The sequence below is a fragment of the Artemia sp. Qi Xiang Cuo genome, chromosome 12, assembly GCF_049724085.1.
Source record: "Artemia sp. Qi Xiang Cuo chromosome 12, ASM4972408v1, whole genome shotgun sequence".
NCBI lineage: Eukaryota > Metazoa > Arthropoda > Branchiopoda > Anostraca > Artemiidae > Artemia > Artemia sp. Qi Xiang Cuo.
Window position 1 is genome coordinate 11,790,707 of NC_142805.1, and position 131,654 is coordinate 11,922,360.

The following is a 131,654-nucleotide window of genomic DNA, read 5'->3' on the forward strand; positions in this document are numbered from 1 at the left end:
ACTAATTTTTTATGTTATTATGAGAAGTTGCTAAAGGAGAAGGAGAAAGAGGTATTTGGTCAAAGGTCTCAGAACCGGATCCTTGATTTGTATGATTATGGTACCCCACCTCCTGATTTATGTCACCCAGTCAGACACCTGGCTATCAGTATATTCAGGCTCAGAACAGGCCATGCTCGAATTAGGAGTGTATTATTTAAATGGAAGTCAGTAGACTCCCCATTATGTGAGGTCTGCAATGTAGAAGAGGATGTTAGACATATTTTAATGTATTGTAAAAAGTATGAGAGACAGAGATTGCCACTAAAAAAAGCGTGTCTAAAGTATTTTGGTGCATTCACGCTCAGAAGTATCCTGGACCATGCACAGGCACCACCATGGGCTAGGAAAAAATCTGTGGAAGTACTAGGCCGTTTTATTGTAGATACTAAGCTACACTTAGAGCTGTAATTTGTTTTAATAATTGTATATATAAATATTATTGCACATTATTTTATTATTGTACATGTAAATTAGTGATATGTAAGATATATGTATGAGTATGTGTATCTATTGCAAGCCAAGCTCATCAGTTTAAATTGCCATATCAGCCAGTTGTGTTTGAATTGTAAATATGGAGGCCCATTTGTGACACCATTGGACAGAGTTGAATATAGCCTGATATTGGCTTATTGTTTGTTTTTTTTTTTGCCTTGAGATTCTTCAAAACCCCTCCCTAACCACAGTGACAAAAGCCAGATGGTTTTTTTTAAATTATTTGAACCTTGGTCATGACAGAACAACTGCTGGACAGCCGAAATTTTGACGTGGATTACCTTTCATCCCTAAAGGCTCTGATGAAATCATGGAGACGTGCACAATGGGCAGCTTGCCCAGGAGTGCTACAAACAAACAACAACTACTTTCAATAATTAAGATTCCAGAAATGTCTTTATTTGAATTTATTTCCACCCCCTCCCAATGGTCAAATTTAGACTAGGTATATATTTGAAATAAAAGAAACTAGGCTAAATGCATCACTTGGTGCTTTCTTGGGGGAGTGGGGTATGGTTAATCTTCGTTTGTCAGGAAGGGTATTATTAGGGGGGAATTTATTAATTTAAAACCTTTGTTGAAATAGGCTAGGCAAGATGCAACTTATGGGTTTATTGACCCAGGACTAGCCTTCTTGATGACCTCTCTAGACTTTGCTGTTAAAAGAACATGTATCTAGGCTAGTGTCATAGCTACAAAGCCTAGCAAGGACTATTATAAGGCTACCCTCAGGGTTTTACTCTAGGTCTAATGATTCCCTGGGAGTGAATAGAGTCACAGAGGCTAATTCTGGGATGTAGTAATAGCCTATACACAAAGGCCATGTAACAAAATATGGATTTTATTAAGGTACTTACATAGAATAGCCTATGCAGCTGTACGCTTCATTGTAAAACTTGGGCATCTCACATCAAATATATAAGAGTCTGTAAATTCTCATTGACAGAAATAGCACTTAGCCTAATGGGTTCAATGAATAATATTATTCTACTCTACTGACAAATCATAAGGGCCAAGCCTTGTACTATTGTTTACAAAGCCTGAATGGCACCTGTGTCTAATCAAAACTGATTCAAGTCTAAAAGCCAAACCTAGTTCACTCAAAACTAACTCCTGACTGCCTCTACAAGCTGCTAATTATACATGGCTAACTCCAATTGGGCCTCTTTTAGATATATTATTCACAAAATAATTCCTTTGGTCCTTATTAACCTTTTATTCAGGTCTTTACTCCTACCTATGTGCCTAATATTTTCTTTGTGGGGGTTTAAGAATTCAGTTACTTCTGGTTGAATGCCTGATATCACATATATTAAAATTCCATTTCAAAAAATTTATTTTTATCAAAAGGAGATAAATATTTTGCTTATAATTATTTAAGAAATTCCAATACTTTGAAAAGTACTTTTTTATTTACTAAAGCAAGACATTCTTTATTTAATGATGAGGCAAACTTACTTTACCACACTCACCTGCAGTTTTATGTTACATTTTATGCAGCCATATTAATGCCGTCCCACAACTGCAACTTTCCTAATGCAGTCCCATGACTGCAGCTTTCCTAATGCAGTCACCTGCTGTTTCTATAATTGATATTTGCTAACTATTTGCTGGATCACTGTACATTCAAAATTCTTTAACTCTCTGCTAGACAACACACTATTTGTGACATTGCAACCTTGCCTTATATGGTAGGAAAGTGAATATTATGTTAGCAATCAAGATTAGGGTTATCAAATGAAATGGAAAAGAATTGTATTTTTTCTATGTCTATGTGTTATTTATCTCATTATGCTACAATGCTTTTTGTATGCTCTTTTGAAATATAATTATTGTTTTGGAGCAAATTCCATTTTGAGCCCTTAATGGCACTAAAAACAGTCCATAACAATCAAAAGTTTAAAATTTATTTCTACAAATAGCCTAAACTAGCCATAAAGTTAGAAATTTTTTTATTTCCCTGTTCAAAGCTAGTCTTTAAAGGCCAAATGAAAATACTGACAAAACACAAGAAAGCAAATATTTTGAGGGGACAAACACCTCTCATCTTCAGCACAAAACAAAAAAATATATTCAATGAGAGTGCCAAAGAAAAAACAAAATAAAATGTGGAAAGTCAATTGGAATTTGAACAAACCAATGAAAAAAACAAAAAATTAAAAGATGAATAAAAGTCAATAAAAGCCAAAAATTATGAGAATTAAAACCAAATACCTAACAACCATAAAAGTGAGTTGTTCACCAATATCCACTATTTGCAAAAACTCCAAAAATTTGAACTGCCATCAATTGATACTAACAAATAACTGAGAAATAAAAGAAAAATATTCATTCACTCAAAACAAAACAAACCAGCAATTGAATGAGTTGGAGAGCTATGTCATCTGATTTCTGATTTTAATAATTGCATTCCTTGCAGACACTCTTTGAGACTTAAGGGGTTGTTGACATGTCTGATTAAGTGATTGGGGAAGTGCTACAAGGTTTACATCTGATACTACTAAAGTATTGGCTTCTCTTTTGAGAAAACCAAAATATAACTCATTTATTCTTAAATCACCTGAATCCGTGTTCAAAGCTAGTTTTAAAGGCCAAATGAAAATACTGACAAAACACAACAAAGCAAATATTTCAAGGGGACAAATGCCTCTTCTAGAAAACCAAATGCTTCTTCAGGACTGTGGTAAGTGTTATCACTTGCACAACTGTTAATTTCTTTAACTGGAGTTGTAAGAGAAATTAAAGGAGTGCTGGAGTTGCTTTGTGGAATGATAGTATCACTGTAAGATGCTATGGTTGGAGTAATGACATATACAGAAGAAGCAAGGTTGGAAAACTGTGCATAAGTTGAAGGCAAAGTTTTGTCATTGTTGGTGGAAGAACAGTCAGGTGCAGGACATTCTGTAACAGATGATGGCAGAAAGTCTGCATCTGTAAAAATGGGCCAGTTATAAGGACATATTTCAGTTGATCAAAATGCTGATAATATGTTAGTAGGAGTCATGGCTTGAGTATGTCCAGATCCAATGTAAGCAGCAATATTATAAATATTGAAAATTTTACCAGGGTTCAGACTCATCCATGAATCCACTGCAGCATCATAGAATGTTGGGAGAAATTCTTTTAAAGTGTCACTTCTAATGGCTGAAGCTTATTTTTGGAGTTTGGTGGCACTGTTAATATATGGACACCATTAGCCTTTGCTTAATTAATAACATCAGCAAATAAATGACTTATGATTGTCATATAGTAATAAGGAAGGGTGATCTAGGGTGCTTTCACTTTTTTCTTTAAAGAGTAAAATCATAAAATATTGAGAGTAAAATCATAAATATAAGAGTAAAATCATAAGAGTTTTCAATAAAAGTAGTCTAAAGAAGAACCTGAAAGAAATGACAAAACTAGACAGACCATATGAAATCTGACAAAATTAGGCAGTGTCCTAAGGTGGGCTGTCCCAGTGTGGGCCCATGGTGATGCCTCTAATCTTTTACAAACTACCAGCATCAATAAAGGAATACAAACAAGTTGGAGGTTTCAAAATATTAGTGAGCATATAGATAATGAAAATTGATTATGAAACGTAACTTAAATGAATACAGAAACAAAAGAAGCAAACTTTTTGTACATCAGGAGCATAAAGTTCATAGTGGCTGAAACAATGGTGTCTGCAAATAAGATGTAGAACTGCTAGTTGAACAGTGTTGCCACTGCCAACTCAAAGTTTACTAATTTTCCAAAACTGAAATTGTCCCACTATGGTCTGGCTTAACCAAAATATAGAGGAGTCCACATTTCTGACCTACAAATAAAGTGAAAATTGTACTCAATGTCTTTTTTATGCTCTTTCTGAATATTATTATTACATTTTTTTGTAAATTCAATTTTATGCACTCTCTGGGCCCTTGAAAATGATCATCTGTTAAAGGGCAACAAACATTTTTTCTATAGTTTTTGGGTATAAAAATGGTTAAAACATTGGCCTTAAACTTTCTGTTTGATTATAAATCCATTTTATTTTAATATAAACAATCCACGAGCATTGATTTGTTGTAATTAAGTTTAATAAAAGGAAAATAAAAATAATTCTGCAATATTTTCTTCTTGTTCTCTTTGGCCAGTTAAGGCTGTCTTTTCAACTAAAAGTTAAAAAACATTAAAGCCAGCAGAAGAAACATGGCAAATGGAAAAGTGGTAGAATTGTTTTGACTATTTGTTATCCAAATAATTATGTGACATAATTGTGACCAATCAATGCTTGTGGATTATGTAACTTTAACAAAATTGATTTATAGTCAAATAGTAAGTTTGAAACAGATGTTTTTATACCCTAGAACTGAAGAAAAAATAACCATTTTCAATTGGCCAAATAGGACTTAAAGTTGAATTTGCAACATTTGGAGTTATTATATTCAGAAAAAGAATAAAACAAGACATCAGGTGGTATTTTCACTTTATTTGTAAGTCAGAAATGTGGACTGCTCCATATTTACCATAACCTCATTTATATCATATTAAATAAAAAACAAGTTTTTTTGAACTGAAAGTAAGGGGCAACATTGAAAATTAAAATAGACATAAATTATTAGGTATATGAGTGTTTGCTCCTCCTCAACACCTCATTCTTGATGCTAAAGTTTTCTATTAATTAAAAAAGGCTTCTTATTGTTCTAATTAAACAAACTTTGTGTTTCAGGAGTCATTCTAAAAGAATTGGGACAAAGTTCAAATTTTAGAGCAGTTAGCAAGGCATTCAGCAGACATGCAAAAAGCGCTGTAGCAAAGTAGCATTCTACTTGGCAGTTTTCAAATTTGTTGGCAGATTCTGTCTGAAAGTACCATTTTTACATACGAAAATACTTTTTGCTCAAAGAAAAGCTGTCAAAACACAAGTTGTGCGGATGAAGTGTTAGCTGTTTCTAGAAGTTTGTTGAATTCTGCTATTTGCAGGTTTGGAATATTTTGCATACCTGGTGTTGAGGAGCAGCAACCCCTTCATTTACATAATAATTTCGTTCTGTTTTCAGTTAAAATGTTGCTCCTTACTTTCAGCTCAATAAAAAATTATTTAATTTCTGATAATTTTTTAAATAATGCCAGGAAATCTGGCTCCACCTCCATGGAAAATTTCCTCCTCTACACAGATATATTCACCAGACAGTTGAATTCTGGTTAAATTTACCCCAGACAAATACCCTTAACAACTGCACACGTAAAATTGGGTCAGCAAAAAGAAAGGAAGACAAAAAGAATTTTGTATAGGAATTCTGACAAATATCCCCCAAAAGATTCATCCCAATGGAAAATTCTTCCTGTAGAAAATTCACCCCTCCCCCTTCTTATTACTTAGACCTTTCCCCAGGTGCTGTGGGGTGTCATTATATCTCCAAAGGCATAGTTGTTCAGGGTTTCAACTATGCTGAGCAAAATAGTTATCTCAAAATTTTGCTCGGGCAATGTTTAGAAAAAAGGGGCATGGGAGTGTGCCTAGTTGCCCTCCAATCTTTTTGGTCACTTAAAAAGGGCACTAGAACATATAATTTCTTTTTTAATTAGCCCCATCCCAATATTCTAGGACTACTGGGTCAATACAATCACCCCTGGAAAAAAAAAAGATGAAATAAATGTGCTTCCATGATCTTTCTTCTGACAAAAAATTACAAAACTCCAGTTTTTTGCAGATAGGAGCTATATACCTCTAAAGTAGGAATCTCTGATGGTGTAGTTTGCATTAATACTCTATGACTTTTGGGGGTATTTCCCCCTTTTTCAAAAATTAGGCAACTTTTTTCAGGCTCGTAGCCTTTGATGGGTAACTCCAAACTTAATTGAACTTATATATTTGAAATCAGCATAATAAGCCACTGCTTCTGATCACTGTCTATCTATTGGTATCAAAATTCCCTTTTTTTAGTTTCAGTTACTATTGATCAGGGTCACTCCTTACTTACAGTTCATTAGGCTACCACAAACTATTTGATAAAACAAGAATTTCAATATTTTTGGTTAGTTTCCTTCTACAATCTAAGGCTATATTAGACATAGAGAGGGGCTGGCAGTGAATTGTCAAATACAAACCAAACTATGGAAATAAGCACAAAATCACAAATCTAAAAAATCACCTATTTTTGTTATGGCAGGTCTCCTGAAGAAACTTAATTTAGTAAAGTTGAGGCATTTTAAATTACTAACATTTGAATAAGGTGAATTTACCTCCCAATGCCTTTTTCATGCTTGTTTCAAATATAATAATTGGTTCACTCAAAATATAATTTTAAGCCTATTACATACCCTCAAAGATTATACCTTTTTCTCTTATTTTTGACTATATAAAAGGGTTAGAAACAGTGATTCTTTCTTCATAACGTGTTTAATAATTATAATGAACACGTTTTAACTGCAGCTACTCTATCCTTTAACCCTTCTGTCTCAGGTGCAAATTTATAGTGAAAATTATATATTTCCCATGTTTTCTGGCTCCCAATTTTTTCATAGTCAATTCAATGGGTAAACTAGTTTAAACAAGAGTAATGCTAGCAGCAGTATATAAGCTGTATCAAATCATTTTTGTAGGTTTGTAAAGAACTTAAAATTGATTTTCTGAATAAAGCAATTATCATATTCAAAAAGAACATAAAAAAGGCCTCACTTTGTATGTTCACCTTATTTGTAGGTCAGTAATATAAACTGTACCAAATTTACCCTCAATTTTTTACCTTTGCCAAAAAAGGTTATTTTTAAAGAAATTTGAAGGAATTGTTTGAAAGAGACTAAAATTTCTTAAAAAAGGCATCATAGTAAAACAAAAAGTACACCACAGTTGAAATCTCTGAAGAGGAAATGTATTGCCCCTCTCCTCTCTTGAGCAATAAGGAAATTACATTTTTGCATTGTTAGCACTAATACATCCCCTTTCTTTTTTTCTTGTTGTTAGCAGGACTCTAAAACATTAAGTAATATTTAAGGGATTGTTTAAAAGCTTATTTTTTAAATCTAAATAGTTTTTTACCTATTTTTAATGTTATATCTTAGTGTAAAACTACTAGGCAAGGTAACAAGTTAGCTTTTTGGCGCCCCATTTAGGGATCAGAATAAACTTTGCCCCAGAAACAACTATTATGTTTGGATAGAGCATATAAAAGGGCATTAAGTGATGTATTCACTTTCTATCTAGCTAAAGAAAAAGAATATGGTAAAGGTACCAATGATTTGATGGTGTAATTTTGGAAGCACTGTTGAAATTTTTCCCCAAGACATGATAACTCTGCTTAGCCTTGACTTGGAGCACCATCTCTTGAAGCTAATGTTAAATTCTGATGATGAGATATGTCCTCACTATATCCAGTACACCCAGATAAGACAAGAACATTCAATTTAGTCAGTTTCCTGTTTTTGACACAAAAGGAGCTCCAGATGTCTTGTAGTAACCGTGTTGAAATTTTTGACAGATAGCAATAGGCCCTGTCAAAATATAGTTGACTCTGTCCAAAATTCACTGAACATTTAAAACAGATGAGAGAATTTTGGTGTTTAAATATCAGGGTCCACCTTATGAAACCATAGCTGGTGAATTTTATGGGTGATTTCTGTATAACAAGAGAAATTATTATGGTTACTATTTCTAATAGTATTTCAGATGAAAAAACAATTGAAAAAAAAAAATTGCAAGTTTTACTATCAGTTTCTATGTTTTTTTGACCATCTGAAGAACTGTTGTTTGGCCTCATACCCATGTTCATTTTTTTAAGCATTTGTTTTGGTTGACCACCACATTCTAAATGTTTTTTTATTACTAACCTATACATGACTGAAGTAATTATTCAAGCATTCCAATAATTTCCTTTTTTATTATCGATGCCAGTTCTTTCGTTTTTATTGGTGTTTCTCTCTTTGTGTTTTTATTAATTTTTAAATTTCTTTATTAATTATACTAGTTTTTCTGTTTTTTAAGATTCTTACCTTGTTTTGATATGTGACGTTTTCTCTAATTCTGAGCCAATCTTATTGCATAACTTATCGTTTAACCTAATATTCAATGAATGTTTATTCATTCTGTGTTGTTGTGTACTACTGTGTTCTTGAGCCAGTTTCATATGAATTTTTGTTTAAAATTATTTTGTGCTTTTGATGTCAAATTTCTTTTCTATCCGTCTCATCAGCCCATCTGAGCTTATGATTAACAGTTATTTCAAATAAAGATCTATCACTCATTATCCCAGATGTTTTTTTTTACAAATTACTTTTAAAATGCATAATTAAATCAGTTGATGAAGTAATCAATTCATTAGTTCAGTTAAATAGATAAATTAATTAAGGAATAATTTAAATAATTGCCTATTAATAAATAAGTAAGAGAACCCTGGGTTGTAAATAATTTTCCATTTTGGAGGGTTTGAACTAATTTTGTGCATGGGATGGGTTTGCTTTTTTTCTGGTATACCTAACATTCTGCAAGTTTTTTGTAGCAACATTAATGGAAATTAAACTATGCAAGTAATCTGGTGCTTTTATACTACATAATGATTTTTGAAATGAATTTTAATTTCAAAAAAAATCTTTCACTGCTCAAAGACAGAACAGGGTAAAAACCCTAAGACAAAGTGGAGCAAATACACAGCAGCTTTGTGCCCAATGTACAGTCTTTGCTTTTCCAACAGAGAAGGGTTTGCCTCCCTTCCCTACCGGCACCTATCAATGCATGCCGTTTGTAAGCTTTCAGGTTTAGGGGGCTTAGTCTGGCTTGCTTGTAAGGTGCTAACATTTTGCCAAAATGCTCTAAATACAGTCAAGTGACTTTTAAAAACACATAGGTGCAATAGGACCAGCTAAATAAATGAATTGTTGTAATAAGTGAAAAGTGCTGTAAATAGCAAGTACTAAGTACTATATACTAGTATGAGATCTGTTCAAAATAATTTTTCTCTTTTATCACTTTTAATTTTGAGTTGTAAAATTTGTATAGGAACTTAAGATTTACATTTACAATAGGTTGTTCTTGGGTTGAAAAAAAAATACAGTCTATTTAAAATAAGATTATTTCTATTGCCATTAGTTGCTATCAAAATCAGATTGTAAATAAATTGGTCTTGAATGTTAAAATTTCTACACTTTTTATGGTTGTATCTTTCAAATATTTTTTTAGGTTTTGTGCTCTTTAATCTCCTTTGGAAGATATGATAGCAATTATGGTTAATACAGCCCCATATAATCTTGTCATTTAATGTCATATAGTAATTCATTAATCGTTTAGATTTTGGAGATTTCTAACCACTGGGAAGAGTCAAAAGAGACTAACTGTGTATTTGACTCAATTGGTCAACTATGGAAACACCCATGCTGTCTGACATCACTGCTGTTAAGCAAGGTAACTGGTACTATGAGTGGCTGAGCCAATTTGCTGCTTACTTGTGCTACTTTTGTTTAAAAATTAAGAGAGTTGTTATCATTGCCCACATATTTCTGCTACTTTAACTTCAAAAATACATTAAAAAAACTGTATAACCTAATTATTATTTATTTATTTTATTTTGTGTCACAATTTTTTCAGTGCTTTCAAGCGATTTGATAAATGGTTACTATCCAAATAAGTAATTAACGTTTTGTTTTCATGCATAAATATTTCAATGTATATCTAGCACTTTAGCTTTTGTTAAACTTTTCCTGTATATTCTTTACCAAGCTTGTGGGTATACAAATTTAGCCCTTCCCCAACCTCCCCAGCTCTTTATTCCAAAGTATCATGTTATTCCATATACTAATTATAGTGTTATTAAAGAATATTCTATGTTTTGATTAAAATTTTCTCTGTCTAGGGGAGAGGCTGGAATTCAAACTCGCTCATATGCAAGAAGAGTTTGTTTTAGTTTAAAGACTTTTATTATAAAATTACTGCTTTCTATTCAAATAAAATAAACAATAGTGACAGACTACAATAGATACATCAAAGAATTGTTTTTTTTTCTCAAATATATAAGATTCACTAAGTTTAATGTTACCTATCAAAAGTAATGAGCCAGAGAAAACTTGCATGATTTTCGATAAAAGTGGAAAACATCCCCCAAAATTGAAAATTTTACCATCTTATTCAGCATATAAGAGAATTTCACTCTTCTATCTTTAATCTATTTTACTCTTCTACTATCTATTTGTATAGGAGCTTTCAAGCTTCAATCTCTAAAATGTGGAATTTTGTGTTTTCTGTCAGAAGAAAGATCATGGATGTGTGTTTATTATTTTTTTTTTCTTTGTTCTTCTCAGGGGTATTATCAAACCATGGTCCTAGAAGATTGGGAGAGGGTTCATTTGCTCAAAAATTAAAAGTTCTAGTACCTTATTTAAGTAACTAAAACAATTGGATACCAACTTGCCCGCCTCTCAAGCTCTTTTTTTTGCAAAGCCATCCACATCAAAATTTTGAAATGCTCATTTTGTTCAGTAAAGTTTGAAGGTCCAAGTCTGGGTGTGGCTCGACCCCCCATAACCACCCGAGGAAGGGCCACAAGTTGCAAAATTTGCCCATTGTTTACATATAGTGTATGTTATTGGGAAGTAGGCCTATATAGACATTTTTGACTGAACTTACAATAATTGGCCATTATCCTCACAATATTTTTCTTTTTTTTACCCTTTACTTTTTATGTTTCATATATATTTACGAAGTCTAGATACTGAGATTATCAATTTATCTTTGCTCCTTCCGCGAGCTCCCATATAAATTTTTTTTGTCATCTTAAGTGTCTTATGACTAACCAATTTGTTTTGTTGTTAGCGTTCTATTTGTTAGTGTTCTAATTTTTATAGAAGCTGAAGATATATCCTCAAATGATGATACTGATATCTTTGGAAGTATATATCCTGTGGTGTTAATAACGGAAACCGAAGGGAATTTTATTTCTGTTTCTCCTGGTATCTCTGCAGATTTTCAACATAATGCTGATCCTGTTAAAAGAAAGTCGAAAATTGACGAGGATGAAGGTATGCTTCAGATATTCTGATCTTCTTCTGTATTTTTGCCTGTTCAAATTGAGGTGTATCTTGAACTTCCGTTTAAATTATGGCGGGGTGTGATAGATACCCCAAGCGATAGGTCAACCTGGAGGCGCCTAGTCTCATCGTTCTCTATGCCGAACCCTCGGCAGGAGCCTTAAGTCAAGTAAGTCAAGTAAGTGTGATAGATAGTTGTTTCTTACATTAGTGTGCACTGGTTGCATTTGATGTGAACTATTTACTAAATAATTATTTTGGATGGTTTTAATTAATAGTACATAAAATCTTGAATTCCAATTAAACCTCAGAACAAGACGACAAGTTTAGTTTTATTTTGAACTTTTATCTTGCTTTTGGAATTCAATAGAACTCTTACAATTTTTTAAATATGACGCATTTTCTTTTGTTTCTGGTTCAAAGCTTAGGCCATATGTATCCCTGGATTTAACTATGCGCAATAAAAATAATATGCCAGTGTAAAAGTTTGTAGCTTAATCATTCGCTTCTAAAGATACTTTACTTTCATTTTATAGCGAAACTGTCACCAAAGAAATGGAGAATTTATGTGGGGTTCAAGCTGCAAGGTTGATTTTAAAATCGGGGGCCTTTCACTAAATATTGCCTTTAATAGAATTGATAGCGGAGTGCAACCAATGAAGTCGCACCAGTGACTTAACCTTATTTTATATCTTTTAAACTACTTTTCTGAAAGCCATCTTGACCTTATGTGGCCTTTGGGTTTGAAAGACAGGGATAATTATTGTTTGTATTCAGGATTGTAATAATGTTTGCGTATGGCATAACAAATTTTTTATAGGTGTTGTGTTATAGGCGGCTTCAGTTTTATGAGACTTGATTCATGTTTTTTTTTCTGGTAACTAGTATCGTTTATGCTATCAGCTTTTTGGTCGCCGGAAATGCCTTTATTTTTCACATTTATTTTACACATGTGTGGTGGTAACAAGAAGGTAAGTGGTAAGTCACAGATGGTAAGATGGTAAGTCACATCTTACCTACCACATGCTACCTAAGATGTTTGCCTTCCATAAATTTGGAAAATACAAAATAAACTTTTCTTTGGAGTATTTGAGTAAACTGAGCTTGATCATAAATCAGTCATTTGCTCTTAAGCTAAGTCAAAAAAAAAAAAAAAAAAAAAAAAAAAAAAAAAAAAATTCAGTCATTTTACCAACCTTAACAAACCTTACATATAGTGTCGAATTCTTTACAATGTGTTATTGTTATGCCAAAATTTAAAACATTACAGAGAGACATATAATTAACCTATTTGAAAAAACTACGTTAATTGATAAAAGTTGGGGGTTAATATAGTGCATCGATATTGCAGTACAGCGATTTTTATAGGCAACCCCACTCCAAAGTAAATTGATGAACAACCGGAATTCTGAATTATTGAACAAGGTAAGGAATAAAGAATTCGAATTATTATAAGAATAATGCCTCAAATTGGCTTTTATAAATTAAATACTGTAATAACTAAATAATTTTGTATTGTTTAGTATAAATATAAAATATACAATGTAAATTTTGCAATCACTGTATAGGGCTAAAAACGTCAAAAGTTGAATTTTGCACTAAATTGAAAAAAGATAAAAAACACAAGTCTTGGCGATCTATTTTGAGCAAATTTTATGTTCTTCTAGTTCTCACCGTTGCAACTTTTTATGACAATGATGTCAGCAAAGAAGGATGCGATTTACCAAGCCAGCCAGGTCTTGCAAGAATATGGCTAAAGCACGAAATGGATTTGAATTGTCAAAGTGAGATGCCAAGTCACATTTTTGCATTTGCTGAAAATGATGTGGCAAAACAGGAGGTTTCTCATACGGGAGAAAAACTTTTCGAATGTGATATATGTAAAAAACGTCTTACGTCAATGGCAAATTTATCTCGTCACCAAAAAACTCATACTGGTGAAAAACCTTTCCAGTGTGATGCCTGTAAGAAATGTTTTTCCTCAAATTCATGTTTATCTCATCATCAAAGAACTCATACTGGAGAAAAACCTTTTGAATGTGATATTTGTGATCAAAAATTCCGCCAAAAAATCAACCTATCTAATCACCGAAGAACTCATACTGGAGAAAAACCTTTCGAGTGTGATACCTGTAAGAAATGTTTTTCTTCAAATTCACGTTTATCTCTTCATCAAAGAACTCATACTGGTGAAAAACCTTTTGAATGTGATATATGTAAGAAATGTTACACGTCAAGTGAAAGTTTGTCTTATCATAAAAAAACTTATACTGGAGAAAAGCCCTTGGAATGTAATATATGTGAGAAAACTTATCCTGCCGAAAAGTCAATCTATTTATTCATCCAAGATCTCATACTGGAGAAAAACCTTTCGAATGTGATATATGTAAGAAACGGGTTACGTCAAGGGCAAATTTATTTCGTCATCAAAGAACTCACACTGGTGAAAAACCTTTTGAATGTTATAACTGTGAGAAAACATTCCGCACAAAAATCAACCTATCTATTCACCAAAGAACTCATACTGGAGAAAAACCTTTCGAATGTGATGCCTGTAAGAAATGTTTTTCTTCAAATTCACGTTTATCTCTTCATCAAAGAAGTCATACTGGTGAAAAACCTTTTGAATGCGATATATGTGGGAAAACATTCCACAGAAAAGCTCTCCTGTCCGATCATCAAAGAACTCATACTGGAGAAAAACCCTTCGAATGTGGTACATGTGGGAAAACATTCCACGGAAAAGTTCTCCTGTCTGCTCATCAAAGAACTCATACTGGAGAAAAACCATTCGAATGTAGTATATGTGGGAAAACATTCCGCAGAAAAAATCACCTTTCTGATCATCAAAGAACTCATACTGGAGAAAAATCTTTCGAATGTGAGAAATGCCAGAAACGTTTTGCTACAAAAACTGGGTTATCTCATCATCTAAAAAGTCATACTAGGGGAGAAGCCTTTGAGTATGTCAGTGCATAAGAGGGTTTGATTTTTATTAAAATGTTCATGTTAAAATTTATCAAAGAATCTGTGCTAGAGAAGAGAAAAACTTTCTGTTGTATATAATTTTGTTTTAACAGGAAAATTTTTGACAGCAATTCTTTCTTTGTAAAGCTAATCTGATATGTTTTCAATATTGTTTTTATGTTTTCGTTTTGTTTAACAGCTTGCTTTTTATTGGTAGTTGACTAAAAGTATAAACTTTAATACTATATAATATGAGAAAACATCTTAGTTTTATTAATGTTGGTGAATCCAATGAGAAAATTTAGGGGTGTCTTTTTTGCTGATCGGCTGAAGCATGTTTTGATTTGGTAAATAATTTAGTTGTTGATACTCCATTGTTTTCACATACGAGTGATTATTTTCAGGAAAGGGCTGTCCGAGTTTTCTTTGAAAATTAAGAAATTCGTTTTGAAAAAGCGTTATTGATATTCTTTCCTAAGGGGTCTGCAGAAAAGAGTTATGCAAATGCTTGTTACTTATGCTCAACTTATTGCAGGGTTTGTTTTCCTGGCTTTAGTAAAGGCAGCATATAGATAGTGTTTCAAGATTTACAAGATGTCAAACCTAAAGCTTGATAGACCCAATATTCAGTTTTTTTTTTTTTTTTTTTTTTTTTTTTTTTTTTTTTTTTTTTTTTTATATATATAATAATAACAAAAAGTTTTCTTAAGCGCCGATCACCGTTTTCTTAATCACCCGTTAATGGTAAACACCCGGTATCATAATAAAAAAGCCTACGTCTTCAGAGGTAATAATACAGGGGATTGACACTGGTCAAATCAGCAGGCAAAGGACAAGCTTCGAGGAGATATCAAATGTTGTCGTGGACAAGATACCTTGTCTTGAAATGGCCGAAAGTTTGGATAATTTGAAAAGGAAGTGCATGAAAAGAGAATAACTAGTAAAATGGTTCTAGGCGTTTTCCCCCCCCCGGGGGGAAATGCCCATGGAAAATAAATACCCCCCCCCCTCCCCCCTTGGAAAATAAGGCTTTCCAAATTTGATAATTTTATTTGAGTTTTTTTTTTCTATGCAGGGGGAAGGAATTTTGCATTATGCGCCACTCACTCAAGTTTACGCTGTGTAAAACTCGAGAACAAACCGGTTTCTTCGTTAGTTTCTTTCAGCTTAGTGCGAGACAAGACAAAGACAAGTGACAGATTGTAAGGAAAATATATAATTTGGGGGTACTTGTGTAGAATCTGGATACACAAGAAAGAAAGACCGCATCGAAATCTCAAAGCCGCTATTGATAAAGAGGTTTCCGCTGCATAGTGAGATATTGCTCACTCCGTTACAAAGATTTAAACTTTAGTTTTTTGGGGTTTAGGGGGACTAAAATGTAGCTAGATTAGGTTAAGTTAGGTTACGTATTGGTACTTTTCATTAGCTGGTACCCACGCGATAATGCGAAGATCAGACAAAAACCTGTTCGTCTGCAATGATAAGTGATTGAATGAACATGGATGTTAAAATTGTAATTTGGGATTTGTCAAAGACAGAGAAAGAAAGTGGGTTCTGACAAAGACAAAAAAAGAGAGTATGTTCTGCCAAAGACAGAGCCCACGACAAAACAGCGTTCTGGGCGCATAATTGTAATTTGTAAACCTTATAATTTTGTTCGTAAACCACTATATTTTTATCATATTTTGTTTTATTTCAGTACCGGATATCTGACTCGCGTGTTGCAGACTAACAGGTTTTTATCCAATCTGATCTTCGCATTATCGCGTGGATACCAGCTAATTGAAAAGTACCTATGTATTTAATATATGCTATGCTTTACCCCCCCCCCCTCTAATTTGCAAATGTATAGCCCAAATTTTCTTCTGAACTATTATATTTTCATCCTATTTTGTTTTATTTCATTAGCATTAACGAAACTTCACTTTTAGCGTGTGCACTCAGATTCTACACAAGTACCATTTGGGCTATATGTTTGCACATAAAGGGGGGGGGGGGGTAAATTATTTGGACTGTTTTAAAAAATAAAAAAAATATTATTTAATAATGTGCAGAATAATTGTGCCAAACAAATTTTCCATGCAGATCCGCTATACTTTACCCCCCCCCCCCTGAGGCGGTGGTGTGGATGAGGAAAGGGCCGTCATTTTCCTATACGGAATAAATTGTGCTCATTTTGGGGCTTAATTTTACTCTTTATATTCATAATAAACGCATAGACCAGAATTATTCCCAGAAATTATAAAGGAGTATATATCAATTTCACATTTTTGATGCGTTTTTAAGTTCCTTTTGTATCCCCTCTCCCTAAAAAAATACGTCCTCCCCCAAAACAAATCCTGGTTATGGCCTTGGGGATTATACATCAATTTCTACCTCCACCCTCTCCTCATCTTCCAGTTAGAACTAATTCTGTGTTTATCTGATGGCTCAAGAGAGCTGAGATTTTTTGGCACCAAAGTGCACCCTTTGAGGTGTCTCTCTCCCTCCCTAACTACAAAAAATCATAGAACCCCATTATAGAAGTTCAAGTGCCTTTTTAAGTTTTGTAATTTGTCCATTGCTTACAGATAGTATTTGTTATTGGGAAACATGCGAACATTATTCGCGGGTGAGTTTTCTGCGGGGGGGGGTGGATTTTTCGGGTGGATGATTTTTTGTCAGCGGGGATGTATTTTCCAAGGGGGAGGGGTGCAGGGGTTATTTTCTTGGAGTGTAAATGTCTAGAACCATCTTTGCCATGGAGAAGCGATAAATTTTCAATGAATAGTAAACAACAAAGCTGTGAGACATCTGATATTTCTATCAAAAATCTATCAATAACGGTTCTGTCCGAGGATTTGAATGAAGGGGTCTGGGTACTCGCTTGATCATGTCCAACATTGCGTATCAGAAATTGAATCTATTATAACAGAATAATACTAGTGATAATAATTATATTTATAATCCAACAAAAAGCCGATAGGCTCAAAGATAGAGTACACAAAAAAAGACATTAAACTTCTTCAGAAAAAATTCTATTGTTTAAAAATAAGGACATCTTTTGCAACCAGCGAAGTATACTATTAGCATCCTCGGTGCTTTGTGTTAGGTGAGGAACTGCTCTGAGACAAAAGATATTCGTATAGTTTCACTCAGCCGAGGGGTTGCTTCCATAGTTTTTTGTTGTACGCTGACTGTTCGAACAGCCTGTTAGCTGTTCCTCTAAGCTAAATTTTGCCATGAATGGAGATTTGACAAAGTCGTGGAGGTATTTCGTATTGTTTTTTGCACCATGATTCGCACATTCTTCTTTTTCAATAAGCGAGCCATACGGGACGCTTTGCTTTAGTCAAACAGTTCGTGGTAACGAACTTTAAGTAAGGAGCGACCCGGCCCAATAGTAATCGAAACTCTAAAAAACGGAATTTTGATACCAATAGATACATCAAAAGAATCAGATTTTTATTCTGATTTCAAATATATAATTTTTATCAAGTTTAATTTTACCTATCAAAATTACCCCTGGAATATTTTACCCTTGGAAAATACATCCCCGCTGACAAAAAATCATCCCCCGAAAAATCCCCCCCCCGCAGAAAACTCACCCGCGAATAAGGTTCGCATGTTTTCCAATAACAAATACTATCTGTAAGCAATGGACAAATTACAAAACTTAAAAAGGCACTTGAACTTCTATAATGGGGTTCTATGATTTTTTGTAGTTAGGGAGGGAGAGAGATACCTCAAAGGGTGCACTTTGATGCCAAAAAATCTCAGCTCTCTTGAGCCATCAGATAAATACAGAATTAGTTCTAACTGGAAGATGAGGAGAGGGTGGAGGTAGAAATTGATGTATAATCCCCAAGGCCATAACCAGGATTTGTTTTGGGGGAGGACGTATTTTTTTAGGGAGAGGGGATACAAAAGGAACTTAAAAACGGATCAAAAATGAGAAATTGATATATACTCCCTTATAATTTCTGGGAATAATTCTGGTATACGCTGTTATTATGAAAATAAAGAGTAAAATTAAACCCCAAAACGAGCAGAGTTTATTCCGTATAGTAAAATGACGGCCCTTTCCACATCCACACCACCGCCTCAGGGGGGGGGGGGTAAAGTATAGCGGATCTGCATGGAAAATGTGTTAGGCACAATTATTCTGCACATTATGAAATAAGAATTGTTTTCTGATTTCAAACAGTCCAAATACTTTACCCCCCCCCCTTTATGTGCAAATATATAGCCCAATTGATACTTGTGTAGAATCTGAGTGCACACACGAGAAGTGAAGTTTCGTTAATGCTAATGAAATAAAACAAAATAGGATGAAAATATAATAGTTCAGAAACAAATTTGGGCCATATATTTGCAAATTAGAGGGGGGTAAAGCATAGCATATATTAAATACATAGGTACTTTTCAATTAGCTGGTATCCACGCGATAATGCGAAGATCAGATTGGATAAAAACCTGTTAGTCTGCAACACGCGAGTCAGATATCCGGTACTGAAATAAAACAAAATAGGATAAAAATATAGTGGTTTACGAACAAAATTATAAGGTTTACAAATTACAATTATGCGCCCAGAACGCTGTTTTGTCGTTGGCTCTGTCTTTGGCAGAACATACTCTCTTTTTTTGTCTTTGGCAGAACCCACTTTCTTTCTCTGTCTTTGACAAATCCCAAATTACAATTTTAACATCCATGTTCATTCAATCACTTATCATTGCAGACGAACAGGTTTTTGTCTGATCTTCGCATTATCGCGTGGGTACCAGCTAATGAAAAGTACCAATACGTAACCTAACTTAACCTAATCTAGCTACATTTTAGTCTTGACAACCTTTACAGACAGCAAGCCTAAAGGAACAGCAGAGCGCTATACTAATGTACGAGGAGACATGAACTTTAAGGCTGTGTGGGGTGTTATGGGGCAGGTGGAGGCTACACCACGCTATCTGAAATACTGGGCGTCTTAGGCACCTGCCCTATGTCAAAAAAGACTTTCTTGAAAACTGAATCGGCAATTGACACCGTATGGATGGAAACGTTGACGGAAATCCTACAGCAGGACGGAGAGCAGTCACTGAAAATGGCAGTTCACAAAAACAGGTTTCTGAATAGTTTCTATTGGACTACAGTGGTGTGTGACGGGGGGTGGAACAAATGCAGCAAGGGCCATGACTACACAGCCAAACGATGTGTAGGGGGTCCCTAATGACGCTTTCACTAAAAAACAATTATATGTGGGGATAAAAAACAAATATTTTTATATTTGCTTCAGAGCTGTGAAAAATGGCAAAAATCCTGTCAGTCATGTATCCTTCATAAATTATAAGGGTCCATCTAAAATTATGGAGACAGACGTTCTTGTTGAAGGTTTTCGCATTAATGAAGAGAAGCACGGGTTACAATATCTTCGGTGCACTGGTGACGGAGATTCTAGTGCTTTTTATAGATTAAATAAAAAAAAACAAGTTTTTTTAACTGAAAGTAAGGAGCGACACTAAAACTTAAAACAAACAGAAAATTTCCATATATGAAAGGGGCTGTTCCCTCCTCAACGCCTCGCTCTTTACGCTAAAGTTTTTTATTGTTAAAAAAAAAATAGAGTTGTTAGAAAGTCAAACTTTAGCGTAAAGAGCAAGGCGTTGAGGAGGGGACAACCCCTTTCATATACGGACTAATTTCTGTTCGTTTTAAGTTTTAATGTCGCTCCTTACTTTCAGTTAAAAAAACTTTTTTTATTTAATTTTTGAACATTTTTGAATAAATGCAGGTTTTGATCTTGGCTCACAGTACATGAATAATTAAAACAAAATTTTCATATTAATTTACTTTTATTTGGTTAAATGGCTTTCTCGAAACTTGTTTCATTTTATTTACGAACGTTTTTATTAGTTATAAATATACGTAACTTACGAATTAACTTACGTAACGAACTTCTATATTCATATATTTTTATTACGTATATTAGTGGGTTCGCCCCCTAGTCAACACCTCGCTCTTTAAGCAAAAGTTTGGATTTTGTTACGGTTCTTTAAAAATAACTGCTTTATCACAAAGGCCGTTAATTAGAATAAATAGCTCTTATGAAAGTACTAAAAAATCTCTGGCTTAAAGAGTGAGGTATTGACTAGGGGGTGAACCCAATCATATATGTAATATTTTCTGTTCGTTTAAACTTTTTAACGTTGGTGCTGTTGCAGTTGAAAAACTTGTTTTTTTATATTTAGTTTCTGATCTTTTTTTAAATAATGCTGGGAAGTCTGGCGTCCCCTACATCGCAATGTCCCGTCCCCCATGAAAAATGCCTTCATGTAGAGAACCTCCAACATACCCCCCGACACCCGGCACGTGCGCCGTATTTTTTTTCAAGGGGGGGGGGGAAATCCTTCAAACCAAATATTCTGTGTCAAAAATAAGAAAATTATGGGAAAACGATAAAAATCGTTAGATTTCGGGGGGGGGGGCGGGCCCGGATTCCCCCTCCCTGCATAAGTCCCTGACCGACCCCTCCCCCCCCCCTCACTACCAGGAAAAATCTCCCCTGAAAACGTATGTACTGTATACTTCCCAATAACCAATACTATATGTTAACATTGGGTAAAGTTCATAACTTTCATCCTCCTCCCGGGAACTTCGGGGGATTCAGTCATCCTAAAAGACATACTTATAATGTTTTCGAACATGCTGAACAAAATGGCTATCTCAAAATTTTGATCAGGTGACTTTGGGAAAACAATGAGCGTGGGAGGGGGCCTAGTTGCCCTCCCTTTTTTTGGTCACTTAAAAAGGGCACTAGAACTTTTAATTTCCATTCCAATGAGCCCTCCCACGATATTTTAGGACCACTGGGTCGATACGATCACCCATGGGGAAAAAAATAGAATAAAAATAAACACGCACCCGTGATCTTTCTTCTGGCAAAAAATCCACATTTTTGTAGATAGGAGCTTGAAACCTCTACAGTAGGGTTCTCTGATACGCTGAATATGATGGTGTGATTTTCATTAAGGTTCTATAGCTTTAAGGGGGTCTTTTTCCCTTTTTTCGAAAATCAGCCAAAGTTTCTCAGGCGCGTAACTTTTGATGGGTAAGATTAAACTTGATGAAACTTATATATTTGAAATCAGCATTAAAATCCAATTCTTTTGACGTATCTATCTGTATCAAAATACCATTTTCTAGAATTACGGTTACCATTGAGCCGGGTCCCAATAACCAATACTATATGTTAACATTGGGTAAAGTTCATAACTTTCAGCCCTCCTCCTGGGGGCTTCGAGGGATCAAGTCATCATAAAAGACATAGTTATAATATTTTCGACCATGCTGAACAAAATGGCTATCTCAAAATTTTGATGGGTGACTTTGGGAAAAAAATGAGCGTGGGAGGGGGCCTAGTTGCCCTCCATTTTTTTGGTCACTTAAAAAGGGCACCTGTGCCCTGTGGTCCTAAGATATCGTGGCCCAGTGGTCCTAAAATATCGTGGGAGGGCTCATTGGAATGGAAATTAAAAGTTCTAGTGCCTTTTTTAAGTGACTAAAAAAAGGGAGGGCAACTAGGCCCCCTCCCACGCTCATTGTTTTCCCAAAGTCACCTGATCAAAATTTTGAGATAGCCATTTTATTCAGCATGTTAGAAAATATTATAAGTATGTCTTTTAGGATGACTTAATCCCCCGAAGTTCCCGGGAGGAGGACTGAAAGTTATGAACTTTACCCAATGTTAACATATAGTATTGGTTATTGGGAAGTATACAGTACAGACGTTTTCAGGGGAGATTTTTCCTGGTAGTGAGGGGGGGGGAGGGTCGGGCAGGGACGTATGCAGGGAGGGGGAATCCGGGCCCGCCCCCCCCCCCCCGAAATCTCACGATTTTTTTCATTTTCCCATAATTTTCTGATTTTTCTCTCAGATTATTGGGTTTGAACGATTTGCCTCCCCCCCGAAATAAATTACTTCGGACGTGACGGAGGTCGGGGGTTCTGTAGGTGGAGCTTTATCTGAAGGAAGTTTTCATGGGGGAAGGGACATTGCTATGAAGGGGACGCCGGACTTCCCAGCATTATTTAAAAAAAGATCAGAAACTAAATATAAAAAAACAAGTTTTTCAACTGCAACAGCACCAACGTTAAAAAGTTTAAACGAACAGAAAATATTACATATATGATTGGGTTCACCCCCTAGTCAATACCTCACTCTTTAAGCCAGAGATTTTTTAGTACTTTCATAAGAGCTATTTATTCTAATTAACGGCCTTTGTGATAAAGCAGTCATTTTTAAAGAATTGGAACAAAATCCAAACTTTCGCTTAAAGAGCGAGGTGTTGACTAGGGGGCGAACCCCCTAATATACGTATTAAAAATCTATGAATATAGAAGTCCGTTACGTAAGTTAATTCGTAAGTTACGTATATTTATAACTAATACAAACGTTCGTAAATAAAATCAAACAAGTTTCGAGAAAGCCATTAAACCAAATAAAAGTAAATTAATATGCAAATTTTGTTTTAATTATTCATGTACTGTGAACCAAGATCAAAACCTGCATTAATTCAAAAATGTTCAAAAATTAAATAAAAAAAAGTTTTTTTAACTGAAAGTAAGGAGCGACATTAAAACTTAAAATGAACAGAAATTATTCCGTATATGAAAGGGGCTCTCCCCTCCTAAGCGCTACGATATTTACGATAAAGTATGACTTTCTCACAACTCTATTTTTTTTTAAAAACAAAAAAACGTTAGTGGAAAGTACGCGGCGTTGAGGAAGTGACAACCCCTTTCATATACGGACTAATTTCTGTTCGTTTTAAGTTTTAGTGTCACTCCTTACTTTCAGTTAAAAAAACTTGTTTTTTTTTATTTAATCTATAAAAAGCACTAGAATCTCCGTCACCAGTGCACCGAAGATATTGTAACCCGTGCTTCTCTTCATTAATGCGAAAACCTTCAACAAGAACGTCTGTCTCCATAATTTTAGATGGACCCTTATAATTTATGAAGGATACATGACTGACAGGATTTTTGCCATTTTTCACAGCTCTGAAGCAAATATAAAAATATTTGTTTTTTATCCCCACATATAATTGTTTTTTAGTGAAAGCGTCATTAGGGACCCCCTACACATCGTTTGGCTGTGTAGTCATGGCCCTTGCTGCATTTGTTCCACCCCCCGTCACACACCACTGTAGTCCAATAGAAACTATTCAGAAACCTGTTTTTGTGAACTGCCATTTTCAGTGACTGCTCTCCGTCCTGCTGTAGGATTTCCGTCAACGTTTCCATCCATACGGTGTCAATTGCCGATTCAGTTTTCATGAAAGTCTTTTTTGACATAGGGCAGGTGCCTAAGACGCCCAGTATTTCAGATAGCGTGGTGTAGCCTCCACCTGCCCCATAACACCCCACACAGCCTTAAAGTTCATGTCTCCTCGTACATTAGTATAGCGCTCTGCTGTTCCTTTAGGCTTGCTGTCTGTAAAGATTGTCAAATAGTCTTTTACACTTGTTATGGGAGAGTCAGGTTTGTTTTTTACGATTTTTTTCCACTTACAGACACCACATTCCGCGACTAAGATGGTTCTGAGTCCAATGGACGACACTTTGGTTACACAAACCTTGGAATCTATGTTTCTGCACTTGAATCTGTGAAGTATAACTTCAGTAAGCTTGTCAACAAAATAGGACACGTTCACAATACAGTTGACGCTAGGAATCATTGAGATGTCTATTCCGTCAGGTAAATGTCGATTCGTCAGGGGCGGAGACGATGACTGAGGTGTACTACTTCCTGAGGCCTCTGGCTCATCTCTGCTTTGAGTGTTGCCTGTGACAATAAGAGTGATAGATTTTTCTGGCTTACCTTGCCTCCTAAAAATAAAAACATAAATAAACAACAGTGACTTCTTCTGGCGTATCATTGTCCTGCTAACATTTTCATAAAATTGCACTTTCTAGTCCGGCCAGCTTCTCCATATAGTCTTTTGGATTATGTTGATTTTTTTAGAAATAATATTGTGCCTTATTTGTGGTCATTCTATTTAAAACTATTATAGAAAAATACTGAGATTCGACAAAGATTTGCTATTGTAGACAGGTCCTACAAAATAGGATGAAAAATTTTGCATTTTTTTTTGGGGGGGGGCCTGACTCTCAGATTCTATAAATTTTAGACCACCCTCTTTTTTGGTATCCTCCACAGTCCAAACTTAGCGCCTTTTCTTGGTGTCAGTCTGCCCATGCTCTTACGTTTTCAGACCCCCCCCCCCAGTCCACTTACTACGTGTATGCCTTTGTCTATTATCGCTTTTACACGATTTTTCTTGTTCCATCTACAGGACTTGGAATATACTCATTTAATGGCCGTATAAAAAACTAAGTTAATCAATTTTAGAATAATTTTTCGCTAAAAACAACAATATTAGACGCGACTGAGGACTGATCAAATGATACGCTTTTTTACAAATAAAGTAACAAACAATAAGCGCCATTGACGCAGTAGGTTTTAGACTTTTACAGTGAGAGAAGGAGGCGATGCCCAAACTTTGTTTGTTGTGATTTTTGTTGGTTTCAAGCTTGATTTCCATATTCAATTTAAGTTTCACTCGTTTTTAGATTTATTTAATCTTTTACATTAATATCTATTGTATGTTTGTTTGCATTGATTTTTTGTTTAATATCTGTTCGTTTTAAGTTTCATTTATACTTCCATAGCAAACTATTTCTTTTTGTTTTAAGCTTAATTTTCTTATTTAATCTAAGCATTACTTGCTTTAAGATCTATTTATTTATTTAAATTATTACTTGTTGTATGTTTTTTGCTATGATTGTTTATTTAATTTCTGTTCATTTTGGGTTTTAATTATTCGTTAATAGTAATTTCTGGTCGTTTTGAGTTTGAATTTTAACAGGTATTTGTATCTTCTGAGCTTAAGTTTAAAATGACCTTATTGTTCTTCGGAAATTTTTTTTTTAATTAATTTTTGTTGGTTTTTATCGCAAAAAGTTACAAGTTTTTAAAAATTCCTTATTTCAAAATCAAACTTAAAAAAAAAAAATCAAATGTTCATCAAAACTGGTATCAAAGTAACAATATCAAAGTGAAAAAATGGGCTTTTGTCAACCTCGGAATTTTTATTATCTGATGTTAGAACTATTTTTGGCAAAATGGTCATCTCAAAATTTTTATCGGATTCGTTTGGGGAAAAAGGGCAAAAGGGGGGGGGGGCTAATTGCCCTTCGGTCTCTTTTGACTCTTTAAAAGTGAACTAGAACTTCATATTTTCAATCAAATGAGCCCTATCTGAAGTTTATATGAGCATCCCTTCTATAAGAACCATATATACCCCCAGAGTATAACTTACAATGCCTGTCCCTGGGCCCTGGGGGGTTGTGTCGTCCCCGTAGTTTAATATCAGATGTTTTTTCATATGCATGCCAAAATTACTAAAATGAGAAATCTGTCAGGAATCACCCTACTGAAGGAGAGAGCTCTGCTTGTGAGAAGATAGCATTCACCAGAGTACAAGGATAGGCTTGTCAACAACTTATATACCAGAAAGCCTTTAATAAACCACGGTCTATGTTTCTGTATCATCTTCCCGGAATCTTCATCTAACGGAGTTTTTGGAGTGGTCTTCTCAGTTGATGAATACTTTCCTCTTTGTACATTCTCCATAATCGAAGATGGCTCCCGTTGAGTGGCATAGAGCATGCTACTATAGAATAAACCGTGCTATTCAGCCCAAGAAGTTAAGACAATCTTTGAACATGTGTGAATATCCATGTTCAAGCAATTGTATATGGATATTCATGGATATGAATATCCATATCCATGTAATAATTTTTGTGTAAATATCCATTTTCCCAATAATGTGCATGTTTATACTAAGGGTTCTGTTAGATTCAAAAGCTGGTGCAGCTGCCTGTATCCCAGACCCAGAGCTAAACCTAGATACTTTTGCCCCTTTCCGATTAATTCATCAGTACTGTCCGCTGAACTTTTTGCAACTCGCAAAAGATGCCATAATTGGTCTGGAGACCTCTTCAAAGAGCATCCTTTTCCTGTCAGATTCTCTTTTATCAATTCATCTTCTAAGCCAAATCAAGACCCAAAAGGTATACTCCAGAAGATCAGTTATCTGTTTTCAACCAGATTTTCCATTGAATTTTATCATGTTCCTAGCTATTGAGAATTCAAATATATTTAAATGGCAGATAATCTTGTAAATAAGGCAGCAGATAACTCTCCCCAAAGAAATGTGAGGACTGCAAATTTTAGAGAGGTTGTCGCAGCTCAAAAAAAAATCGCTCACCTTAGTTTTGTACATTATCCTTTAAAATCTAAGGATTTTAATCTCCTTTATAAGCTAATGTCCTTTAATGCTCTATTACAACCTTAAGGCTGGAACTGTTTTAATTAAAGCTTTTTAAATGGAGAATCCACCACACACCACTTATTCAGAAATTGGAATCAGACATTGGTAAAGAAGATTCAACATGGTCTCTTTGAATGTAATTCAATGGACCAATATTCTAGGAGGCTGAGGAATTAATGCCATCAAATGCAAATCCCTATATAATTTGATGCCGTTATTTATTCCTCCATTTGAATCTGTCACAAAACACAAGTTTCTGCCCAAACATAGCTAAAAGGTTGGTGATTCCTAAGATATCCAGTCCATTATTAAAGAAACCATGCCTGGAAAACCAGGGGGAATGGGAATTGCGCAAAGTGAACCTTTTGAAAGGTTTCTTGTCGGGCCAAGTCCGACGAAACTTACTACTTCGTGTGAGCAAATTCGAAAGAAACCTACTGACCCCCTAAAAATGACTAGTCGAGTATAGCTCTACATAATTTGGCATTTTGACGGTCCAATGTAATGCCATAAAAAACTTCAGTCGGGTGAAGAACAACAAACTTTACTGCTCCATTTACGCAAAGTCGACAGAAACCTATTGCCCGTCTAGAAAATGACTTGCTGACCCCAGCCCTGCCAAACTTGGTATTTTGTCGGTCCGATCTAGTGTCGCTAAAGACTTATGTCGGGTGAAGTTAAGCAAAATTTACTGCTTCATCTGCGATGATGAAATTAACTACTCATTTGTGCAAAGTTGACAGAAACCAATTGGCCGCCTAGATAACAATTTGGTGGTTGGAGCCTTGGAAAACTTGATATTTTTCAATGTGTCGGTTAGCCTGGATAATTCTAGTGGCTCTAGTGAAAAAAAATTCTTGGGAAATACTGCTGTTTCTTTGCAATCGGAAACAGCTGAAATATTTTACTAAGATATGACCCCATTGAATTGTAAGGTTATACTGAGCTTATTTAAAACTAGACCTCTTTCTTTTATTCTCAAAACCTACAACAAATCATACAACCCAGAGTATGAAGAATTAAAACTGAAAGGGAAAGAAACAATTTTTAATGCTAGATTCGAAAATCTCGCTATTTTGCAACATTATACTTATTTCAAGGCTTTATTGAAAAAAAAGGCAGAAAGCCCAGTAACCTGGGTAGTACAGCTACTCAAAAAAAAAATTATTTAATACATACGCACGTCGAAATAAATTGAAACCAAACCGGTTTGTCAAAAGTGAGGAAAGCTTGCAGAGAATCAAGTTTCTGAGCAATTACGATTTGAATTAGTGCGATAATGTATTTGAAGCTAAAAGGACGCTTGGATCACTATTTTATTTGTTTAGGTCATCAGTACATAAAAATGTCTGCAGAATAAAGGAAAAGATGCAGAACTAGAATAAAGTTTGTGTGTGAAGCTTCTTTCGAAAGAACGAAAGATGAAAGGTATTATGAATTCGACTCTGATTATCAAGCTACCCCCATTCAAAAACACCTGTAAGGTACTGAAAACCGATACCGAATTGTAGATTAGGCCAAATATTGTGCAAAAGACCACTCTGTTTGATGTTCCAAAATGGTTACGACTTCTTATTCTAGTGCTTCACAGTCACAGCCATCCCGCGTCTGGCATTCTGAGACGGCTAATGATGTTTCTAACAAAATTTCAGCAGATGTTCTAATTGCAAGTACACGACTTGATAGGATAGACTCCCAAAGTCTGGGCAGAATCTTAGTTTTAAGGGGAAAATTTTATCAATGAGTGCCAGTTTGTTAAAGGGCACTAAACTTTACAAAATTTGATTGAAGCCCTCAATAATTTGTAATTGGTAAACGAGGAAATGATAATAAGATTAGGGATAATCAAAAAAACTTATCCTTAATTTCTAAATATATATGATAAAAAGGAGAGTTATCCTGAAAGGCAGTGAGCATGTCCTTTTAATATGCGAACTTTTTGCATTGTTACCTAATTTAATTTTGTTTTTGTGAGTTAGAGGAGAGTCCTGATAAGTGGTATTTCCAACAGGATTTGAGTAATGGAGCCACGGAAGTTTAAGAGAAATTTGATAAACGTAAATATATACGAAGTAGCAGTATTACTATTCAGAGGATCTCTACGCGTTTGACCTTGCTCTCTACTTTTGGGGTTCTTAGTCTCTTTTCTTTCGAGGTATACTTTAAAAAATAACTGAACTAAAGCATACCAAATTGCCTGCAAGAAGCAAAGAACAGTATAGTTTTGAAAATACCTGTCAAGTTTAATAGGTTAAGGCCAAGTTTCCTAATAATATCATTTGAATTTGTGTCGAGCTTTTCAGTTTTTTTCGAATAAGTGAAATAAATACAGACAAACAACTGTGGTAACATCGAAGTGATTTTTCAGACATCTCCTGAGGAAGTTCGTCCCGGTTTATCTTTGACAAATATCGAAGTTTGAATAGAAGATGATGCGGCTTAAAAAAAATCAAGGTTACTAATCCTCTCAGGTCTAACACTGTGGAATCTTTAGAAAGAAAAAAACATTGAGAGAGGTTTGCTATTCAGAAATTGATCACGAAGAAGCGGTATAAATCAGCGATATCTTCACTCTTCTTTCTTGCATTATTGACTGCAAAGAGGCAACAAAAAAAAACTGAAACTTGAAGTTAAGTTGGATTCCATCACTAATAAATTAGACGCTGCAATACACGCGCTAGACATAGGGCGATCAACCAGCAAATATGGAACCAAGCTTATTATTCAGTCAGAGAAATTAATTTCTCAGAAAATGTCAAGAATAGAAGGAGCAGAATCTGAAGCCGAAAGTTTACAGTGATCTGGAATCGTAAGAATCGAGCACAATTCCGAGCTCAAGAAAGAAAAACTTTCAGACTCAGAAAAGCTGAAGCTTATCAAACTAAGACCATTTCAGTCAAAAATCTATTTTCCAATAAACAAGGAAATCTAATCCCAGAGTTCCAAACACCAGTTACAGAATGTTAGAAACTGGTACAATGAGTACCCGCACCTACAGTATAGTGCCGAGAAAGATTTAGCCTACTGCTTTGCGTGTTCGTTTTTTCCAACTGGACCAGAACACGAATACAGAAACAAAGATTGTTCATTTATAACAGAAACTAGAAACTGGCACGAAATGCAAAGCAAGGACGCCAAGGCTGGAATGCTTATTGCTCACTTCCAATCAAATGGTCACAATTATTCTGTAGTGATCTTATTTTTTTTATAAAGATAGATAAATCATTGCCAAGCTTAGTTAACAAGAAGAAACTAATGAAAGATAAAGAATCAGAAAAATAAAGGGAAAGAGGGCTTCGTATTATATACATGTTGCTACATGTTACAATCACTCTAGGTAAACTATGGCTGGCATTTAGTGGGAAGAACCATGACGGCAAAAGTCAAATTAAGCTAGCCAATCTTTTTACAAGACAAAACATAGAAATGGGCTATTGGATGAAAAACCAGAACTAGCCAAATATCACCAGCTGTTCGTCGGGTGGTGACTTCTTTCGCATCTTCGCAGATGGAATACCCGCTGCCAGCCATGAAAAGTGTTTAGCTGTATTTGTGCAGTACATTTATATAGAGAGAGCCGCTAGAGAGCGTTTACTCATCATTGTCGATTTAACACAAGCTGACAATTCCAAGAAGTTAGGAAGAAATATTTAATACCTCAGATGCCTAGCCCACTGAGGGAACATTGAGAGAACAGATTGAGGTCAACTGTGGGAAACGATGGACTTGACCATTTCATACTAATGATGTTATAAAAAGACATACTGGAAAAAATTGACTTCGACCTATTTGTAGGTCGCGCGAAGTCTCAATGTTTACCTTGTTTTATTTCTCTTGATTATGCTTTTATACCTGAGTTCTTCTCTACAAAAAAATGACAATTTTCCGCAACTAATTTAAAAATAAATGATGTCGATTGTCGTAGGGACCTACCTGAATTCGTCTTCACATTTTGGACGTCCCTCCTCCCCCTGCCCCCCAAAAAAATAAGGTAAAAGGTAGTGACGCCCCTGGAGATGAGTGTCACTGTTGCTTTTTTTGTCTGAAAGAATTAGTAGTTTTATAAGAAAAGTAAATAATGTCTCTAAACTAAATCTTCAATAAAATAAATTAATCACTTTTTGGAGACAATGTTGCATTAAAATCTAGTGAAATCAACGAGTTTCTATAAAAATAATTATTAAACTACGAAGTTGTACATTGGCATATTATTGAGACATAAGTGCCATAAAAGGCATATTACTTTTGTTCCATATGTCTAGGGATATGCCATATAAGAATGATTGAACTACGAAGTTGTACATTGGCATGTTACTGAGGCATATGTGCCATAAAACGTATATTATAAACCCATATTTTAAAACTTGGAAGAGTTCTAGTGAGTCCTAAAAGGGAGAAAAAAAATCCAAATAAAATTCAGTTTGTTGTTTTATTCAGAGGTTTAATTGGGATACAAAATGTAATGTCTTAATAATGAAAACCACCTAGAATTATTATTTACTAAACATTTTGTTTTTCAATTGGAACCAATTTACTCAAGTGCAATAAACACCTATCTTTCCTTTCCCCGCCAGAACTTCAACAGAAATTTAAGATAAATCTTCTCATTTTGGACGTGCAAAAATACAAAACGGGGATATCTGAATGGTACCTTCTTCCCCGTCGAAGTGTGACTCCGCTTTACCATAGTCAGCATTATGATGACAATTTTTGGAGATGCCAGTAGAAATAGCAACAATATTGGCTTCCTGTTTCATTAGTAGCATGGGATGTGTACTTCCAAATATATCCTTATCATCATTTGAGGATATATCTTCAGCTTCCACAAAAATTAGAGTAAAAATCAAATAAAAACGTTAACAACAAAACAATTCGGTTACTTATAAAACATTTAAAATGCCAAACAGTTTTATATGGCAGTTCACGGATGAGGATAGGTAAATTGATCCTCCCATCATCTTGACACTTCGTAAATATATACAAAAGATGAAAAGTAATAGATTAAAAAAAAAACAATATTATGAGGATAAATCATAGGTTCAGTCAAAAAGTATCGTCATAAAGGGTGAAGCAATAGCTGCTTCCTAATAAAGATCCTACCACCTACAGTAACAAAAAGCTTAAGAATTAATTAGAAAAGAAACTGTCTAATTAGAAAAAATGGGCAATTCAAGCTGATTAGTGACTAGCCACGCACATGAAAATGCTGAGTGGCAAGAATATTGACTATTATTTTGGATTATGTTAATAGTAATGGTTTATAAGAAAAAAGGAATATAAGGAATTTAAAAAGAAGCTTGAATCTATTAGGTCAAAAACCCTTAGCCGGAGGTTTACAATCTTCTGTTTTGAATATCAGATTCCTTTAGAAGGGCCGAAACTAAAATAAACATTTTGAGAAAAACAGCCAAATGTCAAAAAAATATTCCCAAAAACCTGTTCCCACTGCAACAAGGAGTTTTGTGACAAGCCTACTGCTGTAATTTTCGCCAAAACAAATATATTTATATCATTAGGCTTATTAGTTTCCGATTTATCCATTCACTGAGACGGAATTATTATATTACTTAGCCTTTTTCCTCGGGCAGGTTTTGGGCCAGGGATGTTCAACCTACGTACCGCAGGCTGCACTGCGGCCCGCCTGAGATTTATGTGCGTTCCACTAGTCATTTTCACTTCCATTTTTCTTGAAACATTTTAAGGTACAATGCAGCCCACTATAAGAAAAAGGTTGAATCTCCCAGTTCTAGACTTCTTTTAAAAATAAGAAATTGACCTTGCTTCAAGATTTTAGCCAGTTTTCAATCTAAAAACATGTATACCCTGGTTTCAAAATGTCCTTCAAAGACTGATTGAGTTAAATATTTGCTAGAAAATTATATCAGATTGTCGTCTCGCATTAAAATATTCAACCATAAGACAGCTAAGTCATGATTTATCCCTCTCACAGTAGCCTCATGCCTGTGCCACATCATAATCATATCTATCGATAAAGAAAGCCGAATATCATGAATGACATGGCAATTTTCTTGATTTTGGCGTCTCAGATGTATTTAAAAAGCAAAAAATTAAAATTGCAAGAAATTAGTTTAAAGAGTTTGCTCCAACAGTAATTTGTGTCCAACTGTTCTCTACTAAAACTTTTGTCAAATTCCTCTCCCAGATAGAAAAACCGCTGTTCTAAGTTTCCATGTTTTCTAGTTTCAAAAAGTACGCCTTAAACGTTGACTCTGATTGAACGTTGGTCAGTCAAGAAATTTATGCTTAGGCAACAATGAAATTTTGGAAGAATCTGCAACACAAAAAAAATTATTTACACTCAAAGCTGATTCAATCAAAGCTGAAAAATAGTGATGATGAAGATGAATTTATTTACAATGAAATAAATCTCAATTGTCAAAGTTTGTGAAATTATAAAAAGACCCAGTGCATAAAAAATCAACTCCTACATACAAAAGTGTTCAGAAAAGTATAATCTATCAAATGAGATTGACTGGAAAACAATATATCTAACCATTCTCAGATATAGGGTACTTCAGTTACCATATAGTCCTTCTATCTATTAACTGGAGCTCCTCAAGTTAGTTTAGAATTGATAGGGAGCACTGTGGAAAGCTCTTTCTTCAGCATATGATTCATAGTGCCACCATAATCATCATTTTGTATATAGGTAAAATAACAATAATAGCCTATATTCAAATACCCTACCAAATTGATTATACATAATAAACCAATTTGTTGACAATTGGCAAAGGTTTGCTGTTTTTATATTTTGATTAGTTTCATTGAGTTTCATTTGCTGATTTAGTTGAATATATTATGTCCAGCAAGGCTAAGCAAAAATACATAAGACCAGTTAAAGGCCATGATAGATGTGCTGCCTGTTCTACAGAATTGGGTGAGGGGTCCTCTGCCATAGAGTGTGATATTTGTGAGAAGTGGATTTGTGGTGAATGTTTAGACCTCTCCCCTGGAGAATATAAATTATTAAACAAGATGATACAATCTCTTACTTGTTCCTGGTCATGCCCAGCCTGCAAAGTTAACCCTCCTCCTCTCATCTAGTGAGCAAGCTATAATAAATAAGCTAGAATCTGTTATGGATAATTCCTTGAAACCCTTCAGGGAAGATTTTAAAAAAGAGTTTGCCACCACTAGTCAGTTGACCCAAACATTTTCCCAACCGAAAACTGACATTAAAAGTGACATTTCTGCCCAGGTTAGTGATATTGCAAACAGGGTATCACATATTGAAAATTCACTACAATCAGTTTGCTCTGTTTCAACCGTTCAGGACTTAGTTCCTTCTACAGCGTCTTCTAAATTGTCTCAACTTCCAGTAGCCCAATTAACTGAAACTGATGTTTGTCAGATAGAACGTTCAGAGCGCCAGCGTTTTAATAGATGTCTTAACATTGTTGCATATGGTATCTCCACCCAGACTGATGATCCAGTTTTCCTGCACTATTATCTGTTTCGCAATGATGGAGTTGACATTGGTGCCCCCAGCCCAAGTGAAAAGACTTTCGAGTAACCATCAACCGTCTGGTAGCCCTCCCTTCTCCCCTTCTCTTCTCTGTAACTTCAACTGAATTTAGAAAGCGAATAATACGGAAATCTTTTGAAACAAAAGGATCAATCAGTTTCTATGGTGGTAGTCCTAAGGAAGATCGCATAAAACACAATGCTCTAGTTTAGGAGCTGAAATGCAGAAAAGCAGATGGAGAGGCAGATTTGATAATTCGTAAGGGTGCTATCATCCAAAAAACTTTTCAGTTGGAGCGATCCGCCCGACCGCTCCAATGTGCCACTAATGTATGTGCCTCCTTCTACCTCTGCTAATCGCTTAAATGTTTATGGACTTGCATCACCAAATTCTGTCCCTCAATGGTCTAGTAGTGAATGTATTAATTATATTTCCCTGTCTGATGCTGATATTTCTCTTGTTTCTTCAGCAACAACTTGCTTACCTGATGTTTCTTCTTTGTCGTTTCATAGTACTGTATCCAAAAACCTTTCCAGTCTTTAGTTCCTGCATCCTCTCAGATTCCTATCTCTCAGGGAATGAGTTTCCTAAGCTCCAATGTTGATAGCCTCCCTAATAAGCTTTCTGAACTTTCCTTTCGTATGAAATCTGAAGGAGTAGACGTTGCAGCAATTACAGAAGTTTCACCAAAAAATATATTGTCAGTCTTATCTCCAGAGGAAATCAAAATCAATGGTTACCAACTATTTTCTAATCTGAATTCCCCACTTTGCCACAGAGGAGTGTGCCTTTGTGCTAGAGATGGACTAAATTTTAGTCTCATTCAATTCAATTCTCTGAATACTGATGGAATTGAGTCTGTGTGGATTAAAATATACAAGCAAATACTTTCAATTGATGTGGGTTTTGTTTATAGAAGCCCCAGTGCTCCATGCGTTTTGGACTCCGAATCTAATTTGGCTGCCATGATGTCTCATGTGATGTCCAATTTTGCCAGCTTTGATCTTGTCCTTATGGGGGACTTTAACGTTCCTAAAATCCAATTGATTGATGGATCTGGTTTTTGTAATAGAGATTCTCCTTTTTTTGTCTGCCCCCTCTGATAATTCCCTCTATCAAACAATTTCACAACTGACTAGTTTAAGTGAAGGTCAAGTTTCCAGCACTATTGATCTGGTTATTCTCAGTAATCCTGACCTTTTTATTAAGAATGTAGTAACCACACCTGTTGATAATAGCAACCATGTTGTAATTATTTCAGAGTTATGTTTGCCTACCAAAAAACCTTCCTCTAAGCAACAAAAATATGTTAACTACAAAATAGTCTCTGAAAAACTTTCCGAAGTCAAATAGAAAAAGCATATTACTGATGATATTGAGGAGAGTTGGTCAAATGTAAAAACGGAAATTTTAAATGTTGACAGTCATGCACCAGAATTTTACAGGTAAAACAGGCAAAAAGTTTGCCTTTTTTAACTACTAAAGTAAGCAAGCTAATCAATCGAAAACACACAGCATGAAATTGTTATAGAAAGAATAAGACCACAAAAAAGTATCCTGTCATCAAATCCTTTCGTAACCAAACAACAAACCAAATATAAGAGTTGAAGAGAAGATTTGAGGAAAAACTAGCTGAGGAAGTTAAGGATAACCCTAAATCTTTTTGGCGTTATGCCACTAAAAAATGTAGCAGCAGACGTAAAATCCCAGATATCCTGCATGATAATAAATCAATTGCTAATCCTGAACTGAAAGTTGAAATTGTCAACCAGTATTTCTCTTCTATTTTTTCGTCCAACTCCAGTATTGTATATCCTACACCTCCTTTATATGATGTATCACATAAGATGGAATCACTTCTGATTATAGATACTTTAGTTCTAAAGGAACTTACATCCCTCAAGCTGGATAAATCTGCCGGTCCAGACGGCATTCACCCACGTATCCTACATGAATTTCGTGCAGTTTTGTGTCAACCTCTTTTCCTACTGTTCAAATTATCATTATATCCATCTAAATTACCTCAAGACTAGAAAACTGCACATATCATTCCTATTTTACAAAAAGGTAAAAAGGACCTTGCTCAAAATTATCTACTCATCAGCATGACATCAGCAGTTGTTAAGGTTCTTGAAAGAATAATCAATTCTGCAGTTGTTTAACACCTTGAAGCATACAATGTTATACACAGTTCACAACATGGCTTTCGTTCTGGAGGATCTGTTGACACCAATCTCCTTGAATCATGACCATATCACCAAGTTGCATGACATTGGGGTTCCTGCCTACATGATTCTGCTTGACATTTCTAAACCTTTTGAAAGAGTGTTTCACAATCGACTTGCAATTAAATTACGCGTAGTAAAGCTTAAAGAGAAATCCCTGCTCTGGATCCTTAATTTTCTTTATTTGCGAAATCAACGTGTTCAGTTATTTGATGACTCTGGTAATCGTATTCTTTCTTCCTCAGTGCGTGTTCTGAGTGGAGTTCCTCAGGGAAGTTTCTTGGGTCCTATACTATTTAATATTTTCATCAATGATGCCCAATCCATTATCAGCAGCAAATCAACTCTTTATGCAGATGACCTGAAGCTTCTTGGACCAGCTTTGTCCTGTGAAGATCATCGCCTGCTACAAAATAATTTTCAACTGCTGTGTCAATGGGCTGAGGCCTGGCTTCTTGAATACAATGTTGCCAAGTGCCATATCATTCACTATATAAATGGAAATATATTAAATAAACAATTCCATATACTGTGAGAAGGCGTGTTCCAATCAATATAAACATTCGATTTTGTTTATACGCCAGTGAATGGAAATGTTTATTTAATATATTTCCATTTATATACTGTGAGAAGACGTGTTCCAATCAATATAAACATTCGATTTTGTTTATACGCCAGTGAATGGAATTGTTTATTTAATATATTTCCATTTATATAATGTGAGATTTTAAATACTGGGAGAAGGCGTTTTCCAATCAATATAAACATTCGATTTTGTTTATACGCCATGAATGGAAGTGTTTATTTAATATGTGAGTTTTCTTTTCCTATTTATTTATATTTTTTATTTTGTTTCTTTAGTATGTTTTTTATGTTGATGTAAGACATTTTTTTTGTTTTTTGTTTTTTTTTCGTTGAGAAAGGCTCCCGGGTGTGGGGCCGAAATATTCGGAGTATTTTTGTTTAATTAAGTGTTTGTATTCACTGCTTTATAGAAATTAAAACCCGTTTTTCTTGTTTAATTTTTTGCTAGTTCGACCTTGGGACTGATTAAGCGTACTGTTTCCACTCGTTCCCCTAAAGTCATCAGTCTTCTTTATAAGGGACTTGTGCGTCCTAGGCCAGAAGTTGGAACGTCTCTTGCTTCTCCATATTTTAAAAAAGACATAAAAGTTCTTGAAGATGTGCAGAGACATGCCACTAAAGTGATATCTGGCATGCAAGAGCTTTCCTACCCTGTAAGACTATCAAAACTGAATATCCCTACACATGTTTACGGGAGAAATATAGGGGTTAAGAAATATAGAAATATTCTCCCAGCATTATTCCCTACTTTTGGTACCCATTCAAGAACTAGAGGTCATAACCTGAAACTTGTCTGCTGTATCTGTTGATGTTTTTAAACGAAGGCTAGATGCTGAGGGGTCCTCCAGAGAGTGTAAACTCAATGGGGAAAGTACTGAAGATGAACAGCACTTGGCCACCAGTGAACCTTGCATACAACTAGTCATCATTCCGGAGCTCTACAAGGAGAAATCCTTAGATTGCTCCTAGCTGCAATTTAAGGTAATAAAAATAGGTGCTATTTATTTAAATTTTACAGTATTTTATACAAATATTTCTTGTGATTTTCGAAAAAGATCCTGAAACCCTGACGAGTCTTCTGTTCAGTTCCTCTCGCACCCCTTTAACAAAAAGAAAATCCTTTTTATCTAGTTGTTGATTGTTTGCTTTATGGCAAATCAAAAGTTTTTACTAACAGGAAATTTGTTACGTTCAATTTAGAACTGGATTCTTTATTTTAAAAAGCTGGATTTCTTTAATGGACTCCTTGCATAGCTTATCTGTTAAACGTCTTAGATGATATGTCCTCTTTTAAATTTCATGCTTGGACCTTCCGCTGCCACCAAGAAAAGAACAAACCTCAGAAAATACTATCCAAAATTTTCAAGTGCATTTCCTACAAAGGTGTCCGGTGAAAATCCCTTTTCATGCAAGCTGATTCTCAAATCCTGACTATTATTCAGGTTAAATGGAATGGTAACTAAAATTTTGGACTGCTAACATAAAATCGTGTTAAAGTACAAAAAAAACTGTTAATTTAAAAAACAATGGTTAAATACTTAATTTGAGAGTAATCGATTATCAAATTGAACGAAGGGTTTGATTAGAGAGATTTCAGTTTGGGATGTTCTTTGCAAAGTTTTTTTTTTTATTAACAATAGTTATACTTTACAGTTTGTTAATTTATTTCTCAATTTAAAGTAGCAGAAATAAGTAGGGGATAGTAACAAGCCTAATAATTTTTTAGCAAAAGTAGCAGAAATAAGAAGCATATTGTCTCAAACACACATAGTAGGCCTACCAATTACCTTGCTTAACAGCAGTCATGCCCAATAGTGTGGGCGATTCCATACTTCACCAACAGAGTAAAAAAATAGTCAGTCAAAAAATAGTCAGACCGTTTCAGGTTGTTAGAAATCTGTAGAATCTAAATAAGTAATTAATTATTACATGATACTATATACCACAATTATATGGTATCTCATCTTCAAAAGAAAATAAAGGAGCACAAAACCTAGAAATTGGTGGGAAGATAAAAGTATAAAAAACATAGAAATTCCAACAATAAAGACCAATTTCTGACAACCGAGTTTTCATACTGGCCATCAGCAATAAAAATGTTCTTATTATAAATGGCCTCATTTGAGAGTGGGAGCACATCTACTCAGCAACCCACTTGAGAGAAGATTGGAGGCTACTCGCTGATGCCCTGTGTGCCTCTAGAGACACTGGAGGAACAAAGGTTTAAGGTAAGGCTTTATAAACAGAAGGGATTTTTTCTACCTAAAGACAATCTATTGTAAATTTTAAGACCCTAGAAAAATTTTACAGCGTGTAAGGACATATATTCAGCAGCACACTTGATAAAAGATTGAAGGCTGCTCACTGACACCCTGTGTGCCTCTAGAGGTACTGGAGGAACGAAGGGCTAAGGTAAGGCATTGTAAATGGAATGGATTTCTTCTACCCAAAGACAATCTACTGTAAATTTTAAGGTCCTAGACAAATTTTAAAGCTTTCAAATGAAAAAGTTAAAAGGTAGAGGACAATTTTTGAACAGATCTCATACTAGTAAGCAGTACTTACTATTTAAAAAATTCTTCACTTATTACAATGCTTCATTTATTTAGCTGGTTCTAGTGGACCCATGTGTTTTGTTCAGAACATTTTGGCAAAATGTTGTCCCTTATAAGAAAGCCAGAATAAGCGACCATAGGTGCCTGGGAGTAGGGCCCCCTTCCCTATCGACTATAAATACTTCACACATTGGGAACTAAACTGCTGTGAATTTCCACAACTTTGTCTTTTGGGTTTATATAGAATTAAATAAAAGAAAAATTTACTGAAAGTAAGAACCAACATTAAAACTCAAAACGAACAAAAATTAGTTCGTAGATGAAGAGTTGCCCTCTCCTCAATACTTTGCTCTTTACGTTATAGCTGTTAGAACTTTTAATAAAGCTTCCTATTCTAATCAAACGGCCCCTGTGTTTCAGTAGCCATTCATAAAAATATGGGACAAACAGTCAAACTTGAGCGTGATTAGAAAGGTATTGAGGAGGGATTCAGCCTAATTTACAGAATTATTTCTGTTCGTTTTGAGTTTTAACGTTGCTCCTTGCCTTTAGTTTAAAAAAGTTTTTTTATTTCATTTTTGGTCGTTTTTCAAATAAAGCCGGAAAATCTATCTGGTTTACCCTCCATGAAACATACCCCCCTCCCTCCATGAGAAACTCCTCCGTGGAAATTTCATCTAACGTAAAGTACCCCCCCCCCCCCTGTCAAATTCCCTCCAGAAATTTCCATCCTCATTGAAAATCCCCCTGCCAAATTTCATGCGAACAGTTAAGCCTGAAAAATTCTCCTTGGCATACTTTCATTTGAAAGAAGATATTAATTTCTAATCAGTTTCTCGATCATATGCCCCCGGATAATTCCCCGGGGAAATCTTCACAAGCAAAATTGAGTTGACAAAGATAATATAAGACAATTAAAAAGAATTTCGTATAATAATTCTTTCAAATCGCCCCAGTGTAAAATTTCCCCTAGAAAATTCACCCCCCAGAAATTTCCCTCCCCGAGAAATATTATCCCTATGGAAATCTACCCGGAGCACATAATCCCCCTCCTAACCAAAAATGTATATATACTTACCAATCAAATACTATATGTAAACAATGGGCAAACTTCATAACTTACAGGCCTCTGCTAAGGGCTGTGGGGGGGTCATTTTACCCCTAAGGATATATTTATTTGAACTTTCGACTATACTGAACAGAATGGCTATCTTAAAATTTTGATCAGATAATTTTGGGGGAAAACGGGTGAAGGAGGGGGCCAAGTTGCCCTTGAAACTTTTTGGTCAGAGGCAACGCTATAGCGTTGCCTATAGTAAAGGCCATACGGCTCTAATGTTTTATTATTATTATTATTTTTCCCCACAGGCACTTCATATGGAAGGGTCGTCGTAAAAACTTCAAAAAGGGCTCATTCAATTGCAAATCGATAGTTCTAGTACCCTTTTAAGGGTCAAAAGTGATTGGAAGGCAACGAACACCCATTCCAAGCCCACCATTTCCTCAAACACATCCAATAAAAATTTTGAGATAGCCATTTTGTTCTACGTAAGTGATTTCCAGATATATATTATGCTTTTGAGGAGGACACTCCCCCACAAGCCTCAGGGCAAGGGTTGTGAGTTATGCCCTGGGAGCATATAAGGTTCTTATAGAAAGCAACGTCGTAGAAACTTCAAAAAGGGCTCATTCGATTGGAAATTTAAATAGCTAGAGCCCTTTTTAATAGTCGAAAGTGATTGGAAGGCAGATAACGTCCCTTCCGCGCCCACCATTTCCCCAAACACATCCAATCAAAATTTTGAGATAACCATTTGGTTCAAATTAGTTGAAAGTTCTAGAAATTATATCTTTGAGCATGACACTCCCCCTAAGGTCTTCAGGATAAGGGTTATAAGTTATGCCCTGGGAGCATATATGGTTCTTGTGGAAGGAATGCTCATATAAACTTCAGAGTGGGCTCATTTGATTGGAAATTGAAAGTTCTAGTTAGCCTTTTAAGCGGCAAAATATATTGGAGGGTAACTAGCCCCCTCCCCCGTTCCACGCCCTTTTTCCCCAAATGCATCATATAAAAATTTTGAGAAAGCTATTTTGGTATAAATAGTTCAAAAATCATATAACAAAAACTCCGGTGTCAACACAACCCCGGAGGCCCGGGGGCAGGCGTTGTAAGTTTTTCCCTAGGGGCACATATGGTTCTTATGGACGGGATGCGCGTATAAACATCAAAGAGGGTTAATTGGGAATTGAAAGTTTTAGTTCACTTTTTAACAATCAAAAGAGGTTGGAGGGCACCTAGCCCCCCCCCCTCCACGCCCTTTTTTTCTCAAACCCATCTGTTAAGAACTTTGAGATAGCCATTTTTTGAAAAATAGTTCAAAGACCATATAACGAACACTCCGGAGTCAAAACAGCACCCCCGGGCCCGAAGCCAGGACTAGGAGTTGTAAGTTATGCCCTGGGGGAATATATGGTTCTCATGGACGGGATGCTCGTAAAAATTTCAGAGAGGGCTCATTTGATTGGAAATTGAAAGTTGTTGTTCAGTTTTTGAGATTCAAAAGATACGGGAGGGCAAATCGCCCCCCCCCAAGCCCCTTTTTTTCCGACTGCATCCGATACAAATTTCGAGATAGCCATTAAGTTAAAAATTGTTCAAAAGTCAGATAACAAAACTCAGGTTCCGACACAGCCCCCCAGGGCCGGGGGACAGGCGTTGTAAGTTGTGCCCTGGGGCATATAAAGTTCTTATGAAAGGGATACTCATAGAAACTTCAGAGAGGGCTCATTTGACTGGAAACTTAAAGTTCGAGTTCACATTTTAACAGTCAAAAGAGATCTGAGGGTAACTGCCCCCCCCACCTCATGCCTTCATTTTCCAAACGTATCTGATGAAAATTTTGAGATAGGCATTTTGCTAAAAAAAAATAGTTCAAATGTCGGATAAGAAAAACTCTGGTGTCAAAACAGCCCCCCAGGGCACGGGAGAAGGCGTTCCAAGTCATGCTCTAAGGGCATGTATGGTTCTTATGAAAGGGATGCTCGTAGAAACTTCATAGAGGGCTCATTTGATTGTAAATTGAAAGTTCTAGTTAAATTTTTAAGACTCAAGAGATTTAAGGTAGCCCCCTTCCCATGCCCTTTTTCACCAAACCTATCCACCACAAATTTTGAAATAGCCAGTCTTTAAAACATTGCTCAAAAATTAGATAGCAAAAACTCTGGTGTCAGCATAACACCCCAGGGCCAAGGGGGTAGGCGCTGTAAGTGTTGTCCTGGGGGTGTGTATGGTTTTTATGAAAGAGATGCTCGTATAGACTTCAGAGAGGGCTCATTTGATTGGAAATTGAAAGTTCTAGTTCACTTTTTAAGAGTCAAAAGATATCCGAGAGCAACTAGCCCCACCCTCCCCCCATACACCCTTTTTTCCTCAAGCCTATCCGATGAAATTTTCAAAGTAGCCATTTCATTAAAAATAATTCAAAGGTCGGATAAAAAAAAAAACTCCTGTGTCGACGCAGCCCCCCATGGCCCGGAGGCAGGCGGTGTAAGTAATGCTCTGGGGAGTTGGTGCAATCAAGCTGGTGCAATCAATGCACCAGCCAAAAAAACTTGTTTTTTTATTTTATTTGAGAATGTTTTTGAATTAATTCAGCTTTGATTTTGGCTCACGGTACATGAATAATTAAAACAAAATTTAAATATTGATATTACTTTTTTAGGCTAAATGGCTTTTTCGAAATTTTGTTCTGACGTAACTTACGAATTAACTTACGTAACGAACTTCTATATGCATATCTTTTTATTACGTATATTAGGGAGTTTGTCCCCTATTCAACACCTCGCTCTTTACGCTATAATTCAATTATTTTTCGAATCACAAACCCCTGAATCACAAAGGCCGGTTAATTTGAATAGATAGCTCTTTTGAAAGTACTAAAAAAAGCTTTAGCGTAAAGAGCAAGGTATTCACTAGGGGACGTACCCCCTCACATACGTAATAATTTCTGTTCGTTTTAAGTTTTAATGTTACTCCTTACTTTCAGTTGAAAAGACTTGTTTTTTTATTTAATTTCTGATCGTTTTTTTTAATAACTCAGAGAAATCCAGGGCCCCCATCATAGAAATGTCTCTTCCCCCAAGGAAACATCCTCCTAGGAAATATCCTCCCCCGTAACCCCCAACCCCACCCCCAGAAAAAAACTCTCCTCAAAACGTCTGTATACTTCCCATTAACCAATACTATATGTAAACAATGTGCAAAGTTCATAATTTGCAGCCCTTCCCCCGGGAAATTTGGCGGATTAAGTCCTCCTCAAAGACATATTTATAAGATTTTCGACTATGCTGAATAAAATGGCTATCTAAAAATTTTGATTGGGTGACATAGGGAAAAAATGAGCGTGAGAGGGGGCCAAGTTGTCCTACAATTTTTTGTTCACTTAAAAATGGCACTAGAACTTTAATTTCCGTTCAAATGAGCCGTCACCGGATGTTCTAGAACCGCTGGTTCGATACGACCACCCCTGGGAAAAAATTTAATAAATAAACACGCATCCATGATCTTTCTTCTGGCAAAAACACAAAATTCCACATTTTTGCAGATAGGAGCTTGAAACTTCTACAGTAGGGTTCTCTGATACGCTGAATCTGATGGTGTAATTTTCATTAAGGTTCTAGATTTTTTAGGGGGTGTTTCCCCTTTTTTCGAAAATCAGGAAAATTTTCTCAGGCGCGTAACTTGGACTAAACTTGATGAGTAGGACTAAACTTGATGAAGCTATAAATTTGAAATCAGCATAAAAAATTCTGATTCTTTTGATGTATCTGTTGGTTTCAAAATTCCATTTTTTAGAGTTTCGGTTACTATTGAGCCGGGTCGCTCCTTACTTACAGTTCATTACCAAGAACTGTTTGATAACAAATCTTTGGCGTAAAGAGCGATGTATTGACTAGGGGGCGATCCCAATCATATACTTAATAATTTCTGTTCTTTTTAAGTTTTGATATTGCTTCTTACATTCAGTTAAAAAACTTGTTTTTTTTTAATTTAATTTCTAATCGTTTTTTTTTAAATAGTTCTGGGAAATCCGGCGCCCCCTTCATAGTAATGTCCCTTCCCTCCTGAAAACTTCTTCCATGGAAATATCCTCCCACGTTTCCCCGACTCATCCCACCCCACTACCATAAAAAAATCCCGCCTGAAAACGTCTGTATACTTCCCAATAACCAATACTATATGTTAACATTGGGTAAAGTTCATAGCTTTCAGCCCTTCCCCCGGGGACTTTGGGGGATTAAGTCATCCTAAAAGACGTAATTACTATATATTCGACCATTCTGAATAAAATGGCTATCTCAAAATTTTGATCGCGTGACTTTGGGAAAAAATGAGCGTGGGGGGAGATTAGTTGCCCTCCAGTTTTTGTTCACTTAAAAATGGCACTAGAACTTTTAATTTCGGTTCGAATGAGCCCTCCTGCGATATTCTAGGACCACTGGGTCGTTACGATCACCCCTGGGAAAAAATACAAAAAAAACATAACAAAAAAAAAAACAAATAAACACGCATCCGTGATCTTTCTTCTGGCAAAAAAAAGATTCCACATTTCTGCAGATAGGAGCTTGAAACCTCTACAGTAGATTTCTCTAATACACTGAATCTGATGGTGGGATTTTCACTAAGGTTCTATAGCGTTTGAGGGGTGTTTCACCCTTTTTTCGGAAATCAGGCAAATTTTCTCAGTGACGCAAGTTTTGATGAGTAGGACAGAGCTTGAAGGAAATTATATATTTGAAATCAACATAAAAATCTGATTTTTTTATGTATCTATTGGTTTCAAAGTTCCATTTTTTAGAGTTTCGGTTACTATTGAGCCGGGTCGCTCCTTACTTTACAGTTCGTTACCACGAACTGTTTGATTCCAGTGTCATTAGCCGAAGGTGAACGAATATTTAGCGAGATAAAAATCGTCAAGAACAGATTAAGGTCAACTTTGGGAAACGATCGACCTGACCATTTCATGCTCATGATGTCAGAAAAAGACCAACTAGAAAAAATTGACCTCGACCTACTTGTAGAAAAGTAGAAAGTTCAAAAGCCGCGCAACCTTAATGTTTAGCTTATTTATTTGTCTTATTTAGCTTATTTATTTGTCAATATGACAGTTTCCCGCAACTAATAAACATTATTTTAACACATAAAAAACGAAGTGAAAATGTCGGTTATCATCGGCACCTACCCAAATTCGTCAGCACATTTTGTTGCTGTTTTAGTCTGAAAGAAGAGGTAGTTTTAAAAGAAAAGTAAATACTGTCTTTACACTAAAGCAGAGTATTCTTGCATAGGAGGAAGTTTACCCCCCACCTACAGAATCTTTACAGTAAAATGTAGAATATACTTTATTAAAAGCATAATTAGTATCTGCAATGCCTTGATACTTCATAATAAAGAGCAGGGAAGATCGGGGAAGGGGTGATTATTTATAAACACAAGCTTTATAAAGAAGTGGTGGGAATGGTTCAACGAAAGCTGAAGTGCTAGAAAGCTGAAGTGCATTCAAACATTTATACTCTTTTTAATAATAGGTTTATAATAATAATCCTAAAAGGATACCGTTATTACTAGCAAATGTTGATTGTCATCAGATTGTAGATATTTTTGGAAAATCGTTAAGATCATCCAATAGTCAGTGAAAATATTCCAGTTAATTCAAAGGGGGTGAATGGATCACCTACAAGAATCTACAGAACTCGTAAACATATAGAAGTAAAAGATTTTGAAATCAGCTTTGAGGAATGAGATAGTGTTGAATTAAAATCAAGCGAAACTAATGCGCTTCTATAAGAGAATTAAATAAAAAAAAACAAGTTTTTTTTAACTGAAAGTAAGGAACGACGTTAAAACTTAAAACGAACAGAAATTATTCCGTATATGAAAGGGGCTGTCCCCTCCTCAACGCCTCGCTCTTTACGCTAAAGTTTTTTTATCGTTTAAAAAAAATAGAGTTGTTAGAAAGTCAAACTTTAGCGTAAAGAGCGAGGCGTTGAGGAAGGGACAGCCCCCTTCATATACGGAATAATTTCTGTTCGTTTTAAATTTTGACGTCGTTCCTTACTTTCAGTTAAAAAAACTTGTTTTTTTTATTCAATTTTTGAACATTTTTGAATTAATGCAGGTTTTGATTTTGGCTCACCGTACATGAATAATTAAAACAAAATTTGCATATTATATTTGGTTAAATGGCTTTCTCGAAACTTGTTTAATTTTATTTACGAACGTTTTTATTAGTAATAAATATACGTAACTTAGAATTAACTTACGTAACGAACTTCTATATTCATAAATTTTTAACACGTATATTAGGGGTTCGCCCCCTAGTCAATACCCTGCTCTTTAAACTATAGTTCGAATTTTTTTCCAGTTCTTTAAAAATGACCTCTTAATCACAATCAGTTGATCAGTTGAAAAACTTCTTTTTTTTTATTTAATTCCTGATCTTTTTCTTTAATAATGCTGGGAAATCCGGCGCCCCCTTCATAGCAATGTCCCGTCCCCCATGCAAACTTCCTGCATGGAAAGATCCGTCCATCTAGCCCCCCCCCCTCGCCTGCCCCCACCTCCCCGAAAAAATCTCCTCTGAAAAAGTCTGTATACTTCCCAATAACCCATACTATATGTTAACATTGAGTAAAGTTCATAACTTTCAGCCCTCCCCCTGGGGACTTTGGGGGATCAAGTCATCCTAAAAGACATTTTTATCATATTTTCGACCAGGCTAAAAAAAATGGCTATCTCAAAATTTTGATCGGGTGAATTTGGGAAAAAGATGAGCGTGGGAGGGGGCCTAGTTGCCCTCCATTTTTTTTGGTCACTTAAAAAGGACACTAGAACTTCTAATTTCCGTTACGATGAGCCCTCCCACGATATTCTAGGACCACTGGGTCGATACGATCACCCCTGGAAAAAAAACAAAAAAAAAAACAAATAAACAAATAAACACGCATCCGTGATCTTTCTTCTGGCAAAAAATGTAAAATTCCACATTTTTGTAGATAGGAGCTTGAAACCTCTACAGTGGGGTTCTCTGATACACTGAATACGATCGTGTGATTTTCATTAAGGTTCTATAACTTTTAGGGGGTCTTTGCCCCTTTTTTCGAAAATCAGCCAAATTTTCTCAGGCACTTAACTTTTGATGGGTAGACTAAACTTGATGAAACTTATATATTTGAAATCAGAATTAAAATCTGATTCTTTTGATGTATCTATTGGTATCAAAATCCTGTTTTTTAGAGTTTCGGTTACCATTGAGCCGGGTCGCTCCTTACTTACAGTTCGTTACCACGAACTGTTTGATGATTAAACTACGGAGTTATACATTGAAATATTATTGAGCCATATGCGCCATAAAAAGCATATTATTTTTATTCCGTATGTCTAAACTAATATATTTAAAATTTTAAGACTTCTAACGAGCCATAAAAGGGAGAAAAAAGTACCAAATAAAATTCGGTTCGTCGTTTTTTTTTCAGAGGTTTAATTGGGATAAAAAATTTTATGTCTTAATAATGAAAACCATCTGGGATAATTATTTAATATTTAAAATGCAACCAATCCACTCAGATGCAATATAAACCTATTTTTCCCGCCCCGCCAAAATTTCAACAGAAGTTTAAGATACACCTTCTCATTTTGAACGCGCAAAAAATACGGAAGATTGGGATATCTGAATCCTACCTTCTTCCTCGTCCAAGTTTGACTCCGGCTTAACATATTCAGCGTTATGATGACAATCTTTAGAGATGCCAGTAGAAATAACAACAATATTGACTTCCTGTTTCATTAATAGCATGGGATTTATGCTTCCAAATATATCCTTAGCATTATTTGACGATATATCTTTCGGTTCTACCAAAATTAGAGTAAAAATCAAATAAAAAACGTTCACAACAAAACAAGGTGGTTAGTTATGAAATATTTAAAATACCAAACAGTTTTTATGCTGTCTTATATGGTATTCTTGAACGAGCAAAGATAAATTGATCCCCCCCCCCAGCATCTTGACACTTCGTAAACATATGGAAAAAACGAAAAGTAATAAATTTAGAAAAGAAACTAAATTATGAGGATAATGGGCAGTTATCATAGGATCTGTCAAAAAATTCTTCATCAGAGTTGAACCAATAGCTGCTTCCTAGTAAAGATCCAACGGCCTATAGTAACAAAAATCTTAAGAATTATCTAGATAAAAACTGTCTGGTTAGGAAAATATGGCATGTCAAGCTGATTACTGACTCACCACTGAGGTAACAATGATGAGTGGTAAAAATATTGACTATTATTTTGGGTTATGTTAATAGTAAAGGTTTACAACAAAATAGGAGGTACTGTTCTATTAGCTGGGAAACATGTGAGACAGCAACTCGAGAAAAGCAAAGATTAAATAGGCAGTACCTGGAAATTCCTACTGACGTTGTATAGACAAGGGGTTTCTCCCTCCGGAAACTAAATTTAAACTTTGTTTTTTTGGTGTTTAGGGGGAAAAATATGCCTAGGTTAGGTTGGATTACGTATTTAATATATGCTATGCTTTACCCCCACCCCCCGAATATGCAAATATATAGCCAAAATTTATTTCTATACTACTATATACAATATTTATACTTTTTTGTTATATTTTATTAGCATTAACAAAACTTCACTTCTCGTGTGTTTCCCAGAAATTAGCTAGGAAGAGCTAAGAAATACGATAAGATTTTTGGCGAAGGCATCTGTCTGTAGTAAAGTTCCCTTAGCAAGACCTCTTCAGAAAAATATAACTAGGCTCCTATCTCAACCCATTCCAGAGATGGCAGTGAAAAGTAGAAATTACAAGTGCTCGATTTAGCTCAAAGGTAATTAAAAGGACAAAAAATGGATCTCATAGCTATCAATCTCACTTTGATTAGCTATTAAGAGCTTTTTTCCTACTTTCTAACTTCATTTGATAATGAGGTATTTAGGTTCAGTCCAAAGTGGTTGTTTTGTAACTGGATCTTTTCCCAAGTAGCAAATTGAGCTCATATTCATACCATGGAGTCCCGTGGAAAATACCTTTCTAAAGGGGGATTAACCATCTTCTTACCCCCACCCATTCCAGAGATATTATCAAAAACGTGCTGTGTTGATGCCGTATGGCAATTTTATGCGGCTCAATCTATCAATGGGCATCAGATGTAAATATTAGATTTCAATTGAGGCATTGGCTATGTCTCTACAATTATCTAGTAGTCAGCTAGGGCCAAAAAAAATAGACGTGTCAGTTATAACCATGGTAAATTACGATTTTCTTTGTTTTTTAGATGGGGGAATGTAAACCCGCGATCAAAAAGTTTCTACAGTGGTAAATCAATGGTTTACTTTTAATTTCGATTTGATGCTATTCTTATGCATTTCAGGTTTTTTTGGAGAATAGTACAAAATTTTAACCGCACTCCAAATTTACTTTCAAGTTTAACCTAGACAAAGGTTTCCATTCCTAAGTCGGTACCGAGTAAGAATTTTATCATCTAAATACTTTTTATAAAGATAAATTTCTTTAATTTTCGGTATATATGGGCCAAGGTTCGCTTCTTACTAGTTTGCAGCTGCCGTTGCAACCATGATAAGGACTTAGTGGTTTCCTTCGTTTCTGACTTCTCCCTGTAAGTAAACCATGGAAAAAATATTTGTCTGTTGTGATGTTGGTACATTTGGTCTATACGTTGATCTTTAACTAGCCTTCTCATACAAACTGGCACTTTGTAATTAAATACTCTACAGGAAAGTTTTTGTATTGTTTGTCTTGAATTAAGTTTTCTGCTAAAGTCAGAAATTTTAAAAGTCTACATTATTTTGTTACCTGGTTTGAAAGTCAAACGCTCGTCAAATAATATCATTTGTTGTTTCTTTTTATTTTTAGTTTCACAAGCTGTCCTGGTAGACGACTTGTGACTTCGAAGAACAATATTTGAAAATTTCTGTGATTATTGTTGATCTTTTGTTTCCCACTGTTTTTTTCTTCTTTGCTTTAGACTGCCATTAAGGTATAATGGCTTTTAGCTATGACATTTAGAAGTACACTAAGATGGTGTACTCTTCTTATTGAAAGAACATGCAGTATGACAGGCCAAAGACAGCTAATTCTCTTGACTGTCTTTCTCAAAATACTAGCCTGTACCGTACAACTAGGCAATAGTCTAACACTGTTATCACTATGCAAAAATTTATAATAACTGTTCATTTCAAATTGACTGCATATGTTTAGGGGCAAGTGCGGGATGTGAAGCCAGTATTGCCTATGTAACATGGTTACAAAAGTAGATTCTTGACAGTCTTGAAGCGATTGAAGGTCTTAACATTGTTTTTCGACAATATTTGAATCTTATTTATGCCCACTTCTAATATTTTGTTATCGAAAATTTGAGATGATCGTCTCAAGTTATCCACATTGTCTAGAATGTCTAAGGATTTGCTTTGAGCAAAGTTTAATTATAAGACAATTAATCAACTATTTGACGAGCGAGGAAGCTAACGCTAGACTAGCAATAATTCCATAGTTATACCTGTACAAAAACGAAAAAGGAGAACAAAACATGATGAGGGTATGATTGTCTTTAATGAAAAATAAAATGTTTTATGACACTCACCCTACTAAGGATTTTGTTTTATATTTTCAGCAGTTTTTTTTTAGCCTAAAAAAAGATTTTTCATCTCTCGTAAAAATTATGAAGGTAGTAATGTGTCTATTCGCCTTGAAAACAAAGATACATATTATATTTACCTTCTCTGACAATAGTTGAATATTGGCCTTCCTTTGGCACTTCAGGTGGTACCCATCAGTGAAATTATTCCTGAAAACGGAAAAGCAGGGCAAAATAATGTCAAATTACTGACTTTGAAAAGACGCAAACTAATTAAATTGAAGAGTGAAATATCCGATAAAACCTGTCAAGTCAAAGGTTGATTCGGTTATCCCCTATATTAATTAGTCCGTTCTGTTAACTGCTTAAGCTCTCACCGTTCTGTTCGTAAATTTAGTTTTGCAATGAATTATCGTAGTCTTTTTACCTTTTTTCTTCTTGGTAATATCTTCAATTATTTTTCCCATACATTTGCTTAGAGCTTCTCATATAAAAGCCCGTACCTTAGACCTTAGCTCCTCCTGTACCTCCAGAGGCACACAGGGCGTCCGTTAACAGCCTCCAATCATCCCGCAAATGAGTTGCGGCGTAAATGTCCTCCCACTCTGGGATTAAGGGTGCGTGAAGGGCTCTCCTGTCCCGCTCATATGTCCTGTGAAGCGTGTTTTTGGGCCTTCCTCGCTGAAGCGTGCCGTCTGGTTGCCACTGGAGGATCTTATTCGGTAGTCTCGATCTTGGCATACGGATAACATGGCCAAGATAGCGCCATCTTCGTTGCCTGACTACATCAGCGACATCAGGCTGGTTTGTGTAGTGGCGAATTTCCATGTTTGTTATCCTATACTTCCAGTTAATGTTTAGGATATGTCGAAGACAGTTGTTTTCATATGCAGTGAGTCGTTTTTACTGCTCAGCTGTGAGTTTTAAAAAATACATCGCGTTTTTCAAGATAGAAAGGACGTTGCTTCTGAAAATGCGAAGTTTTAGCTGAAGTGAGTACTTCGCTGATCTCCAGACTGGTCGAAGTCGTTGAAATGCCAAGCTTGCCAGGACTATTCGTGTTCACAGTTCTTTTTCGGAGTCGCCACTAGACGAGACGGTGCTGCCAAGATATCGGAAGTCAGTGACTTGCTCTATGCTTTCAGTCCCCAGCTGGATATTCATCGGTGAGTTAGTGGTTGACATCGCTTTGGTTTTGGGGCGTTGATATGTAACCCAAACTGCTCCGCTCTTTCGGCTAACTTGCATAAAAAGTCTTGAAGTTTGCTTTTGTCTTTCTCCATCAATCCAACATCGTCTGCAAAGTCGAGATCTTTGACTAGTCTGCCTGCAATTTTGATCCCGTATCCATCAATTTGCCTGAATATGTAGTCCACTATGAGAATAAAGAGGAATGGAGACAGTACGCATCCCTGTTTGACACCTGTCATCACTTTGAAATATCTTGTACTTCCTTCGGAGGCTCTCACGCGGCATTCCGTGTCTTCATAAATTGCTATGATAAGGCGAACCAGCTTTTCAGGAATACCGTAGAAGATCAGGATCCTCCATAGTATTGGGCGGTCTATTGAGTCGAACGCTTTTTCAAAATCGACGAACAATAGATATAGACGTTGTCTCCATTCATTTGATTCTTCAAGCATGGTCCGCAGTGTGAATATCAGATCGGCGCAAGATCTTTTTGGTCGGAAACCATGTTGCTCCTCGCGTAAATGCGAGTCTAAGGCAGCTTGAAGTTTTGTCACGATGATTATGTAGAAGAGTTTTCCGGGTATCAAGAGGAGGCTGATGCCTCTGTAATTTCCACAGACTGTCGCGTCTCCTTTTTTGAACAATTTAATAATGGTTCCTGCTCTCCAGTCCTTTGGGACTTTTTCTTTTTGCCAGAGGAGGGAAAAGAAGACTAGCCACACTGAAAGGGACCTGCGGATCGATGACTTGACCATTTCTCCAGATATACAGTCACTACCCGGAGATTTTCCATTCTTCAGCTTTTTCGAGGCTGAAAGGATCTCGTCCGCCGTTGGCTCGTTTTCATTAATGAGAAGATCCAAAAATGGGCTGTCCGGAATATCTGGCGGAACAGAAGGGGACGGGCGATTGAGGAGGTTTTCGAAGTAATCCGCCCATCTATTTTTTCGGTCATCTGGATCGGTTTCTTTTGTAGCATGTCTTCTAATTGCAATTTTAACTCTGCATATAAAAGCAACTGGTTTTTATTTCGGCAATTTCCGACTGAAAATTACTCTGAGCGCCAGCTCATTCTTTACTTGGTTGCACCTGCCGCTGAAACCATGTCCTTATAGATAAAATTCTTCAAGTTTAAAGTAGCTCGTCAAAAGCTAAAAACTTATTCGTGTTTATTGGTTTGTTTGGTTTCGGATTCGTTGTTTTTTCTTTTGTAGCATGTCTTCTAATTGCAATTTTAACTGTGTATTATTTTCGTTTGTGATTTTTTGTGATGCAAGTTGCTGCATGTCTTCAGGATATTTTTGGTATTGAGATACATCAAGTGTCATCACCACCTCCAACATTTTCCCTTTACTTTAGCAGTTGGGACTGGTCATGTCATGTAGGGATAAATAAAACATTTTCTTATAAAATGAAATTTACTGTTGTGATCCCATCATCGTTGTCGGTATCTTTGGTTTATCTCTGCCCCATCCTGTCAAACCTAGAACATGAAGATGGCTGGTAAAGATGGCAAAAGATAACCCCCTAGGAAGGTTTATGTATACACTTCACAATAGTTGCAAATGTTAATTACCGGAGAGGATTAATAAAAAATATATCAAATAAAAAATATAATCAACTCCAATAAAAAATATAACGAAGCTCCAATAAAAAATATAGTCAAAGTTAAAATATAACAGAATAACACCGTCTTTTAAGCTTCTCTGAATCAATTGTAACCTAACAACGCTGCTATGAACGTGATGCTGGTTTTTCAGTAGACAGTATAAAGCAGTTTTTTTTTAGAATTTAATGCAAAATTTTAATTAAGAAAGAACTCCTTGTTTCCAGTATTTCAATAGTGGGCTTTCTTTTCAATCCTGTATTTGCATTGTAGTTTTACTATAAAATAAATTCTCAAAGTCAATTGAATTGTGGCTGAAGAAATTTGAACTCAAAAGACTTTATCACTTCATGAAAAACTTGAATATCTGGGAGCAATATTATCAGCTGAAGGTAGTTGGAAAGATTAATTCAAAGAGGTGACGACTTTAAAAAGGACAATCTTTCAGGTTATCAAATATATTGATGAAGAGATAAAGAAAGATAAAGAAAAAATAAGTCAAGTTTGTTTTTTTGAGAAGTGAAGAGATAATTTTTTTTTTGTTATGATATTGTGCTGTAAGACTTACACCACTGGTTTGTATGGCTTTATTTGGGTTAAAAGAAAATTTTTGTTATTATTAAAAGTATGAAAACAACTTATTATTGGTCTATCAGTATAAATATTCGAACAATAACTGTATTCTGCTCTCACTACAGTCAGGAACAAGACACTGAATAAACTCAGCAATAAGTTGAACATAATGAATTAAAATTTAAGAAACTTTGTTGTGTAGAAACCTGGAAAAAATGCCAATATCACTTTTTCTTAACGAGTTGATCAAATTTCATAATGAGCTTGGACAACCTTTCTTTAAAAATATTTGTAAAAATTTCTATGAAATTTCTATAAAAAAAACATTGATCAAATTTCATAATGAACTTGGACAACCTTTCTTTAAAAATATTTGTAAAAATTTCTATGAAATTTCTATTAAAAAAACATTATAGAATACCTAAATAAACAATGTATACGCATCAAAAAAACATAAATTAAGTAGCAGACTAAGCTTTTACTAAGGCTGTCAGAAATGAGTTACTGCAAACGATAGCAGTGTACTGTAAACGAGCTTTCGAGTGGGTGATGGTGAGTTCATTAAGCTCGGCTTTTTTGCGAGCTTTACCTTTAATATTACATTCCATTTCCCCCTTCCACTTCCTTCAATTCTCGCGCCCATCATAGGAGACAAAATCTCGCAGTTGAACTACGCACCATTCCAACACCTCCGTGCATCGCGTCATTCAGTTGCATGTGACTTTAAAATGACGTGTTAGCAAATCAAAAAGTACGCCATTTAAATTGCCATTGTTTAAACCTTAGACAGAAAAATTGCACCCCCCCCCCTCCTTCCCCTCACTGAACAGCAAGAAAAAATTTCTTTTTTACATGGGCAGCAGTGACATGACCTCTTACTCTTTCTCGTCGCTACTGAAGCAGTGGAACATCATAGAGAGCTGTTTAAGACCTCATAAAAGCTAATTCTTATATCTTATCGTTTTTTATTTTTTATTATCAAGTCGTTTTTATCGACTCGATAAGGCAATCATAAAGTGGCATTTGAACACTCAAAAAATTTCCTTTGGTTTTTTTGATTTTTAAGAAATAAAAAATAACAAAAAAGTGTACTGTCAAATGAAAAAACTCGACGGACAAATTTACCCCTTCCACCCCTGCGGAAGTTAACCACCATGGAGAATCCCCCCTGGAGATTTTCCTTATATTTGAGATAGCGACAATCTTTTTAATTTAAACTATTCGAAGAAAATGTGTGAACTATTAACCTACTCGTTGAGCATGGTTTATGAACAATCTTTGGTAGCACCGGTATGCTAAATATCTTCTCGGTCTTCCCCCTTGGGCATGTAATTCTTGGGCCAACATGAGATACAGTATTATAGGCCCTAATGCTGCCATCGGCAGATGCATTGAAGCTTATAATAACGGAATCAATGAAAATCCATGGCGTTCCCTTTTAAAACAGTAAATGTATCGCGTTTTTTTATTTTGTAATTATTGTGCTTGTAATATGTATAATGTGTCATTATTTAATTAATTATTGTGATTATGTGCTTTTTTTAATTTTGTTTTATTTGTCCGTTTCCAGCTTTTTCTTTTCTTCTCTCATACTCCGTTTGTTATTGTGTTTACACAGGGTCAAAGATAAATTCAATACATGAACATTTTACTAAACATATAACACCCTTTCACACTGACATACACAAAGATTTTCCCCTCGGTATGGTTTATTTTCTTAGATGATAATATAACCCACTTATAAGATAATTACATTCAAAGATCACACTGGCTATACATGACACATAAAACAAAGAAAAATAAAATCAAACATCCGAAAAAAACAAGGGTAGTGTCTGCATTTCTCGGCAAAACCCTTCCATCTGTAAAAAATCGGGGTAGTAATCTCTTTAGACGAAAGAGTTTTAAAAATCTGTTCACACAATCATGTAGAAACTGAATTAAGTTATGTGAAATATATTTTATTTTGTAATGACTACCAAATTAAACTTAGAATATTGTAAATTTCATTGAAAGAAGATTAAAAAAAAATTTAAAACAGAAAATTATGAACCCGTCACCCTTTCTTCAGTTACTCCGGCAATTGAAAACGAAACTTTCATCACTATACCATAGATCCCGAAACTCAGCGACAAACTCGGGAAATCATTTTAAAGAAACAATCCCTATATTTTTTTCTACAATGAACTATAGGTTGAACGTTTTTTTAATTCAGGAAAGGATAGAACTGACCCTATCTTGGGTAGTGGTGTATGCAGAATTCCATGTTCAAGTGGGAAGTTTCACATTGCCAGGACCCGTCATCAACAGCTAGAGAAATGACTATATGAACACAAGTTTCCAATAGATAAATCCCTGAGATTTGAAAATAAAAATTAAAGGAAAATTTTGGTTCTGCTGTGGCCCTTCAAATTTTTGAAAATCCAGATCCTTTAGTTCTATTTGAGAAGGCAAATTTAATATCTAATGTAAATGATTTAACACAATTTTTTACAGAAGCAATTAAAATTAAAACATATATAAATAGAAATCATGCTATAAATAGAGATGCTGGAGATACTTCCATAGACCCAATTGACAGTAACTAAGGATAAAAAGATTCAAATAAAATTTTTCAACAGTTTAAAGTAAAAACTCTTGTTCGCATTTTTTTTATGAAAATCGAGTCTGTACACAAGCAAAATCTACTGCTAAGCAAATGATTTTTACACAATCCAATTAGTGAATGACCTTTCATTTATTCTGGTTTGTTTCACACTACCTTCGTTTTTCTGGGCTATTTTATTTTTCATGAATTATTTTTTCTTCTTTGTTTCATTCGTCGTTTCTTACATATACTAAATAAAAAAAAACATTTTTTTTCAACAGAAAGAAGGGAGCAACATCAAAACTTAAAACGCACAGAACTTATTAATTATATGGGGCAGGGGGGGGGGGCTGCCAGCCTCTCAATACATCGCTCTTTACGCTATGTATTTTCTGAACTACCTTTCCCCAAGAACTGTGGGGGGTCATGTTATCTTCAAAGGCATAGTCATTGGACCTTTCAGCTATGCTGAACAAAACAGCTGTTTCAAAATTTTGACCGGGCAACTTTAAAGAGAAAGGGGGATGGGAGGGAGTCTATTTCCCCTTGATTTTTTGGTCGCTTAAAAAGGGGAACTAGATCTTCTAAATCCAATTCGAATAAACTTTTTGCTGATATCTAGAAGTATTGGTTTGATACGATCACATCTGGGATAAAAAAAAAAAAAAAAAAAAACACGCATCCGTAATCTTTCTTCTGGGAAAAAAAAAGAAAATTTCATATTTTTGAAGATGGGAACTTGAAACTTCAATAACACAGTTCCCAGATACGCTGAACCTGATGATGTGATTTTCATTAAGATTCCTTGACTTTTAGGGGATGATTTTGTTTATTTTTTAAAATCAGACAAATTTTCTCAGGCACGTAGCTTTTAATGGGTAACATTAAACTTAATGAATTTTATATATTTGGGATCAGCATAACAAGCAAATTCTTTTGATATATCTATTCATATAGAAATTCCGTTTTTTAGATATTCGGTTAATATTGAGCTATTTTGCTCCTTTCTTAAAGTTCGTTACCACGAACTGTTTGATTGCATTCGGAAGGTTTTACTGCAGCATGAATTTTTTTAGTATGAAGTAAGAACTTATCCAAGGTCAGGTAAGAACTTGAATCATATATTATCTCTATTAACACTTAGGTCGACAGCACTTTCTTTCCAAAGTGGAAACAAAATCAGACTGTCCGTTTACCTCCGATTTAAAAATTATGCTTAATTTCCTGAAAATTCTGTTTGATTGTCGTTCATTTTTTTATGCATTTCCGCGAAGCAATCGTATTATTCGTATACCAGTGACAAGCCAAATAGCCTCGTTTCTTATCAATTTCAAGTCGCTGAAATGAACAAAAGATTATTTAATTCATACAAGTCTCGTTGAGGCATTATACTGATACCACTTCAAATCCTTTATTCCTTTCTTCGTTCGATAATTCAGAATTATGGTTGCACATCAGTTTACCTAAAGGTGGATTGGTCTAAAAAAAATATTGTTGTACTGTAATGTCCATGAACTATATTAACCCCCTACCTTTATCATTTAACACAGTTCCTTCAGATACCTTTATTCAAATAATAGTTCCTTCAAATATTAGCTTACTTCGAGCACCTATAACACATCAACTATAGAACATGTACTGTGCAACATGCAACAATTGTGGCAATACTGAATAAATAGCTATACTGTGTTCTTCTAAGGATCATCATTTATTATAAAATCTCTCAACTCTTTTACGACATCCTTGAGTATTTCCAGCTTTTCTCCTTTTCTCTGAGTGTTTTGGCATGCTTTTTTTTGCCGCTTTCTATTAGCTAATACCATAACTTATACTGATAAAATGGCGTAGCATTGTCCTTAAAAACTAAGATAAAAGAAATTGTTTAAAAATTTTCAGCTATTTACTAGTTTCAATCCAAAAAGTGGCATTGTAGCTAAAACACTATATTTTTGCATTTTATATAATCATCCTTGAAATTTTTCTTGAACACTCTATTAGACAAGGATTACCCCAGGGACCCATCCTTAGTCCACTTCTGTTTAATCTGTGTATATCTAAGTATCAATCACTTTGATGAACAAATATGTTAATTTTTTGCCAGAATGTATTCCCATGCATATTATATTTAAAAGGTTTTTCAGCAATACGATTTTTTTGATGATAAGTTTAACCGGAACTTCTTGTAAAACATTTTTTACAAATATGACATTCAAGAAGTTTTATCTCGTATGTTTCCTTTGATGAACGGATAAATTACCTTTTTGACCGAAAGTTTTGTCACATATATTAAATTCATCAAGTTTTATCTAGTATGAGTCCTTTGATGAACGGATAAATTGCCTTTTTGGCGGAAAGTTTTGCCACATATATCACATTTAAAAGGTTTCTCTCCAGTATGAGTTTTCTGATGCTCAGATAAATTTCTACTTGTAGCAACACGTTTCTTACATATATTACATTCAAAAGGTTTTTCTCCAGTATGAGTTCTCTGATGATTAGATAAACTCTTACTTGTAGCAACACGTTTCTTACATATATCACATTCGAATGGTCTTTCTCCAGTATGAGTTTTTTTATGCCGAGATAAACCAGCGCACGAAGTAAAACATTTCTTACAGATATCACAATCAAAAGGTTTCTCTCCCGTATGAGTTCTTTTATGATTAGATAAACCTGAAGTCGAAGAAAAACATTTCTTACATGCATCACATTCGAAAGGTTTTTCTCCAGTATGAGTTCTCTGATGATAAGATAAACCGGCACATGAAGTGAAACATTTTTTACATATCTCACAATCAAAAGGTTTTTCTCCAGTATGAGTTCTCTGATGATAAGATAAAGCGGCACATGAAGTAAAACATTTATTACATATATCACAATCAAAAGGTTTTTCTCCCGTATGAGTTCTTTGATGATTAGATAAACCTGAAGATGTAGAAAAACATTTCTTACACGCATGACACTTAAAAGGTTTTTCTCCAGTATGAGTTCTCTGATGATCAGATAAACTTCTACTTGTAGCAACACGTTTCTTGCATATATCACATTCGAAAGGTTTTTCTCCAGTATGAGTTCTCTGGTGATATGATAAGCTTCTACTTGTAGCAACACGTTTCTTACATATATCACATTCGAAAGGTCTTTTTCCAGTATGAGAAACGTCCTGAATGTGACTTGGCATCTCATTTTGGCAGTCCAAATTCATTTCTTTCTTTAGACATATTCTTGCCAAACCTGGAATGCTAGGCAGCCCATGTCCGTGTTTGCTCATATCATTATCAGACGAAGCTGCAACAAGGAGAAATATAATATTGTAAAATTCACTCACAATCACAGACTTTGCATTTTTTTTTTTTTTTACTCTTTTTCAATTTAACAAACAACTCAGATTTTTAACATTTTTTGCCTTACACGGATAAATTAATTTTAATGACTCTTAACTCGTTATATAATTCATGTCTGACTCCTAAAAACGTAAAAAAAATTTTATAAACAAATTTTTGATGCATTTTTAGACTTTTTTGTTGTAAAAAAATCCGAAACAAAAATCCTGGGTATACCCTTGGTCAGGTAAGAACTTTAATCATATCTTATTTCTATTAACAATTAGGTCGTCAGCACTTTCTTTCCGAAGTGGAACTCTCCGTTTACTTCCGTTTTAAAAATTGTGCTTTATTTCCTGAAAATTCTGTTTGATTGTCGTTCATTTTTTATGCATTTTCGCGAAGCAATCGTATTATTCGTATGCCAGCGAGAAGTAAAATAACCTCGTTTTTACCAATTGTTTCCATGCCAGATTTTGAGTCAGTGAAATGAGAAAAGGGTTATGTAATTCATAAACATCTCTTTGAGACATTATACTGGTAACACTTCAAATCCTTTATTCCTTTCTTCATTAGATAATTCCGAACTATGGTTGTACATCAGTTTACCTAAAAGTGGATTGGACTAAAAAAAAAAAATTGTTGTACTGTAATGTCCATGAACAATATTAACCCCCAACTTTTATCACTTAACACAGTTTCTTCAAATAATAGTTCCTTCAAATAATAGCTTACTTCAAACACCTATAACGCATCAACTATAAAACATGTATTGTGCAATATTCAACAATTGTGGCAATCCTGAATAAAAACGATTTTTATCTCAGTCTTATGAAACCAAAGCCTACAGGTGTCCAAGGGGGCTTTTAGAAGAATCAAAAGAAAATTATTCAACAAGTTTATGTCAGTCGCGCAGATTTTTATCAAGCACACTCCCTTTTTAATTCTGTAAAAGGCATATTTAGGAAAAAGCCAGGTTTTACTTGATTATCCTTGAACACCCTAGTAGACAAGGCTTGCTCCAGGGAGCCATCCTTAATCCACTTCTGTTTAATCAGTGTATCTCTAAGTATCAATCACAGCAAGGATCATTTGGTCTTTATGCAGATGACCTAGTAATATAAAATTCAGGGAGAAATGTCATTCAATTGGTCCAAGATCTTTAACAAGATGTCTACATAATCTCTTACTAGAATTATATTTGTCTATTTCCACTAAGTAATTCCAAACTAAGATGGCACAATCACATAAAATAACTCAAGAACAATATTTTTTAGAAACTGGCTCTACTAAAACGCTTTGCTAATTCTAAATTGGTTCATTAACTATTAAAAAAAATTGATTTTCATAAGGTATATAAAAGATCAAAAATGAAATATTGCATTAAGTTTTTGCCAATAGTCACAATAATATAGTGATATAGTTACAATAGTTTTTACAATAATTACAAATCTTTGCAGTCCGTATTGCTATGGGATTTCATATGCATGCTAAAATTACTAAAACGAGAAACTTGTCAGGAATCACCCCACTGCAGGGGAGAGCTCTGCTTCTGAGAAAATGGCATTCACCAGAGTACAAGGATATGCTAGTCAACAATATGTAGCCTATACCAGAAAGCCCTTAATAAACCACGGCCTATATTTCTGAATCATCTTCCCGGAATCTTCATCATAAAGGAGTTTTCGGAGCGTTCTTCTCAGTTGATGGATACTTTCCTTTTTGTACATTCTCCACCATGGGAGATGCCTGACGTTGAGTGCTGCTAAGGAATGCTACTAAGGAATAAATCCATGCTGCTAAGACCATGCTGCTAAGGAATAAATCACGCTATTCAGCCAAAAGAGTTGAGAAAATATTTCACTATTGTGTGAATACCCATTTTCCCAATCATAGCAATGTCGTTAAAGAGGGTTTTATTTCATTCAGAAGCTGATGCAGCTACAGTAATCCCAAATCTAAAACTGAATATTTTTGCCCCCTACCAATTAACTCATCAGTACTGGATGCTGATTTTTTCGCAGTACGATTCACAATAGATGCTTTAATTGTTCTGGAGACCTCTTCAAAGAACATCCTGTCCCTGTTAGATTTTCTCTTATCAATTCATCATCTAAACAGAATCAAGACCTGAAAGGTATACTCCAAAAGAACAGTTAACTGGTTTCAACTAGAAGTTCTATTCCATTTTATCATATTCATAGCTATAGAGAAACCAAATACAATACAATGGCAGATGATCTTGCAAATAAGGCAGAAGATTCCCTCTGTCATGAAATATAAAAACTATGAATTTCGGAGAGGTTGTTAGAGCTGAAACAAAAACTGTTCACCATAGTTTTGTGCAAACTCCTTTCAAGTCTAAGGATTTGAATATTTTCTATTATAAGCTACAAGATGGATCTATTTTACTTAATGCTGATCCAGGAGACTGCTTGGATTCACGATTCTATTTTACTCAACGGATCAAGATTCTAGGAGACTAAAAAAGGTTATTACAATCTTACAAACTCCTATATCATTTAATGCTGTTAATGATTGCTTCTTTTCACATGATTTAGAAGCCACAATTTAGAGGTTGATAATAAAGATATTAAAAAGATGTCATTATTACAAGCATAATATTGATTTTTATCAGCTTGCAGATATTTTTGGAATATATTTAGGATCATCCAATAATCAGTAAAAGCATTCTAGCAAACTCAAAGAGGTGAACGGATCCCCTTCCGGAACCTAGAGATCTAGTAAACATAGAAGAAGAATTTAAAATCACCGGATTTTAAAATGACATCATTTTTATACAATTCTGAAAAAGGCTTATGTTAGCTCTGCCTCTCACTAAGACTATCTGTCTTGGCTTTTTCTCTGATTAGCCATGACTCTCCACTTTTTCATCACACTCCACAAAGGCAATTTTGATTTAATTTGAATTAAAATCAAATTGGTTGACTGTGATGAAAATGTTGAGAGCCATGGCTAATTGCAGAAAAAGCCAAGACAGATAGTCTCAGTGAGAGGCAGAGCTAACATAAGCCTTTTTCAGAACTAATCAAGGATTGAGCCCCATGAAACCTATCCATTTTTTGGAGACATTGTTGCACTCAAACCAATTAAAACTAGATAATTTCTAGAAGAGAATGAGTAACACTACGGAATTTTTGCATTCGCATTCGCATATTATTAAGGCATATATGCCATAAAAGGTATATTATTTCTTTTCTGTATAGCTAAATCCAATTTAAATTCATATTTTAAAAATTTTAAAACGTTCTAATGAGTTCCAAAAACCAGAAAAAGTTCCAAATAAAATTCAGTTTGTCGTTTTATTCAGGGATTAATTGGGATACAGAATTTTATGTCTTAATAGTCTAAACCATCTCGAATTATTATTTGTTATTTCCAAATGCATCCAATCCACTTAGATGCAACAGACACCTGTCTTTCCCGCCCGCCACAATTTCAACGGAAGTTTAAAATACAGCTTCTCATTTTGGACGTGCAAAAATACAGAAAATCAGGATATCTGAAGCATACCTTCTTCCCCGTCGATGTTCGACTCCAATTTAAGATAGTCAGCATTGTGTTTAAAATCTTCAGATATGCCAGGAGAAACAGCCAAAAAATTGGCTTCTTGTTTCATTAATAACATGGGATGTGTACTTCCAAATATATCCTTATCATCATTTGAGAATATATCTTCCGTTTCTACAAAAAGGAGAGCAAAAATCGAATAAAAAAATCAGAATAAAACAAGTCAGTTAGTTATAAAACATTTAAACTCCAAACATTTTATACGGTAGTCATGGATATCCTCCCAGCATCTTGACACTTTGTAAATATATACAAAAGATGAAGAGTAATAGATTAAGAAAAGAAACAATATTATGAGAATAATGCCAAATAATAATAGGTTCAGTCAAAAAGTTTCTTCATAAAGGTTGAAGTAACAGCTGCTTCTTAATAAACATCCAACCACCTAAAGTAACAGAAAACTTAAGAATTATTTAGAAAGAAACTGTCTAGTCAGAAAAATTTCGCATTTTAATCTGATTAGTGACTAATCACTCACGAGACAATGCTAAGTGGCAAGAATGTTGACTATCATTTTGGGTTATGTTAATATTAAAAGCACAGCATAAATATATATACAAACAGTAGCAAAAAATTTCTTCAAAAATGAGACACCTCATTGCGCAAGGAACGGAAGTTCTCAGTACGTCCGAGCAATAGTTTAAGTTGCTACTTGGCATTTGATCAGATAATTCCTGTCGCAATGCCCTAAACAATTGTCATTGCCCGCGCGAAGAGGCGGAGTCATGAAAAGAGGTTCAGATTGATGTTTCAAAAATCTTTAATGGAGAGTATAGGACATTTACCTAATTTTCGTATACATATTTATGCTGTGATTAAAAATTTATATATATATATATATATATAAAATTGAAATATGAAGAATTTAAAAAGTCGCTTGAATCTATTAGTTTAAAATCCCTTGGTATACAATCTCCAGTATTGAATATCAGTTTCTTTTAGAAAGTTGAAACAAAAATAAACATTTTGAGAAAAACAACCTAATGTCCAAAAAATTATTCGCGACAAGCGGTTTCCACTGAAAAAGAAACTTTGTGACAAGCCTACTGCTGTAACTTACGCCAAAACAAAATATGTTTATATCGTCAGGCTTATTAGTTTCAGATCTATCCATTCACTGAAACAGAGTTATGATAGTACTTAGTCTTTTTCCTCGGGCAGGTTTTAAACCAGGTTCAACCTACGGACTGCAGCTCCATTGCGGCCCGCCTGAGATTTATGTACGGCCCACTGAGATTTATTTTCACTTCCATTTTTCTTGATATACTTCAAGTGACAACGTGGCCCACTATAAAAAAAAAGGTTGAACATCCCTGTTCTAGACTTTCTTTAAAAAAGGGAAAATGACCTTGCTTCAAGATTTTCAGCTGATTTTCTATCTACAAAATTATACATACCATATTTGAAAATGTCTTTTGAAGACTCATAGAGTTAAATCTTAGCTAGAAAATTATATCAGGTTGTTGTCTTACAATAAAATATTTAACCATAAGACAGCTACATCTTGATTTATCCCTCTCACAGTAGCCTCAGTAGGCAACAATGAATTTTAGAAAGAATCTGCAATACAAAATATTATTTACACTCAAAGCTAATTCAATAACAAGAAGTGCTATTTATTTTAATTTTACTGTATTTTATATAAATATTTCTTAGGAATTTCGAAAAAGAGCCTGCAACCATGAAGAGTTTCCTGTTTCTTTTTCAGTACAAAAGGGGGACTGCAATTTTACAGGGATGTTTACTTGAACAATGAAAACTTAGAATTCCCTATATTGCCCAATTATTTGTATCAAAACCGTCACTTTTTATCATTCGGTATTTCTTGACTAGAGAAAAAATCAAATATCATGTTAAAAATACAGTCTGATCGCTGTTGAGATTATGGGGCTATGAGTTATAACACTTCGTTAAATTTAGCAGCATAGTAATTTTTAAAGATTAAAGCAAAGGTTTGAGAATTTTTAAGAAAAACCTAGCAAAGAATTGACATCAAATAGAAATAAAATTACACAACTGAAATCATCATTGTTAAAAACCCTGTGCTAGAGATTCTCAGTCCCCCTTGCACCCCTTTAAAAATAAGAAATCATTTTTATCTTGTTGTTGATTGTTTGCTTTCTGGCGAATCAAAACTTTTACTCATAGGAAATTTGTTACGTTTAATTTAGAACCGGAGTCTTTATTTTAAGCAACTCAAATTCTTTAATTAACTCCTTGCATAGTTTATCTGAAAAACGTCTTGGAAGAATGATTCTCATTTAGATTTCATGGTTGGACCTACTGCTACAACAAAGTAAAAAAAAAAAAAAAATGTTTAAAATCTAATTAAAAATAAAATGGTTAAATACTTAATTTGAGAGTAATCGTTTATCAAATTGCATGAAGGGCTTGATTAGCAAGATTTGAATTTGGAATATTTCTTTGCAAAAAGTTTTTTTTTATTAACAATAGTTATGCTTTATAGTTTGTTTATGTATTTTTCAACTTAAAGTAGCAGAAATAAGTGGGAAATAGTAACAAGCCTCCTAATTTTTGAGTAAATGCAGCAGAAATAAGCAGCAAATTGTCTCAAACACAAATAGTAGGCCTGCCAATTACCTTCCTTAACAGCAGCCATGCCCAATAGTGTGGGCTTTTCCATACTTCACCAATAGAGTCAAAAAACAGTCAGTCTCTCTTGAGTCTTCCAGGCGGTTAGAAGTCTCTAGAATCTAAATAATTAATTAATTATTATATGATACTTTATTCCGTAACTATATAGTATGGTATTTACCATGGTTATATGGTATGAAATCTTCAAAAGAAAATGAAGGAGTACAAAACCTAGAAATCAGTTTAAGATAAAAGCATAGAAATTCCAACATTCAAGATTAATTTACTGACAATCCAATTTTCATAGTAGACAACAGCTATAAAAAATTTCTTATTGTTAATGGTATCATCTCAGAGTGAGAGGACATCTACTCCGCAACCCACTTCACAGAAAATTGGAGAAAAGAGAAGCTTGGAGGCTACTCACTGACGCCCAGTGTGCCTCTAGAGGCACTGGAGGAACTGAGGTCTAAGGTAAGGCATCGTAAATGCAACGGATTTTTTCTTCCAAAGGACAGGTTACTGTAAATTTTAAGGTCCTAGGAAATTTCAACAGGTTTCAAATGAAAATGTTAAAAGGGAAAGAACAAATTTTCAGCAGATCTTATACTAGTAAGTAGTACTTATTATTTACAAATGAGGTGAAAATCGAAAAATTTTTTAAGAGGGATTGGGAACAAAATCAGAAGATTCTTCGGGCCTGCTGGCTGTCAAACTGACGTTTCAAAAATATCCAAGGAACACCCGAGGGCATTAAGTTCAAACTTACAGGGATGTTTAAGAGCAGAAACTTCGTCTTAGAAACTTCGAAAAGGGCTCATTCGATTGTGAATTGGAGTGGCTTGGGCCCTTTTTAATAGTCGAAAGTAACTGGAAGGCAACTAGCACCCTTCCATTTCCCCAAACATATCCAATCAAAATTTTGACATCCATTTTGTTCAGCGTAATTGATTTTCAGAAACAAATTATGTTTTTGAGGAGGACACTCTCTCCACTGCCCTCAGGGTAAGAGTTGTAAGTTATGCCCTGGGGGGCATATATGGTTTTTATAGAAAGCGTTGTCATAGAAACTTCAAAAAAGGCTCGTTCCATTGGAAATTGAAATGGCTAGTGCTTTTTTTAAGTCGAAAGTGATTAGAGGACAACTAACCCCCCTCTCACGCCCACCTTTTCCCCAAACAAATCTAATCAAAATTTTGGGATAGCCATTTTATTCAACGTAGTTGAAAGGTCTGGAAATTAGATCTTTGAGGATGACAACCATCCCATAGCCCTCGGGGCAAGGGTTGAAAGTTATGCCCAGAGGGCATATAAGGTTTTTACTGAAAACGTAGTCGTAGTAACTTCAAAAAGGGCTCATTTGTATGGAAATCGAAATGGCTAGTGCCCTTTATCATAGTCGAAAGTGATTGAAAGGCAACTAACACCCCTTCCACGCCCACCATTTATCCAAACACATACAATCAAAATTTTGAGATAGCCATTTTGTTCAAAGTAGTTGGAAGGCTCGGAAATTATATCTTTGAGGATGACACTCCCCCACATCACTCGGGGTAAGGGTTATAAGTCATGCCTTGGGGGCACATAAAGTTTTTATTGAGAGCTCTGTTGCAGAAACTTCAAAAAGGGAACATTCAATTGGAATTTAAAAGTGCTAGTGCCCTTGATGATGATAACCCCCTCAGAGCCCTCGGGGCAAAGGTTGTAAGTTATGCCCTGGGGGCATATAAGATTTTTTTAGATAGAGATGTTGTAGAAACTTCAAAAAGAGCTCATTCGATTGGAAATTAGAAGAGCTTGTGCTTTTATTAATAGATGAAAGCGATTAAAGGATAACTAACATCCCTCTCACACCCACTATTTCCCCAAACACATCCAATTAAAATTTTGAGATAGGCCATTTTGTTCAACGTAGTTAAAAAGTCCAGAAATTATGGTATTGAGGATAACACTCCCTCCACAGTTCTCAGGGCAAGGGCTGCAAGTTATACCCTGGGGGCACACAAGGTTTTTTTTAACAGAAAGCGTTGTCGTAGAAAATTCAAAAAGGAATCATTCGATTGGAAATTGAAACGGCTAGTGCCCTTTTTATTAGGCTAGTCGATACTGATTGGAGGGCAAGTAACCCCCCTCTCACGCCCACCATTTCTCCAAACACATCCAATCAAAATTTTGAGATAACCATTTTGTTCAACTTAGTTGAAAGGTCCGGAAATTATGTCTTTGAGGATGACAACCCCATCACAACCCTCAGGGCAAGAGTTTTAAGCTATACTCTGAGGCATATAAGGTTTTTATAGAAAGCGTTGTCGTAGAAACTTCAAAAAGGGCTCATTCGATGGGAAATTGAAAGGGCTAGTGCCCTTTTTAAGTCGGAAGTGATTGGAGAGAAACTAACCCCCCTCTCAATCTCACCATTTCCCCAAACACATCCAATTAAAATTTTGAGATAGCAGTTTTCTTCAACGTAGCAGAAAGTTCTGGAAATTAGGTCTTTCAGGGTGACACCCCCCCCCCAACCCACAGGGCAAGGGTTGTAAGTTATGCCACGGGGGCATATAAGGTTTTTATCGAAAGCGTTGTCTTAGAGACGTCAAAAGGGCTCATTCGATTGGAAATTGAAAGGGCTGGTGCCTTTTTTAATAGTTGAAAGTGATTGGAGAGCAACTAATGCCCCTCTCATGCCCACCATTTCTCCAAACACATCCAATCAAAATTTTGAGATAGCCGTTTTGTTAACGTAGATGAATGTTCTAGAAATTAGGTCTTGGGGGATGACAGCCCCCTCACAGCCATCAGGGCAAGGGTTGTAATTTATGCCATATAAGGTGTTTATAGAAAGCGTTGTCATAGAAACTCAAAAAACGGCTCGTTAGACTGGAAATTGAAAGGGCTAGTGCCCTTTTTAATTGTCAAAAGTGATTGGAAGGCTTGATATTTTTATAGTAAAGGTCGATGTGGGTAAAATGTACATTTTTTTTTTTTTTTTTTTTTTTTTTTAGACCAGGGCAATTCGTATCGAAGGAGTTGTCGTAGGAACTTCGAAAAGGGCTCATTCAATTGAAAATAGAAAGGGCTAATGCCCTTTTTAATAGTCAAAAGTGGTTGGAGAGCAACTAGTCCCCCTCCCACGCCCACCCTCCCATTTGTTCATTATGTCTAAGAACTAAATGTTGCGTTTAGATTAAATCAAAGTGCACTGTGTTAATGCTTATTCCCAATAAGGCATCTCAGCAGTACCCCAAGAACGACTGAGGGTATTATGTTCAAATTAAACACTACTATTTGTGTCCAGATTTTTAAAAGGGTGTATGTTGTTATAAATTGCTGAAAATTTTTCTCCAGCATACAAATATCAGGCCAAACTATAAAGTATTAAAAAACGAAAAGATTTAAAGTATTATCTTCTTTTTCCCTGAAAAGACCATGTTAATATAAAACGAATATAAATTAATTAAAAAAAAACTTTTTCCACAAAATAAGTTTTTCAAAGAAAAGTAAAGAACTCCATTGAACCAAAAATAAGCAAAAATAAAATAAAGTAATCTACCAAGCGGTAAGCAACCACAAACCAGCATCGATAAGTAAATGAAACCCAAAACGAACAGAAATTACAATAAATAACCGAGTCAAACTCAAAACGAGCAGAAATTAACATGAGTACGGTTCAAAACCCCTATGCCTTCCTGTGGCCAGAACACAATTTGCACATTACTGAAAAAAATACAAATGAATGTGCATCGTCAGTTTAATACACATATACTGATATTTAGCAATCAAAATGTTAATATTATTTGATTTATTAAAGTTATAAAAGTAAAAACATTTAAATTTTTCAGTAAAGTGCAAATTATGTTCTGTCCTTAGAACGGCAGAGGGGTAAAGAACGAGGTATTGAGGAGGGGGCAACCCCCCTCTTATGCGTAGTAATTTCTGTTCGTTTTAAGTTTTAGTGTTGCTCCTTACTTTCAGTTTAAAAAACTTATTTCTTATTTAATTTCTGACCGTGTTTTAAATAATAACAGGAAATCGTTTTTCCGCTCATGAAAAATTCTTTCCCCCACGAAAAATTTCTTGGTATAACGACCCCTCATCGTAGCCCCTCTCCAGAAACCCCGCCCATCCCACCCCAAACTGTCTACATAGGGGAGATTGGGGTAGTGGCATTCAGCAAGGAATGAGAGTCACTGTAATTTCTTGTAAAGTGGATAATGCAGATTCACACCAATTGGTGCTGCCATGTCGAGACAGTTTATGGAAATACTCCTGATATTTTGATTTTTAACCGTTAAGTAATAACATGCGGTTGGGGTAATGTTGGTCACTACACTTGGGGTTATAGCAGTTGCTTTGCCTGGCATTACCCCATTAGTACCCATATTTTTCATATTTTTAATTCTATGTTTTAGATGCCCAGAAAATACATAAGGAAAACGGATAAAGCCAAATGGACTGCAGAGGACTTAAAGAAAGCAAAAACAGCTGAATGAAGTAGTCATCCAAAGCTATGTACAAAGGCCGACTATCCACCCATTAGTTGGTGAAAGGACATCTATTGAAAGATATATCTGGTCTGGATGATACTGAGGATACGAGTGAGTACATTTTTTAGCAATCTTTTAGAATTGCTTGTCTTTAGGTTATCCCCTGTTCACTTTTGACTCTTAGAAAAGGCACTAGAACTTTCAGTTTAAATCAAACGAGTCCCCTCCAAAGTTTTTACAACCATTTCTTTCATATGAGGCCCTGGAAAAAAAATAAATAAATTGAGGATTTTTGGGCCTTAACTATGGGCAACACTAGAGCGTTGTTTCTGATTTTGTTGGTTCCAGGTTTCATTTGTTTATTAATAGTGATTTGTGCGATTTTTAAGCTTGAATTATTTATTTAATTTATTTATGCTCTTATTTGGTTTAATGTAGCCTAGCCCTCTTCTTTTCCTTGAAAGATTTGTTTTGTCGAATTTTTTCATAATGATAGTCCTTTGATAAATTGAAGCCAACAGTGGATTGCTTATGGAAATTAGAGGATTTGTTTTGAGATTCAGGTTCAGGTTCATTTATTATTCAATCTTACATAATGACATTAAATATATACAGATATCTGGCAGTGAGACAAGCTCGTTTTGCACAGATAAAAAAAGAAAAACAATAAAGAAATATACGGATTTTCATTCAAAATAGTAGACTTCACAAACAAATATAAATAAATCAATAAATGTAAGGTTAATTACTCACCACATCACGGCAGACACCCACCCGACGATACATAAACAACTCTCAACCAGCAATGGGACAAGAAGAAGGATATCAAGATCCTAAGAGATCGAAAAATAAGAAGAGAATATTATTATAAGGAGAATATATTAATAATAAAATAATATTTGACTAATAAATGTCCAAAAGGAATGATTTCATTTTATTTTTTAAAATTCCAATCGACACATCAAAATCAAAAATAGATTCATAATGGTTCCACGTGGCGACCACACTATTTCGTAGAGAAAACCGGGATCTCTCTGAAATTATCAACGGCTGGCGTAGTTTGCGTATGCTGCGAGCTAGATGAGAAGATGGCAGAGCAACTGGGAACAAATCAAAAGAAAAGAAATAACTGGGCAGTGACAGGAGATTATGATTAACCTTGAATAAAATCGAGTTAAAAGTAACTGCAAGTTCAACAGGAAGAATATTCAATAAACAATATAAACTCTTTGTAGAAGACTTACTGGGGAAAGACGCTGGGGAAGGAAGATAACTTTTTAAAATACAAAGCGCCTTATTTTGTTGCCTCTGAAGCGGAATTAAATGGGATCTGAAAGTATTCAAGTAAATAAGTGGGCAGTAATTTAGATAAGAATGAACAAGAGCGAAATAAATAGAACGCATAGCTTCGAGCGGCCAAATGAATTTCATACGTTGCATAATACCTACGTTCCTTCCAAGCTTCAATCTTATACCATTTATATGCGGCTTCCAACTCAAATTTGAGTGAACCAGCACACCAAGGTAACGAATAATTTCAACACGTGATATATCCATACCTGAAACAGATGACTTAATCAACTTCAGACATGGAAGTGCCCGTGACGTACGCGAAAATACCATAAACTTTGTTTTTGAAGTGTTCAGAGCTAGCCTATTTGCCATAAACCATGCTACTAGTCTATCGAATACTAGACTTAAATTATGTTTGACACAATCTTCATCGATTCCAGAGACACTACAAGCTGTGTCATCTGCGAAGAGAACGGTCAGCCCTAGGTCCTCAACTGAATTACTAATATCATTAACATAAATTAGAAACAACAGAGGGCCGAGAATTGAACCTTGGGGCACTCCAACTTTATTTGACTGGTTCGAAGACGTTGATATAACTTCGCCCCCATCAATACACTGGACTCTATCGCTTAAATATGACAATATTATCGATTTAGCCGGACCACGTATACCACAATTAGACAATTTTTCATTTAAAATCATGTGACAAATAGTGTCAAATGCTTTCCGTATATCCACGAATATAGAAGCTGGAATTTCACCATTATCCAAGGCATCATGAATAAACTGGGTTACTGCCAAAATAGCATGCTCAGTAGAATGTCCTTTTCAAAACCCGAATTGAGACTTACTGAAAAAACTATTCTTGTCAAGAAAATTTACAATCCTCATGTACAAACAACGTTCAATAATTTTTCCGAAAGCAGATAGAATAGATATGGGCCTATAGTTGGACGGATCATTTATATCTCCCCCTTTGTGTAGTGCAATGACACGGGCGGACTTCATACATGAAGGGAAGGTACCATTCTTGAAACAAAGATTAATTATGTGCACAAGAAAATTTACTATACTAGGCATAATCGATTTAAGCAAGTTCGTAGAAGATCCGTCGATTCTTTCTGAGTGTCCATTTTTGAGTTGATGAAGTACAAGCATCAATTCAGCAGACGAGACTGGAGTGAGGAATATGGATCGGTCAGTAGAAGAGGGTAGAAAACTTTTGAAATCAGCAGAATTTGGCGTTGATTTTTGGGATGCCTCTTCCGACGTCTTTTCACCTATTTTAGCGAAGTGCGTGTTGAGCATGTTGGCGACGTTAAGTTTTCCTTTAACAGCTGTATCACCACCTGGGGGCATCATTTCGTCCGGAAAAGAACTCAACTTTTTTTTGCCGATACAATCGTTTATTAATGTCCATACCTTCTTAGGAGATCCATGCGCGCTATTGCATGCCTTCAAATAGTAGAGCTGTTTAGCAGACCTGAGAGCCTTGGTTAAGCACTTTCTGTAAGCTTTAAAAAAGGCTTGATTTGTTTCATCGGGATTCGATAGATATATTTTATACAGCCTGTTCTTTGATTGGATCGACCTTAGTAGTCCTCGTGTAACCCAAGGCTTTTTAGATCTGTTGTAACGTCTTAGACGGGTCGAAGACATCGGACAAGCCACATTAAGTGCTGTGGTAAATTCGTTGACAAAATACTGTGAAGCTTGATTTACATCCTCGCAGTCTAAGCACGGAGAGGGGTCAATTTTAAGCAGCAGTTCATTCAACCGCTGAACAGATGTAGCATCAAGCCTTCTAGTTGTTTTGATCGGAGTCGCCGTTTGTCGCCCAGTTTTTATCTCCATCAAAAGCATAAAGTGGTCTGACGTGTCATCGATAATAGCATGACACGAATCAAATTCCATATTCAGAAAAATATTGTCGATTACCGTTGCTGTCGAGCTTACAACTCGAGTTGGAATACGACAAGCTGGGAGAAGCCCCAGCGAAAGACAAAGTGTCAGAAAATCAACAGCTGAAGGCGAATATTGTGTAGATGAAAGATCATGACTAGCATTACTTATATCAATATTAAAATCCCCAATGTACATAATCTTCCGACTTCGCTCGATTGCGATCGAAGAAAACACTTCCAGCTTACTTATGAAATGTTGCACCGAAGAGCTAGGTGGTCTGTAAAACAAACAACACAACACTTTTTCATTACCAAAATCAAGCTCGACAACCAAAAATTCAAACAACATTTCTTCATACATAGAATCAAAATCCGAAACAATCCTGTAAGTAATATCATTATGAATAAAAAAACCAAGGCCTCCTCTCGATCGGTCATTCCTAGTCTTAGAAATAAAATTTTAACCTTTAATATTCGCTAGGTGACTAGTTGACTCATTTAAGAAAGGCTCACATACAGCTAATACATCAACTCGGTAGCATGGAAGGAACGAAGATAAATGGTCCAAACTACTCATCAACCCGCAACAGTTTAAACTCGCCAGCCTCACACTACCAGGAGAAACATGTCCTTTAATCTCATTAGGGAGTAAATATTTGTTAATAGGGAGGGATCTAATAGAAATATCATATTCATCATCCGAAAAACCACAATCTGCAGAAAGTTTTATTAAATCTAATGGGTCTCTCTCAAAATCTCTAAACCTACTCGATGTCCCATCACCAGCAGAATTAATCATAATCATTTTGACTTACCAAATCGTCTGGTGGGAGTCTGTAGTGAGGCGGTAATAAATCATCAACCAAACATTGATGTGGAAGAGTACGGCACGTCTTGTTAAATATCTTATATTAAACTTAAAAAAAACACCCGAACAAAACCCCCACCCTTTTTTATTGGCCTAGGGAAAATAGAAAAAAACAACAGCGACGATGAAGCATAATCTGGCATGGCAGACTTAACAAGTCGAAGTCGCATTGAGCACTGAACACAATAAGAAAGAAAAAACAACGAAAAGAAAAAAACCAACACTGACTAGTGGTCATTTTCCCAATCATGACACACACCAACAAAATGAACTTGTTTCATCTCTCGATCGCGGACGTATTTCATTAAACAAATAAAACAAATAATGGTCCGCGTATACACTACAAACAAACTAATTAATCTTTTCCCAGTCAGAAGAATCACTTTTTTTCACTTCTAACCATAAGTTAATACCCTTATGACGCACTCTGGATGAAACGATATGTTTCGACTCTTTCATTTCTTGTGCTTTCGAGAGTAGGGAGTTTCGAATCATGTTGAGAGCAGGGGGCAGGTCTGTAGAGATTATAATCCCACTACCTTTTAGCTTTTTAACATTGTTCATGATCGACTGGACATCACTCTCCGAGCTTAGTGAAATAAATACGGAGGACTCCTTGCGTCGGCTATTTTGCTTGCTACGCCTATTTGTGATGTTTGCAGCCCGTGAAGAAATCCGATAGCACTTAGTCATAGATATGTCACTAGTTACACCCAGCTTTTCGCTAACTAATTTAATGACGCTATCTTCAACTTTCTTGTTAGGCTCTTCTGCCGGTAAACCATGCACAATAAGGTTCAGACGGCGATCTTTCACGTCGATAAGTAATAGCTGTTTTTCCAGGGCCTGGTACTTGTCGACATACTCGTCGATAGTTTTCTCAAAGTTATTAAGCCTCACATCTCGGTCGGCAGCCTCCGTTCTCAGCGACGCGATCTCAGAAGTAATTCCGTCAAGCTTATTATTTAATTCTGTCTGCGTAGCAATAATAGAATCCAGTTTTCCGCTCAAAACTTTTCTGAACTCATCGAACGATTTTTGCGTAACATTAGCCATGATAAATCTCGATTATAAATCCGCTTCGGGAGGATTGAGGATTAGCAGTTCATTCGAAATAGCATCAAAAGGGACTTACTGGCAAGGGGGGTGTGTGAATACCCCCCACTAACCAAATATAGCACGATTAAATCAGCTCTTGACTCCTACAGGCAATGCATCAAACAGGTTTGGTCAATTAAACCTTCGCCCACTCTTGACCGTATCTTGATAGTGAAAGTATCTCCACAGACACAGGCATTGGCAACAGGAACGGATTTTGTTATGTTTTTACGAGTCGGACAAATATTTCGGGGGGGGGATTACTTCTACCTTTGCTGTGACATTACAATGTTTCTTATTTTTCCTGTCTAGAGATGGAAAACTACAGTTAAGAATTATCGGAATAATTGCGTTGTTGGTCCCTCATGGTTCAACCCAACCCACCTCCCTAGAAATATTTCAAGTAAGTACTTACTTATTGTAAGTACTGTTTCGTTTCAGAGTTCAGTGAGGTAACATCAAAATTGAATTGGATATTATTCTTGTCTGGATTTATTTTGGTGAGGTCATAATTTATTCCAAATTAGTTGATGACCTGAGTTAAGAGGGTTAACTTTAAGAGGATTATAAAATGGAATCTACTGTTTTTAGTTTGACCTATATTTCGATATTTATTAACTCAGTATTTTTTCCTGATTTAATATTGAGACTTTTTAATTTGTGGTGAGTGCGATAGCCATGAAAAGCTCCGACGAAATGCCTGAACTTGTATATTCTCCTGTTCTGAATTTTATTCAAAGCAATTTGCTAAGCGGAATTGAGGAGGATATTATTAAAAGACATGGTATAGAGTTTTTTGACGTGAATATAGTCAAAGAAGCTAAAAGTTTACTGTGGCAAATATGCACCTGAATTGGATTGCCCAGTAAGGGGAACAATGCACTTTCTAATCATTTTAGAGACATTATTTCTCTGTTAAGATCTCTTGACAGTAGTGACACTTTTGCACCTACGTTTGTGATAAAGCGACCTACAGAGGTGCCATGTCTCCCTGCAAATGCTTATACATCTTTACTCTCTAAGTTTAATGAGCAACAACAAGTGGTTGTTGAAATGTCAGGGAAACTCGACAATTATCAGTTGAATTTTCCTCAACTTCCGAAACCTACCCCAGCAATTGACACTCATACGACAGTTATTGTTTCTAAATTGCCTTCAGATCTGTCTGATACGATTAAACGCAAATCTGTTCTCGATCAAATAGCTGGGCATGAATTAGTTTGTAGTGTGAAACCTGTTAAAGACAGATGGTATGTCAATATTGATAAATCTGCAACTGCAGATTTTTGTACATCCGTTCAGAACTTTATTACCGGAGCAACAGTTAAAATACGATCCAAGCGCTTTTTTGGGATTCTCAGAGGTTTCCCAGTTGATGTTGACCTTTCAGTTATTAAAAGACTGCAAGGTATAATAAGTGCAAATCGACTGGGCCAGACTATGTAAGTCAAGCTGGAATTTGAAGACTCCTTCACTCAGTCAGCTTATTTCAAAGAAGGAATTAAAGTGGGATATGAATTTTTTCGAATTCACGTATTTAAAGAAATACCTAAATGCTGCTTCAAATGCCGATCATACGATCACTTCCAAAGTGCTTGCACCAGCAATGTCCTGAAATGTGCCAGCTGTGCTGGGCCACATATTTCTACTAAGGATAGTCCTTGTAGTGCTGCTCCCAAGTGTGCTAACTGTGGTAAAAATCATACTTCTTATAGCTTGTCCTGCCCTATATCTAAGGAACTAATGTCGCGCTCCCACTTTTTGCAATGACTTTAGAGTTTTCAATAATATCGTTTAATACTAATGGTACAAAGGATAAGGATTTTGTTATTGATGAGTTCTACTATGATTTTGATTTGGTTTGTTTACAGGAGCATCTTCTTACAGACTCTAGCATTAACGTTTTGCGTCGTAGCTTTCATCATGATGTGTTTTTTACTACTGCCAGAGCCACAAGAGGCCGGCCATCCGGCGGACTAGCTTGTGTTTTTAAGCACAATCCTAATTTGGTTTCGCCGGTGATTTTTTACTCGGATGAGTTTTTTTTGGCTGTTCGTATGGGCACTATAGTTTTCATTAATTCTTATCTGCCTTATGATGACCGTTCCTCTAGATCGATGGCTAGATTTGCTAAAGCCTGTAATACGTTGAAGTTTCTAGTGGAAAAAATTCTTTCTATTTCTCTAGATTATATGATCATTGGTGACCTCAATACGGATATAAATAACTCATCAGTGAGATGTGATTTGTTGTTGGATTGCCTTCCATCTTATCATATTATACCCAAAACTCATCCGTACTCTTATATTCACCATTCAGGCAGTAAGAGCAATATTGATCACATTATTTGCTCACCTAGTATTATTACATCAATAGTGTTTGTACATGCTGAAGAACAATACCTAGACCATCTCCCTATCTCAATTACTCTTACTCTGAATTTAAACCCTGCAAGGTGTCTGCAAAGTACCCCAGTCTTCAAAATGGTTTGAAAAAAGTAATTGGAAGAAAGCAGATGTTCCTCTTTATTCGTTTACACTAACAAGGCTGCTGTCTGCTATACGAGTTCCCTATCATCTGCTTCAGAGCTCTATGCAAGGGAATTGCAAAAAGGACCTGGATTGCTATTATAATCAAATAATTAAATGTTTAAAAGATGCCGAGGCATTTGCAGTGCCGCTGCAACGTGTTAGACGTGGTACGCAAAAACCTATTTTGTCTTTAGATCCTAATTTAAAAACTTTGAAAAATAAAGCTAAGTTTTGGTTAAAAGTTTGGAATGAATTTGATAGACCGTCCTGTGTCATTGTTTCTGACCTTAAGCGTAAGACCCGCAGGGAATATAAAAAATATCTTAAGTCTATGCGTTATCGTGGTATGGATTTTCCAGTGTCAAAGAGAGAATGGCGAAAAGTTATTAATTCTGAGTCGATTAGAAGTGATGTACCAAATAGTGATTGTCTTCCTGCATCTGCTTGACATGACCATTACTCGTCTATTTTTTCTAATGTTAATTACCATGTGCATTCTTTGTATTCTCATTCTCTTTGTGCTATTTTTAGTACCCCTCTATCTCAGCGTCTCTGTGTTCCTATTTCTCTTTCATCCGTAATTGAAGCAATTCAGAAACTTAAATCAGATAATGTTGATAATGATGGTCTAGCTATATTTTACCTTTTATTAGATGGCTCCCCCCTTATGAACCACATACGACGACTTCTCCAGATCTGTATTTGTACGTCTAGTGTATCGGAGAGTTGTTTGTGTGGTGCTGTCTCTTCAATTTTAAAGAAGGGGAATTCTCCTTTTATTTGCTCTTCTTACCGACCTATTACTGTCTCTTGCACTTTTAGTAAAGTTCTTGAGCATGTTTTAATACCTTTTGTGACTAATAATATGCTTGAGAGAGATAACCAGTCAAGGAGGCACACTTGTGCCTCTATAAAGAGGCGACCCACCACAATGTTAAGCGATTTCAGGTCTTAGAGGTCGCAGAGAGACGGCGGTAATCGCATTTTGTAGCCCAAGCTCAAACTAAGAAACTTGCAAAATTTCATCCTCCTCCAACTTTATCTTCATGGGGTAAACTGGGCCGGAAGTTTGGACCCTCCCACCACAGCCCCCCTTTAACGTTGTCCGATTGGGCTGAAATTTAGAGGTTAAGCGTTCCTAGGGCCCGGGAGCGTATCCTCGAAATTTCAGCTCAATCCGATCACTCCTTCCCTGTTTTCAAAAAACCAAATATAGCCACTTAAAATTCATCATCATTTCTTTTTTTTCTTAGCCACGCCTACAGGCCACAGTTGGCAACGGATCCGGTTGAATGAGGACTCATTCGAAGCAGAATTCGACCTGTTAGGGCCTTTTGATATTTTCAGACCGAAAAAATTATCCCCCGAATTTACATTTACGAAAAACCTTATTTGAAAAAAACTACGTTTTCTAAAGAGTTAAAGAGGCTGAGTTACAAGGTCGAACCTTAAAACGTACAGGGATTAGGAGGCACAGTTGGGGGGCTGCCGCCCCCAAACCCCCATCTTTCGCAACCTTTAAATAAAAAAAAAGTTTTTTAAACTGAAAGTAAGGAGCGACATTAAATCTTAAAACGAACAGAGATTATTCCGTATATAAAAGAGGCTGTGCCCTCCTCAACGCCTCGCTCTTTACGCTAAAGTTTGACTTTCTCACAACTCTTTTTTTAAACAATAAAAACTTTAGCGTAAAGAGCGAGGCGTTGAGGAGGGCACAGCCTCTTTCATATACGGAATAATTTTTGTTTTACTTTCAGTTTAAAATTTTTTTTTTTATTTAAAGGCTGCGAAAGCGGGGGGTTTGGGGGGGCGGCAGCCCCCCAACTGTGCCTCCTAATCCCTGTACGTTTAAGGTTCGACCTTGTAACTCAGCCTCTTTAACTCTTTAGAAAACGTAGTTTTTTTCAAATAATTTGGATTTAAGCCCGGAGTAGGTTGTCAACACGCACATCGTGTATTATCTTCTTTGCTCCTTGAAAATTCTTCTAAGGGAAGTAGCATATATCTTTGTATTTTAGATCTATCAAAAGCTTTTGATAGTGTATGTCATAGTCAGCTTTTTTCTGCTCTTCGTGGTTACGGTGTCAATCTATTAGTTATTTTGCTTCTTCGGTACTGGTACTCTAATTCTTTTCTTCGGCTGAAATCTGTGCCTGCATCTAATATCAAATTGAAAAGAGGTTTAAGGCAAGGTGGAGTTTTATCTCCGACCCTTTTTAATTTGTGTATTTCAGGAGTTCTGGCAAAGATTTCGGCTACCTATCTTTCCGGTTTTTCTGATGTTTCCTACCTGGCTTACGCTGATGATCTGCTTCTTATAAGCCGTACTAAAACTGGTTTATCTAACATGGTTTCTCGTGTTGCTACTTCTTTTTCAGACATAGACCTTTCTCTTAATGTAGATAAATGTAAATTTCTTTCTTTTAATAATATTTCTAGTACTTCCCTTCGCTGTAGTGGCTTTACTATCCCTCTCGTAGATCTCTCTTCGATGGCTCGGTATTTCTATTACTAATAGTCTTCCGAGCTTGCGCCGGCGCACAGTCTCCGATATTAATAAGAAAATTAAATTAGGGTATGCTAAGATTGTTGCCAATAGAGGTAAATATAACAAATTCGCGTTAGCCAAGCTCTACTCAACTTTTGGTAACCATTCAATCCTTTTTGCTTCTGGAATTTTTCCCCTTCTGAAAATAACTGAGTTAAAAAGAAACCGGATTAATTATTTTCGATTTTGTAAATTTTTGTTGTTTCTTCCACCTTGGACTAAAAACAGGGTAATTATTAATAAATTTCTTGTTCCTAATATTACTGAAAAACTGGAAGCACTACACAGAAAACTTTCAAATACTGCTTGAATCCTTTTTTCTCCGCACCATCACCTTATCAGGTTTTTTCAGTCGTAAGCTATTTTTCTTTTATTTGTATAGTTGTTTTTCTCTGTTTGGTCATTCTACAATTTAGATTTGTAAAGAGTGAGTAAAAATCCAATAATGATAATATTAATGCCTGCTTATTAGATTCTGCATGTTGTCATTTTTTTTTTTTTTTTTTTTTTTTTTTTTTTTTTTTTCTCTCTTTTCCTCATTTCATCCTCCTTTCACGTTATTTTTTTTTTGCTCTCGTGTCTTTTAAATTATCATGTGTTACACTGTAATTTGGAAATTTTTGATTTATATATTGTCTTGTGTCGCATTTTTTGTGTTTTTCCTCGTGATACTCCATGTATTGTACCTCAGTATAGTGTGGGTTAAAAATAAAAAATAAATAATAATTGGAGGATTATTTATTCGAAAGGATGCAGATCATTTGAAAATACCATTGAGCATGTTGCAAGAACAAATGAAGATTGAGATCGATTCGGATCTAATATTCCAAGCTTAGGCAGGAAGTATGTCATCTCTCCTGCACACAAAGCAACTCTAGCTGACCATGTAAAATTTTATCAAAGTAAGAAAAACCACATTTGAGTATGCAGAATGAAACCAATTAAGCCATAGGTTTGATAAAGAAACAAGATTGACTGGCATGGATTGGATGTACAGAACTTGCATATTTTGCCCATCTCTTACACAGAGAATTATTACACAGAAAAACAGGGGCAATGATGTAGTGTTGCCTATAGTAAAGAGCCATAAGGGTTCAATGTATTAGTTTTTCTTAAGAAGCACTTCAAATAGAAGGGGTAAGATAAGATAATATTTTTTCAAAAGGCTATCACAAGCTCTAATAGAGCGGAATTCACTTCATATGTCGAAAAGACAGAAAAAGCAAAACAAATAATTCAGCAAGAAAATAAACACTTATCAAGCATAAAAATGGTCAATAAAAATTTAACGCAAACAAACCAATTCCAAGTCCAAGAACTAAAATGAACTTTGTGCAAATAATGGAAAAAAGAGAAACAGAAATGGTGGAGGGTAAAACAAAATTACAGGCACGAAGAAAAACATTGCCGAATTCGTGCTCAAAGTCAAATACCACAAAATAAAAAAAAACAATTAAAATCAAGTAAAATTAACTGTCAGATAATGGCAATTGAGCCCCCAAGCCCAGTCTCGCCCCCTGAGAAAATAACTGTTTGCGGAGCTCCTGTTGAAGTTGTAAAGAACTTCACTTATCTTGGCTCCGTGCTGTCTAATGGCGGCTCTATGGAGGAAGAAGTGTGCAGCCGAGTTTCAAAAGCCTCGTCCATCGTCGGAAGGCTCAACAATCTCTGGAGAATGCCGCATATATCTAGGCGCACGAAGATGCGAATTTATAATGCAACCTTAAGCTCGGTCCTCCTCTATGCAGCGGAAACCTGGCCTCTCAAATCAACAATCCTCAGCATGATAGACGTCTACCAGACGAAACAGCTCCGTCGGATTGAGGACTTCGATGGGACGATTTTGCAAGCAACACAAGGTTGCTCGCACTCACCTCCCAAGTGCCATTCTCCATCCAAATAGCGCACCATACTCTCAGATGGTTCGGACACCTCCTGCGTATGCCGACGACAACCCCAGTCCGAATAGTCTACGATTTTGATGCTAAGGCTCATGGCTGGTCTCGCCCGAGGGGCAGACCTCAGACAAGGTGGAAGGATAGCCTCAACAAATTCCTTGAGATAGCTAACATTGCTATCGACGAGGCCCCACTAATATCAGCAGACTGGTCAGCCTGGAGGAGCAGAGTTGCGACGCTCTCTACGCCGCCCCCAACGCGGCAGGAGCCTTAAGTCAAATTAACTGTCAAAAAGAAATATTTACAATTAAAAAAAGGATTAAAACTTAAGGTGAAAGGATTTAAAATTAAAAATGAAATCTAGCATAAATAAATATCACAAAATGGCAAAATAAAAGTGACCAAAGATAGAGAAAAAACATGAGACATGATTATTGTGAGTATACATAAACAAATAAAATAAGGGACGGAGGACTTAATTTTGGCGCAGGGCATAGTTCAAGTATTATTTAGGCGCTCCAGAATAGAGGGGATAAAACTTTTCCGGAACCTCTCAGTAACGGTATGGATCGGTGAATACGCTAGAATTGTCAAGGAAGCTAAGTGGGGGAGTCGGGGTCTAATGGGGTCGTGTAAATCGGGAAAAACGTCCTCAGTACGAGGATTAGATATTGCAGATTCAGCAAAACGCAAACAAACTTGTCTCTCCTTTCTTTTGGCGTGGTAAAACGTGCAAATTTAATCCTGAGCGAACGCTTTTGGACCGACTCAATTTTGTCGCTAAGTTCGCTTGAAAGATTCGAATGCCAGGCCGGACATGCATATTCTAATAGCGGCCTGATAAATAATAATTAAACACGGAGGGAATGCATCTTAGGGCAATTAAATGTGTATAAAAAATTTAACATAGATAATGAAACATTTGCTTGTTTAACAATATTTGAAACATGCATGTTCCACTTAAGATTATTTGAAATTGCGACACCAAGGAGGTTAACATGTTTTACAAGCATTTCGGGTGGGATAGGGTCAAGGAAAACGGGAGTGGATTTCAAGAAATTTATCGTCATTATATCTGAATTTGGTGGAATTTACTTTCAGGTTTAGGTTCTTAGCTTCATCCGAAATGCGGGTTAGGATTTCGAGGGGGTCACTTTTAGCATTCCTGTGACATACTTCAAGGATTGACAAGTCATCCACGTATTTCCACCTTTGGGGGGAAATCCATACCAATATATTAATCATGACTAGAAATTAATTAGATAAAAAGTTTTCCAAAAATAAGTTTTTCAAAGACAATTGAAGGCCATTTTAAACTTAAGCTCAGCAGATACAAATACCTTTTAAAATCAAAACTCAAAATGACCAAAAATTACAATAGAGAATAAATGAAACACACAATGAACAGAAATTAGATGAGCAATTAGAGCAAAAACATACAAAAGGTAATAATATAAATGAATAAATAGATCTAAAAGTAAGTTGTGCTTAAATTGATTATCAAAATCTTAATGAAAACGAAAAGAATTTTTCCCATTGAAGTGCAAATGAAACCTCAACGAAACGCAAATCAAATAAACAATCAATGCAAACAAACATACAATAGGTATTAATGTAAATTAATAAATAAATTTTAAAACGAGAGAAATTTAAATTGAATATGCAAATCAAGCTTGAAACGAACAAAAATCACCACAAACAAGAGTTCAGGTATGACCTTCTCTCCCTGTTAAAAGTCTAAAACCTACTGCGTCATTGGTGCTTTACTGAAAACCAATTTTATGACAAATATTTTCTTTTGTACTTAATATTGAAAATAAACATTAAAATTATAGGAACATTTTGAACTGATGAGCTTTCAGCAATTAATATCATTATACATCAAATATTAAGTTTAATTTATTAGCTCTTTTTAAAGTTGTTAAAGACGAATATAGTTTCACTACAAACAAGTGTTTGGGTACTGCCTCCTATCTTAATTTTAAATAAAAACCAAAAGATTACTGCATCATTGGCGATTAACTGAAAGAGAATTATTTTACAAAAACTTTCTTTTCCAGTTATTACAGCATTGAAAATAAAAATAAGGATACAGTGAAATTAATCTTGAACTGAAAGATCTTTAAACTATTAATGTCATTTTACATCAACTATTCAATATTAAGTTGTATATACGTTCCAAGATTGTTCGAAACGCATATAGTTTCCAGTAAAGCGCCAATGACACAGTAGGTTTTAGACTTTTACAGTGAGAGAAGGAGGTCATACCAGTAGTATGCTAAGTCTGGATTTGCTGACTCTATGTTCCTTACTGTGCTATTTGCTGACCGCTCTACACCTTTTCAAAGAAAGTGAGTAGAACCTATCAAAGAGTTTGATAACTTCTAGCTTAAAGGCATCTCATTGGGTTTGATTAAGAATGCATAGTGTCTAGAATTGATTGGCATATGGTGTTAAATCATTTTGCGTAAAAGCTAAATCTATTTGCGAAAAAAGGATATAGCATTTGCGAATTGGACTCTATGAACGATATTAATTTTTGATTGAATAATAGGAATGTGAATGATCCTAATTAGTGATCGGATTGTATGAAGGTGGTAAAAAAGGGCTAAACTGATTATCAGTTAAAGTAACCCCTCGGGCTTGTTAACCCGTAACTTATTTATTATAAATTTGGAATACCATAAATCTATGAAAATGGTTAACAATGATAAATGGTCTTGTGACTTGACCTAGCTTTACTTCTTCGATGTGTTCTGTATAATACACAAGTGGTGTTTGAACAGTGTTGTCAATTTAAAACAGAGGCTAACGTTATAGTATACTAAAAAGTTGATACTAAGAGAGATGTAGATGGGAAAAAAAGAATTTTAATAATGAAATTCAGAACAACCCTTAGAAATCCTAACAAATCAAGTAGTGAGGTGTTTATGAGTACGAACTGTCAAGGATCATAAGCACCAATGACCCTAACCACCAGGGACATCAACCCCCAAAGGTCCTCTATCCCTGAACTCCAAGGGAGTCCCCTCCTCCCAACTTTTTGGCCCCCCTCATTTTTTTTAACTTTTTTTTAATGATATATTTTTTTCAACTTTTTTTACATCTCTTAGAATGACATGTAACATACTTAAAACATAAGAAAATCACATTTAATATTTTCCAAATTCAAAATGAAAATGATATAGAAATGTTAGTCGTGACTTTTACTATTAGAAAAATAATGTTTGTAGTAGCACTTTTTTTTAACTAATTTTTTTTTGGACTTCGAAATTATTCAACGTTTTTTAACGTATCTTAAAATGACATGAAATATGCTTACGTCTCTAAAAATTTTACTCTATGCTAGCTCAGAGACACGATGCGGCTTTCCCACTGGTACTCTATGGTCGGTTATCGACACTACCTAGTTTACTGCATGTATTAAATCAATATTTTTTACGCAGTGACTATAAACACATAACTAATAACTATAAAAACCATGAAGATGAAGCATTTTAAGAAAGTGTGTTCATATGATAGTGTTATTGTAGCATTGAATGTTGACAAGGAGAAGTATTTAAACTTTGAAATAAGTACAAGTGGTAGCACTATCGAGAACGTGTGTATACATTTGAACGACAATCAGAAATTAAATTTTTTTAGAGTACCAAAAATAAGCTATAGTACAAATGGTGGATATATAAAATTGAGATCCCCGGACGCGATTTCATTCAAAGGAAACGCTAACACGAAAATAATAGTTGATGAAGAGCGGTATCTTCTTTCTAGTGCTTTCGGTACCATTCTACCTGTTGATAGAACCTATTGTCATCTTTTAGGTGGAACTTTTACCTTTGTAAAAATGATGTTGTAATAGATAATGAAATTGCCGGAAAAATAAATAGGGCATTGGTAGAAACCATCACTAAGGAATATAAAGATGAATCGATGGAAAAAAAAGTGCCAGCAAACGTTACTACCATTCATACCTACAGTCAATGAATCAAATAATACCAAAGATGAAACGCATATTGAACCTGTCGGTGACACACCAGTAAATATTGTGTATGAGTCAAAATGGAATAATGATTATTCTACTGATTACGAGTTAAGAGAAGACAATAGCTACAATATCAAGAGAGAACATGGAGAACTTCTTTATGGGACAGATTCAAAATGTCCAAAGTTGATCATTTATATTAATAATGTATAATAATGTATTTTTGTATTAATATTCTACATGGCATTATTTCATTAAAAATATATTATGCATCACATTGTTATCTGTTCATTGTTTTTAGAGTATTCTAGCATATCAAACGTTTAGAATGTCTATTAAAACATCGGAGATGTAAAAAAAGGAATTTGCATACATCTATTGTCATACACATGGGATAACATTGACAAAATTTAAGTATCAGAGTGAATAAGTTTTTTATATCATCATCTTAGGCAGATACATTGGATAAAATTGACTAAATCTAAGTATCAGATTGAATAAATTCTTTATCAACATCCTTTGTCGGATACGTTGGATAACATTGTCAAAATCTATGTATTAGAGTGGATGAATTCTTTATCAACTTCCTTTTGTCTCATAGATCAGATAACATTCACAAAATCTAAGTATCAGAGTTAATAAGTTCTTTATCAACATGCTTTGTCAGATATGCTTGATAAAATTGAGAAAATCTAAGTATCAGAGTGAATAAATTCTTTATCAATGTCTTTTGACCGATACGTTAGATAACACTAACATAATTCAAGTATCGAATTGAGCAGATTCCTTATTAAAATTCTTTATCGATATCATTTGTCAGATACGTCGGATAACATTGACAAAATCTATTTATTAGAATGAATAAATTCTTTATCATCATCCGTTGTTGGATATGTCATTATGAAAAAATTGTAAGTAAGTAAGTAACAAACTCTTTCTTGAATTCAATTCTTGGATACACAATACAGAAATTTAATTCAGGAAACTATGAAAAAATTGAACAAATTCTTTATTAACATTTTTTATCGATTGAATTTGCTACCTGGACAGACAATACAGCAATTTCACAAAATCTAAGTATCAGAGTGATTAAATTCTATATCAACATTCATTTCTCGGATACATAGGATAAAATTGACAAAATCTATGTGTTAGAGTGAATAAATTTTCTTTATCAACATCTTTTGTCAGACACATCGGATAAAATTGACAGAATATTAGTGTCAGAGTGAATAAATTTTTTATCAACGTCCTTTGTCAGATACATCGGGTAAAATTGACAAAATCAAAGTACCAGAGAGAATAAATGCTTCATCAACATCCTTTGTCGTATAAAATTGACAAAATCTAAGTATCAGATTGAATAAATTCTATATCAACATCCATTTCTCAAATACATGGAATAAAATTGACAAAATCTAAGTGTCAGAATGACTAATTTTTTTATCAAAATCTTTTGCCAGATGCAACGAATATAATTGACAAAATTTAATATCAGATTGAATAAATGCTTTATCATCATCCTTTTGTCGGATATGTTGGATAAAAGTGACAAAATCTAAATGTCAGAGTGAATAAAATTTTTTTATCAACCTCTTTTGTCAGATTCATCAAATATAATTGACACAATCTAAGTATCAGAGTGAATAAATGCTTTATCAGCATCCGTTGTCGGATATCTCGGATAAAATCTAAATATCAGAGTGATTAAATTCTATATCAACAACCCTTTCATCGAATAAAATTGACAAAATCTAAGTAACAGAGTGAATAATTTTTTTTATCAACATCTTTTATCAGTTAAAACAAATATAAATGACAAAATCAAAATCTAAGTATTTTAAAAAAATTGTAAGTAAGTTTATTAACAACATCTTTCTTGAATTCACCTCTTGGATACACAATACAGAAATTTAATTCAGGAAATTATGAAAAAAATTGAACAAATTCTTTATTAACATTCTTTATCGATTGAATTCGCTTCCATCAACATATTTTGTCAGATACATCGAATAAAATTGACAAAAAATAAATATCAGAATGAATAAAAACTTTATCAACATACATTATCGTATATGTCAGATAAAATTGACAAAGTCTAAGCATCAGAGTGATTAAAATTTAAGTATCAGTGATTAAATTCCATATCAACATCCCTTTCTCGGATACATGGGATAAAATTGACAAAATCTAAGTATCAGAGTGAATAAATGCTTTATCAACATCATTTGTTGGGTATATCGGATAAAAGTGACAAAATCTAAGTATCAGATTGATTAATCTATATCAACATCCATTTCTCGAATATATGGGATAAAATTGACAAAAGCTAAGTCCAGAGTGAATAATTTTTTTGGGAACATCTTTTATCAGATACAACGAATATAATTAACAAAATCTAAATATCAGAGTGAATAAATGCTTTATCAGCATCCTTTGTCGGATATGTTGGATAAAATTGACAAAATCTAAGTGTCAGAGTCAATAAGTTTTTTTTTCAACATTCTTTGTCAGATATATCAAATATAATTGACAAAATATAAGTATCAGACAGAATAAATGCTTTATCAGCATCCTTTGTCGGATATGTCGGATAAAATCTAAGTATCAGATTGATTAACTTCTATATCAACATCCCTTTCTCCGATACATGGGATAAAATTGACAAAATCTAAGTATTAGAGTCAATATTTTTTTATCAACATCTTTTATCACATACAACGAATATAATTGACAAAATCTAAATATCAGAGTGAATAAATGCTTTATGAGCATCCTTTGTCGGATATGTTGCATAAAATTGATCGAATCTAAGTGTCAGAGTGAATAAATGCTTTATCAGCCTCTTTTGTCGGATATGTCGGATAACATTGACAAAATCTAAGTGTTAGAGTGAATAATTTTTTTTATCAACATCCTGTGTCAGATAGATCGGATAAAATTGACAAAATCTAAGTATCAGATTGAATAAATGCTTTATCAACATCATTTGTCGAATATGTCGAATAAAATTGACAAAATCTAAGTACCAGATGAATAAATTCATTATCAACATCCTTTGTCGGGTATGTCGAATAAAACTGACAAAATCTAAGTATAAGATTGAATAAATGCTTTATGAACATCCTTTCTCGGATACATGGGGTAAAATTGACAAAATCTAAGTATCAGAGTGAATAAATTCATTATCAACATCCTTTTTCCGATATATCGGATAAAATTGAAAAATCTAAATATCAGAGTTATTAAGTTCTATATCAACATCCCTTTCTCGGATACATAGGATAAAATTGACAAAATCTAAGTATCAGAGTGAATAAATGCTTTATCAACATCCTTTAAATGCATTATCAACATCATATGTCAGATACATCGGATAAAATTGACAAAATCTAAGTATCAGAATGAATAAATTCGTTTTCAAAGCCTTTATCGGATACATCAAATAACAGTCATAAAATTCAAGTTCTATTCATTTTGACTTCATGCGCCATTACGTTGAATTTAGGTTAGACCGGTTATAGATGGCAGCACACATAGATGGCAGAGAGATATGCAAAAAGTTAGGTTAATTCAGTTTCACTTAGAGTGCGCCACTCTAAGTGAACCTGAATTAACCTAACTTTTTGCACATCTCTCTCACTATGACTGTGTGTCTGAGCAGGTGTGCTGCCATCTATAACCGGTCTAACCTAAATTCAACGTAATTACGCATGAAGTCAAAATGAATAGAACTTGGATTTTATGACTGTTATCTGATGTATCCGATAAAAACTTTGAAAACAAATTTATTCATTCTGATACTTGGATTTTGTCAATTTTATCCAATGTATCTGACATATGATGTTGATAATGCATTTAAAGGATGTTGATAAAGCGTTTATTCACTCTGATACTTAGATTTTGTTAACTTTATCCCATGTATCCGAGAAAGGGATTCTGATATAAAATTTAATCATTCTTATAGTTATATTTGGTCATTTTATTTGACATACCTGAGAAAGGATGTTTATAATGTATTTATTCACTTTAATGATTAGTTTATATCAATATTCTCTGACCTTTCTGAAAAATGATGTTGATGAAGCATTTATTCAATCTGATACTTAGATTTTGTCAATTTTATCCGATGTATCTGACAGAGGATTTTGATATAGAATTTAATCAATCTGATACGTAGATTTTGTCAATTTTATCCGATATACCCGACAAATGATGTTGATAATGCATTTAAAGGATGTTAATATAGCATTTATTCACTCTGATACGTAGATTTTGTCAATTTTATCCCAAGTATCCGAGAAAGGGATGTTGATAAGGAATTTAATCACTCTGATACTTAGATTTCGTCAATTTTATCTGACATATCCGACAAAGCATGTTGATAATGAATTTATTCAGTCTGGTATTTAGATTTTGTCAATTTTACCCCCTGTATCCGAGAAAGGGATGTCGATAAAGCATTTATTCAATCTAATGCATCGATTTGGTAAATGTTATCTGACATCTCCAACAGATGGTTTTGATTATGCATTTATTCCCTCTGGCACTTCGATTGTCTTGGCGTTATCAGAAAGATCTCACAGATGGTTTTGATAAAATACCTTTTCATTCTGGTACTAAGATTTGTTCAATTTTATCTAATGGATCCGATAGAGTAGGTTGATAAAAAAAAATTATTCACTACGGGATATATATTTTGTAAATTTTGTCCGACATATTCGACTAAGGTTGCTGATAAAGCATTTATTCACTCTGACACTTAGATTTTGTCAATTTTATCCAACATATCCGACAAAGGATGCTGATAAAGCATTTATTCACTCTAATATTTAGAATTTGTCAATTATCTTCGCTGTAAGTGATAAAAGATGTTGATAAAAAAATTATTCACTCTGATACATAGATTTTGTCAATTTTATCCCATGTATCCGAGAAAAGGATGTTGATATGGAGTTTAATCACTCTGATACTTAGATTTTATCCGAGATATCCGACAAAGGATGCTGATAAAGCATTTATTCACTCTGATACTTAGATTTTGTCAATTATATTTGATGTATCTGACAAAGGATGTCGATAAAAAAAATTAACTCTGACACTTAGATTTTGTCAATTTTATCCAACATATCCGACAAAGGATGCTGATAAAGCATTTATTCACTCTGATATTTAAATTTTGGCAGTTATATTCGTTTAATCGAACAAAAGATGTTGATAAAAAAAATCATTCACTCTGCACTTAGATTTTGTCAATTATATCCCATGTATTCGAGAAAGGGATGTTTGATATAGAATTTAATCAATCTGATACTTAGATTTTGTCAATTTTATCCGATATACCCGACAAATGATGTTGATAAAGCATTTATTCATTCTGATACTTAGATTTTGTCAATTTTATCCGATGTATCAGAGAAAAGGATGTTGATATGGAATTTAATCACTCTGATAGTTAGATTTTAATCACTCTGATACTTAAATTTTGTCAATTTTATCCGACATATCCGATGAAGGATGTTGATAAAGTATTTATTTACTCTGATATTTACATTTTGTCAATTTTATTCGATGTATCTGACAAAAGATGTTGATGGAAGCGAATTCAATCGATAAAGAATGTTAATAAAGAATTTGTTCATTTTTTTCATAATTTTCTGAATTAAATTTCTGTATTGTGTTCCAAGAGATGAATTCAAGAAAGATTTTGATTTTGTCAATTATATTTGTTGTAACTGATAAAAGATGTTGATAAAAAAAATTATTCACTCTGATACTTAGATTTTGTCAATTTTATTCGATGTATTCGAGAATGGGGTGATGATATAGAATTTAATCACTCAGATACTTCTATTTTATCCGAAATACCCGACAGAGGATGCTGATAAAGCATTTATTCACTCTGATACTTAGATTTTGTCAATTATATTTGATGTATCTGACAAAAGATGTTGATAAAAAAATTTTCACTCTGACACTTAGATTTTGTCGATTTTATCCAACATATCCGACAAAAGGATGCTGATAAAGCATTTATTCACTCTGATATTTAGATTTTGGCAATTATATTCGTTGAATCTGACAAAAGATATTGATAAAAAAATTATTCACTCTGAAACTTAGTTTTTGTCAATTTTATCCCATGTATTCGAGAAATGGATGTAGATATAGAATTTAATCAATCGGATACTTAGATTTTGTCAATTTTATCCGATATACCCGACAAATGATGTTGATAAAGCATTTATTCACTCTCATACTTAGATTTTGTCAATTTTATCCCATATATCCGAGAAAGGGATGTTGATGAGGAATTTAATCACTCTGATACTTAGAATTTAATCACTCTGATGCTTAGATTTTGTCAATTTTATCCGACATATCCGATAAAGGATGTTGATAAAGTATTTATTCACTCTGATATTTACATTTTGTCAATTTTATTCGATGCATCTGACAAAGGATGTTGATAAGGATGTAGATAAAAAAAAATTTATTCACTCTAACACTTCGATTTTGTCAATTTTATCCTATGTATCCGAGAAAAGGATGTTGATATAGGATTTAATCACTCTGATACTTAGATTTTTTCAATTTTATCCGACATATCCGATATAGGATGTTGTTAAAGCATTTATTCACTCTGATATCTAGATTTTGTCAATTTTATTCGATGTATCTGACAAAAGATATTGATAAAAAAACTTATTCACTCTGACATTTAGATTTTGTCAATTTTATCCGATGTGTCCGAGAAATGGATGTTGATATAGAATTCAATCACTCTGATACTAAGATTTTGTCAATTTTATCCGACAAGGGATGTTGATAAAGCATTTATTCACTCAGGTACTTAGATTTTGTCAATTTTATCCGATGTATCTGACAAAGAATGTTGATAAAAAAATTTATTCACTCTGACACTTAGATTCTGTCAATTTTATCCGATGTATCTGACAAAAGATGTTGATAAAAAAAAGAAAAAATTATTCACTCTAACACTTCGATTTTGTCAATTTTATCCTATGTATCCGAGAAAAGGATGTTGATATAGGATTTAATCACTCTGATACTTAGATTTTGTCAATTTTATCCGACATATCCGATAAAGGATGTTGTTAAAGCATTTATTCATTCTGATATTTAGATTTTGTCAATTTTATTCGATGTATCTGACAAAAGATATTGATAAAAAAACTTATTCACTCTGACATTTAGATTTTGTCAATTTTATCCGATGTGTCCGAGAAATGGATGTTGATATAGAATTTAATCACTCTGATACTTATAGTTTGTCAATTTTAACCGACAAAGGATGTTGATTAAGCATTTATTCACTCTGGTAGTTAGATTTTGTCAATTTTATCCAAAGTATCTGACAAAGGATGTTGATAAGAAAATGTATTCACTCCGACACTTAGATTCTGTCAATTTTATCCGATGTATCTGACAAAAGATGTTGATAAAAAAAATTTATTCACTCTAACACATAGATTTTGTCAATTTTATCCTATGTATCCGAGAAATGGATATTGATATAGAATTTAATCACTCTGATACTTAGATTTTGTTGAATTGCTGTATTGTCTGTCCAGGAAGCGAATTCAATCGATAAAGAATGTTAATAAAGAATTTGTTCAATTTTTTTCATAATTTCCTGAATTAAATTTCTGTATTGTCTATCCAAGAAGTGAATTCAAGAGTTTGTTACTTACTTACTTACAATTTTTTCATAATGACATATCCAACAACGGATGATGATAAAGAATTTATTCATCTAATAAATAGATTTTGTCAATGTTATTCGATGTATCTGACAAATGATATCGATAAAGAATTTTAAGAAGAAATTTGTTCAATTCGATAATTGAATTACGTTAGTGTTATCAAACGTATCTGTCAAAACACATTGATAAAGAATTTATTCACTCTGATACTTAGATTTTCTCAATTTTATCAAGCATATCTGACAAAGCATGTTGATAAAGAATTTATTCACGCTGATACTTAGATTTTTTGAATGTTATCTGATGTATCAGACAAAGAAGTTGATATAGAATTTATTCATTATGATACTTATATATGGTCAGTGTTATCAAATGTATCTGTCAAAATGACATTGACAAAGAATTTATTCACTCTGATACTTAGATTTTCTCGATTTTATCCGACGTAACCGACAAAGGATGATGATAAGGAATTTATTGATTCTAATACACAGATTTTGCGAATGTTAGCTGATGTATCAAACGAAGGGAAGTTGATAAAGAATTTATCCACTCAAATACATAAATTTTGACAATGTTTTCCAACGTATGCGAGGAAGGATGTTGATAAAGAATTTATTCAATCTGATACTTAGATTTAGTCAATTTTATCCGATGTTTCTGACAAAGATGTTGGTAGAAAAACTTATTCACTCTGATACTTAGATTTTGTCAATGTTGTCCTATGTGTATGACAATAGATGTATGCAAATTCATTTTTTTACATCTCCGATGTTTTAATAGACATTCTAAACGTTTGATATGCTAGCATACTCTAAAAATAATGAACTGATAACAATGTAATGCATAATATATTTTTAATGAAATAATACCATGTAGAATATTAATACAAAAATACATTATTATACATTATTAATATCAACAATCAACTGTGGACATTTTGAATCTGTTCCATAAAGTAGTTCTCCATATTCTCTCTTGATATTGTAGCTATTGTCTTCTCTTAACTCGTAACCGGTATAAAAAACATTATTCCATTTTGACACATACATAATATTTACCGGTGTGTCACCGACAGGTTCAATATGCGTTTCATCTTTGGTATTATTTGATTCATTGACGGTTTGGTTAATGGTAGTAACGTTTGCTGGCACTTTGTTTTTCATCGATTCATCTAGATATTCCTTAGTGATAGTTTCTAGAAATGCCATTTTTATTTTTCCGGCAATTTCACTGTCTATTACAACATCAGTTTTACAAAGGTAACAGTAGCATGGTACCGGAAGCACTAGCAAGAAGATACCCCTCTTCATCTTCATCCGGAGATCTCAGTCTCGCATATCCACCATTTGCACAATGGAATTTTTTTGGTACTCCAAAGAAATTTAATTCCTTACTGTCAAGACAATGCACGCATACGTTTCCGATAGTGCTAACACTTGTACTTATTTCATAGTCTAAATACTTCTCCTTGTCAGCGTTCAATGCTACAATAACACTATCATGTGAACACACTTTCTTAAAATGCTTCATCTTCACTTTTTTATAGATATTAGTTATGTGTTTATCGTCACTTCGTAAAAAATACTGATTTAATACATGCAGTAAACTAGGTAGTGTCGATAACCGACCATAGAGTACCAGTGGGAAAGCCGCATCGTGTCTCTGAGCTAGCATAGAGTACAATTGTTAGAGCCGTAAGCATATTTCATGTCATTTTAAGATACATAACCAAAAAGTTGAAAAATTTCACAAAAGTTATTTTTTCTAATAGTAAAAGTTACGACTAGAATTTCTATATCATTCTCATTTTGAATTTGGAGAATATTAAATGTGATTTTTTTTGTTTTAAGTATGTTACATGTCATTCTAAGAGATGTAAAAAAAGTTGAAAAAATATATCATGTAAAAAAAATAATAAAAAAGTTAAAAAAAAACTTCAAAAAAAGTATAAAAAATGAGGGGGACCAAAAAGTTGGGGGGAGGGGACTCCCTTGGAGTTTGGGGATAGGGAACCTTTGGGGGTTGAGGTCCCTGGTGGTTAGGGTCATTGGTGCTTATGATCCTTGACGGTTCGTACTCATAAACACCTCACTACTTGATTTGTAAGGATTTCTAAGGGCTGTTCTGAATTTCATTATTAAAATTCTTTTCTTGCCATCTACATCTCTCCTAGTATCAACTTTTTAGTATACTATAACGTTAGACTCTATTTTAAATTGACAACACTGATCAAACGCCACTTGTGTGTTATACAGAACACATCGAAGAAGTAAAGCTAGGTCAAGTCATTTTATGATTGTTAAGCATTTTCATAGGTTGATGGTATTCCAAATTTATAATAAATAAACTATGAGTTAACAAGCCCGAGGGGTTACCTTAACTGATAATCAGTTTACCCCTTTTTTACCACCTTCATACAATCCGATCACTAATTAGGATCATTCACATCCCTATTATTCAATCAAAAATTAATATCGTTCATAGAGTCTAATTCGCAAATGCAAATAGATTGACAACACTGTTCAAACGCCACTTGTGTATTATACAGAACACATCGAAGAAGTAAAGCTAGGTCAAGCCACAAGACCATTTTATCATTGTTAACAATTTTCAGATAAATGGTATTCCAAATCTATATAAATAAGCTATGAGTTAACAAGCGCGAGAGGTTACCTTAACTGATAATAAGTTTAACCCTTTTTTTACCACCTTCATACAATCTGATCACTAATTAGGATCATTCACATCCCTATTATTCAATCAAAAATTAATATCTTTCATAGAGTCCAATTCGCAAATGCTATACCCTTTTTTCACAAATAGAGTTAGCTTTTACGCAAAATGATTTAACACCATATGCCAATCAATTCTAGACACGATGCATTCTTAATCAAACCCGATGATATGCCTTTAAGCAAGAGGTTATCAAACTCTTTGACAGGTTCTACTCGCTCTCTTTGAAAAGGTGTAGAGCGGTCAGCAAATAGCACAGTAAGGAACATAGTCAGCAAATAGCACATTAAGGAACATAAGAGTCAGCAAATCCATACTTAGCATACTACTGGTATGACCTCCTCTCACTGTAAAAGTCTAAAACCTACTGTGTCATTGGCACTTTACTGAAAACTATATGCGTTTCGTGTATAATGATATTAATTGTTGAAAGATCCATCAGTTCAAAAATTTATTTCACTGTAATTGTATTTTTATTTTCAATGCTGTAAGAACTAGAAAAGAAATATTTGTAATATAATTCGTTTTCAGTTAAGCGCCAATGACGCAGTTGGCTTTTGGTTTTTACTTAAAGTTAGGAAAGGAGGAAGTATCCAAACGCTTGTTTGTAGTGAAACTATATTCGTCTTCAACAACTTTAAAAAGAGCTAATAAATTAAACTAAATATTTGATGTATAATGATATTAATTGCTGAAAGCTCATCAGTTCAAAATGTTACTATAATTTTAATGTTTATTTTCAATATTGAGTACAAAAGAAAATATTTGTCATAAAATTGGTTTTCAGTAAAGTGCCAATGACGCAGTAGGTTTTAGACTTTTAAAAGTGAGAGAAGAAGGTCATACCTGAACTCTTGTTTGTGGTGATTTTTGTTCGTTTCAAGTTTGATTTGCATATTCAATTCTAGTTTCACTCGTTTTAAGATTTATTTATTAATTTACCTATAGTAATTACCTATTGTATGTTTGTTTGCATTGATTGTTTATTTAATTTCTGTTCGTTTTAAGTTTCATTTGTGCTTCAATAGGAAAATATTTTTTTCGTCTTAACGTTGATTTTCAAGTTCAATAAATGATTCACTCGCTTTAAAAATTAATTCTTTTATTTATATAATTACTTGTTGTATGCTTTTCCTATGATTGTTTATTTAATTTCTGTTCGTTTTGGGTTTCATTCATTCTTTAATAGTAATTTCTGGTTATTTTGAGTTTGAATTTTGAATGGTATTTGTATCTGCTGAGTTTAAGTTTAAAATGGCCTTTACTTTTCTTTGAAAAATTTATTTTAGGAAAGTTTTTTTTAATTAATTTTTGTTCGTTTTTGATTGCAAAAATTTCAAGTTTTTAAAAATTCCTTATTTCAAAGTAAAACTTAAAAAGAAAAAATTAAATATTCCTCAAAATATAAATAGTGGTATCAAAATAACAATATCAAGTTTGAAAAATGGGTTTGTGTTAGCCTTGGTTTTTATTATCTTATGTTTGAACTATTTTTAAAAAAATTGTTATCACAAAATTTTTATCGGATGGGTTTGGGGAAAAAGAGGCGAGGGGGGACTAGATTAAGCTTCGGTCTCCTTTGACTCTGCAAAAGTGAACTAGAAGTTTCTATTTTCAATCAAATTAGCTCTCTCTGAAGTGTATACGAGTATCCCTTATATAAGAACCATATGTATCCCCAGAGTATAATTTACAACGCCTGTCCCTGGGCCCTGGGGGTTTTGTCGACCCTGGAGTTTTAATATATGATGGTTGAACTATTTTTAACAAAATGGTCTGAAATTTTTATCGGATGGGTTCATCCATCCGATACACCCAAAGGCGTGGAAGGTGGGAGGGACTAGTTGCCCTCCGATCTATTTTCACACTGAGAAAATGAACTACAACTTTAAAATTTCCATTCAAATGAACCCTCTCTGAAGTTTATACGAGCATACCTTCCATAAGAACCAAATATGCCCCCAGAACAATACTTACAACACCTGGCCCGCCCCTGGAGGGGGGGGGGGGGAGAGTCGACACAGGAGTTTTTCGTATCTGATCTTTGAACTATTTTTAACGAAATGGCCATACGTAAAAGAGTTTTTTTTAAATGATCATTGAACTATTTTTAACAAAATGGCTACCTCAAATTTTTTTCGGATGTATTTTGGGGAAAAGGGCTTGGGTGGGGGGTAGTTGTCCACCTATCACTGTTGAATCTTAACAAGGGCACTAGAACTCTCGATTTCCAATCGAATGAGCCCTATTTGAAATGCATACGACGACCCCTTCTATATGAGGTGCCTCTGGGAAACAAATAAATGGAATGTGGGGGAAGGCTATCTGCCCTCCAATCACTTTTGACTCTTAAAAGTAAGGTACTACTTTCAATCTCCATTAAATGATCCCTCTAGGAAATTTATACGAGCATCCCTCTCATAACAACCATATATGCCCCTAGGGCATAACTTATAACGTCTACCTCTGGGTTCTGGGGGGCTGTGTCGACACCGGAGTTTTTTGTTATCAGGACTTTGAACTATTTTAACAAAATGTCGATCTCAAAATTTTTCGGTCTCCTTTGACTTTGTAAAAGTGAACTAGAACTTTCTATTTTCAATCAAATGAGCTCTCTCTGACGTTTATACGAGTATCCCTTCTATAAGAACCATATATGTCCCCAGAGTATAACTTACAACGCCTGTCCCTGGGGGGCTTATACGAGCACTCTAGGAAGTTTATATGATCATCCCTTCCATAACAACCATATATGCCCCCAGGGCATAACTTACAACGCCTATCCCCGGGCCCTGGGGGGCTGTGTCGACACCGGAATTTTTTGTTATCAGAACTTTGAACTATTTTTAACAAAATGTCGATCACAAAATTTTTATCTAATGCATTTAGGGCATGGAAGAGGGGGGGGGGGCTAGTTGCCCTCCGATCTCTTTTGATTCTTAATAAGTTAACAAGAACTTTCAATTTTCGAAAAAATGAGCCCTCTCCGAAGTTTATACAAGTATCCCTTCCATAAGAACTATATATGCCCCAAGAGCATTGCTCATAACGCCTGCCTCCAGGCCCTGGCGGGTTCCGTCGACACCGGGATTTTTCTAATCTGACCTTAGAACTAATTTTAATGAAATGGCTATTATAAAAATTTTATCGGATGGGCTTGGGGAAAAAAGGGAGTGTGGGGGGGTAGTTGCCCTCGGATATCTTTTGACTCTAAAAAATTGAAATATAATTTTCAATTTCCAATCAAATGAGCTTCCTCTGAAGTTTATACGAGCCTCCCTTTCATTAGAACCATATACGCCCACAGGACAACACTTACAACGCCTATCCCCCGGGCCCAGGGGGGAGTTTTGGTTATCTAATTTTTGAATAATTTCCAAAACACTGGCTATCACAAAATTTGTAGCGGACATTTTGGGGGAAAAGAACGTGGGGGGGGGGGCTAGTTTAACTCTCTTGACTCTTAAAAAGTGAACTAGAACTTTCAATTTCTAATCAAATGAGCCCTCTCTGAAGTTTATACAAGCACCCCATTCATAAGAACCATACATGCCCTTAGGGCATAACTTAGAACCCCTTCCCTTGTGCCCTGGGGGGTTGTATTAACACCAGATTTTTTCTTATCCGACCTTTGAACTATTTTTAACAAAATGTCTCTCAAAATGTTCATCAGACGGGTTTTGAAAAAGAAGGTGTATGGGGGGGGGGCGGGCTAGCTGACCTCGGATCTCTTTTGACTATTAAAAAGTGAGCTCGAACTTTAATATCCAATCAAATGAGCTCTCTCTGAAGTTTATACGAGCATTCCTTTCATAAGAACCATATATGCCCCAGGGCATAACTTGCAACGCCTGCAGCTGGGCCCTGGGAGGTTGTGACGACACCTGAATTTTTGTTATCTGACTTTTGAGCAATTTTTAACTTAATGGCTATCTCAAATTTTTTATTGGATGCATTTGAGGAAAAAGGGGGTGGGGGGGCTAGTTGCCCTCCAATCTCTTTTGACACTAAAAAACTGAACTAGAACTTTCAATTTCCAATCAAATGAGCCATCTCTGAATTTTTACGAGCATCCCTTCAATAAGAAACATATATTTCCCCAGGGAATAACTTACAACACCTGCCCTCGGGCCCTGGGGGGCTGTGTTGGCCCCTGAGTTTTCGTTATATGGTCTTTGAACTATTTAAAAAAAACTATCTCTAGGTTCTTATCGGATGGGTTTGAGGAAAAAAGGGCGTGAAGGGGGGGGGGGGGAAGGGTAGGTACCCTCCAATCTCTTTTGACTCTTAAAAAAGTGAACTAGAACTTTCGATTTCCAATCAAATGAACCCTCTTTGAAGTTAACATGAGCATCCCTTCAATAAGACCCATATATACCCCTAAGGCATAACTTACAACGCCTGCCCCTGGGCCCTGGGCGGTTGTGTCGACCAGATTTTTTGTTATATGATCTGTGAACTATTTTTAACAAAATAGCTATCTTAAAATTTTTATTGGATGCATTTGGGAAAAAGGGGTTGGGGGGGGGGCTGGGGTCCCTCCAATATCTTTTGACGCATAAAAAGTGAACTAGAACTTTCAATTTCCAATCAAATAAGCCCTCTCCGAAGTTTATATGAGCATTCCTTCCATAAGAACCATATATGTCCCCAGGGTGTAATTTATAACCCTTGCCCCTGAAGAGTGTGGGGGGAGTGTCCTGCTCAAACATATAACTTCCAGAACTTTCAAGTACGTTGAACAAAATGGATATCTCAAAATGTTGATTGGATGTATTTGGGGAAATAACGGGCGTGGAAGGGGTGTCAGTTGCCTTAGAATCACTCTCGACTATTAAAAAGGGAACTAGCCATTTAAATTTCCAATCGAACGAGGCCTTTCTGAAGTTTCTACGACAACGTTGTCTATGCAAAACCTTATGTGCCCCAAGGGCATAACCACAGTTTATATAATTATCCAGTAAGTTTACCACAGATGATTCCTGGCTCTTCATTCTCGGTGCGAACAAAAAGCTCCTCCCATTTACTTCTGCACTTATTGTCAACTTATTGGTGAGCCGGCCAAGTGGTTTTGTCAGTACTTGTTCCGTAGGTGATTATTCTTTGTCTACCCGTGAAAAGATCTAATGCCGCTTATGTTTATACCAGTTTATACATTCTCTGGAGCAATCGCACCTCGGTCCGGGTTTTTATAATGGGTGAGATAGGGAAAGATCATACTGCTAATTGTATAAACTGTGGGCATAACTTACAACCCTTGCCCTGAGGGCTGTGGGGGAGTTGTCATCCTCAAAGACCTAATTTCCAGAAATTAAAACTACGTTTAGTGAAATGGCTATCTCAAAATTTGGATAGCATGTGTTTGGGGAAAAGGTGGGCGTGAGAGGGGGGTTAGTTGCCCTCTAATCACATTCGACTATTAAAAAGGGCACTAGCCCTTTGAATTTCCAATCAAATGAGCCTTTTTTGAAGTTTCTACGACAATGCCTTCTATAAAAACCTTCCATTGACCCAGGGCATAACTTAAAACCCTTGTCCCGAGTGGTTTGGGGGAGTGTCCTCCTCAAAAACATATTTTCTATCTGGAAATCAACTACGCTGAACAAAATGCCTATCTCAAAATTGTGATTGGATGTGTTTGGGGGAATGCTGGGCGTGGGTGGAGGGAGGCTAGGTTTCATATAATTCCGTTCGACTGTTAACCGGGACACGAGTTATTTCCACTTTCAATCGACTGACCCTGTTTCTAATTTCCTCTAACATCACCTTCTATGAAAACCTGATATGCCTCCAGAACATAACTTTAATCTCGTGTCGTGAGGGCTGTGGGGGACTGTTCTCCTTAGAAATACATTTTCTAGCGTAAAATCAGTTACACTGAATAAAAGAGTTATCTCAAAATGGTGATTGGATGTGTTTGAGGGAATAATGGGTGTGGGAGGGCTAGTTGCCCTCCAATCTCTTTTGGCTCTAAAAAACTGAACTAGAACTTTCAATTTCCAATCAAATGAGACCAAGTTTTTACGAGTATCCCTTCAATAAGAACCATATATTACCGCAAGGTATAACTTACAACGCCTCCCTCGGGCCCTGGGAGGCTGTGTCGACCCCGGAGTTTTCGTTATATGGTCTTTGAACTATTTTAAAAAAGGCTATCTCAAAGTTCTTATCGGATGGGTTTGAGGAAAATAAGGGCTTGGAGGGGGGGGGCTTCGTTCCCTCCAATCTCTTTTGACTCTTAAAAAGTGAACTAATGCTTTCAATTTCCAATCAAATTACCCCTTCTTGAATTTAATACGAGTATCCCTTCCATAAGACCCATATATGCCCCTAGGGCATAACTTACAACGCCTACCCCCGGACCCTTGGGGGTCTTGTCGACACTGGAATTTTTGTTATATGATCTTTGAACTATTTTCAACAAAATAGCTATCTCAAAATTTTTATCGAATGCATTTGAGAATAAAGGGTGGGGGGGGGAGGCTTTTTACCCTCCGATATCTTTTGACTCTTAAAAAGTGAACTAGAGCTTTCAATTTCCAATCAAACGAACCGTCTCTGAAGTTTATACGAGCATTCCTTCCACAAGAACCATATATGCCCCCAGGGCATAACTTACAATCCTTACCCTGAAGACTGTGGGGGGAGTGTCCTGCTCAAAGATATAATTTCCAGAACATTCAACTACGTTGAACAAAATGGCTATCTTTGATGTGTTTGGGGAAATAGTGGGCAGGGAAGGGGTGCTAGTTGCCTTCCAATCACTTTCAACTATTAAAAAGAGAACTAGCATTTTAAATTTCCAATCGAATGAGCCCTTTTTGAAGTTTCTACGACAACGCTTTCTATCTATAAAAACCTTATATGCCCCCAAGGCATAAATTACAAGCCTTGTCCTGAGGGTTGTGGGGGGAGATTGTTATCCTCAAAGACCTAATTTCCAGAATTTTCAACTATGTTGAACAAAATGTCCATCTCAAAATTTTGATTGGATGTGTTTGGGGAAAAGGTGGGCGTGAGAGGGGGGTTACTTTCCTTCCAATCACTTTTGACTATTAAAAAGGGCACTAGCCCTTTGAATTTTCACTCAAATAAGTCTTTTTTGAAGTTTCTACGACAAAGCTTTCTATAAGAACCTTATATGCCCCCAGGGCACAACTTACAACCCTTGCCCTGGGGGCTGTGGGGGACTGCCCTCCTCAAAAATTATACAACACCTGCCCTCGAGCCCTGGGAGGCTGTTTCGACCCCGGAGTTTTCGTTATATGGTCTTTGAACTATTTAAAAAAAAGCTATCTCAAAGTTCTTATCGGATGGGTTTGAGCAAAAAGGGAATGGAGGGGGGGAGGGTGGGCTAGGTGCCCTCCAATCTTTTTTTACTCTTAAAAAGTGAAGTAAAACTTTCAATTTCCAATCAAATGAACCCTCTTTGAAGTTAATACGAGCATCCCTTCCACAAGACCAATATATGCCCCCAGGGCATAACTTACAGTGCCTGCCCCCGGGCCCTGGGGGGTTGTATCGACACCGGAATTTTTGTTTTATAATCTTTGAACTTTTTTTTAACAAAATAGCTATCTTAAATATTTTATTGGATGCATTTGGGAAAAAAGGGTTGGGGGGAGATGGATACCCTCTAATATCTTTTGACGCTTAAAAAGTGAACTACAACTTTCAATTTCCAATCAAATGAGCCCTCTCTGAAGTTGATACAAGCATTCCTTTCACAAGAACCATATATGCCCCCGGGGCACGACTAATAACCTTTGCCCCTGAAGACTGTGGGGGGAGTGTCCTGCTCAAAAACATATTTTCTATCTGGAAATCAACTACGCTGAACAAAATAGCTATCACAAAATTTTGATTGGATGTGTTTGGGGGAATGATGATCGTGGGGGGGGGGGGATAGTTGCCCTCCAATCACTTTCGACTATTAAAAAGAGTCCTTTGAATTTCCAATAAAATGAGTTCTTTTTGCAGTTTCTACGACAACGCTTTCTATAAAAACCTTATATGCCCCCGGGGCATAACTTACAACCCTTGCCCTGAGGGTTGTGGGGGACTGTCCTCCTCAAAAATATATTTTCTATCTGGAAAACAACTACGCTGAACAAAATGGCTATCTAAAATTTTGATTGGATGGGTTTGGGAGAATGATGGGCGTGGGGGGGGGTCTAGTTGCCCTCCAATCACTTTTGACCCTTAAAACGGGCACTAGAATTCTCGATTTCAAATTGGATGAGCCCCCTTTGAACTCTCTACGACGACCCCTTCCATATGAAGTGCCTCTGGGGAAAAAAATAATAAATAATGATAATAAAACATTAGGGTCGTATGGCCTTTACTATAGGCAACGCTATAGCGTTGCCTCTGATAAAAATGGTCCCAATAAGGTTCCTTGAGGAATTCTACAATATATAGGGAGGGGGTTAGAGAAAATATTTTTGTATTTTACAACTTGAGATCTATTTCAAAGAAACGATATAACAATATTTACTAACAGAGGATCAAGTTCAAAGTTAACCAATAATGAACAAATTAGGGTTGTTTAGTCAACCAGGTCAAAAGCTTTTTGGAAATCAATTAAGACAAGGGTTGTGTAGTCAACCAGGTCAAAAGCTTTTTGGAAATCAACTAAGACAAGCTTCAGCCAAACATTTGGTTTCTCAAGGTTACTTACGATGGTATGTATTAAGTGCACAAGGTAATGGATGGTGGAAGTTTTCCTTAAATTACCAAACTGTTGGAGGTAAATGCGTGGACAAATTTTAACTCTAAGCCAGTCACAGAGGAAACCCTCATAAAGTTTCGAAAAAACTGAAGTGAGTGTAATGGGGTGAATATTGGCGAAAGTCAGACTAGTGCATTTTTTTGGGAAAGGTGTTATAAAACCTTGTTTCCAGCAACTTGGGAATTTACTAAGTTTTGTGATGTGGTTGAAAATATTTGATAAAGGCTCAGCAATTTTGTCTGAAAAGGCTTTAATTAAGTCAACAGGGATGTCCAAGGGACAAATACTTGATTTTCTAAGCTTTAGGATATTATTTACAACATTAGAGGGAGAAACAAAGGGAAAGGAGGTATTGGGAGGAATAGCTGGACTTGAGCCAGTGAAAGCGGGAAGACTTTAAACGATGGAAGCAAGGTACAAGTTAAAATCGTTGGCAGTCTTATTAGGGGGTTCAGGGAGATTAAAATTAATTTCAGAAGGACATTTTCCGCATATGTCTTTAATTTTTCTGTACCATTGCTTGGGCTTGTTAGAATATAGATCTTTGACTTTACTATTATAATAATTGGAAGCTGCTTTTCTTAATTTTTTCTTTAGGAACTTCCTTAGACTAATAGCCTCAGTAATACGACCTGGCTTGAAAAAATTGATTTTTTTTTTTGTTATAAGTTTTTTAAAAGACTCAGTAACATAAGGCTTATCTGTAGAATACATTTTAATTTTTTTTTCTATCAGGAAAGTGGGATTCACAATTACCCTTCAATAAATTTTGGAGGGACAAAGCCATGCAGTCAACGTCATTTGTTTGATACACATTGGACCAATTTTTAAGTAGTAATCCAGGAGCCAAAATCTTATAGTCCTAAGTCAATAAGAGGTCTATAAGCGGTTTGAGTTATAGAAAACGACTGTTTAACTTTAGCCAGGGGAGATAGGAGAAGGCAAAAGTGGTAACTACCCCCTAGAGGGGGCAGAGTGGAGACGGGTTTCTAAAACTTCGAAAGATTGGTGCAGATTAAATCAAGAGTAGTATTGTCTTTTGTAGCTGGGACCTTAATGACCTGTTTTAAATTAAATGCATTACATATAGAATCAAGTTTTATATCATTTGCATCACCCATTAGGAAAATTCCTGCAATTGGGTATTTTGATAGTACAAAGTCAGCACTTGCATGTAATTTTTCTATAAAATTTATTTTGTTAGTGGATCTCTGATTAGGGGAGTAAGAAAAACAACACAGGACAACTAAATTGAAAGGACGCGGCAAGACTTTAGGTCGAACACACACCCACATAATCCTAAGGGAACAAGACACGGAATTGAGATTTCACTTGGGTACAAGACATTACTATAGTATTTTGATAGTAGAAAGTCAGCACTTGCATGTAATTTTTTGATAAAATTTATTTTGTCAGCGGATCTCCGATTAGGGGAGTAATAAAAACAACACAGGACAATTAAATTTAAAGGACGCGGCAAGACTTTAGGTTGAACACACACCCACATAATCTCATCAAAGGGAACAAGACACAAAATTGAGATTTCACTTGGGTACAAGTCATTACGGACAAGGAACAGAATTCCGTAACCTTTCTTACCCAGAGGGTGGTTTTCTGGTCCGAGTTTAATGAATTGTGAAAAATTGTTAATTTTTAACTTGTGCAAATTTTGAGCTTGCACTTCAGTACTAGCAATTACATCTGATCTATATGTATAGAAAGGATGTCTAATTCATTAACTTTTTCAATGTTAAGGCGTTCAGCGTTGCTCAACAAAAGTGTGGGGAATTGAAAGCGACTTGTGAAGGTACCGTGTTTACACTTTACTTTTTTTTATATCACATATGAGGTCAGGAGTTCTAGGTGAATTCTTGTCAGGGGCTAAGCTTGGGTAGTCAGAATGATGGACTGGGGGATCATATCCTTTTTTCAAATGCAATGACATTTAATTGAATAGGTACTAGCGGAGACTCTAAACAGTAGTAACCAAGTAGCGGCTGAGTTTGGGGTGAACTGGAGGAATCAAGAGAGATGACGTTATTTTTGCAGGGGTATGGTAAAAAGAGTCCACGTTAAGTGGGTACGCAAGGTGGTTGGGAAGGATAGATGGAAGGGTAGAAAATTGTTGAAAAGCAGCTGGAAGGGTGGGTGGGTTTATCTTTGAAAAAGAAGGAAAGGGGTATGAAAGTGGATATGGAGGCGGGGATATCCTTTGGATAGGTACTTGATTGGAAAGGACTGGATGGCTCGAGGGCTTTCTTGTGTGTGAGCAATGGTCTAAAAAATATTTAGTAGGATTAGCAGAATTTAGGTGGCCTCTGGGCAGCCCAGTTTTGTGGAACCTACTACGACTCTTAATGGGCAATTTGATGAGGTTTTGCACATCCAAAGCATCTTCTATTTGAAAATTGTTTACAGACATCAACCTGGGGGTATTTACACAGATTATTTGTACAACGGCTAAAAACATAAAACTTACAAATGTGTAGATATTTGCAATTAATAGACATGCACCTACTGTCTGAAAATCTAAAGCACACATTAGGTTGATTGCACTTATGATCACTGAACTCATTTTTTTAAATATATGATTGCATTGGGTGAGAATTTCCGCTTGTAAGTTCGACTACATTGTCAATTTTCAAAGATGTGTCATTACCACTGGATTTCAAGAATAAATTATCTTCAATTAAAACAAGGTCAGTAGGATTAGTTTGCGTAACCTTTTAATCCCTTGAGAAAGTTTTGACGAAGGAAGCTCACTAGCACTTGCTTGATTCCATATAGTGATGTTTTCTGGTTCAAAGGGTTTTACAGTTTTTACGCAACTTGAAGAATTTTGATCATGCATATTTGGAGCAAAAGTATCAGCTAAAGGAGGAACACTGGGCAGTGTAGGGGATTTTAATGCATGTATAGCATCAACAATTGCTAGCTGAAAACCGACTTTTGACATTTTGATTTCATTGTCCTTCAAAAGATCACTTTTCTGGTGCTTGTAAAAATCAGACAAACTATCATAAAGAAATTCAAGACTAATAATCCGTTTCTGAGATTGACGATTTCTGAGTCGTTTTTTAGGCAATCTTCATAGGTATGGGGCTTGAAGACACTAGCCGTTTCTGCATTGCGTGTCGATTCACCTTTACTGGAACAAGAGATATGGGGGGGGGGTAATTTGGGATTGATAGGTGGTCATTTTTGCAGAATCAATCAATCCATCAGAACTATTGTTGACATTACTCAAAACACAAGGTACAGTAGGGGATTTTGTAATACCACTTTGAACAATCAGTTCAAGTTGATTTTTGTTGGAGATAGTTGAATTTTCTTCATTTAAATGAAACGGATTTTACAGCCTCAATTGGTTGGACCACTTCTGGTTGATTATTGATGGTATTAATCTTGTCATTTTCAACCATTGACGCTCAGCATTGAACGCATAACCAATTAGGGTTTTTAAAGCGATTACTTTTTTTATGCCTGCACAAGCAGGGTGCAACCAAGCATAGCACTTAGAACACTGGAAAGACCCAGTTCCATCTTTTCTGTAGAATTTGTTACAAGGACGGGACATTCTAGGCTAAGGAACAAATACGAGACAGACCTTGAATTGGAAGCTATATCTTCAACTAGAACCTGGTCGACTAAGCCAGGATTAGCACTGGTACTTGCTAGAGAAAAGTTCACAAGACTGATCTTACACCTTCACTTAAAAATCACAAGCTTCATTTATTTCAAAACAAGACATCTTGACAGGGGTCAAGGTGGCTGCATAACCTTTTGAGGATGCTCATTTGATTGGAAATTGGAATGCCTAGTGCCCCTCTTAAGAATCAAAAGCAGCTAATCACAAATTTGATATAGCTATTTTGTTCAAAATAATCCAGGTCAAAGAACTATGCCTCTAGGGTTGGCAACCCCCCTCTCCCCTTCAATACCTAAGGCAATGGATGTAACTTGTGCAAGTTACCTATTGTTAACATATAAGGATTTTTATTGGAAAAGAGGGCATTAATGTGAAAATTCAAGGAAATATTGAAAGGAGCGCAAAACAGAATCAAAATGTGCTATGTGCTTGCTCTTAGTGGAAAGACAATAACAGGAATATCTAAGAAACAACTGAGGGTATTAGGTTGAAGCTTTCCAGTTACGTTGAAGACAGACTGGAGGGCAACCAGCCCCCTTTCCACTCCTTTCCCTAATAAGGTGCCCCCTCTGCTCAAGGATAGTAAATTATTCAATTTGCCCATTATTTATATACAGCCTTTATCATTAGGAAAAAGGAAAGATATTTGATTTTGGTGTATCCAAAAAGGCCAAGGGTAGAGGTTGGGACTCCTAAGGGCTGTGGGGGGGGGGGGGGGGTTGCATTGCATTTCTGGAGCATAGTTACTAGACCTTTTGACCCAGGCCTTGACCTATATTACCAGGTGATAAAACATATACTAGAAACTAAAAATATACTTCTGACTTCACTTGACTGATCTATTAAAGAGAGCAGTGACCAAAAGGACTAGGGAAAGAACTAAATTATTTCAGTACCAAAGCTAGCAAAAAAACTGTTTGAATCAAGATTTTGAAAAACTCATATCTCTAACATCTTACCTCTGTAAGGTAGTAGGACATTTTACATGGCTGACTTGGCAAGTAGTTTGGTTAGATAAAGTGAAAATCCCATAATGGATCCAGAGCCTTTCTTCTGCTCCCCTTTTTCCCTAAGCAAATGAAACAGACTATTTTAAATCTTGGAAACTGAAAATTTAACAAATGATCTAGAAGGCAGTTATTCCCAATTCAATATTTTAATTTGGTATAACAAAAGTAAAAAAAAAATTTAATGAATATGCCAGAAAAATATTTATATCAAGCTCATAGGGGCAAGAGATGGGTAAATAACCTCTCCAATTGACACACCTTAGAATCAAACTGTGATGACCAGATGTAATTTATGTTGTATAAAAGAGATATCTTCATATTTAAATGCTTAGCTAAAACGAAGCTAAAAAAAACTTTAGATTTTTTAAACTATTTATTCTCCATGAAATTTGCCATGGCTCAATTCTACTGATGTTGCTTGTTTGGTATTCAATTTATTTGATGAAAATATATCATATAACAGGATATTAAGGATGAAATTGTAAATTAAGGGATAATAATTGATTAAGGTAAATGTAGCCTATACATTTTTATGCTCTATTTGTTTCTGGGGCGAAGTTCATTTTGATACCTAAAAGGGGCCCCAAAATGGTAACTTGTTACCTTGTCTAATATTTTTAAGGCTATGATGCGAAGTGATGACTATAAGACTATGATGTAAAAGTCTTAAACTAATCAGATAAAAATTTACTCTTGAATGATCTCTTAAACACCTCTACGATTTTTTAATGCTCAGCTAAAAACAAGGAAAAAAGGAAAAATTTAGTGCTGGCATTGTGAAAATGTAATTTTTTTGCATTGGCAAAAAAATTAACTCTTCAAGGTTTCAAACACATCAGCAATGATGTACTTTTTTATTGTTATTACTTTTTGAGAGATTAAAGATTTATTTTTCCCGTAAATTTCTTATTAAGTAGCCTAATGGTAAAGGTCAAAGGTCAATATGGGAAAGGTCAAGAACTGCGCCTCTTCAGAAGGAGGCATGCTAGAAGAAAAACATAAATACATTTTTAGATTATTCATTTTATGCTCATTTTCATGACTTAGTTTGCATTTTTGACAATTCCTCACCAGTGTCTCTCTGATGCTCTTATGTGGCCCTAGAAGGACAATTACTGTATAAGGTATGCAAGGTTATACAAGAAAACTAACCAAAAAATAATAGAAATTTCACTTCATAACAAACATCAATTTTAGTTTATGAATGAAAACTGACTATAGCAAATGTGGAAATATGATAAAAAAATATACAAAACAAAACAAAATATGGTTCATTGGTACTGGGTGCAAATTATAAAAAATAAGTTTATCAAATTTTTGTTAATCTTTGTATACAGCCTAGGGTTATATGAGGCCATTAGCCAGGGGCAGTGGGTGAATCATCAAAAATGTAAGCCAAACCCTAAAACAGAGCATAGAATTAAATTTCTGAAAATTTATTCTCTTTTTGTTCTAGCATGTCTTCTTCTGAATAAGCCAAATTCTAGATCTCTGCCAAGATATCATCTAAGGTTTTTCAAAGGGCTTAAATTGAGTTTCTGAGTAGATCAAAACAACTATTATATTTGGAAAGGGTATAAAAAAGACATTGAATGATATGTTTACTTAATTATGTTTACTCGAATCAAGCTCCAAGCTATTGGGGTGAGTGGTGGTGTGGTTGAGTGGGTGATGCAGTTCTTAACAGATAGGAAACAGACGGTTAAAGTATTTGGCGAGGATGGAAGGACGTTTTTCTCCTAGGTGGCCGCTGTTGGAAGTGGTGTCCCCCGGGGCACAGTTTTGGGTCCGACTTTATTTAATATATATATATATATAAATGACGTGCCAAAAACCCTAAACAACAAAGTAAGCCTCTACGCTGATGACTCGAAACTTATCGGTAGTGCAGACACAGCGGAGAATATTAAGTCGATCCAACTGGACCTTGATACATTCACTCACTGGACTAATATTTGGAGGCTTGAATTCAACGCATCAAAATGCAAGACTCTCCACCTTGGGAAGAAAAACCCACACACTCAGTACCATATGGATTGTAGGGATGGGTCCCAAAATGCCATTTCCAGCAGCCACGCGGAGAGAGATCTTGGTGTCCAGGTAGACGACGAATTGAAATTTCATATTCATGCACAAGCGACTATTGCGAAGGCTAATCAGACTCTTGGCTTAATCAAAAGAACGTTCACTAGCAGATCTCCAACTGTTATGACCAAGCTATACAAGAGTATAGTTCGACCAAGGCTAGAGTTTGGAATGTGTATCGCATGCCCAATCAATAAGACAGACCAAGCAGCTCTAGAATCAGTCCAGAGGAGGGCAACGAAATGCATTAGAGACCTCTATGATGTCCCTTATCCATCCCGTCTCCGTAAGCTTAGAATACCATCTCTAACATATCGTCGCAAACGAGGCGATGTGATAACAGCATACAAGCTCCTAAATTCTGAGGATACCATTCCTGGCCTTTTCCAACCGGACAATTCAGACAGAACTCGTGGTCATTCTTAAAAGCTTTTCCAGAAACGAGCCAACACCAGACTAAGGAACAAGTTCTTCTCAAATAGAGTTGTCAGCTTGTGGAACTCCCTTAATGAAAAAACAGTAACCTCTACCAGCGTGGATGCGTTCAAGTCATCAGTGGATAGGGAGTGGCTCAACAAACCGTGGTGCACCATTTGGGACGCCACAGATGATGATTAACTATCATCATTGAAGCTGGTGGACACAGGATTCGTCCTATCACTAGCAAGTGCGATTTAAGGTAATTTAAGGTAATTTACAGCTCAGTAATGGAAATATTTCCAAATTTACCACCCATTTTACAATTGAAACTAATGGGAATGCTGGAATGATAAATACCATTCTTGAATCAGCTTGATACAACATTTTTTTCTCACTAGCTAGAAGGTCCACTTATTAGTAGGAACTCATTTTTAAACTTTTGATTACTATGGACTGTTTGAGTTTGATTTAAAATCATCTCTGTATACCATCCACAAGGTGTACTTCAAATCAGAATAACATCAAGCTTGCTATGCATTTTTTTTTTTCTTCAATTTACTACACAGTTTGTTGCTGTCTAGTGCTGATGAGCAAGTAATATTTTTCTCTTTTGTGAATAGTTTGTCAAAATTAACTAAATGTTTTTAAGAGATGCGCAAGAAAGTTTTAATTTTGTAAACTAATGGAAAAATATAGAATATTTAATACAAGGCTATTTCTGATGGTTTGACATGAGAAGAGCTGTTTAAAGCTCCTTTGAATTTCAACTAAAAATGGGGTTACTTTGAATGCATGTTGGGCAATGTTCAAGGTACCCAATATGTGTTCAAAGTTACCATTGTCAAATTTTTTAGCTGTAATTTTGATTTGACAGGACTGGTTCTGGCCTTTTGTGCAGCACGGACAAATTCTTGAATAGCGCCCCTACCCCTTGTCTCTCTATAATTTTCAGACCAAATTTGTATTTATTAATAACATTTTCTATTTATTTTAATAGAAAAAAGATCAGATTTTAAATATGTTTTTCTTATTTTAGCATCTGTAAAATTATTAAGTATCTAGTGTAAATTGGTTGCTTCAAGTTCTTTACTTTGATCTACTTACTTTTTCAAGATCATCAAGGTCTGCAAAGAAGAAGATAATGGTTTTGTTTATTTACCAGCAAATTGCCCCCTTTTTTGAAATGCCTAAAAGTAGCGTTATTTGGGCTGAATTACAAATCTGGAGAAGATCCCTTAAAAAATACAAGATGCAAAACCCTGCCAAACATTCAGTCAAAATAAGGTGTTTCTTAAACTATTGAAGATCCTCTGGGTTGAACTGGCAAAGGATGAAAAATTAAATAAAAAAAAATCTCAATAGGCAGTCAAATGATGAAATTGGTGAGGTAGTTGGTGATTATGTCCAGTGTTGAAAACTCGATAGATACCAAAAAAGCAGTGCTGGTCAATGAAAAAAGTGGTGTTTTTACAGTATCCTTTCTACCAAAACATGGTATAATTTATGGCATATTTTGATATCTGTAATGCAAATATGTTGTCACTAGTTTCAACAAAAAACTTACTTTTTAAAAGCAATTAATTCCTTGCTACTTTTCTAGCAAATGGATACTATTCTTTATTATTTTTTTAAGTGATGGATTTTGCCCTGATATCCGCCCTATATAAAAAGGGAAAAATAGTCCCCAGTGATAAATTCATATCTTTTTCCCACTTTCTGGCTTTCTCACCTGTTCTTCATCACTAATAGCTTGTCCAGACCACCCATTCTCTAGAAAACTGGAAGCGGGATAATCTACTCTTTTCTGTTTTAAACTAGATTAAAAGTTTATTTATCAATCCATTGATTTTGAATTGAAGTTATCAAGTATTTTGCAGTAGGTTGCATAGGTTGCATCAAGACATGGCTAATTGTAGACAGAGAAAAACCAAGAAAGATAGTCCAAGTAATTGAGAGGCAAATGTTTAAATGGCTGGGGCACAGGTAGACTTTCTCCAGAAATACTGTGTATACTGTTGTTTTGTCCCATTTTTCTATTTTTGGATCCTCTGATATGCCACCCTTGAAAAAAAAGAAGACAAATGTGCCAGTCTAGACTTCCAGTCTTCTGTAACATTTCTTTTTTTAAGAAAGTAGACAGTTTGATGCACTCCAAAAGACAAGAATGCTAGATTGAAAAGTTTTTACTGGCTCAACAAATATGCCAAATGACATTCTCAAACCAGATGCTCATTTTTTCCCCTTTTATATTTTATATGCTTTGCACTACAAAAGCAGTTTTTACACATTTTACTTCCTTAAAATATATTTAAAAAAAATTAATGTACAGAATAATAAAATTTGTAGTGATGCTTTCCTACAATTTTCAATTTTTTGAGACAGCATATTATTTCCTTGCTTTAAAAAAATCCTCAGCATGGCTTGGTTTTTTATTTGTCAGCATATTTTTATTCCTTCGCTTCCTCCTTGTCTGCCTAAGTATCCAAGAAATAATTGTTTGAAACTTTATTTCTTGAACCCCCCCCCCCTTCTTTACTGAATCTAGACTCCATCACAGGGACAAACCCAAGTTAAAATGACTGATTGAAATCAAATGTTGAACATATTTGGAGACATGAGAACTAGGCTTGAAAAGATTGCATCTAGCTTCACGTGCACTTAGGCCTACAGGGTTTGTAGTTATGTTAAGGTTATTTTTGTATACCAAAAGTAAATCTTGCAGCTTTTATGGGAGAAATAAGGTATAATGACCCTGAGATGTGGCATTCTCTGAAAAAATAGAAAACAAAATGGCTAGCACAAAGTGTTACTATGATTATGACTAGATTTTAATGACAATTATCATATTAAAGATACTAAATGTTAAAAGGAATCATTTGCATAGGCAGACAAAGGTCACTTGGTATAAGACAGCATGGTCATGCTCATCAAGACCTATATTTGCTGCACTATACAAAATATTTTGATTCACAGCAGTGCTGGCACTTCAGGTTGCTTTACCATTCACTTGAACTACACGTTTAACAAGTCTCAGTTCTAGCTCCCCCCCCCCCCCCATTGTCATGGCTTGACCTTCCTTTTCGCTGACGGTTCAGACCACATTCCGCTTTTAGTCTCAACAAAAGAGTTAGCAAATAAATCCGCTGATGTTTTAATGAAGTAAGATGATTTTGCTGATGTTCTATTGGACTAAGGTGATTTTCCTGATGTTTTATTGAACTAAGATGATTTTGCATGTCAGTTTTGACTTCCTTCAAAAATTAAAAAAAGGCGCTCAGCAATGACATTTGATATTGGCAATGAAAAAAGTATTGTATCAATTTTGAAATGTTTGAAAACATTACTGCTCCAGTTGCAGATTTTAGTGTAAGTCTGTGGCACCAATACACCACTATGGCAGAGTCATCCAAATATTCAAGATTCAAACCTTCAGATAAAGTTACATTCGATGTGAACTGCCATTCCTGGTCCATGTTTGCCTTATTTCATGTGCCAGATGTATAGTACTAAAAGAATTACTGATAACTAGGAACTTTTAGCTTGTAACTAGAGGGGTGAGAAAATAAAGGAAGTCATTTATCTTTTCAGAAAAGCAAAAACAATATAGAATTGGTTTGATGTTCTCATGTGAAGGATCTTTAATAACAAGAGTCCCAATACAACATGTAAGTATCCCACAACTCGAGAATATACCTTGTTGAGTTTTCAAATGAAAGCCAACAGATGGGAGCCAAAGGCAAGAATGTGTTGTTCCACCTGAGTGAAGACTCAGATACATTTATTCCTATATACATCTTGTTATTTTGCACTGTGTTAAAAGTGATTGCAAAAATTTTGTAATAAATCTTCTAGACTCTTAGTTTTTTTTACAATTATGACTTGTAACCAGGGCATATTAACAACAGCTAAATTTAATAACTATAACATAATGTTATTTTCTTCAAAAAACCTCTTGATTAAGTGATTTATTCCCATTGGTGGTACAATCTCCAATCTAGTTCTATATGGGAACACCTGTCTTTTTAACATTGTCTGTCCCTCCAACCAACTGATTGAAAATAACAGATAAATATCCAAGATTACACTCTAACAGAGGAAGTAAATCTAACAGTAAATCCATTATGACTTACAGAAACTGACACAGAGTTGTTTGGCTATAGACTGCTCTATTGTCAAGACTATATCCACAGAGAAAAGGTTAGTTTTTAGGTTGACCAGAAGCTTTTCATGAAAATGAAATGCCAGAGCCTGTTAGGCAATGTTGGTTGCTTTTATTCTAACCAGACTAGCATAGCTCAGCAAATTTGGTCATGGCATACATTTCACAAGCGTCAGCAAATTGTCAGTGACCAAATAGGGTATATAATGTTCAACAAGAAATGGGACAAGCCTTGCTTAAATAGTGGTCTCCTTTTCGGTTTTGGAAAAGGTGATGAACAAGTGACAGAGTCTGAGAGGATGAAGCAATCCATGTATTTTCATTAACCCTTGACTATAAAGGTTAAAGATGGGCTGCCCAATTGAACCACGAAACAGCCTAGGCTACATGAAGGAATAAGGGGGTTTTTAACCTGCTTCCTCTGGACAGCATCTCTGCAACTTTGCATTCACATTTGATCTGAATGAATGATATGCAATAAAAATCAGGAAAAAATTTAAAAAAAAGACAATTTACTAAATTTTGGAATGCATGTTCTGCAGGAAATGAATGTTAGCCTATATTTGAATACATCATTAAGTTCTAAATCAAATAGCATTTTTATATCTTAACCATTGTTCTGTATTCTAAATTCCACACATATTTACAAGAACTTCTTTTACTGTATACTGTTCAGTCTATTGGGCTGTAAAAGTGGAAAGGGAATGCCCAGAAGAAGCAAGATAGGATAGCCCGAGAATACTTATTTACTAAATTCTAGTATAGTATTTGCTCTGCTTTTCAGCATATGTACAGCTTTACTATATTAATGGTTGAAAATTACTTTCATTCTGCTGTATATGTAAAATATTTGCTCTTGGAAGCACATTAATTACTAGTTTGAATTTTTGGGAGTTCTGCAATAACCTATTCAGCCATATGTCATTAGAAGTAGAGAGCAAACATTTGCCCCTTTTCCAGTAAGGTGCAATTACTTAGGATAAATTCAGTGTTAAAAGCCATTTTGCAGCATAAATATGCTGATCAAAGTCATTTTGTGATATAATTGCAGTATGAGGTATAATTGGATAAAATTGCAGCATTTCTCTCCAAATTGCAATATTATACTGCAAAATGCAGTATAAGTGGCAACAAAGATTATGTCATAACTTTCTTTGAAAAAAGGTAGTTTGTATTGGTTGATACTAAATAATGTAAGCAAATAAAGCTTAACAAGGCTCCTTACAAATCACTAGCTGAATTAAATACTGAACACAATAAAGATCTTCAGGATTCAAGGACAAATGAAATGAAACCAGGCAAAGCTAAAATGAAGCCAAATAAAGAAAAGGTAACTGAAAAAAATTTACAAGAATCCCTAAATCTAGACTACTCATCTGTCAACATATCAGATAACTTGCCAAAAAAAACAAAGTGATAATTCCAGTGAACTTAGCCGGGATGAAGACCAGAACAGTGAATGTGAGAATGATGACAATTCTGCTTGTAAGAAGGACTTGAGTCTCCCAATCAAACTGTCTGACTTATTTGCTGTGCTCTATGAGAAAGATTTCTTCACTAGACAAGCAGAAGACCTACAAGATGAGGGGATAGGCTAGTGAGGTTCAAATATTTGGAACATGTGATTAATGTTGAATTCAGTTAAAACTGGCACAAGAAAGAGAATGTCAGTGTTGTTGAAAAAAGATAGCCTCTGTTTTGGCTAGACCACTTGTTCAAAAAGGACAAGACCCCTTCCAAATTGCAGGGCACCATGAAGTTATAGTTGTACAAAATACTTTGCAAAGAATAAAAGTTCTAGCCTTCAGTTTTCCTGAATTTTTTTGTAAATTTTTATTAAATCATATTACTGACTTACAAATAAAGTGAATATACCACTTGATGCCTGTTATTATGCTCTTCATGAATAAAATAATTATTTTTGTCAAAAATGAATTTTAGCCTCCCCCCCCTAAATCTACCAATTCAGGGTATATATTTGCACATTAGGGGGGTGAGGGAAAATTTAACCTTACCTCTCATTTCCATCAGAAATAAAATTTACTCCAACCTCTCTAAAGTGCAAATATATACCCTGAATTGGTATAAATAAGGGTAGGGGTAAAATTTATTTCCATCAAAAATGATTATCATATTTGGAAAGAGCATAAAAAAAGGCATTGAGTGGTATATTCAGTTTATTCTGAAGTCAATAAAATGATTTGGTAAAAATTTACCAAATTTTTCAGAAAATCCTTTTTTTAAACATAATTTCATTTTATTTTTTGATTTCTTTCTTTTTTTAATATAAGCAGCATTCACAAGCATGTCTAGCTAGAATCCCATGCCTAGACACATGTCTAGCCAGAATCCAATGTCTAGGCAACAACTGTTCACATGTAACATTTGGTGCTTAGCTAAACTACAAATTTAGTTTCAAATTGTCATTTCTAGCCAATCAACAGAGCTTATGCAGGCAAAACTTTCAAATATTATAATCCCTATTTTTACTGTCACAAGCAAATGGATGAGCTAAGCAAAACAATTGCCTTAGTGTGCTTCATTATTATGTCTGGTGTTGTATACCCTATTTGCCTAAAATGAAAAAAACAATTAATGAGAAAACAAAAATTAAATTTCAGTTTAAAATTATAAACATAGATGATGAAAATAGTGGATCTTGACATATTCTGATTGGCTGTAATCAAAAATCCTAGACTTTGAGTTCTAGAGGCTAGAACTCAATGTCTAGCCTAGCACCTTGTCTAGCATGGCTAGCTAAGTGCCAAATTTTATTTGTGAATGGTCATTGCCTACACATTGGATTCTGGCTAGACATGGGGGTAAAGTTCTACCAAATCATATTATTGAGTTAGGAATAAAGTGAATACACCATTTGATGCTTTTTTTATGCTGATTACAACTATGCTGATTAATAATCATTTCTATTAGAAATGAATTTCAGCCCCCCCCCCTCTCTATATATATACGCCAATTCAGGGTTAGGTATATATAGCCTAGGGGGGGCTGAAATTTGTTTCCAATATAAATGATTATTATATTCATAATCAGTATAAAAAAAAGGCATCAAATGGTGTATTCACTTTAGTCCTAGCCTAACTCTATAATATGGTAGAACTTTACTGATATGGGATTCTAGCCAGACATGCTTGTGAATGCTGCTTTACTCTTACATTAATTCTATGAAAAACAACTGTAAATAAGAGGTTGATCAAACTTACCAACAACATAGCCAAATTTTATGATATTAAGAACAAGAAAAATAATAATTCAGTGGATAAGGTTTAGGCTATATTAACACATAAATCGGATAGATAAAAAACATACCAATAGCATCAGAACTTCATCCTTTTTTTCTTTTTGTTTATTTGACAGCAGGCGGGCTTTTCAGTAGGCCTAATACTATTTAGCCCTTTTCCTTTTGCTTCACTCTGTGGGCTACAGAGCTACTGGCTTGATTACCTCATATTTATTAGATATTTTCAGATATCTTTCAGTAGGTCTTTCTACTCTAGGGGTTCAATTATGAGATGATAGATATCGACTTCAGTGTTTCCACTTCATATTTTTTAAATCTCTAAAAGGACGGTGGAAAATCCCTAGAAATCTCCCATTCTCAATACCTAAATCCCTACAGGTTCCCCCATTTTCTAACTTCTTTCCAAATCCCTAGTAAAGCCTCGTTATGACGACTTTTAATAGCATTTGTTCAAGACGACTTATTTTGCAACTTAGGACCATTTACTTGTACCAAAATATGTTCCTTTGACGTTTAAAACAATGCTTCTTAATTATCGACTAGTTAAGTTCGGTTTTGGTTGATAGATTCCGGTGCCAGATTCCAGATTCTGGACCATATGAAGACATGTTATTTACTTATTTTTCTTTGCCATTATTTTTTTCTTCTTTATTAATACTTTTGCAACACCCCCATTGGATGGATTCGCATGAATGATATCCAAATGGTCGCTTTTTCAAGCATTATTTTTGCTTTGACTTGTTTTCATATGGACTTGTGTTTATGTTAATAAAAATGTTTGAAAAAAAAGAAAAAGATATCAGTCAACAGATCTGTCAAAATATGACAAAAACATGAACTTTAAGGATAGAAAGTTGCTTGACATGTACTTTGAGTAATACAGAAAAGATAAAAAATAAAACAATACTTAGGAATTGTTCACATTCGTGTAGTAAGGTGCAATAAGGCGTCGTAAGGCGTATAGGGTGTAGTAAGACGAGTAAGAGAAATAGATTTGAATTCTTTTTCTGTTACAGATGACCAATTAAAATGCTTAATTGGTTGAGTCAGCACATGGACATGGTGGTCAAAACAAATCAATAATTATTTTATATGGTTATTTTTGGTAATTTGGGCTGTAAGGTCACACTAGTTATTACACCAATGTGAACAATCCGTTAGTTGCCTCAGAATCCAGTTATATTGATTAAAAAAAAAATCTATTTTTAGTCAGAATCAGATTCAACACCTTCATCCTTGTTTCCGATGGTAGCTGTAGCCTTGACTCTTTTCATATACAGCAGTAGCTGCTCGTCTCCGCGAATGCATGTGGCACTTTCTTGGGCCCGCTTCATGCCGTATTTTGTTTTCAGAATTCTGCGTAACGTTTCCGTTTTAAGCAAGTTCCGTCTGTCTGTCTTTATGATTTTTACTGCACTAAAAAACCTTTCGACGACAACGTTGGACAAAGGAAGAGTAAACACAAATGTTACTGCCAATTTTAGATTTACGTATACCTCGTTTCGGGGGGTGTTTTTCTTCGAAAAAACCACACGCCAGTAGGTAACCGCATCCATATTTTCAATATTTTCAACATTGGTGAGACTTCCTCCACTCTTGTTCGATTTTGTTTCCATCCCATGATACTTTCTCATACTTTCGAACAAAGGGTTGGAGAGAACCAGGCCGTAGTGACTGAGCTGATACAGGGTCAACCATTTCTGCATATTTGTAAATGTCATTATCGAAAAGAAATCGAGTTTGGATCTGCTGTACAGCTTCTATGTAAAAAGATTGTGCAGATCTGAGGATCTTTTCAACTGCATCATGAGATACACCAGGATCTGATTTTAGTGTCAAAAGAGAGTCCTGCCCTTTTGGCATATTTTCGAGGGGAAGGTAAACACTTGGGACATTCACATTAATTTCGAATGCATCTGTTGACTTCACATAGTCCTTCTTCATGAAGCTCAAAGACATTTCCTTGATAAGAGATTCAGTCTCTAATTTCAGGCGATAAAATAGTGGTTTGTCAGCTTGAAAAGCTACATTGAATTCAGTAAGCAATCCCAATGCAAAGGCAACAAATTCAAACATACACTTCATGACTGGGTTCAGATTTGTGAATACGAGCTCATTGAGCTTTGTTGGATCCTCAACTAGTAGAAGTCTGTAGTAGGCACTAAGAGCATCACATTGTTCCAAAATTCTGTCCACAGCAGCTTTGACTGAAAACCATCGAGTCTGCCCTGCCTGCAGAATCCTATGCATGTCAACTTGGTAGAACTTTTGAAATTCAAGGAAAGCATGTTGCCTCTTGTGACTATGTGTGAAGTAACTATATATGGAGCGACAGATGTCTTCCATGGATTTTGGCAGTTTTTTGCATGCATATGAAGCAACAAGATGAGCCATATGGCAAGAGCATTTCACTATGACTACCCTTGGGAACCCTTCTTTTATCATGGACGAAACGCTTTGGTTAGTTCCTATAATAGAGTTTGTAGTGTCAGAGCAAAACCCAATGAAACTTTCAGGGGGAAGCTTGTGTGTCTCTATTACGCACTTCTTCAGCTCCTCAAATATCGCCTTGGCTTAAGAGTCAGGACACTCAACTACGTTGAGTACATCAACATCAACTGAGAGTTCATCATTACAAAATATTACTCCAACTGGAAGAAACTTTTTAGAAGATACATCAGTTGCCTCATCAATAATAATCGAGAAGTAGCGATTCTGTAAGATTTCAGTCAAACGATCTTCATAAAAACCACTTAGTCCTGTTTGTATAACATTGGTAGCTTGCTGTTTCTTGAGCTAAACATTCTCAACTTCTTGCTTTGAAGGCAATTTTTTTTTAAAGCTACGACGGGTTCGACCTTAGAAATAGTCAAGTCATTTTCAACTAGAAAAGTGCAGATTCTGGCATCAAGAAGCTTTGTCTGGTTAGTGAATCCCCCTTGCAAAAAGTGATCAAGAGTATTTGAAGTGGACCCTTCTGCTTCAATGTTTGACTTATGCTTTTTTGTGTTGGAGTCCTTTATAAGCTCTGATTTTCCGCTTTTTGCTAGCTTGAGATCAGTATTGCATACTCCACAATATCCAAGATATGAGTTCCATTTTTTTAACCATCCCTTCAATTGCGAGTCACTCATCCATGAGTCAACAAACTTTTGGGAGTACTGGATCTGAGTGGTAGAACTTTGTTCAGGTTCACGTTTCTTCTGTTTTTTCTTTGGAGGAGTTGTATAATTTGGGGAGGGTAAAACACTAGAATTGGATTCTTCACTAATGCTATCTCCCTTACTAATCGAAAAAATATCAGGCATCAGGGACACAATCACGGAAACTAAATAAAACATATCTTTCATGCACTGTTAACGTTGGTGTGATTAGCAGTGTGACCCTACTACAACTGAATACACTAATACAGCCATATAAATTTTATATTTTGTTTATTTTGACCACCATATCCTAGAAGAGCAATCCCCCTTGCTGCAGAGCAAATCATACTCCTTTTACTGTCCTTTGAGTAAAAGTTGAGCAGGAATGAAAGTCACCATAAATAGAACACATGCTTATTTTCCTTATTGACAAGAAAGTCATGATCCTATGGAAAGAACAGAATGTTTGAAATGACTAGTAAAAGGTAACAGATCACCTGGTAGCTCAAACTTTTTTAAAATTTTTGGTGTCATTAGTGGGCATTATTGATTGCAGTTCAATGATCAAGAAGCAGAGGTAGGGAGGCTAACCAAGTTTTCAGTAAAGGTGCAGAAAAGGGACTCCTGATAAAAACATCTTATTTCTTACTATATATTATTCGGTTTATTGGGCTCTAAAGACGCAGAGGGCTGTCCAGTAGAAGCAGAATATAATCAATTAATTTCTTACTGCAAGTCCTGGTTAAATTGAGCACCTTTCACTGGTATCTCTGCACCTTTCACTGCAGGGGTCTCTAGTCTGCACCTTTACCAGGTTTTCTTCAAATGATTAGTAGTGTTAAAAGAATTTTGGAAGTCTCCAGAAAAGAAGTCTCCATTGAAATAAAATTTGCAGATTGGCAGTACAGATTTTCATAATCTGCCAAATGGAGACTGGCTTTTACCAAAACTCAAATTTAAAGATATTCAATACATTATTATCAAAATGTCAGCAGGTTCATCTTGTCAAGGTTGCAAAATCAAGTTGTTTGAGGCTGCAGTTAAATTTTTGCACAAGGCTGATGAAAGTAACGATTTTTTCAGGTGCATTTTTTTTTATTTCTTTGTTAATTGCTAAAAGCATAGGCAAGCATTTAAACATAACGCCATTACGCGCTTCCGAATCGACTGCGCCAAAGATCCTTAACTCCCTTTATAGCGCGTCCAGAATTTCTGGAAAAATGGGACGGAAAACTAATTCCGTCCCATTTTTCCTTTTTTGATCAGAAGAGGATTTTCCAGGGCCGAAACCCTTGAAATTACCTATAAAATCCAGAAGACTTGTAAAAATCCCTAAAAATAAACAAATCCCTAAATGAAAAAGGTCACCCCTAAAAGACCTCAAAAATCCCCATCTTAGGGGGGAAATCCCTAGAATGGAAACACTGGTTGATTTCTATGCTCTGTGTGCAGGTATAGTTGGCTACGCTCTTGGCTGATAGTAAGATTTTGTGGTGTTTGAAACATTTTAACAGTTTACAAAGCAAGATATGTTGTGCAGACGTCAGCATATTACATTCAAATACGCAATGTTCAATTGTTTCATTATTCATATTGCAATGCCTGCAAAGAGGGGACAGGGGAATCGAACCACTTGAATTAGGAAACCTGTACGCGAAGACAAGAAAATTTAGATCATTGGTTCCAGAACGAATTTCATGATACATTTTAGAAAAATAATGATTGGGACAAAGGGAAAAGCTATGATTTATTTAAACAATATTGGTATTTGATAGTGTTCTGAAATCAATATCTCTAATGGGGATTGATCTCCCACTTGGCTGGTCAATATTTATAGCATTTTTTACTATTTCATCAACCTGATGATTACCACTTATGCCAGAGTGGCTAGGAATATACCGAAAATAAGTTCTTATGCCACTTGAAGGAAGATTATCTATAATACTGAGACAATGGTAAGTTGTCAATGTCCAACTTATACTGAGGAGCTGAGGCCAGCAACTCAAGGCTTGATAAAGAGTCGGAATATACTGTAATATTATTTGAATTTGCAATCAAAGGTTGGTTTTCCTTAAGGTATTCTAATGCCAAGATAACGACATTTAACTCAGCCGACATTGTAGATACATTATTATATAATCTCTCGCCCATTGCAATTTTCAGGTGAGGAAGGAAAGCACCACTTGCTACCTTCTCCTTCATTTTGGACCCATCAACAAATATTTGGAAATGTTTTTTATAATTTTTTCTGGACAAAAGCAATGGGGGTTAAATCCTTTGTCCACTTTGAGAAATCAGTATTTATTATGGGGATTGACCAATTCCATGAAGAGAATTGGGGAAAAGTAGGTGCAATAGACCTTGCCGGTACAGGGAACTTCTTCTGAATATTGGTATTGGCATACTAATCTGCAATGCCTCTATACATGGTTGGATTTCTTAACCAATTATGTAGGGTGTGTGAGCTATTTGATTCTATTTTTGTAAGATGTTTTGTCAAGAGAAAGCTAAGTCTCTCCATATTGTTGTTAATCCACTGTCCATAAGCAGAAACTTGGTGCTTGTGGGTTTCCTAAGACCAAATATGAAACGTATTATATCATTTTGTGTTGTTTCAATTTTTTTTCATCTGGGTCTTTGAGCATACACCATAGACGATGAGCCCATAGTCAATAAAGGGTCTTGTATGTGGTTTATAAAACTGGAGTAAGGTTTTCTCCTTACATCCCCAGGGAGTGGAAAGAAGTCTTTTTAGTATATTTGTTTTTCTATAGCATTTTTTTTATTGTGTTTGAAATGTGGAAATTAAGTTTTTGGTCAAGCATGAGACCTAGGTAATTAATATGGTTATCTTTTGGAATAGTTGTTCCATTTAGAGTTAGTTTTGCATTAACATGGTTTCGCTTTCGGTGAAATTGGATTATTTTTGAATTGATAGGTGCAATGGGGAAATCTGAATGTTGAGAGAATTTTTCAGATTGGAAAAGTGAATTTTGCAGATTTGACTGTGTTATCTCAAAGGCATTGCTAGATTACCATAGCACTAGATCGTCAGCACATTGTAGATTTGTGTGGGGGAGGTTCATGCCCCAGAGATATAGGGCAAAAGGAAGGCAACTGAGGACTGCTCCCTGAGGTAGGCCTTTGGTTATTGTCTTTTGGGGTGAAGAGGCTGAACCAACACAAACAATGAAACTTCGCACTTCTATGAAAGATTTTATAAAAGATACTAGCTTGGGGGGTAGTCCAAGGTTTGCAAGTTTGTTTAAAAGGATTTGGTGGTTCAAATTGTCATATGCCTCTTCAAAATTTAGGAAAGCTGCAACTAGGACATTATTGTTTGAAAATGATTCTTTTATTGCATTTCTTAGCAAAATGAAAGCATCTGTTGAGGAGTGGTGTTTCCTGAATCCAGTTTGAGTCTGAGGGATCATATTATTTTTTTCAACAAACCAGAAGAGTCTGTAATAGATCATTTTATTCCATTGTTTTCCCCATCACAGGAGTAATCATTATGGGCCTATTGAATTGAATTTATTTTTAAACCCATCATAAATACAGAAATTGATGGAAGAAAAAAAACAACAGAAAAGAGAAAACAAAAAATATAAACTTAATGGTACAGACAAAGCAAATACACATACACATCAATCAAAGTGACGAGAGTAGAGGTAACCAAGGATGGCTGCTGCCCTCCAACTTAGCACAATACTTATCAAGCAGCTGATTAACTGCAGAAAATGGATCAGTTACTGCATATCGCCGGATCAGGTACGAATTACTCGTTCTCAATGGAACTTGCGGCAAAAACTTCAAATATCTGAAGAAAATTCTACGGATTTTAAATTTATCTTCTTTACGCAGAAGCTTCCAAAATGGTGTTATATATAATATATGTGGCTGCGCGACAGCATTGCATATTCTAGCCAGTGAAAACCTATTAAGATTTCTCTTCGAAGAAATTGTGGCCCCATACGCAGTTCTAATTTTACGCTCTATATGTGTGATGATTAGCGAACGGGTAGATGACAGTGTGTCTCCGATGGTCAGTCCCAAGTATACTAGTGACTTTACAGGCTCAATAGACAGGGATCCTAGTTGAATGTGAGGTAGAACAGATTTATTCCAAATAAACAGAATTACTTCCGATTTTGATACATTAAAACTAAGGCCAATATCACCATACTGAGATGACAGGATATTAAAATTACATTCTAGGGAAGTTATTTGCCGAGAAAAATTCAAGATGTCATCCGCAAAACCAACTAAGGTCACATTTATTCCTCTTAGAATATAGCTTGTAGTGACTTTGGACTGCGCCTCGGAAATACTATTATTAAACAAACCTGGTGAAGAAATCGCACCCTGTTTTATACCTTTTTTTACAGGGATTTTCCTAGTGGGTTCTGCATTAGGAATGCGTAAACACACATTTAATTGGCGATACAGATCATAAAGAGGTTTAACAATAGCTGTGTCGACACCATTTTTCCGTAATTCTAGCATTATCTGCGCATGTATGCCCGAGTCAAAAGCGCGGCGTACGTCGTATTCACCAATAGCCAGCGATTCATTAGGAATGTGTGCATCTAACAGAACATTTGCTAAAACATTTAATGCCTGAGCGCACCCCTTTCCTGACTGGAAACCAAACTGGTGGGGAGGGGCCTTGCAACATTTCCTAATGTCACCTATTATTAACAATTCAAAAAGCTTGCAAAAAACAGAGAAAATAGTTATCGGTCTATAAGAAGAAGGTTCTGTTGCAGGTTTTCCTTTTTTCAGTACAGGCGTTATAAATCCTAAGCAAAATAAATCTGGTACAACACCATGCGTCATAATAATCTGGTAAGCAATTGCAAGATGTTCAAATAAAAGGGGATTACCGTTCAATAGATGATGTGCACATATTTTATCAGCATCACTTGACGATTTGTTCTTTAATTTTTTGCGCACTTACCGGATTTGACTACTGTTCATAACAAAATAATTTAACTCTTTAGTAAGGAGGGGACTTAGTTGCTCACAAAACATTTGGTTTTTCGACTCCTCTGGGGCTGCAAATTCCGCACTAAAATAATCAACCCATACATTCTCACCAATCTTACTGGCATTCGGATTATTGTACTCAGCAGGCTTTGCACGCAGATTCCAAATCAGATTAGGATTATCCATGATTTTCGACACAGTTTCAAGTTTTAAAGCACTACGATGTCTACGCAGTTCTTTTGCGAATTTCCGCTTAGTAAAAATACGAATTTGATTGACTGTACCAATTTTAGGCCTGTCACACTCATGCCAAATCTGCAGCCAAACCCTGGCCGCAGCCTATGCATTAGCCAAATCAGAGTTTAGGGCCCATCCTTTTACTCGAGATATATGGTGCAACTCAACACTCGAAACAGCTGAGCTTTCAGCTGTTTTTAAAGCGTGGCATATTTAAGCAAAGTAAAGGTTCAATTGCAGTCTTATTTCACTATCATATAAGTCAGCATTCCACTGAAGCAGACGAAATGGGACCTTAATTTTTCCGAGGACTCCGTCACACTTTTGTTGGAATGAAGGGCGGGAAACTTTTTTCCAGTCACTCACGAGCTTCGGTTTAGGTTTTGGCGATACGTATTCACAGTACATGAGACAGTGACAGACAGGGGCAGATGGCCTGAGTACACTCCGTCAAGTCCTACCTGTACGATAGGTAGCTCAACATTATAACTAATAGCCTGATCGATGTTAGACACAGACTGAGAGACACTTATAAGAGAATATTGCTTGTTTTTCGTGGCAAGCTTGAATCCATTAGGAAGTGAACTTAGAAGCACTTGGGCACGAGCGTTGCTACTGTCTTCAATGTTACAGTTAAAGTCCCCACAATCACTAATGGTAAGCCCTCCCTTATCACTTTCTTCAGAGAGTTTCCGAGTTTCTTGCAAGCGATAGAAAACTTTTGCTCCGAAACGATATTATTGTAATTAGTAGGCAAGTAAAAATTGGCTACAATGAAATCCCCACACTGAATAAGCTGGAAGTGTTCACTTTGCTGGACTCAGAGTTATCTTTGGGTTTATTTTTCTTTAGGATTGGTAGGAGGGACGAACATTTCCATATATTGGGGAAGATAGAAGATGCCCAAGCACGATTATAACAGTTTAGCAGTTCCTCTTTTTACGAAGGGGTGAGATTCTTTATCCATGTAGGGTGTATATTGTCATAGCTGCCACTAGTTTTGGTCCTAATATGATGTATTGCATTATTCATTTCCTGGATTGAAAATGGACTAGTTATATACTCAAATCCTGGGCGTGGTTGTAACTTGGGTTCATAGGAATTGGGGACATTTTGCTTTGATTATTTAATGTTAGCTTATTAACAAAGAGAGTTGCAAATAGCTTAGTTTTTTCATTATCATTGTCATAATGGGTATTATTATGTATAAGCACATAACGGAGTGGGTTGGGGGAAGTCTTTTTCCCACAGATGTGGCTTTTGACTTTATGAATAATTGGCTCATGTGTTTCTCTGGAGAGATTATTTGTAAAATTATTCCAGTATTCATATTTAGCATCTATTATAGTCCTTTTTAGATTGGATTCTGCTTGTAATTTTTTTAAATATGTAGTAGGTAATGGTTTTTTTAATGCTCTCCTAGCTGCCTTTTTTGTTCTCCATTTATTTTGGCACTCATTTGTCCACCATGCTTTGGGAATGTATTTAGGGAAGGTTTTCTTATGTGTTATCCTGGGGAAAGCATGATTAGCTGTATTTATTAGTAAAGATGCCAAGATTTCAGCATGTATGTCAACTGTTGTGTTTGAAATGCATGAATTTTGGGCAAAACTTGTAATTTCATCATTTAGCTTATTTTGGAACATAGACCAATTTTCTTTAGTGTTGATATATTTGGAGGTATGTGATCGGGTTTCAGCAGGCTCATTTAGGGAGCAAACTATAGCAAAGTGGTCAGTACATAGACTGTCAATTTTATTTATACAAATTTTATTCAATGTGTTTAATGACACAATTTGTAGGTCAATTATAGAGATTCTGCCACTTTTGGGGTTGAAATATGTATTCAGGTTTGGAGGGGTAGCAACAGCTAATTCAATATTACTTGAAGTCATATGTTCAATCAATTTACCAGCTTTATTTCTGGTTTATTCCCCCACAAAAGGCTGTGGGCATTTAAGTCTCAACAAATTATTATATATTTTAACATACTAGAATTATTTATATTTTTAAAGAAATCGATGGCATCTGTAGATTGGCCATTAGGGTTATAAAAGCTT

The 131,654-nt window shown here is 35.3% G+C and overlaps 1 protein-coding gene and 1 pseudogene across 2 annotated transcripts; one reads left to right on the top strand and one right to left on the bottom strand.

The window, feature by feature from the left end:
• Nucleotides 1-9,510: 9,510 nt before the first annotated feature.
• LOC148945788 (uncharacterized) lies at nucleotides 9,511-15,097 on the top strand (annotated as a pseudogene). Its single transcript, XR_016142553.1, has 3 exons — nucleotides 9,511-9,898; nucleotides 11,335-11,508; nucleotides 13,185-15,097. The product of XR_016142553.1 is annotated as an uncharacterized LOC148945788 (transcript).
• A 43,621-nt stretch (nucleotides 15,098-58,718) lies between these two features.
• On the bottom strand, nucleotides 58,719-121,525 carry LOC148945789 (uncharacterized). Its single transcript, XM_089098077.1, has 4 exons — nucleotides 121,294-121,525; nucleotides 66,847-66,959; nucleotides 64,189-64,359; nucleotides 58,719-60,619 (listed from the first exon to the last, which is right to left on the bottom strand). The coding sequence occupies exons 2-4, from the start codon at nucleotides 66,887-66,889 to the stop codon at nucleotides 59,634-59,636; spliced, it is 1,200 nt and encodes a 399-aa protein (XP_088954203.1). The 5' UTR covers nucleotides 66,890-66,959; nucleotides 121,294-121,525; the 3' UTR covers nucleotides 58,719-59,633.
• Nucleotides 121,526-131,654: the final 10,129 nt, after the last annotated feature.

What these genes read in the sequence shown, in the direction of transcription:
- LOC148945789 (XM_089098077.1), bottom strand. Translation starts at nt 66,889, where the DNA reads ATGGAAAAGCCCACACTATTGGGCATGGCTGCTGTTAAGGAAG. An exon ending in CATGGCTGCTGTTAAGGAAG is followed by an intron (nt 64,360 to 66,846) that starts GTAATTGGCAGG and finishes TCCTTTTTGTAG; the next exon opens with AAACGGAAGATATATTCTCA. An exon ending in GAACATCGACGGGGAAGAAG is followed by an intron (nt 60,620 to 64,188) that starts GTATGCTTCAGA and finishes TCCTTGTTGCAG; the next exon opens with CTTCGTCTGATAATGATATG.